The 144,179-nt window shown below is 40.3% G+C and overlaps 1 non-coding gene and 1 pseudogene across 1 annotated transcript; both read left to right on the top strand.

Moving 5' to 3' along the window:
* The first annotated feature begins 38,415 nt into the window (after window positions 1–38,415).
* Window positions 38,416–104,466, top strand: LOC142430429 (mitotic checkpoint protein BUB3-like; annotated as a pseudogene).
* A 5,622-nt stretch (window positions 104,467–110,088) lies between these two features.
* Window positions 110,089–110,251, top strand: LOC142431166 (U1 spliceosomal RNA). The gene has a single exon (XR_012780721.1). It is a non-coding gene; the product is annotated as a U1 spliceosomal RNA (small nuclear RNA).
* The last annotated feature ends 33,928 nt before the right edge of the window (window positions 110,252–144,179 follow it).

Genomic DNA, 144,179 nt, shown 5'->3' with positions numbered 1-144,179 from the left:
AGCAGCACTCAAGAGATCAAGAGGACATGTGTTAGGCAAATATGCTGCACAAGACCTCTTTAGAGTATTGAAAAGCAAGGTTAACTAAGACACGTGGAAGTTGATCATTAAATAAGAAGACCAAAGAAACATCGGTGCCTATGAATCATGGTGCTGGAGAAGCATACTCAAAGTACCATAGACTGCTAAAAGGACACACCCATTTGTCTCAGAAGAAGTATGGCCAATGTGCTGCTTAGCGGCAAGGATGGCAAGACTTGCTCATTCATAGTTTTGAACATGCTGTCAGGAGAGACCTGTTCCCGGAGAAGGATTTATTGGTTGGTAAAGTAGAGAGGCAGCAAAGTTGGGGGAGCCCCTTTATTTTCTATGATGACACCATGGCAGCAACAATGGGCTCAACTGTGAGGCTGGCATAGGAGCCAGCACGGTTTCATTCTGTTGTGTAGAAGGTTGCTATGGGTCAGAACTGATGCAATGGCACCGAACAGCAACAACAACCAAGGAGCCTTGTAACACTTAGGAGAGTAGGCAAAGGCCAAGAGACTGTGTAGCTGAGGCCAAGGACCAGAGATATGCCTGTTGCCATGGCTAATGAGAGGCCCTCTAGGCTAAATAACTCTGTCTTTAAGGTTTTCTGATCCTGACTTGTAACCTGTTAATATCCCAGATAAGCTCCCATTAGCATGTATATTATCTGTAAATTCTGTCTGGCCATTGCATTGGATTGTTAAAGCAGGCCGAGTGTGGAGTGCCATGGAAGGGATGGCTGGTGTCAGAATAGGGTAAAGGAAGTTGGAGAAGGGAGTCGTGCCTCACCTCTGCCTTATGGTAAACACCCTTGCGCTGGTGTGGAGGGGAATTATCCTCCCTCTGGAAGCTGGAGGCGGTTAAATGTAGCCTTCATGTCATTTGCCCAAGAGAATAGCTTATTTATGATTTAAAATATTCCATAGGCAGCATCCTTTCAAAACAAAAGCTGCGACATTACTCTTTTTCCGAAAAGAATTTTTAGGTGGCATCACCCAACGTGCTGAAAGTTATACAGGACTGTGAACTGTGCCTTTAAGTGCTGAACCCTTCTCAGCGCACTCACCACAAGTTTAGGTCAGTTGGCATTCATTTCATATAAAGAATTTTTCCCAGTTGCTCTTCTCTGTACCTCTCGTCTCCATTCCAGCCAAATACTCCCCTCTCTGTCACCTGTTAGCGTCTGGTTAACTAGGTACTGGTCAATGCCCTCCAGTATCCTGGGGCTGGCAGGAATACATGAGCAAGAGTGGAGCTGCCAGTACCTAGCTGGTGAATGTGTCTAGATTTTTGGCCACAGGTTCCTGTTCTTTTTTCTGCTACTACAAACCCTGGTCTGTGCTCCCTCAGACCAGGACACCTACCTGTGCATCCACTTAACCTTGCTCACCTCCTAATTCCTGAGCCCTTTCTCTATTTCCAGGGGGCCTGCTGCACAGAGGAGTTTTACCAGGTCCTGGGCCTAGTCCTTCACACTCACCATTAGCTTGGCAGATCTGAATCATTTGGCTATCCCCCCAAGTTTGTAATGAAAAAATAGTTTTTTATTTCAAGTGTTAAAATATAAAATATATTTTTGAGAGTATAGGTACTCACCCACCTGATATGCCTCTGATATGAACCTCTGAGATTGTTTTTCTAATTATAATCCTCTAGTAAAACCCACTGCCATTGAGTGGATTTCAATTCATAATGACCCTATATAGACTTTCCTGTATTGCAAATATTTATGGCTAGACAACTTCATCTTTCTCCTTCAAAGAGGCTGGCTTGTGGTTAGCCGTCCAACACCTAACCTCTGGAACCATAATGGTTCTTAAACCTGGTAGCAAATTATATTTCCCTGGGGACAGTAAAAGATGGTCTGGGCTCCACTCCAGGGATTCTGATATAACTGGTCTCCAGGTGGAATAATAGGAGATGCTAATGCACAGCCAGGATTGGAAACCATAGAGCTGGCACCACTGCATTTTCAATATCTGATGAGGCATTAAGATTTCCTTTTAAGGAGAATTTTCATATTTAGAAATAAAAGAGATATACCCAAATTTGGATTTTAGATAAACAGTGAAATTTTTAGTATAAGTGTGTGCCATGCAATATCTTGGACAATTAAATAATTAAAAATAAAAAATATTTTCTCTTCATTTGTCATGCTAATTTGCCTGGGCAACCTATAGTATTCCTGGTAATCCTCCTTTTAGAGGAGAATTTCCATAATTGGGAGAATAGTTTTCATTTTCCTTTTTGTAATCCTGTTCCTTGTGCTCATCTTCCATTGTAAAATCTCCTGAAATCAAGTCTGTGTGCATAAACTCTTCCAGAAATCTCTATGAGTGAAAGTCTTAAAAATCTAAAAAGCAATGTGTCAGCTTGTTGTGGATAACTGCTTAACACCCTCTTACTTTTGTGTGCTCTGATTGGCCATGCAGGCAATTCTATGATCATTTTAATTCTATTTATTTCTCTTTGGAAATAAATCAGGCCATAAATTAATCTTCTCGGGTTGGCACCAGAGAAGATACCAGAGAATGGCTTTGGAAGAAGCCTGGCTGAACAAAGCATCCACAGGGAAGAGAATGGGTTTCGCGCTGTGCTGTGGAGAAAACTTTATCAGATGGGAGCAGGGGGATTGCAAAACAAGGTTTCATCAATAATGCATTATTATTTTGAAGACATTAGCGGCAACTACGTGTTTACAAGCTTTATGATAGTTATAACATTTTAATGGGCCCTTAAATGGAGTGAATTATTAAAAAACATACTTTGAATGAGATCATGGGCTCTCTAAGTTTAGAGATCAATAGAAATAGCCTTTGTGTGACCGTGTGACTAGACATATGCCAGTAATTTGTGCTGTCAGGTTACTGTATTATAACAGCACAACAAGAACCCATCTCTCCACACTCCATCCTCCCCCTTGGCCTATGAACAAGTACCAAGATGACCAGATACAGAGTCAAAACCCATTACTGAAAGTCTCACAATTTTCAGTTCTAATATGGAACATATATATGTTGATTTTTAATTAAGGAGTCTGGTTTATTATATTTAAACTAACAAGATAGTCTCTCTTCCTGTCTTTCCTTTAATGGCCTAGTTGTTTGCTTAAGCTGACTGACAACATTTGGATGGTTTCCAATAGCAAGAGTGTTGACTAGTAATTTTTAAATTGAAAGAGGGGTTTCCAGAAAATGGCACTGAGGCTGACCCCTGCCAAGAACTCCCCTTGCATGATGCAGAGAATGACAGGTGAGGAGGCCAATTCTGGGAATTTAGAGATGGAACCTGAATTCGCAGCACTTTAGATTATTTTAGACTTCCCTCTCTGATTTTCACACACACACACACACACACACACACACACACACACACACACACACACACCACACCCCAAGGCTATAGTGGAGCTCACTGCTATACCCTCTCTTCCTAGCTTAATGGAGCTAACAGGGAGGCAAGTGCCAGCATCCACCCTTCTCTAGTTCTGGGACATGCCAGGCAGGAGAATATCTGATGTCCAACGACTCCCCCAAGTGGAGGCCCTGGCCCCATGGCTCACAGACCACTGGGAGTCCTGGATATTGGAGCTCACAGCAGGCAATGAAATAGATTGTTCATAGATTCGCTCCCTTTCCTGGTCCCTTCTCCCCACCTCCTTGCAAGGGTGCAGCTCTATGGCTTCCAGAGAGATACTCCCAGCTAACTCGAAAGGGATACAGCCCCTGTTAAGACAGCAACATAACTTGAGCTCTCTGAGGGCTTTAAGAGTATATTTGATAGTCCCCCCTATTTTCCTTTGAGGAAGAAAGCTACAACATTCTTTTTCTCACCAGAGGAAATGGAACCCAGTATTCCAGTGTTTCTGAGTGGCTCCCCCTCCCCTGTCTAGGCTCTGGCTGGCACTGAGACACAATGTCCTCAGGAGGACCTCCTCCTGATTGGAAGTCCTCCTCAACTGCCTCCCTACCTTGGGCCTCCACTCCAATACCTATTTCCACCCTGGGACCACAGGTGTGAAGGGTGGATAGTACTGAGTGCTGCCCAAACACAATAATTTTCCAAAACATAAATGGGGTAGGGAGGGAGCACAACTAATATGAGATGACAGAGAATAATCTACATTTAGATTTAATTACACTGTATGGAAAATGACAAAAGTAACAGACTGGATTAGGCAACCAGATCCATCAATCTGCTCACTTCAAGAGACACATTTCAAACTCATAGATAAGAGTAGATTGAGTCAAAGACTGGTAAAACAAGCAAACAAACAAAAACAAGCTAGTGGCAACAATCTTAAAAAGCAGGGATTGCAATATTAATCCCACCAAATAAACTTCAAGGCACACATGAGAGACAAAAATGAGCATTGCATTATGACCATGACATAAACAGACCAAGAAAACATAGCCATTATAAATATACATGTACCCAATGAAAGACCCTTGGAATTCATCAACCAAATTCTCAAAGAGAGGAAAAGAGAAATCACCAGATAACAATAATAGTAGGTGACTTCAGTACACCGCTCTCAGAGAAAGATAGATCACCATGTAAGAAACTCGTCTCTTAAACTATCCATTCATATGCATATGACCCGGACTACTGGCTCTGTCTGTCTAACAGGTGACTGTCTATCAGCCATCTCATTGAAACGGCATCACTTTTGCCCCAGGGAGCTAGAGAGGTGGTGTTTCTCTTCTCCGTTGTAGTTTAGCAGTCTATCAGCTATTTCAGGTAAAAATAACTGAATAAAAATTCGTGTTGCTGCTGGGGGCCTATTGAGTCCATTCCGAATCCTAGTGGCGATTTGTAAAACAGGGTGAGACACTGCCTGGTCCTGTGGATCCTGGGCGAGCCTCATTTTTCTTACCTTTAATCCCATTGTTGTAGCCACTGTGTCAATCCATCTTGTCGAGGATCTACGTCTTTTTCACTGCCCTCCACTCTGTCCTTCTCCGGGGACTGGTCTTTCCTTATGGCATGCCCATACTACGTGAACCAAGTCTAATGATTCTTGCCTCTAGAGAACATTGTGGCAGTGCTTAGTTCAAGACAGATTTGTTTATTTTAGTAGTCCATGCTACATTCAATATTCTTCTCCAGCATGGCGGTTCGAACACACCAATTCTTCTTTGGTTTTCCTATTCAGTGTTCAGCTTTCACATACATATGAGACAATTGAGGATGTCATGGTTTGGATCTGGCATAGCTTGGTCCTCCCGGTGGCATGCGTACTTTTCAAAACATTAAAGAGGTATTTACTGACCAGAGATACAACTTCCCTCCAGTTCCTCAATGTTTCCTCTCCCCCAATATCATGAAGCCAATTCTATCTTACAAATTCATCTAGACCAGAGCATGTACACTGGTACAGATAAGAGCTTGAAATTCACGGAATCCAGGATAAATCAACCCCTCAGGAACAATAATGAGAATAGTAATATTAGGAGGGTAAAGTGCAAGGTGGGGGAGAAAGGGGAAACAATCATAATAATCTACCTATAAGCCCCTCCCAGGGGGATGGACAACAGAAAACTGGGTGCAAAGAAAAGACAGCGGTCGGTGTATGACATGAAAAAAATGTATCAAGAATTCATGAGGGAGGGAAGGAGGGAAAGTGAGAGGAAAATTAATCTGATACGAAGGGCTCAAGTAGAAAGAAAATGTTTTGAAAATGATGATGGTAACATATGCACAAATATGCTTCACACAATGGCTGGATGAATGGATCGTGATAAGAGCTATACAAGTCCCCAATAAAAATTTTTTTAAAAAAGAACTAGAAGAGCTGAGGAACACACTGGAACAACTTGCCCTCCTATGCACAGAGCTCTGCAACTAACAGCAAAAACACACACGTTTTGTCTCCAACAATCATGAATCCTATTCTAAAATAGAGCTCATGCTGGGCTATAAACCGAGCCTGAGCAAATTCAAGCACATAGACATCAATCACACCATCTTCTCGGACCGCAGTGTCATAAAACTAGAAATAAACATTAGGAAGAATAAAAAAACCTCAGACAAACACTTGGATCCTCAATAACACACTACTCAAAAAAGACTGGACAATAATCTATATAAGAGATGAAATTAGAAATTCCCTGAAAAAAAAGAGAATTATATCATAACATACCAAAGTCTATGTGACACAGAAAAAGCAGTTATCAGAGGTCACTTTATAGCAATTAATGTACAGGTGAAAAAAGGGAGAGAGCACCTCCAACACCTGCAACAACTAGAACAGAGCAGCATAAACATTCCAACAGCAAAAGAAAAAAATCATAAAAATAAGAGCAGAAATAAATGAACTGGAAAACAGAAAAACAATGGAAAAATCAGCAAAGCAAACATTTGGTTCTTTGAAATAATCAACATAATCAATAAACTGCTAGCAAACTTAACAAAGGAAAAGAAAGAGCAGATGAGAATATCTAGAATTAGGTATGAAACAGGTGGAGTCACAACAAATCAAAATGAAATAAATAATTAATAATACAGTATAATTGAAGACTGCATTCCAACAAATTGGATAAGCTGGATGATGTGAGAAAATACTGAGTAAAATACTGAGTAAAACTAAGGCATATGGTCATAAAGAACTTTAACAGACTCAATGCAAAGGAAGAAATAGACAAGGTCATCAAGAAAATCCCAACTAAACAATGCCCTGGTTCAGATGGCTTCATAGGAGAATTCTACCAAGTATTCAGAGAAGAGTTTATACCATTCCTAAGCAAAATATAGAAAGGGACTCCAAATTCCCAAAGTCATTCTATGAAACCAGCATAACCCTAATACCAAAACCAGGGAAGGCTCCATAAGTATAGAAAACTACAGACCAATATCACTCATGAATATAGGTGTAAAAATTTACAATAAAATCTTGGTGAATAGAATCCATCCACACATCAAAAATTAGTACATTATGACCAACTGATATTCATATCAGGAATGCAAAGATGGTTCAACATTGGAAAACAATTAACGTAATCCACCACCACAACAAGAAAAAGCATAAGATCCATATTATCACATCAATGGATGCAGAAAAAACATTTGACAATATCCAACACCAATTCCTAATAAAAGCTTGCAGGAATATAGGATTAGAAAAGAAAATTCTCAACACAAAAAAGGTAATGTATGAAAAGCCACTAGCCAATATTATATTCAATGGAGAAATACTGAAAACATTTCCACTAAATAAGGGAACCCAGCACAGATGCCCCTTATCCCTATTCTTATTCAATACTATGCTAGAAGTCCTAGCCAATACCATAAAAAAAAAATAAGGCAGAAATCAAGGGAGTATAATTGGGCAAAGAAGTGAAACTTCACTATTTGAAGATGATATGATTTTATATACTGAGAATCCTAAGTTTTCTACAATATGATTGTTGGAAACAAATGAGGAATTTAGTTGAGTAATAGGTTACAAGATTAACAAGCAGAAATCAATCAGATTCTTTTTTTTAACAATTTATTAGGGACTCATACAACTCTTATCACAGTTCATACATATACATACATCAATTGTATAAAGCACATCTGTACATTCTTTGCCCTAATCATTTTTTTCTCCTCTTTTCTTTCTTTACATTTTATTAGGGGCTCATACAACTTTTATCACAATCCATACATATACATACATAAATTGTATGAAGCACATCCATACATTCCCCGCCCCAATCATTCTCAAAGCATTTGCTCTCCACTCAATCAGATTCTTTTTTTTTTTCCAATCAGATTCTTATATACCAGTGATGAGAACACCTTTCTGTCTTGTTTTCGTGCACGTTATTATTTCTGCAGGTCTGTTTAAATAAAATAGGCTGGATGAATAATCTGGATGAGAAAACAACGGGCCTGACAGTTCCGGGGAAACATGGGAGTAGGGGAGGTGGGGGAAAGGAAGTGGTGTTAGCAAACCCAGGGGAAGGGAACAACAAATGGTACAAATTGGTGGTGAGGAGGATATAGGAAGCCTAGTAGGGCGTGATCAAGAGTAATGTAACTGAGTGGAATTGCTGAAACCCAAATGAAGGCTGAGCATGATAGTGGGACAAGAGGAAAGTAAAAGGAAAGAACTAGGATGCAAAGGGCATTTATAGAGGTCTAAATAAAGGCATATACATATGCAAATATATTTATATACGAAGATGGGGACATAGATTTCTGTGCATACATTTATAGGTTTAGTATTAAGGTAGCAGATGGACATTGGGCCTCCACTCAAGTACTCCCTCAATGCAAGAATACTTTGTTCTATTAAACTAGCATTCTATGATGCTCACCTTCCTGACATAATCGCTGAAGACAAGTGGGCACATAAGCAAATGTAATGAAGAAAGCTGATGGTGCCCCACAATCCAAAGATATAGCATCTGGGGCTGTAAAAGCTTCAGGGTAAATAAACACCCATCTAGCTGAGAAACAACAAAGCCCACATGGAAGAAACACACGAGGTGCTGAAGGGATCAGTTATCAGGTATCAAAGAACAAAAAATGATATCATTGTGTGCTCACCTCCCTGATACGATCACTGAAGACCAATGGGTGCATAAACAAATGTGGTGAAGAAAGCTCATGGTGCCCAGCTATCAAAATATATAGTGTCTGGGGTCTTAAAGACTTGAAAGTAAATAAGCATCTCCAGCTCCCTTTGAGTAGTCACTGGATTTGTTGGTGGGAGAGCCAATTTAGGCTGGCTCTCTCTCTCTCTCTCTCTCTCTCTCTCTCTCTCTCTCTCTCTCTCTCTCTCTCTCTCTCTCTCTCTCTCTCTCTCTCTCTCTCTGGCTCTCTCTGTCTGTCTCTCTCTCTCTCAGTTGGAGCAGTGTTCTGCCTGATCTAGCTGCCCTGCCTCATCAAATGTGCTGTGCTACCTGTGGGTCTTTCAGTGCTCCACCTGGCCAAGTCAACTGTGGACCATGGTAGACCATGTCACTCTGCCGTGCTGTTCCATGGCATGGCACAGCACCACTCAGTGGCTGCTAGCCTACTCTGCTCATCTTGTCACCACTCCAGACACCAGCTTCAGCCAGCCACTTCTCACAGCTGCACCTGGAGGTTCACTATGGCCAGCTTTGCTCTGCTGCACAACTGGCCTTTTCTATGCCTCACTACCTCACCTCTCTACTGTCTGCTTCCTTGGCCTTGGGCTATTGACGGAGTGAGTTGAAGGATCTTCAGTATATTAACTGACCCATAAAAGTGAGTTGAACTGAGCTCTCTGTACTGCTGTGTGGACTAATTTGCTGTTATATTCTTTACGCTATATAAACTTACCATATGTATATCTATATATATATATAATCATGCCATCCCCAAGGTAATATTTTGTGGCCCGTGATGCTCTGAAATAAAATGAAAATAGAAAAAATTGCAATGAAGAAAATAGCATTTAAGTGAGAGCAAGGCAATACTGTACACACAATATTCCCTTGTTAACCCTTTAACTACTGAAGATGATTATACACCTGGCCCAGTGCCTTTTCTGGGGTCCTGTGGGCATGTATAAACACGCTTACTGAGTTCCGGCGACATTTGGAAGTGATATGTCTGCCACTCTCAGTGTCACGTAATGTAAACAGATCCCAATAGTGAAAAGGTTAAGAAGAGCATTCTGCATTGTGCTGTTATGAATCATACCTAGCGGCAGCACTAGTTCACATTTTTAGAGGGAAGTCATTACAATTGTGCATCATGTTTGTCAGCTGTCCAATATTTTGTGTTTTTTTTCCATCTTTCTTTTTTTTAAAACAATTTATTAGGGGCTCATACAACTCTTATCACTGTCCATACATATACATACATCAATTGTATAAAGCACATCTGTACATTCTTTGCCCCAATCATTTTTTTCTCCTCTTTTCTTTTTTTACATTTTATTAGGGACTCATACAACTCTTATCACAATCCATACATATACATACATCAATTGTATAAAGCACATCCATACATTCCCTGCCCCAGTCATTCTCAAAGCATTTGCTCTCCACTTTGCATCAGGTTCTCTTTTTTTTCCCCTCCCTCCCCGCTCCCCCCTCCCTCATGTGCCCTTGGTAATTTATACATCGTTATTTTGTCATATCTTGCCCTATCCGGAGTCTCCCTTCCCCCCCTTCTCTGCTGTCCCTCTCCCAGGGAGGAGGTCACATGTGGATCCTTGTAATCAGTTCCCCCTTTCCAACCCACTCACCCTACACTCTCCCAGCCTCGCCCCTCACACCCCTGGTCCTGAAGGTATCATGCACCCTGGATTCCCTGTGCCTCTAGCCCTCATATGTACCAGTGTACATACAGCCTCTGCCCTATCCAGCCCTGCAAGGTGGAATTCGGATCATGGTAGTTGGGGGGAGGAAGCATCCAGGATCTGGGGGAAAGCTGTGTTCTTCATCGGTACTACCTCGCACCCTAATTAACCCATCTCCTCTCCTAAACCCCTCTATTAGGGGATCTCCATTGGTCGACACTTGGGCCTTGGGTCTCCACTCTGCACTTCCCCCTTCATTTAATATGGTATATATATACATATACATATGTATACACACATACACATACACACACACATATATACATATATCTTTTTTTTTTTTTGGATGATGCCTTATACCTGGTCCCTTGGCACCTCGTGATCGCACTGGCCGGTGTACTTCTTTCATGTGGGCTTTTTTGCTTCTGAGCTAGATGGCCGCTTGTTCACCTTCAAGCCTTTAAGACCCCAGACACTATCTCTTTTGATAGCCGGGCACCATCAGCTTTCTTCACCACATTTGCTTATGCACCCATTTGTCTTCAGTGATCCTATCATGGAGGTGTGCAGTCAATGATATGATTTTTTGTTCTTTGATGCCTGGTAACTGATCCCTTCGGGACCACTTGATCACACAGGCTGGTGTGTTCTTCCATGTGGACTTTGTTGCTTCTGAGCTAGATGGCCGCTTGTTTATCTTCAAGCCTTTAAGACCCCAGTCACTATCTCTTTTGATAGCCGGGCACCATCAGCTTTCTTCACCACATTTACTTGTTCACCCCCTTTGGCTCCAGCAGTTGTGTCGGGAGAGTGAGCATCATAGAGTTCCAATTTAATAAAAGAAAGTATTCATGCATTGAGGGAGTGTTTGAGTAGAGGCCCAAGGTCCTTCCGCCACCTTAATACTTAACCTATAAATATAGACACATAGATCTGTTTCCCCATCCTCCTATATATATATATATTTGCATGTACATGTCTTTGTCTAGACCTCCATAAATGCCCTTTGACTCCTAGCTCTTTCCTCCATCTCCCTTGACTTTCCTCCTGCCCTACTACCATGCTTCGTCGCCACCTGGGCTAGAGTATCATTTTGTGTTTTTTATTAATTACTTTGCTATATTCTCTGGTCACAACATAAGAGCTAAGTGAAAACTAGTAGGAGAAAAGCTCTGGCAAGTTTTGGGTAAAAATGAAAATTTTGATTTTATATATACATTAAATAAAATAAATGTTTAAATAAAAGCAATTATATAGTGTTTTAATTTTCCTATCCATAATCCTGAATCCTCACTTCAAAATATAAATTTAACAAAGTTTGTAAATGTGATGTGGCCCGGGTGAATCTTGCCTGTTGCACCCAATGGCCTGTGTTTTAATTGAGTTTGACTCCCCTGCTCTGTCAAATATGATTGTTATGGGAGCATAATGCCTCACATTTCTCCTCAGGAGCAGCCAGTGAGTTGGAACCACTGACTTTGTGGTTCACAGCCCCCAAAAGAATCCACTGTGACCTCCATGGAGCTCCTGGGTGGATGGACAGAAGGATGGATGGATGGATGGATGCATGGATGGATGCATGGATATATGGATGGATGACTAGCTAGACAGGAAGTTTGTTAGGAAAGTAGCTTCTCATTTGATCTGGTTCCAAAAGCTGAGTTCTGCCTTGCTCAGATATGTTCAAGTATATCTTTGTAAAACCTCTGAGGTTTCATGTTTTATAGGGGTCAGTTTGAAAGTCACTGGTTTAGAGCCTCTGTCTGATTTACTTGAACTTCCACTTAGTCTCTGGCCATTAGAATATTTTCAATAATTAAGATAGTTGTTAATATGATCGACCCTTTTTTTCCCTGTGGTCGGATCTGTAGAACATTGCTGCTTTACTATTCAAAATCTTTTAGCAGACTGGTAAATTGTCAAGATGTTGTTGCTGATCAAGAGGTAGCTAAAGTTTCTGTGGATTTGTTTCTTTAAAGTCCCCAGACTCATACAGTCATTAAACACCAATCTTTTGATTATTACTTGAATTCCTTCACTGTTTGTACCATCCAGGGCCATCCTAGAGTTGGCAAAGTCCATAAAGCAACAACATGATTTGGAAAAAAGTTGTCTTGCTGTTTGCTTGGTCTACTGTCTTCAGCATTTATGCTCAGACTTGTCCCCTCATGGCTCTGAGATACCTACTATGTTCCAGACATCACAAACAGGGGGCAGCTTTCGTAGAAGAGAAACTTTCCTCTGGGAGGTTTCCTTTTCCTCAACGAGTAAAAAGTTTCCCAGCAGATTCTCTCTCACATAACATTGGCCAGAATCATTACACAAACCCAAACCTAAACCAAACATAGAACTTATGGAAATGATTCATTCGTTGGGCTTGAAGAGAAGCCTGGTTTCTTAGAACCCTTAACTATTCCATAGTAATGAACTTAAAAATGAAGCCTCAACCAGCAGTGTCTACTGCAGGTGCCATGTGTGTTATTTCTTACAATTGTCTTCCTGTGTGTGTGTGTGTGTGACACTTAAGTGATCTCCAGCTAGCCCTGCAGCTATTGTATAATTTTAAAGGCCAAATTACTGTAAACTATTAATTAGTTTAATTATTGCATTAAGTAAATCTAGTGCACAAGACCTCTTTAGAGTATTGAAAAGCAAGGAGGTAATTTTGAGGACTAAGGTACACCTGACCCAAGCCATAGTACTTTCCATTGCCTCCAATGCCTGGGAAACTTGGATATTGAATAAAGAAGACCAAAGAAGAATGGATGTGTTTGAATTGTGGTGCTGTAGAGGAATTTGGAAAGTACCATGAAATGCTAAGAAGGCAAACAGAGCTGTCTTGGAAGAAGTAGGGCCAGAGAGCTCCTTAGAGGCAAAAATGGCAAGACTTTGTTTTACCTACTTTGGACATGTTGTCAGAAGCAAAGAATTCTTGGAGAACGTCATGTTTGATGAAACATGGCAGGGAAGGTGGGGAAGGCCCTCTAGGGAATGGATTGACACCATAGTTGCAACAATGGGCTCAAACAAGTGTGAGAATGGCACAGGCCCCGGCAGGGTTTCCTTTTGTTGTGCATAATATCTCCATGGATTGAAACCGATTTCATGGCCCCCAACAGCATTTTAAATTAAAAAGATGAATAAACTGGGGAAAAATTAGAAAAGACTTTATGCATTTCACAGCACACATCAAAATCTATTCTAGATGGATTTGAAGTAAAGACAAAAACCAAACCACACCATTGTCATGAATGCTAGATAAACTAGAGGAAATCAGCGGCTCACGAGAGGAGAAATACAAACCATGTTAGACTTACAGTTATAGAAAGCAATGGAAGAAAAAACGCTGGTCATCTATATTTTAAAATAATACAATTTGTATAATCATAAAGAAAACTAAAAAACAGACAAGCTAGAAAATGTCTAATCAAGGATTAGAAAAGCTTAATATTTTGAATCTATATCCTACATTTGTTTATGAGAAAAATTACATGTTAAGACTGAGATAAGCATAAAATATAGGAAGATATAATTCACAAAAGAGTAAACAACATTAAAAACCAAACGAGTTCATTCTCATTAGGAATTTAGAATTTCAAAATGCACCAATTTGTGATACCATTTTTCATCTTTTAGTAAAAAAATTAAAAGATCGTCATATGGTATGGTGTGGGGAAGCTTGTATACTTATTACTTGTTGATAAATTGATGTATTTTTCTAAAAAATGTCAATATGACATATAATGAAGCCATAAATATTCTCATATTATTTTTATTCAGCAATTCACTATAAAACATTCTAACAAATAATTCAAGGAGCAATAAATTACATATTCAAAGACATTTATTATAGCAACAGCTTGAGTGGAAAAAACCTAAAAACCACTGAGATGTAGAATATTATAGAAATTATTAATACATTATGATGCATCCACATGATCAAATATCTAGTCAGTGATAATTTTAATATGAAGCCATCATAACTTCAATGAAATATATAAAATATGAAAAAATACTCTTTAGAATTTTATTTGTTTCATGACAGCTATATAATCATGTTCATGTGGAAATTGATGCCATATTAGTACAATAGTCTATGAGTAGAGATAAAAATAAGATTATTTTTATAAAATATTTCTTTGGGTTACAAGTTGGACTACTAACCCCAAGTTCTGCAGTGGGAAACTACCAGACATACTCTGGGAGAAAGATGAGGCTTTCTAATCCCATAAAGAGTTACAGTCTCAGAAACCCACAGGGACAGCTCTACTCTGTCCTATAGGGTCACTGTGAGTCAGCATCGATTTGATGGTGGTATGAGAAAGAGCTATATAGTAAATTATCCCCAAACTTAGTAGCTTAAAACTTGCATGAACTCAGTTTCTATAAATCAGGAATTTGAAGCAGCTTGACTAGCTCAAGCTATCCCACGAGGTGGCAGTCCATCATATAGACTGCCACTGTAACCACCTGAGGCTGGAACAGTTGATTCCAAGTTCATTTACCTGGCGTTTGGCAGGAAGTCTCAGTTCCTCAGTTCTCCACAGCGCTTGTTAAGTGCTCTCTCACAGAGATGGAGAGGCCGATGGTTGGGATGCCTTTTATGACCTAGTCTCCAAGCTGCACAGCATCATGTCTTCATTTCCCCCTCTCTATTTGTCAGAAGTCAGTCACTAAGTGCAGCCCACATAAAAGGGTGGGAAATTGAGTCCACTTTTCAATGGGAGGAGCATGAAAGCTTTCACATATATTTAAAATCACCATAGTCGTTAAGGTTTCTTGTCCTTAAAAACATTGTGAAACACAGTGGAATACTTTGTATTGTTAAAGAATAAGAAAGACATTGTGACATACTTTCTGACATGGACAGTTTGGGAGGATATCTTCTAGAGTAAGGTTAGTAACCACAAAGTAATACGTTTAATATGATTGTTATAAGAGAAAACACCAAGAAAGTTGTTGTGTGTGTGTGTGTGTGTGTGTGTGCGCGCGCGTGTGCCAAATAAAGATTTTGCTGGTTACCAGGAGTGGGAGAGCAAGGGAGAAAGGAGAAGAATTAGGTTAGAGAGTAGACAGGTGTTGGCATCAGTGAAGGGAAGATAGTATGCTACAAGATGGGGGAGGGAAAAGTGAGGAAAGCAGGTAAGCTATTGGAAAGTTAGCTGTTAAGTTGTTGAATAAAAAAAAATGATGATCTGAGGTGTAAACCCCCACTGCTACACAATAAAAAGTTAAAAACAAACAAAACAATATGGTGAAACAAATAAGTGGGAGTCCACTTAGCATGTAAGGGGTATGGAAGTTGATTGGGATTTCTAGCATAAAGGAAAGGAGGTAGCCTTTCTCAGCTATCTCTGAGAGGATTGTTCTGATTCCTTGTTGACTTGTAAACTCTGGCTGGTAAGTGTACATTTAATTTGAATTAATTAACAAGTACTTTAGATCTATTGGAAAATATTTTAAAATCAATTTTTTAAAAGTCATAGAACATGAGCTATAATCAGTAAATGCAAAACACATGGAAAAATGAATGTTATTGATAGATCTAAAGCTAGGTATACCACAGTATCCTGATTGAATTTTGAAATATTTTACTTAGCTATTTCAGCTGTCAATGGTTTAGAGATTGGCTCCCAATCTGGCTATTTTTCCTACTCTGTGGTCCTATGACCCAACTTTTGGATTTGATTTTCACATACATCTAGGTTCTCTATTTGAAAGCAAGTGAAATATATGATGAAAATGATTATATGAGTATCATAATGTAATCATCATATGTATATCCTACGTGTTCAGTTATAAAAATGTGGTGCTTTTGAGGTGGAGACTGAAGAGTTTTTTATGGATTATAAAAAATGTTTTATTCTCAGGTGTCAGTGTTATGTAGTGACTACCCATGAACTTTAGACTTGGAAAACCCCGAGTTTGGTCTTTCACTTTGTCTCTTCATTCACTCTATAAAGACTCATTGTGCCAGGCACGATGATAGATTTCTGAGATGTACTTTGGAAGACATGAATACTTACTATGCAGAGCTGGTTCCAGTGGAGACTATAGGTGAGAAGAAAGGCAGGTAAGTCCATGGTGCTAAGAGAACTAATGGAGAGCACTTACCCACTCTTAATGACAGGATATATCTAAATCAAGATTGATACCAAAGAAGAGAATGCATTTAGTGTAGGCTGAAGAGAAAGAAACACAAAGGTCTAGAAATGAGAATGAGCATTGCCATTTTTCGGAAAATGAAAGTAGCTCTGGATGGCTGAGGGGCTGACACTGCTGGTTGGCTGACCCAGGGGCTGGTTCCACTCTCCCTTTGCTTTTCCACCTTCCCTTGTAGAAGCTTCTCTTGCAACTGAGGGTGGCCCTGTGACACAGATCTAGATGATGCAATATTAATGAGGTGTGCTGGATGGAATCTAGGAGCGTTGTTTTCATGATTAAGAAGGACAGACTTTGCTGGTGTAGTCCTCAGTCCTTTCCCTTCCTTCTTGCTTTGAATGCTAGGAGGATGTCTACAAAAAACAGTTAGCTTTTTTGTAACTATAAAGTTACAGGACAACATAGCAGAATAGTGAAATGTGGGAAAATAGGATCCTGGATTCTTGCTTATATCATACTTTTCCTTTTGTGATTGATTGATTTCATTTACCATACTGTTTTCAAAATTAATTCACATTCCAGCATGCATCATAGCTTTCTCTTTATAGTGGAATAATATTTCACTTTTTGTGTGTAACTCCTTTTGCTTATCTACTCACCTGCAGTTGGGCATATGAGCTGTTTTCATCTTTTAAGTACTGTGAATAATATTGCACTGGACTGTGATATGTAATCATTGTTTTAAGTGAAACTTTTCATTTTCTTCTTAAATTAAATACCCCCCCTCCCCCCAACCACCAAATCCTTCTTCTTTGCCTGTTCTTGTCTCTGGCTTTTCCGCTGTTATCAGTCTTGTCTGTTGGTATACAAACCACATTTCTTCTTTTTTGTATTTCCTTATAACAATGTTTGTATAAAGTATTTATCTTTGTAAGTTTCAATTTGCTAAGCATAATATTCCCTAGTCTATTCCATGTCTTGTGGTGCTTAAGAGAGTTGCCCTTATTTTTTATTGATGCATTAAATTCCATAGTATGAATATACCAGAACTTGTTTATCCATTCTTCTATAGTTGGTGGTTTTAGTTATTTCCATGCTTTTGATATTGTGGAAATTGCTTCAACAAACAAAGGTGTACATAAATCTGCTTGTGCTGCATTCTTGATTTCTGTAAGGCACATACCCAGTAGAGAGATTTCTGGATCATAAGGCACTTGTATTTGCATTTGTTTAAGGAAGTGCCATGCTGATTTCCATAGCGGTGTACAATATTACTGTTCCACAGCAATGCAAAAGTATTGCTATTTCTCCATATCCTCTCCAGCATTTATTCTTTTCTGTTTCATTGACTTTTCCCAAAAGTGTCTGTGTGAGGTGATAGCTCATGATTGTTTTAATTTGCATTTCTCTTATTGCTAATTGTCTTGAACATTTCTTCCTATAGTTGTTGGCCACCTGAATTTCATCTTTGTTTAATTGTCTATTCATGTCTCCTGCCCATTTTTTAGTGGATTATTTGTATTTTTCTGGTTAAAATGTTATAGTTGTTTTTTTTAAGATTTTGGAGGTTAGACAAATTATCTGATGTTTTATTACTATTTTCCCCATTCTTTGGGCTTTCTGTTGATTCGTTTTAATGAAGTCTTTTGATGTGCATAAATGTCATATTTTTAGTAGGTCCTCGTTCCTTATTTTGTCTTCTATAGTGTGGATACTTCTTATTATGTTTAGTATCATATTATGCCTTGTATTAGGGCCATTACGTTTGTCTCTCTTGTTTCATTGATGGCTGTTTGGGTAAACCAGCCCCTGACAACATCACGGGTCTATAGACACCACTGTACAGCAATAGCATATAAAAATTATAGTAGAGTCATAGCGAATAAGATAGAGTGAAATAAATGAGTTAGACACATTTCATGATACCATGCTCACCTCCTGGATGACCATGATCTCAGCAGCCTGGTCCATGCAGAGAGTTGGAGGAGGAGAGGAGAGGAGAGATTTATTTCTAACCAAGGCTTATATATACTTGGGGGCGTGCAAGCCCCCTGATTACAGGTAATGACATACGTCACAGGAAGGGGTAGTACTATAGGCAATAGGGCAATGGGACAGGGACAATCTAGGAGTGTACATGCAATAGGACAAGAAGGGTTAGGTATACACATGTGACAAGATGGGTGGGTCCTAGATTCAGGATGGAAGCCTAACCTTGATCATCCGTGAGCTGCGGGTCTGACTTATTCTGAGGTCTCTAGGGAAAGCAATCCACTGTCCTTAACAGCAGGGAGTGAGCCGCACCTATGACTGGACACACAATAGGGTCTGATTGCTCTGGATGGCCATTGCTTTCAGGGAGATAAGTTGACAGTAATGTTACCATTAGTTGCAAGCTGTGTCCTAGGTCTGACATATATCTAGGGGAGACAAGCTGGGGAAAAGCCTTTTTATATCCCATAGATGGCCTTAATAATTGTGTGATTTATATTTAGGTCTTTGATCCATCCTATATTTGTTTTTATTGTGATGTGAAGTATGTGTTTTGTTTCATTCTTTTGCAGTTGAAGATCCAGTTTTTCCAGCACCAATTTTTTAGAAAGCTATCTCTTGACCATTAAATGTTTTAGTTCTTTATCAGAAGTTAGGTGTCTATAAGTACTTTGTTTTACTTCTGAATTCTCAATTCTAATCCATTGGTCTTTATATCTGTCATTGTACCAGTACCAGGGTGTTTTGATTTCCATGGCTATATAGTAGGTTTCAAGGTCTGGAAGTGAAAGGTTATCTACTTTGCTTTAAATTTTTAATGGTGTTTTATTTATAAAGTTGGTAACTAGTTTGTCCATTTCTTTTAAAGATTGTGGTGTGATTTAGATAGTAATTGCATTGAATTTGTAAAGCAATTTTGGTAATATAGACATTTTCACAATATTTAATCTGCCTATCCAGGAACATGGTAACTTGTTCTATTTGTATAAATTTCTTGAAGGAATAGTTTGCAGTTTTCTTTGTATAAGTCTTTTGTTTCTCTGGTAAGAAACTTTTCGTTTTAATATGAATTTGTTTGCCCACTGATAGGCCATTTGAAAATGCCTGGCAGTAAATAGGTTGTCTAAGAAGAAAGTTCTAAGTATATGGAGCTGTAACCATTCAGACTGGGAGACATGAATTTATTAGCATTTAGTTTATTAGTTTTAGTTCTCTCTCTATATGGACTGGAAACCACTCATTCAGGGAGATGTGGCTTTATGAACACTCCACAGTGATGCACATCAGAAACCCGCTCATTACATCCTGGTCTTTATACATTGTGCATTTCCACTTACTCATCTTTTCTTCTATTGTTGTTGATAGTAGCCAGCTACAACTTAAGAAAATCTTATGTACATAATAGAAGAAAACACTGTGTGCTCCTACACAAGTATGTTTGTTACAAGTATTGTGTCAACCTGTCTCATTGAGGATTTCCCTCAGCCTCGATTACCCTCACTTTTGCAAACATTATATCCCTTTCTAGTGATTTTTTTTTTTACTGATGATGAGTGAAAAGTAGGCAAGATGATATGTTGCCATCCTCACTTTGAGGTAGCAATCCAATCATATTTCTTCTAAGCTAGGTCTTCAAGATAAATTTAAATATGGTCTGTAGCATTTTGAAGATGCTCAGGATTCTCTGTCCCTTAAATGTCAGATTTTTCATTTATTAAACAAATATTTACTGAGAACGTACTATATGCTAGGACATGTTTTTAAGAACATATGACACTTAACTCTTCTGCTACATTTCTCTGAGGGACCATAGAGTTTGGTTTCTTTTGATAGCTAATATAAGACTTTCTATAATCAACCACCAGATAAAAAGCATGTTTGCCTATAAATGGTTGCTGTATCTTAAATGTTTGTCTCTCTTTCTGGGAATTTTCAATTCCTAAAAGATATTGTCCCCTCCTCTCTCCCCCTCTTCCCGCTCCAAATTCTGAAGCCATCCTCCTCTACAAGGAAAACACTCTTGTATAAACTTTTCCATAGGAAGACCATGATTTTAAGATTTACTTTCTTAGTGGCCCCTCTTTGACCTTTTACTTATACGGACAGTTACTCTTTCCTTTGACACCTAAACCTCCCACTACACCATGGTGTTGACTGGCTAGGGAAACCATTTCTCTGTGTGTGCTCAAAGTAGACTCAAGCAGATGAGCCCAAACTGATTTTTTCCTTGTCCTAATTAAGATCATTTTTCACTGTGAGGATTGAACATTATGCTCCTGCTTTATAGGCTAGTTCTTCATTGGAACAGAATTTAGTGAACCTGATAAAAATATGAGCTTTAAAGCTGTACAGAGAATGGATTAAAAATGGATCCCTAATAAACAGAGAAAATTTATGCATTGGTGTTCCTGAAGAGAAATCTCATCTGTCCTGTGCCTTCCTGTCAAACCAATCGAAGTGAGGTCATATTTTAATTTGGGCATTCTTTATGCTGTGAACAGCAGAAATACTGAGTATAGGTTTATTTTCTTCATCTAATAAGCTGGCAATATTAGCTCAGTGGCTCAATGATGTCTGCACCGACTCTCTTGGCCCTTTTCTCATTTTCATAGTAGCACAATGTTATAGCTTCAGATATCCCATCCGTGTTCAAGGAAACACGAAGAATAAAATAAAAATGTAAACGTGTTTCTTTTCTTAAGAAAGCAAAATTTTTCCTGACTACTCTAGGCAGACTTATACTGACAAGTCAATAGTCAGAAAGGAATCGCATGGGCATTCTTTGATGAAAACATATTCTGGAAATTGGGGAGGACAGTGGGAGGTCATAAGTGAACTAGATTAGACAGAACTGGTTGTTCATGGGAGGTGACATATCATCTCAGACAATTTTGGCTTTAATTAGAAAAATAGAAAGGATAATAGATATTGGTTAGTCAGCTAACAATATATATCCCATAGTTAATTTCCCCTGTCATTTTAACCTTCAGAGACACACACAGACTAGGCTGTCGGAAAGCACTTAAGAGGAACAGATTTTTTACTTCATCTTCATTGTGATTCAAAGCAGCGCAAAGACTGCGAACACCCACCTGGTGCATAGGGAAATCTTCCCAGGTTGTGGTCTTTGCCACGTGACAGGCATAGTTCCCTCGTCTAAGTTCACTGTGATGCGAAGACCAACAGACTCACCACAATTCCCAACCCCGCTGTTAGCTAGCTTTCAAAATATGTTGATAGCTGCAGAACAAACAATCGGCCTTTTGCTTGCCACACTCACACACGTTTATCTTTTGGCTGAAAATAGGGAAAGTAGGGGGTGTCAGTCATAGATGACTATTTCGGCTCTTTGTGCATAAAAGGAAAAGCACAGACACGTGCATGTTCAAGTTAGTGTCACAGTCCTTCCCAGCAGGGAGGAAGTAGTTTTCATGATCTGGCCTAGATAAGTAGAGTATCTATATACACGGACTTTTTAATTTCAGCTTTTCCATTTTAGTCTTATGTTAAAATGTTCTTTGTCTCAGAATGCTCCCTCTCCGGTGGCAGTAGATTCGAATTACGGTTGGTTGGTTTGCAGTCCAGTCTCAGGGAGTGGAGGGTAGAGGCAAGGCGGAGGGTAAGACAGAGAGAGACTACTGAAAACACAGTTTGTCACCTTGTCCTTCTGAGGAAGGCCGCTCCCTCAGGATGGCACTTTGCGTCAGTGAAGGAGGGAGATGCCATCTGGTGTGCGCTGCACATCGCTGGCCATTTGACAGTTTTCCAAGCTTAAATTGACTTACCGTTCGCATTACCTTTCCAGAGTAGAGGGGGACCATGCATTCAGCATGAAGAAAAATGTCCTCAGTCTCGAGGAAGGATGGTTAGTCTTGTCCCAATCCTCATGTAGTTTCCTCATTCTTCTCTGGGGCGGCCATGTCAACCCGAGAGGGTTCTATGTTACAAATCCTTTCTTTGTCTACCTAAAGGATAGAGAATTGATTGGAATGCAGTGACATTCCAAACGGTTAGCATGGGTATTTTACTGGTGTCATGGGGAGGGGAGTGGACACTTTTTGATTCTGTTGTTGTTTTTGAGCCAGTCAGGGAGCTGTTAAGAGTTTGACAGCAACTTGGAGAAAGGACAGGAGCACATTCATCTAAATTGAAATCTAGGGTGAGCTTACAGAGACAGAACCAGACCCTACAATTAAATTAGCAGTGAGTGAAGGCTTTTGGAGACTTCCCTATGCTCTAGGCAAGGTGTCTACCCCTGTGTTTAAAGGCCAGAGGAAGTTTTCCTTCTGCATTTATACTTTAATTGACTCACAAGTGAGTGAGAATGCAAACTCAGGTTTTTAGCATCACAGTTTTGATTATTGTTTCCTCTTCGATACATTTAACGGAACACGTTAAGGAAAATGTGTTTATGTATTACCTTTTGCTGCAGTTAATTTGAAATGAAAGTGAAATTCGTACTGTTTATTCGTGGTGTTTTTATAGGTTCATGTGCTTTTAATTTACTGTGTGGAAATTAATTGAAACAAAATATTTTAGGTGTTTTGCAACAACAATACTATATTGAGTACATGACCTCCAGCTTCAGCAGGGAGGGAAAAAAACCCATCTCCAAACCAGCCCCAAACCAGTTACTATAAGACAGAGGTTAAGCATGCCTCCACCCTTCTTTTACCCTATTCTGACATTAAGCAAACCACCTACCAAGCTCTACTTCTCGCCTGGGTTTGATTATCCGTGGGAATAGTCACACAGAACTCACAGACAATATTAATGACTGTCGGAACTTATAGAAGTTAACAATTTACCCCTATGCAGGATCAGAAAATATTAAGAATACACTCTTTTTACACTCTTTAAAAAAAATTTTATTAGGGGCTCATGCAACTCTTATCACAATCTATACATATACAAACATCAATTGTATAAAGCACATCTGTACATTCTTTGCCCTAATCATTTTCAAAGCATTTGCTCTCCACTTAAGCCCTTTGCATCAGGTCCCCTTTTTTCCCCCTCCCTCCCCGCTCCCCCCTCCCTCATGTGCCCCTGATAATTTATAGATTGTTATTTTGTCCTATCTTGCCCTCTCCAGAGTCTCCCTTCTCCCCCTTCTCTGTCGTCCATCTCCCAGGGAGGAGGTCACATGTGGATCCTTGTAATCAGTTCCCCCTTTCCAACCCACTCACCCTCCACTCTCCCAGCATCGCCCCTCACACCCCTGCTCCTGAAGGTATCATCCACCCTAGGTTCCCTGTGCCTCCAGCCCTCATATGCACCAGTGTACAACCTCTGCCCAACAATGCACTCTTTTTTTTTTTGCTTTCATAAATTTTCATTTAATGCTAGTGAATATTTTTATCATAAACTCAATGAACTACAACCGGAAGTGGAAACCCCTTATCCTACTCTACCTGGGCCATCACCAAAGGGTTTGCCTCTAGGTTTCTCAGAGGAGAAGCAATCAAAACACACAGATGTTGAGCGTTGACAACCACAAAGAGAACTGGGGGAGGTTTGGCCTTGCACCACAGTGCAGGTGGGAAGGTGGCTGACAGTGCAGTGTGAACTGATCAGATCTTGTCCAAAGAGTGGACTCTGGTCTGTCCCTGCCTGAGTGAAACTAAATTGCCTTTACCTTGTGACCTCAGGAACAGTCCTCCAATACCAAACTAGTCCAAGATCAAACTATTCTAAAACAGCCGTGTTCAGGAACATCACTACGTTTCTCAAGGAGTCTGGGAGTTGCTTCTTCTGTGGATCAGAAGCTGCAGCTTGTCTTCAACATCCAGACGAGGCACACGTGCTCCCCATGAAGTGCCAGCCACCTCCCAAGAGAAGCTCAGTCCAGACTGCTGCTGGAGAATTCACAGAGCATCTGCACCCCTCAAACGGCATCACTGGAGGCTTGGCCAGCAGGCCGCTGCACCTGACCGGTTAGAAGGGGTGGGCTCAGCTCCACAGCAGACGTGACTCCGGGGAAGAAGGACACAGCTGGGCCAACTCTGGTCTTTGGGGAAGGATGAACTCCAGAGGTGGCAATGCAGGCTGTGTCACCTGTAGCTCCACGTATCCACCACTGGTACCTGGGCCTTCCTCCAGACACATAGTCTGGGTGCTCCCACGGGGCATGTCAGTGAATCCACAGATGCTGCCGCTGCCATCACCGCTGCTTGTCCAGGACACGAATCACTCCCACAGTGGCTGCCGCCACCCTCTGTGCACGAGCCTCCGGTGTCCCGCTTCTGGACGCTCTATCCGACAGTAAAGTGCCACCCACCGCACTTCCGGTGGATATGATGATGAAACGATCCCTGCCCGGTGCCCCACGCAGCTCGTTCGGACCGGTGTGCCCTCAGTAGCCCCAGCTGCCTCAGCAGCCCAGACCGAAGGAGCATGCGCGCCCGCGCCTCCCGTCCAGCTGTAAGGCTGGCTGGTTCCTCCAACAATACACTCTTAAAGCCACAGCAGAACCTCTTCTCAGCCAGCATCCAAGTCTCTCTCCGGTCCTCAGCATCTCAGTCATGGAGTTCCATGGCTTCTACTTCCAGGAGCCAGGAGGCCTGACTAATGCTCTGCCTCGCTGCCTCGTAGTCTCAGTGTCGCTCCTTTGGTGCCTCTGTCTCTGAGTGGCTCCTTCACTCTGCCTCATGGCCTCTGTGCTACGACATGTTTCCTCTGCCATTTCGGGCAGGGATCTCACAGATGATCGACTGGTGGTTATTCTTGGTTGATGGTCCAGGGAATTGTTTCTTCCTGCTTCTGAGATGGCTCTCTTACATCTTGGGGAATGGCAAAATGAACCAATCCTTAGGTTAGAGCCCTTGCACTTTATTTTTATGGTCCTACTCAATCATTTGGTGGGCATAGAGAAATGAATAGAAGAGCCATAAGTAATTAATTTCACCTCAGCACATACATTTATTCAGTTCAATTTAGATGATGAAGGGAAAAGGGGGATATTACAGCTTTGACTGGCTGTTTTAGGATTCTTAGATAAAATAATTTTATCTCCCTCTATATTTCTCTATATGAAACTAGAAATAGATGAAGGGGCTTACAAAGTCTCTGGGAAAGTGGAATTCAAAGATAATGTAATTTTCCATGAATTTTTAAAATCCCTTTGTATACTGACCACTTGTCTGTCATTTTATTATATTTTCAGTTTCCCATATGCATGCAAAAGGTAGATAATGAATAATGAAGACTTAGAAGAATTGATGTGCTTGAATCAATCAAGGGTGCTGAGGTAGAACACTGACTAGAATATGCCAGAAAAGGAATCACTAAATCTGTCTTGGAAGCAGTTCAGCCAGAACGCTCTGTGGAACTTTGGATGGGGAGACATTGTTTCATGTATTTTGCTTTGAACATGTTATCAAGAGGGACTAAATCTGAAGAAGGACATTCTGCTCAATGAAGAAGAGGTTCAGCAATGAAGAGGAAGGCATTCCACAAGATGGTTGACAAAGAGGTTGCAACAATAGACTCCAATACAGCAAGGATTGTGAGGATAATATGGGACCAAGCAGCATTTTGTTCTTTGTTCATACTGACTCAGTGTTACCCAACAACAACAACAACAACAACAACAACTATATCTGTATACCAAGTGGCAGAATGGGAAATCCTGAGGGCTTGACTACAGTATCTGTTTGTAGTCTGAAGGGAAACCGTACCCTAAGGAAAGTCTTCTTGGAATTAATTGATTGATTACATTAAATTACATTATAGAACATGATTATATTGTGTCACATTATGGAACATCAACTAGTCTAATATTTGGTCAAATCACTAAGCTTAATAGCCTACTCATTGATTCAGAATTGGTAAGCACTGAGTGAGACATATAGCTTAACATTTTAAAAGATAAATTTTATATTGGGATGATTTTAGATTTATAAGAAAAATGAGAATGTACTACAGTGTATTAGTCTGGGTACATTAGAGAAACAAATCCTCAGAAACTCATATGTGTATGAGAGAGTTTTATATAAAGGGTAAGTGCAAATCAAGCGGACATCCCAACCCAATGTTGCCCCAAACCACAAATTCAACATTAGCCCATATGTCCAACACCAATATACGAAGTCCTCCTCCATCTCCCAAAACAGATGCAATGATGCTGACTGCAGGAGGAAAGCCGAGTGAACGTGTAAACATTTCAGCGCTGGCAGGGGTCTCCACATGGCTGCTCCAGCACCCAGGGCTGCATCAGGGTAGGTCCATGAGGCTTCCCCTCAAGGATGTCTTGCAGGAAGTGAGTCTTGCCAGCTGAAGCAGGGAACTGGCTAAGGCAGCTGCACCCTGGTCCGACCACCACAAAGCAAGAGACCTGAGAACTAGGAAGGCAAGGCTCCCCGAGCCATTTATCCCTCCGCCCTTCAATTAACCACACATGTATTTAATGGCCAGGTTCACATAATAAACTTTAACTATTTCATACAGAAAATCTCATAAACTCTTCAATAACTTTTTCTGATTTTAACATCCTCTATAATGTGTGTCTGTCAAAACCTAGAAACTAAAATTTACTTGAGTTTTACTAGATTTCTGCTCATATCCTTTTTTTCCAGCTCCAGCTCCCATCTAGGTATTACGTATATTCTGTCATCTTGTCCCCTCAGGTTCCTCTTGGCTGACATAAGTTTCTCAGGTTTTGTTTTTCATTCATGGTCTCGGAAGTTTCAAGGACTCTTTGTTAGGGATTTTGTTGACCACTGTCAATTTAGATTTATCAGTTGTTTTTCTCATGCTTAGACTGGGTGTACGGGCGTTTGGAAGGAAGACAGAAGTACAGCGTCATTCTCATTCCATCATATCGCATGCACATTATATTAATGTGCCTTGTCACTGATAGCATTGCTAACGAGGTCTTTTCAAGCTAATATAACATATGGATGGGGACCCTAGGTCTTTTCACGTCTGTCCCTCGCTTATTTCTTCAGAGTGTTAATAAAATCAGTGATCATATTTGTTGAACTTTTTGTCTTTCCTACTAGACGGAAAATCCTACAAGGGTAGGACTGAGTTCACCTTGTTACTTACCGTGGTCCCAACAACTGTTACAGGCTTCGAATGTTATTGGCACACTGGTAAACTATTTTTAAAATAAAGAATATATAATTTTTAAGTGGAATTGTGTTACCATTAACAAATTATAATCACAAGGAGCACAACTATCCAATTGTCACCTGTTAGAATTTTGAAAATGGCTCTCAGGTCAGTTATCTTTGCTTCAAAATCATTGATGTCTTCTTGATTCTCATTGGTTTCCATTTCTTCATCTAAATGTTCCCTTGTCTCAGGCGACAGTTGTAAGATGACAGAAAGGAGAGATCTATAATTCCAGAGGAAGTAAGTGCATGCCACAGATGGGACTAAATGGATTTCCTCATTTTTGTGTCCCTGACTCAGTTCCCCTCATATCCCCATGTGGCAAGACCACTGGCTTTTATCCACCATGTGTGCTGAGGTCAGGTGGGCAGCCCTGTTGAGTGTCCACATGGAAGTCTCCTCAGGGATCTGTGGGGAAGGATGTTGTGGGTGGAAGTCATCAGTTTTAACCTTTCTAAACTCGGTTATCTTATTTCTGTTGTATGTTATTTCCCGAAATGAGCTTTTACAATGTGGTTTCCAGAATCATTTTAACTTGCCCCTTTCATGGATAATCACTTTCACAGGAAGCATCTGTGGGGGAAGTGCCTTTAGCTAAGAGCTGGTTTGGTCATAGAGAATTCCACATACTGGATGAGGAAATTGAGGCCCAGGTTTTTTGGGGGATTTATCCACAATGTAAGAGTGAACATACAGCAAATGTGAGGCAAGGGTTACGATAAATGTGCCCCTTGTGCTTTATGTTGTTACTTGTTCCTCTGATATGTTCTCCTTACTATTGCTGTCAAATTGATTCCAGCTCGTGGTGACCTATGGGTGTTAAAATATTTATCACAACACTTTACCTTTGTATATGGTGTTATTAGTGTCCTTATATGGCTGTTTAATTTTACAAATAATTCATAGCCTGTATGATGACCCCAAATGTATCAGAGTATCAGATAGTTAAGGTTTATTGTGCCAACCTGGCCAATAAACACATGTGAGATTAATTGAAGGGTGGAGAGATAATGGCTCCGTGAGCCTTGCCTTTCTGGTTCTTGGGGCTCTTGCTTTCTGATGGCTGGACCAGTGTGTAGCTGCTGGAGCCAGTTCCCTGCTTCAGCTTGCAAGGCTCACTTCCTACGAGACATCCCTCAGTCAAAGCCACATGAACCTACCTCGAGGCAGGCCTGGGTGCGGGTGCAGCCGTGTGGAGGCCCCTGCCAGCGCTGAGATGCTTACCCACTCACCAATTCAGCTTTCCTCCTGCAGTTGGCATCATTGCACCTGTTTTGTGAGATTAAGGAGGACTTTGTAGATCCGTGTCGGACATATGGGCTAATGTTGGACTTATAGGCTTGGACAGCACTAGGTTGGATGCTTTCTTAATGTACACTTATCCTTTATACAAAACTCTCTCATACACATATGAGTTTCTGTGGATTTGTTTCTCTAGTCTACCTAGACTACCACAGAGTAGAATTGATCCATAGAATTTTCAGTCACTTTTATCTTTTGGAAGTAAGTCACTAGATTTTTCTTCTAAGGCAACTCTGATTTATCTCAAACCTCTAAACCTTTGATTAGCAGGCTAAGCATTAATGTTTACACCATGCAGCGACACCTTAACCATGCTGTCAAAGTGAGAAATAGCATTTTCACAGGGACTTTTTGCCTATTTGCTTTAAAGTAATTACCAAAATTAATAATAATAATGCTATAATATCGGAAAAGGATTCCTGGTGGCATAGTGGTTATGCATTGGCTGCTAATCCCAGGCCATCATTTTGAAACCAAAAGCTGCTGCTCTAGAGAAAGATGAAGCTTTCTACTCCCACAAACAGCTACAGTCTCATAATCCAACAGGTGGCATTGAGTTAGAGCATGAGTAAATTGTAGGGGTGTCACTATTATTGACTTTAGTGAAAAACTCTCAGCAGAAACTAATCCTAGAAAATCATCAACGAGAGGCAGTGCCTTTCAAACATCTTCAGATTTTAGAAGAGTTACCCAAGAAACTTGTAAAATTGCAGATGCCTGAACTCAGACCTCCAGTCTTAACCCTGAAGAATTTAATACATTCTGTATGAAAGAGAACTCCCAAACCAGAAATTTTGATAATCCCCATCATAAATTTGATGCTCATAATCCCTAGGTTATTTGGGAATATATTAGAGCTTAACTTCTCAGGTTTGCAGAAGGCTTAATAAACGTGCTTCTATAAATTATGTTTGAACTTGGGATTTCCTTTCTCTTCTAAGACCGAGAGTAGAATGAATGTTGGATCCACTGCCCAATGGTTACATATAGCCGTAGGAAAGTTACTTCTCTGAGTATTCATGTCCATATGTAAGAAAATTTACCTGGAAGGGTTGAGTTAGGATGACAAAAATGAATGTCATATGTCCGATATAGTGCCTGGCATGTAGTATATGTGACCTTATTGTGTGAGCCATTCACCATAATTATAGAAATGCTTAGAAATGAGCCACCAACCTAAAGCTGAAAGGTCACACGAACTTTGTGGGGTGATTAGCAGGTGAACCCGACTCATTGAATGTTTTAGATTGAACTTAATTAACTTTTTATTGCAAAGAATAAAATGGAACTTGAGCTAGTTTAAGCAAAACCGCATTTGTTATAAGGTACTGGGTGTTGCCGTGAATGCAGGAGCAAACACTGAATCTGGGAGCCTGGAAGAACCTGTGCTTTGGACTCCTTTTTGTCTCCATTTATTTCAGAGAAGCTGCTTTCAATCTTTCTCCTCTCTGTAGAACTACTTTCTGCCTTGAAAGTGAACCTCAGCCTGGGTGTGGTGTGTGTGTGGGGGCAACCGTTAAGTGGTTAAGTGTGAAGATAAAATCCCAAAAGCTAAAGAGTGGAGGAGATAAAAGATAGACAGGTCTGACCTTGCCAGCAGCCTTGTTGAATTGTCCCATCAGCCCCAGGCAGTCCATAAAGGACTTCCTGTAATTAGGGGTTACAAAGTCATGTGTCTAACTTTTGGTAGACAAGCAGGTAGCACAACTGAGCAAAGTAATGTGTCCATCACCATCTCTTCTCTTATTTTCCCTATCTATGACAGAGACATGAGCACAGAGCATTTTCTCTACTACAAGAAAAGCAAGGACAAGATCAGTGAGAAATGGTAGCTAGCACTTGTCCTCAGTACTGAGAAAACCATAAGAAATGGTAGAGATGGTGGGAAATTTGTGAGTGCACACATATGGTGAAGCCAATTGCTGTCCAGGTGATGCAAGTCCATGTGGGAATATAGAGGCCCAGTATAGTATATATTTTTATTTTAATATAATTTATATATATATATTTCAAGAAAAGTCAAACATCTAGATTAAAACAATTTTTTTAGGAAAAACCTTTGAATTTTAAAGATTAACTCAACATTAAAATCATAATAACAATAACACTACTGGTGGGTCAATTAAAAATGTTGGAGGCCATTAGATTATATAATTAGTGGCTCAGAACCTGCAACTGAAGGTACTTATACATAAAACCAAAAACCAAACCCACAGGCAAGAAGTCAATTCTGACTCACTTGACACTATCGGGCCAAGTCAGGCTACCCCAAAGGGTTTCCAAGGCTGTCGATCTTTCTAGAAGCCAACTGCCCCTTCTTCTTCCAGTGGAGCAGTTGCTGAATTTGAAATGCCGAGATTTTAGGAGCGGAGCACTCTTTCTTCCTTTCCTACCTCTTTTTAGGTATTCCATAGCCCCCAAACCTCAGACTCTCGGCCATCAAGACTATTGAAACTGATAGCCTGTAGGTCATAGTAGAACTGCCCCTGTGGGTTTTCAAGACTCTGCAGGAATAGAAACTCTCACCTTTTTCCCTCAGAGTGACTGGTGGTTTCAAACTCCTGACATTGTGGCTAGCAGTCCAATTTTTACACAACCCACTACACCAGAAGGGCTCCTTATTTCACAGCCAGTTAATGCTAAAATTCATACTTTTTCCTAGATACCTTTTGCTCTATTATGGCATGGTAGTTATATAATCTGTTGTCAATTTGAGACTTAAGAGTGAAGGCGTGGAGTTTAGCCTGTCAATCAGATCACAGCTTGATGACCTCATTTGGAAATAGCTCACAGGGGTCAGGACTGTGAGAAATGGCAACTGACAAGACACATGGAAATACACTAGAGCCTGAGCTGGAGAGCCACGTGGAGACCTCTGCCACCTGAGATGCTTACAACTCCACTGGATCCACAGGACTTGCCACCCATTGGCCTGTGATTTTCTTATATTCCGCATCATTGCATGCATTTTGTGAGTCTGAAGAGGACTTTATAGACTGGTATCAGACATATGGGCTAATATTGGACTTATGGACTTGATCTGGACTGGGCTGGTATGTTTTCTTAATGTACAAATACTCTTTATATAAAACTCTTGCAAAAGAAACAAAAATCAAACTCTTCCTTATACATGTATGAGTGTCCCTGGATTTGTTTCTTTAGTCTACCCAAATGAACACATGACACTATACTTTTGTACCTGCTGTTCCTTGGAATGTCCTTTTCCAGCTTTCTTATTTTGGAAAGAATTTGTTATTTTAAGAAAATCATGTTAAATATATTTGTATGTATATCAATATATCTATCTCAAAACATTGGTCATTTCAACACTTCTACATATGTAATCCAGTGACATTAATCATGTTGTACAATTATCATCTTTATCATATCTCAATGTTGTCATCACCTTTAACAGAAGCTCAGAGGCCTCTCCTAGTCAATGACTCTCACGTTCCTCCTCTCTCTCGTCACTATTAACCAGTACTGTAGAACCCTGGACCTTGATGCTAATCCAGTCTAGAAGGAGCATCGAGATGCGGTGCAGTCCAGTTTGGAATCGATGTTTCCATTAACAAATAACTAAAAATGGATTAATCCATCTCGACCACCAAGTTTTTACCCTAACCTTGCCTTTTTATACAAAACATTACACAGAAATTTCAAAGCAAATAAGTTCAGAGTTTAATAATATAACTTAAATAAGAAACACAACATTTAAAAAGTTTTTTTTAACAACTACAGTATGGCCCGTACTTTGAGACTGATGAGGACCTGGATCTGTGGACATGGATGTGGAGAAGAGGTGTGCAGAGAGAGTCACTGTTTGGAAGGGGAATCTCCTTCCATAAAATCAACTGGTAGCTGCTTTCAGTTTTTCCCTTTGCCTGTTTTTCACTAGGATGTGGCTGGCTTTCACTAAGGAAAAAAACAAAGCCAGAAGCATCTGTCTAATGCGGTCTGCTCTTGGTGTTTCCTTAACTGTTTTCTAAAAGGGTTTACTGAATTATCATCAACAATATTGATAACACAGTTAGCCAGTACCTTATCATGATGACTCTTTTCAATGAAGTCTTTCTTAGGACCCATGCTTTTTAAATCTAAAAACAGACAAAAAGCCACAAAAACTAATAAAACTTTAGCAAAACGCCTTGAACACAGCCTCAAAAAGTGTAAACAACATATACTAACAACGCTCATTAATTCTGAGTGACCAAACCATGAACTGCTTTTGTTTACAAAAATCATGTGGGTCGGGTCCGATTCTGATGTGCTGTTTGAGCTGCAATGGAACATGTTCTTGATGTTTCACATTGAAATCTGATCATGCCGAGTACTGAGGCGGTCCAGTACTGGGGTTCTACTGGACACATTTGTGTTAGACTTGGTTGACAGGAGAAACAAATTCATTGACACTCATCTTTGTGTAAGAGAGAACTTTGTATCAAGAAATAATCATGTGTTGTAAATTATCGCAGCCAAGTTGAGATCAAGACCATACGTTTGATAGTAGCTCTTATGTCTGATATCAGCCCATAGATTTCTCTTCAGACTCACACAGCACATGTAATGATGCCAAATGCAGGAAAATCTCAGGCCAGTTGGTGAAAAGTCCTGTGGATCCAATGGCAGTGGATGCGTCTCCAGGGCTCTGACTTCCATCAGCATGGCTCCATGTGGGTTGTCAACAGGAAGGTCAAGCAGAGAGAGAAAGTGTTGTCTGTCTCTCAGAAGAAAGAAAGGAAGTTCTCAGAATCTTCATGAGCTGGCTACACCCACAAGGAAGTATCCTCAGGCTGTGACTTGATTGACAGGCTAGACGGCATTACTTCACTCGATTTATCAAATTGACATGAAATTATGTAATTACCACAATTAATGTTCACATAGTTCATCTAAGTGGAAGAATCAACCATGTTATAGTATATATTGGACTTCTTTTCTCTGTATGACTGGGCCATATTACGTTCTATGTTTTATCAATCCATTCTTCTGTTGATGAACACTTCAGTCGCTTCTATCTTTTGGCTATAGCACAGTGCTGCAGTGGAAACCAGACATGACTATTGAGTTGCTTATGGCTTCTCCCTCCAAGAAGCTGCTAATAAAATCCTCCAGCACTGCCTTGATAGCTGACAAGAGTATCTTTCTTCTGGGAAAAGTCAAGAACCTATATTTGGTGAGCCTAACCAAGAGAAAGAGGGGATTCTGGAAAAAGAAGCATCATTCTGCACTATGAGATTGGACTAGAATTTTACCCAGGCAAGAAGATAAATACCATAAAAATTATTTTTAATTCTGTGACTTACTACCTCTGATTCCTCTTATTCCAATGTGGTTTTGTTTTAACTTTCAGTTAGTTAGCAATGATAAAGAGTAATAAAAAATTATACTGATTCCCTATTTAGTTATCTTTTGTCTTTTTTAGGGGGAATAGATGCTTGGGCTAAGAATTCTTTTTTTAGATTGTCACAATCCATAACAATTGCTGGTAATCTAACTCAGTGTTGGATTTGCCACAAGAATCTACATTCTGTTAAGAAACTAACCCTTTGGGTCCACTGATATAAACTATTATTTAATTCTGTCTCCCACTTTAAACTTTGGTGACCTTTTACCCCATGCAATTAAAGTTAAATTAGACTTCCCCATCAGGAACCCAACTGCCTATAGTACTATGTTTTAATCTCATGTGAGTCTGTCTCCAAATGATTATTTATGTGATACCCAGTTACTAAAAAATATTTTTATTTGCCTTGTAGTAAAAGTAAATATTTGATAGCAAGACACCAAGTTTTCCTAGAGATTTAGGTGGGAGATATGGAGTATACTATAATAAATGAGTTGAACTACAGCCCATTATCTGTCACCTCCACATTGTGTTGATAATAATGTATGCTAGAATAAATTCACAAATACAGGGCTGCATCAGGGGAGATCTGTCTCTGTGTAATAATTCCCTAATAGAAAGATAGCTATCACATGCAAGCTTTTATATAAACATTGGTTCCTCTGGAAGAGTTTTATATGCCCTAATGTGTGAGAAACTGAGAACCAGGCAGAGGGTGAACGTGGACAAATTCTCTACACTCATATTTAAGGAGTCTGGGAGGCAAGAGACTTTGGTGGAAGTGTTAGGTAGCTAGATTCAGGGACAAGGGAGGGTTGTCCCTCTCATGCCTGCACAGGTCCCCCAGAGGAGGCTGGAAGGAAATAAGGTGACCATTAGACACTTATGAAAATCCTGGACTCACTCTCTCAGTCTCTCTCTCACTCACTCACTCTCTCACTCACTCACTCACCCACTCACTCTCTCAGTCTCTCTCTCACTCACTCTCACTTAATGACCCACTCACTCTCTCAGTCTCTCACTCACTCACTCTCACTCACCAAAAATAAAAAATAAAAAAGAAAATTCTGACTGAGCATGCTCAAATTCAGGACACTGAGCTAGGTTGGAGGTACATCTGAGCCTCCCAAACTTGGTCTGGGCCCATCACATCACCCAGGTGGGCTTAACATAGCCAATGGGCTCAAAATGATGGGCCAGAACAAAGGCAAGAAGCATGTTCTGGGACTTCCTCTTATTCTTTTCCTCCAGCGCCCTCATGCCCCATGCTCCCTCTTGCCCCAGTACTCTTGCTCTTTCTCCCTTGACCCCTCGGTCCCTGGGATCCCTCCCTCAGATCTGCACATGTAGGTGCACTATTCCACGAGGTTGCTCCTGACCAGTTGTGAGCCCCAGCATGGCTTCTGCAGGGCTCAGCACACCTTGCTGAAATAGCATGTACTTTTTAAGGACTGTAAAACCTGAAACGTCTGCCATCCTTTTTTTTCTTTTTTCTTTTTTTTTACATTTTATTAGGGACTCATACAACTCTTATCACAATCCATACATATACATACATCAATTGTATATAGCACATCCATACATTCCCTGCCCCAATCATTCTCAAAGCATTTGCTCTCCATTTAAGCCCTTTGCATCAGGTCCTCTTTTTTTCCCCCTCCCTCCCCGCTCCCCCCACCGTCTGCCATCCTTTATAAAAACCCACTTGGATTACAAAACAGGCTTCGGTGTGAATGCAAAGTGAAGAACTGAGGTATTACCCAGTTTAGAAACCTTGCAGAAGGAGGTCTTCATGTTCGTGAGTTGGGGACAAAGCCCAGTCATATTATCTTAACTAGAGTCATTCCCCACAATGTCACCCATAATAATGCCAATTTTAAGATGCTTCTTACAAGTACATGGTTGCTTACTATGCACTTGACGGTTATTACCTGAATGTTGTCTGCCTGAATGTTTTCTCTGTTGAGAACCTGTTGAGAGCCAGCAGACCTACTGTCTGCCCCACCCTAGGCACAGGCAATTCTCTTCTGATTATGATCAAATTGTTCCCTTGGAGAAGAGCTCAGGGACACCTAAGGTCAAGCCAGCTCTGGGATGGCCCAAGTTAAGCTGCCATCTTAACTCTAGAACCTGCCCACCTTGCTATGTATGTGCCTTTCCTGTCACATGCATGTCTATAATACCCCCTTCCTATTACTTGTATGCCTCTAGGATCAAGGGTAAGTGTATTTCTGGCTGTAATTCTTCCAACATAGATTTGTTTACTCTTTGGGTAGTCTATAGTATATTCTTCATTAATGCCATGATTTAAGGCATTACAATTTTTTGTTCTTCCTTTTTATTGTTCAGCTTTCACATGCATTGGCGGTTATTCACAATAGTATGACTCAGGCCATACATACCTTTTGTCCTCAAAGTAACATCTTTTTAGAAAAAAATCACTTTAAAAAGAACTTTTGCCCAAAGCGATATGTAGTTTGAGTTCCTGGTTGCTATACCTTTGGAGCTTACTATGGATCCAAGAAAAAATGAATTCCTTGACAATGTCAATCTTTTCTTCATTTATCATGAGGTTGCTTAGGCCTGTTGTGAAAATATGTTTAGTTTGGATTTATACAGAATATATAAAGAACTACAAATGAACAAAAGGAGACAACTCTATTTTTAAAAAAATGATTATCTAGTTGCCTACAGATGGGCTTTGGGTCTCCACTCTGCATACCCCTCATTTACCATATGAAATTTTGTTCTTTGATGCCTGATACCTGATCTCTTTGACAACTCATGGTAACACAGGCTGGTGTGCTTCTTCCATGTGGGCTTTGTTGCGTCTGAGATAGATGGTCGCTTGTTTATCTTCAAACCTTTAAGACCTCAGCTGCTAGATCTTTTGATAGCCGGGCACCACATTTGTTTATGTACACCTTTGTCTATGCGCACATTTGTCTACAGTGATCATGTCAGGAAGGTGTGCACCATGTAATGCCCACTTAATAGAACAAAGTGTTCTTGCATTGAGTAAGTACTTGAGTGAAGGTCCAATGTCCATCTGCTGTCTTAATACTAAACCTATAAATAGATTGCATGTAGATTGATTTCCCCACCATCCTATATAAATATATTGACATATACACATGCCTGTATTTAGACCTCTATAAATGCCCTTTGCTTCCTAGTTCTTTCCTCTATTTCCTTTTACTTTCCTCTTTCCCACTATAATGCTCAGCCTTCATTTGATTTTCAGTAATTTCTCTTGGTTACATTTCCTTTGCTGAATACTTAACCCATTACTGAATGGTTGTGCAGAGAAGATGAGCGAGTCAGGGTGCAGGGTAGAATGATGAAAAATACAACTCTCCTCTAGTTCTTAAATGCTTCCTCCCCCCACTAGCATGATCCCAATTCTACCTTACAAATACACTGGTACAGACAGGTATCTGTACACTGGTACAGATAAGAACCAGAAACACAGGGAATCCAGGACAGATGATCCCTTCAAGACCGGTGGGGAGAGTGGCAATACTGGGAGGGTGGAGGGAAGGTGGGTTAGAAAGGGGGAACCGATTACAAGGATCTTCATATAACCTCCTTCCTGGGGGATGGACGACAGAAAAGTGGGTGAAGGGAAATATCGGACAGTGCAAGATATGACAAAATAATAATAATTTATAAATTATCAAGGGTTCATGAGCGAGGGGGAGCAGGGAGGGAGGGGAAAATTAGGAGTTGATACCAAGGGCTCAAGTAGAAAGCAAATATTCTGAAAATGGTGATGGCAACAAATGTACAAATGTGCTTGACAGAATGGATGTATGTATGGATTGTGATAAGAATTGTATGAGCCCTCAGTAAAGTGATTTAAAAATAAATGCTCAATGGGACCCTTCACTCAATCTATTGTAATAAAAAATGGATCAAGGACTTGAATAAGCATTAACCATAGAAGAAAGATATAAATAACCAATAAGAATATGAAAAGACACTAAATGTAGATATCACCTCACACCAACACTCTTGGTAAAATTCAATAAAACAGAAAAGAAATACTGGAGAGGATATGGACAGATAGGAACGCTTTGGTGGGACTGTAGAATTGTAAGAGCATTATGGAAATCATATGGCATTTCCTTAAACAAATTCAGATCCAAATACCTTATGGTCCTTTAAACCCTCTACTTGGTATACAGCCTAAAGAAATAAAGAATAAAACATGAACAGGCAAATGCACAACTATGTTTATTGCAACACTGTCTATAATAGCAAAATGATGGAAACAATGAAAAGCTCCGACTACCGGAGAATGGATAAACAGACTCTGCTGCATTCATGTAATGGAATAGTATGCATCCTTAAAAACAATGACAAGTCTATCAAACACCTTAAGACACAGCCAAAATTAGAGAATATTATGTTCAGCAAAGTTCGAAAAATTCATAAAGGTAAGTATTTTATGACACCATTAATTTAAAAGAAGAAAAACAAAAAAGGTCTTCATATTAAAGGATAAGATTTTGAAGACTGTGATGAGGCCAAGGTGGAGGAGGGGGAGGGGAGAGGGAAGAGACCGGAGAGTAAAGAGGGGAAGGGTGTAAAAGCTCAAGACCATCCCCGAACCAGATAGATGGTGAGTTTCCTGGCTACTGTAATCCGTTTGATGAGATGGGCCGCGCAACTACATAGATGTTTTTCTTAGTATGCATTGTTATTGCACACACACAAATTTGAAATATGTAAATGAACTAAAACAAAAAACATCAAACAAACAAATAAATATAACGTTGAAAATGAATGAGCAAGAGAGACTCATAGCCTTAAAAATTCTCTAGACTGCTTACTCAGCAGATCTGAACATTGGTCTGAGCGGCTACAAAAGAAAGAAAAGCAATTTTTTTCTAAAAATGAAAGCATATTTAACATTATTTAGTCATTAGGGAAATCAAAACTGCAATCTGAAATCATTCCTCCTTAAAAATCCAAACCAAAGTCATTACCCGTTTCAAGTCTTTTGTAACAGCCCTTCTACTTTACAGACAGGCAGAGATGTAGTGTGCCCTTGACCTGTACTTTGTGAGCAAACATACAATCTCCTTACAGCCCTCATCACTGTCTCCTGTAATCTGTCACTTAGAAACCCATCTCCCCAAATCATCACAGGTTGAGCTTGTGGGCTCTAAGGGTCAGCAGTTCACCAGAGCTATTTGCTAGTCCTTAGTAACTATTGCTTGAATAATTCAGTAAACAGATTCACTAAGTACCATGCATATGTTAGATTTAAGTTTTCTTGCCAAGATATCCTCGAGATATTTCTTGCAACAACATATTTGTGTAAGGGTGGGTATTTCCTACATAAGTCGCATTTTGAGTGGTCTACAACATAACTGCTCAGTTTTAGAAATCTGTATATGTGGCCAATGCTCATGGTGACCTGTCTGTGTTCTGTAGAGGAACTTTGGAGTTAAATCCCTCCTCTTAAGCTGAACCATTGCGAAAAAGAATGCCAGAATTTCCCGTGCCTCTGATCCGGTGGAGTCAGGGAAGGGAGGAGGGGCAATCCAGGGGGTGTGCTTCGCGCCACTCCTTTTGAGTGATCGTCTTATTTGTCACAACGAGGAGGAACACCTACGTTGTATTCCTTGACAAAGTGGTAACAAATTTAAAAACAAATAAATTTGACAGCGGAGTCCTGTGAGCCCTGGTGGTGTAGTGGTTACAATTTTGGCTGCTAACCAACAAGTCTGCAGTTTGAATTCACCAGTTTCTCCCTAGGAGTAAGATGGGCTTTCTACTTCAGTACACAGGTGTGGTCCCGGACACCCACAGAGGCAGTTCCACCATGTCCTAGAGAATGGCTATGGCTTGGCATGGATTCGTGGGCACAATTTCGGTATTCTAAGTACACTCCAATTCCCCCTCTGGTCACCCAGGCCACTTGACATTTTTCTCATTTGACAGTTGGGAGAAAGGAATTTTGTAAACGATTGTCTTGGGGTTAGTTTAAAAAGAAAAGGAACGTGTGCTAAGTGCAAATGGTAAAATTATAAATGTAATCAAGCCTGTAATTTAAATAAGCGCCAAATAATAATGAGCTGAAAGCCTGTCAGGCTGTGCTGGATTTGATTTGTTTTACAAGCACTGTGACCATGGAACCGCAAAGCACAGCCCTGTAAGTGCTTTTATCCATTAGCATCATCAAGTAATTGCAGGTTCAAGGCATCAATTACAAGGTTGACACCTTGGGAAGCAGAAGTGGATCTTTCCCCTTACAAATCTGGCCGGAAACACAAAGTGCTTTGATGGATGCATTACAGGCTTGTGGGTGTTCAAGCCCTGCAGAAAGGAAGGGAAAAGGAGAACGATAGAGGATACGTCTCTTGATTTTATAGCGATTCAGATGTGCAACTGTTCACGGCGGTTGTTATCGGTTGCTGTGAGTCTGTTCTGACTCGTGATCATCTTAAGCGCATCTGTGGAGAACTGCGCTCTGTGGACTTTTCAAGATTGACCTTTTGGAAGTAGATCAACGTTTGTCTTTTGCGGTACTTCTTGGTGGATTTGAACCACCAATTAACCTTTCCTCTAGTGGTCAAGTGCTTACCTGTTTGGGCCCCACAGAAACCCCTTTGGACTTGCGTAAATGGACATTCTGCTTCCTCCCTCTTTCTGTAGTCTGGGCTCAGTTAGCAGACCATGTGATTTCAGTTGGCTGAATGTGGGCCATCTCAGTCATGAATATTCTCATACTGTTTTCTGGAAAATGTAAAATTCAGACGCTAGTGATGAGAATAGGAAAGCAATAGCAAGAAATATTTTCCTAACCTCAGTGTAAACAGAGAAAAATATACTAAGAAATGAAAAAGTACAAGAAACAAAACAGAGCAAAATACCCCAAACAAACAAAGCCACTATCTTAACAAAGACTTCTTTCTCCCAAGCCATTCACTGTGAAAATCTCTGTGTTCTTGGTTGACATTCGTCTTGGAAAGGTCAGATTCCCCTGGCTGGACATATTTATTAATATCTCTGCAATGAACAACCTGGGAATCTTTTGCTTACAGACACGTTTCAGACCACAAACAGCCAAATATTTATCTAGATCAAGTTTATATTAAAACAATTCTTGGCTTTAGAGATTAAATTGCGAGATATTTTTTCTTGGATCAAATGCAGAGTTGGAAGCTTTTTCTGTGTTATTAAAATACAGTTTTACTGTTAGTTCTAAATTTACTGATTGAATCATAGGAATTTCAGTTATGTCTTAAAATCAGTAGAGGATAAGTGTAGAGGTGGGTATTTTAAATAAAGGTGGTCAGAGTCAAAACCGTTTTAAATAGTTTTTATTGTATTTAGCTACACTATTAGTTTTCTAGACTTGCAGTCAAAAGGGCCACAATCGCTGTCACTTTAAACAAGTTATTTTTCCAAAGGATTAGAAGTCTAAGATCACGATGTCAAAGGGCTATGTTCTCTTTGAAGGCACTGGGGAGGATTCTTCCTTGGTTCTTCAGGTCGTTGTGTTTATGAAAATGTAACTAATCCCTGCTTCCATCTGCACATGACATTCTTCTCTGTGGCTTCATCACTTCTATTCTTACAAGAACTCAAGTCAAAAGGCACTATGTCCATTTTCTTACTACTACTTTAAATTCCATACCAGGTGCGAGACTCTGATATGATTATTGTTGTCATTAGGTGCCACTGAGTCCGTTTCAACTCATAGTGACCCGATGTATAACAGAGCGAAATGTTGCCCGATCCTGCGCCATCTCTACAACTGTTCTCATGTTTGAGCCCATCGTGGCAGCCATGTGTCAATCCATGTCATTTAGGACCTTCCTCTTTTTCATTGTCTCTCTGTTTTACCAAGCCTGATGTCCTTCTCTAAAGACCAGCCTCTCCTCACAGCATGTCCAAAGCATGTAATAATATCTTATTTATTGGAATTACCAAATATCCTCTGCTGGTTATATATTTTACTTCCTAGGAAGCTAATAACACTGCCCCTAAAGTTAGCCAGGGTTATATAAGAGGGGATACCAAAAAATTTTTTTTGAAAAAAAAATTAAAGCTATGCATGTAAATTTTTGTTTACAAAACAACTTTGGCACCTTCAAAGCACTCTCCATTAAACTTAATATATTTGTAAAATCTGCAATTCCATTCTTGGAAACATTTTTCAAGCTCATCTGTTTAGCTGGCTGACAGCACCTCCCTCATTTTTTTCTTCACCTCTTCTATGTGTTAAAATCACGGTCTGTTTCTGTCCTTCTTCATTCACGGAAACAACAAAAGCAAAGGCACAGAGTGAGGTCAGATGAGTCAGGTGTGTGGGACAAAAGAGGCATGCTAGTTATTTTGTTTTTGTTTTTGCCAAAAATTGGTGCATTGAGACAGCTGCAGGAGCAGGTGTACTGTCGTGGTGGCAAAACCAGCCTCCTCTCTGCCACAAGTCAGGCCTTTATTGTCGCGCACCGTTATGCTATCTTTTCAGAACCTCTAAATAGAAAGCTTACTAACAGTCTGACCTGGTGGGACAAACTCCAAATGCACTACAAATTGACATTTTTGTCTGTTCAGCGAGTTGATGGATGTCCAGAATGAGGTTTGTCAGCACTTGGGATTTCACCTTTTTGGAAACAAGAAAATGACTTGTAGACTTAAGATTTTCCCATAGCACTGTCCTTGAAAGCTGTGTTCAAGATCACAACAGTTTCTGCAGTTCTCAAGCAGGAAACAACATTTCAAGTCAGCATGCTGTTCACTTAAATTGGCCATCACACATACACAAAAAACAAGGTTTGAGTGAAACTGTTTTTATGAAAAAATTCACTGTGACCAGAGAGAACCTTCCTAGTGCACTAACTCAGAGTGAGTTGCTCCATGCTTGCCTAGCAGGAAAAATGCATACTATGTACTGCAAAAGCTCCACTCCTCCCAGAGGAATTCCATTTTTTGGGGGGTGGGGGATGGTTAGCTATGTGAATGAACTTTGAACTGACACTTATATTTAAACCCTAATCTAAGAACAAATAGTTCCTATGATGTGGTTCTGCTGGATACTTGCCCTCATGAAATGATCACTGAAGATATGGGTGCTATAGCAACGTGTAGTGAAGGAGTCAGGTGGTGCCTGGATATGAGAAAAAATAAGACATGGTTTCTTAATGGCTTGTATTAAAATAAGTAGCCATTTAAGTGAGGTTTCACTTAAGTCTTATGGAAGGAGCAATTAATCTGAATGCTATAAGGATTATAAATAATAAAATCCCAAATCAGATTAGGGGATTATATCAGAGTTTAAATTCTGAGCACCTGGTTTTCAGAATGTTCTGGATGAGTATGGAAACCCTAAATCCATATGGTTTAAGCCTCCATTGAACACCCTTGAACTACTGACCAGGGATGTGAATAGTCTTGTCTTGAGATAGAGTGCATTGGAAAGTGGATCACTACACATACAATTAGGTTAAAATTTAACATCTTACCATTTGTTTCCCTTCTGAGCCATTTAAAATGTGTTCTAGTTTTTATTATTTTCTGCTTCCTTTTGGATCGAGGCTTTTCTGTATTTCATGTTGTTGTTGTTGTTTGGTCTAATTTTCTTGATATGAGATCCAGTATAAGTAAACCTATAGAGAGAGTAGGATTATGCCAGCCGAAATTGGGGAGAAATAGGGAGTCAATAACAATAGATAAAAGAATGAAAACATCTAATATTGATTGTAATGATGATTGCCCAGCTCTTTTTAATTTATATAAGCCATTGAATTTCATAGCATGCAAATTATCTGTCAGTGAAATGTAAAAAAAATATAATGTGCACACTTAAATTTCAATTCTCATAGAAGTACCCATAATTTAGTATGAGTAGTCCTGATACAATATTTGGAACATATGTATAGTAAATGATTATTCATTGTTGATTTGAGGTTCAAGTTTAGCTGGCTATCCTGTATTCTATCTATATTCTAACATTCTCTGGTATAAGCAACATCTCTAAGAGCCTTTCAGAATGATGTGCCTAATTTTTCATGTGTATAGTAATGAAGATATATTTCCTCTTTCATGCTTATTTTTATTTACATTTGACCTAAAATTTACTTCAACTCAATGTGAGCAATCATGGAGACATTTGATATGAGTGTTTTCAAAATGAAATACAAATGAAAAAAAATGAATTTGAAGACAAAAATAAAATGCTCAAAACAAAAGGTGCTAGGGTACACTCTACTGCAGTGTGATTTCATGTTAGCTTTCTTACATTTACAAGGACTCTAGATCCAAACAAGGTCACTGTCACAGGTACCAAGGTTTAGAATTTCAACCTATCTTTTTTGGAAATGACACAATGCAACACAGAATGATTATATATACCATCCATCAGGATTGTGAAAACTTACCAACATTGGCTACATATGAAAATTACCAACCAGGAAACTTGGGACAATATATACTGCCTTGGAGTACTAGAATTCTTCTTCTTTTTTATCTAAAGTACAAACTTTTCTTTTATTAGAAAATATTTGTTAATAGCAAGAGGCTGATCCATTCAGGAAGAAATTCTAATAGCTTTCTAGCCCAACTGGGTTATTGCTAAGAGGCAAGAAGTTTGCTCTCAAGGACACTCAAATTTAAAGTGCTACATTGGGTAAAATTGAGATTTTATGTTGCTTATGCAGACATGACTTTGGGAACCACAAAAGGTCAAGATGCGTCCTATTTTAACGTCTCCTATTACATTTTTGAAAACAAGATAGACACTTATTTTGAGAGTGTTATTCTGAAGAATAATCAGGGGACATTTCAGTGACTCTTCGTTGAGATTCTTATTTTTGCTCGAAAGTGTTAAATTGGGAGCAAGTGTTATTGAAGGTCGACATGTGTCTTTGTTCTCCATATGACTTTTCTGCACCCCTTCCAAATAAGACAAGAATAATAGCATTGCCTCAATCTCTGAGGAATATTCTGAAGATTGTCTAATAGTTACAGAGCACTCTTCAGGTTACAAACAAACAGCACTATTAGTGTACAATAATACTAGACCAAACTGCCCCATTACAGAGAGACCCTTTTGCTGGTCTGGAAGCTGCACTGACATTCATAATTGTGTTAATTGTTCCCCTGTTAGCATTGTGGCCAAAAGAACCAAGACAGGCGTGCAGAAGAGAGTCCTACTTTGGGGTCACATGTTACAAAGGGGAATACACATAGGAACCTCCAAGCTTATTGGTGGCATTCATTACTCTAGATGCCTGCATTAGAGCTCTACTTGGCCTCTATTTTCAGAAAGAGCAGTTCGTTGTTAAAGAGGATGCTTTCTTCAATGGTTTTTCTTTACTAGGTGAGACATGAAGGTGGAGACATAAATCGCTGCTTTTGCAATTTCTGTGTCAAAGCTGTCAAAGTTACCACATTTTAGATTCCATTTGAACTTTGCTTTGTGCAGTGGGAAAAAGGCCCACACACCTATATTTAAAAACCACTGCCAGAAAGTAATAGATAAATCTGCGGCGGATGATCCTCCCCTCGCACAGAACTTAATAAATAAGCCATGCAACTCTGTCTACTCATACTGATTTTTCCTAAGAAATCCGTCCTGTTCAGTCTTTAATTTCCCCAGTGTGCACAGCCATGCTGGCATTTTCAAGAGATAAGCCTACATCCTTTGTTCTTTAGAAAAAAAGACCAGGTTTGACTAAAGCAAAATGCATTCTGTGGTGAAGTCATTATTTTCAAGCAGGGCCCTTTGTTTCCTTGTTTTTCATGTTATCAAAGGGATGAATCTTAATCCGCATGAAGAGCATCGCTCCGATCACATCAAACTGGCGCCATTTGGACAAGAGCAAGTGCTTTGCCCCTCCTCCAGCGGTCCCAGCCGTGGAGCACCCCCCAAGAGCATTTGGGGAGGCCCAACCCTCAAAGCAGAAGCAAAGGAAAGGCATTTCCCAGCATTACCTTGGTAGCAAGCAGTTACTTAGTGTTCTTTTGCACAATGGCTTCCTTTATAGAGGCGATTTCACTGCTAGAAACCAAGTGGCATTGTGAAAAATTATGTTTCCAGTTGCCTACTTATAGTGCCATCATGCGTCATTGGAATTGACAAGATAGCAACTAAAAACTATAAGCTCTGAAAATGATGAAAGAACTGATGTAGTTCCAACAGTGAGCTTAACATGTAATTGGCAGAGCCTATAATCTTGGCTTAGAGAGCTCACTGTTTTGGGTTGTTTTTGTTTTTAATCATTTCATTGGGGCTCATAGAACTCTTATCACATCTTATCACAACCCATAAACCCATCCATTGTCTCAAGCACATTTATATATATGTTGCCATCACCGTTTTCCAAACATTTTCCTTCTACTTGAGCCCTTGGTATCAGCTCCTCGTTTTCCCCCTCCCTCCCTCCATCCCTCATGAACCCTTGGTAATTTATAAATTATTATTATTTTCTCATGTCTTGCACTATCTGATGTCTCCTTTTACCCCCTTGTCTCCCCCTGGGAGGGAATTATAGGTAGGTCATTGTGATCGGTTTCCCCTTTCTCCTCTCACCTTCCCCTTACCACCCTGGAATGGCCACTCAACAATATTGGTCCCAAGGAGTTTATCTGTCCTATATTCCCTATGTTTCCAGCTTTTATCTGTACCCATGTACATGCTCTGCTCTAGCCAGATTTGTAAGGTAGAATTAGGGTCATGATAGTGGGGGAGGAGGCAGCATTAAAGAACCAGAGGAAAGCTGTATGTTTCATTGGTGCTACACTGCACCCTGACCCCCTCGTCTTTTGAGAATTCTTCTTCTTACCTTTAGTAAGGAAGTTACTCAGTAAGCAAGAGTCTTTACTACTGCTCCTACCAAAGACAAGCAAATTTGCTTGTCAGAGGAGAAAGATGTAACAGAAATAAATGTGTTATCTTCTTTTGAAGTGGTCTAAGTCATATGAGCACTAGTGGAAGAAATTAGAGGAGGTGGAAGTATTCCTTCCAAACAAGCAAACAAAAAGGTTTTACATTTAATCATTAAGTTAAATTATGAATATGCCTACATATAATCCAGCAATCTACTGCTACATATTGACCCAAGAGAAATGAGGCATATATTCACTAAAAGACATATAAAAATGTTCATATCAGCTTTATTCATAATAACCTTCAACTGGAAAGCATCTAAGTATCCATTACCATAGAGTGGATAAACAAATTTATAGCATAGCCACATGTAAATAAGATATGATACATACAACATGGATGTGCATGGAAAACATCAATATTGAACTGAAGAAGTATGAGTCCATTTATATGAATCTCCACAACAAGCAACATGGATCTATTAGAGCAGAGTAGTGGTTCCATCTGGATCCGGTGGGGGTTGACTGGAGGGTCAGGTGGGTACTTTCTGAAATGATGGACATGCTTTACATAGATATGTACATTTGTAAAAGGTCATCAAAATGCATTTAACATCTATGCATTCATGTATTGTATATAAAATATTCTTAGAGAGGAACAACAACAACAAAAATAGTTAAGATTTTCAATTGTTTAACTCCCTGCCCTCAAGTGATTAATGTCTGACAGCAACCAGCTCATTAGCAGATCATTGCAGTGTGGAAAAATTTTGTTCTCAACCTAATGGTTTGTTTAGCTGTGCTCACCAGGAACTCTCAATCCATCAAAGGGATATTCAGACACCAATAATTTATTTTATCTCTATGAGAAGACACACAGACTTAATACATCTTTTTGGCAGGATTGGCAGATGCAGTTCTGATAAGCACAGGAGCCACCCGTTCATTTAGGCTGCAGAACAAAATAGGGCTTCCGTGAGCGGAATCTTCTCGTTTGTTGAGAATTGATAGGGGACAGCTGCACAAACCGGCGTTGCTTCACTCTGCATCTACACCAGTCCTGTATTTGAAGTTATGGAAAAGTCAGATGTCTCTTCACTACGTGAATTTTGCTTCTGGAAGAAATCATTTGAAAACTTGGTTATCGGTGCACTGGCTGGTAGTAATTACACAGAACATTTGGCCCTACCTTGAGGAAATTTGCCAGGCAGTGGTTCTCTTAGACTCGTAAGAATTAAGGAAATCTAGGAATATAATCCCAGAGGTGAGCGTAAGTTCCAGCTGAGTTCAAGTTTGGGACTGAGCGTGGGTGGCCCAGAAGCTTTATAGGAGAATTGAAGGTGTGTGCGGAGGCAAGGCACTGTAGTAAATGGAAGTGCTTTCTCTTTAACACTTAAATAGGCTCTGACTCATTAAATATTTCATTGTATTTCTCAATGAAACAAAATGTCAGATTTGGAGACTTTATTGGGTTCTGGAAGATTTGCTCAGTTATTTCCCCCTGCTTATTTCATAAAACCAAATCCTTAGTCTACTCAGAATTTTCATTTGGAGTTGCAGGTGTGAGGGGAAGCCAGACATCAACGGAAGTACAGCATATGAAGAAGTGTCCCCTGGCAAATAGAAAAGCCCTCTTTTCAGCCAACGTCCTCCTCAGGTAAGAAGTTGTGGGAGTAAATTATTTATGGAAAGCTATGTAATAGCCATATTGCTGTTATTGTTTTTATTTAAAGCATCAAAACTGTTACCAAACATTAATATGTTCCTTATAAAACATAGAGGGGGGCTTTAGAGTTCAGATGAACTCTACTTGCTGGGGCAGATAAGCAGGGGTGGGTGGGCTAGCGTGGGGAGCTTTGGGTGCACAGGATACCACACTAATGGACTTATAAGGGAGAGGCCAGGTCCAAGCCCTAATATTCATAAAACAGAACCGCTGTTTTATTGCTTGCAGAAACAATTTCAGGTCATTCAAAAATTTGAACCAAGAAATGTGAACATTTTCATCATTGATTAAAAGAAACCAACAGAATCAGAATTAGAGAAGCCACACTTTTAGAACATTTGAACAGGAGTAGTTTCTAACATTTCAACGTCGTTGCAAACATGACAATAGAGTTAAGAGGGAGTTTACGCTTTTCCTTCATGGACCTGGTCCTTGAATACACACAGGAAGCGGTTTTCCTCGCAAGGCCTGGCAAGAGATAGTGACATATCCTTTAGGAGTTGTACTTTTATAAAAACAGTGCCCCAAATACAACTTAGTACATTCAGCGGATTTCAAATTGCATAGCTTACTTAACCTGGACTGACTCAGTGTTCAATGTTAGAACCAGAAGGAGGGTGGGGGATGAGCATGTACATTTGTCTACCTTAAATTTTTTTTCTTAAAGAAAAACGAATAGTTAGTGGAAAGTATTTGCCAAATGTTTTTGAAATAGTGCCTGAATAATTATTTTTAGTCTCTTTTAAAAAATGAAAATTTAAGATCTAATTTATAGATAAGAATACATATTACTCTGAGTATATAATTTGACAACTTTCTAGAACATATACATTTACATATTTACTTCCTGGAAAGTTCCTTCATGCCCTTTTCTAATCAAAACCCCTGTGCAGAAGAAACCACGCTTCTGATTTTTCTATTTCTATTAATTAAGTTTGTCTTTAGTTGAACTTCAGACGAATTAAATCATTCAGCTGGTACTCTTATGTGTCTCAATCATTTTTCTTAATATAATGCTTTTCAGATTCATGCATATAATTGGAACTCTCAGTAATTTACTCTTTTTCATGGCCATGTATTATTTCACTGTGCTGCACTCTGTTTTCTCATGTTCTTGTTGAAAAGGTGGCTTATTTTCAGTTTGGCACTACTAGAAATCAGCTGTCACAGCAGAGTGGTCTTCTGCAGCCTAGGCTCCAGTCTAGACACAGTGATCAGATGGACTTGAATTTTTAAAAATTATTTTTATTATTACTGGTCAGGTTTGCCATCTTCCACCCAAGATGACAGGTGTCAAATACACAGTACAATTAAGGTAAGAAAAATGTTGAACATGAAAAGTCCACATAGGCTTTGATTCAGCAAGATGAGAAGATTATTTAACTGAGTTATTTTAATGAGCACCACTGTATAGCTGGCATTTCTAGGTGGTACAAACACATAACAGGTTTGCTGCTAATGGAAAGCTTGCTCCCTGCATGTGCAGCAGAGTCACCTCAGATGAAAGGTGTGATGATTGATTACTAAAAACTCATCCACTGATAGTTCTATAATTCTATTGGGCATACATCCCATCCACATGGCTCATAATTGACTCGATAGCGACTAGTTTTGCGTATAACTGTTTGTCCAGTTGTCCTTAGGTGGGGTCAACTTGTCCTCTTCCCTATATTCTTACCCCAAAGCCACTTATAGCCACCCTAGATAGGGCAGCTTTGTCTTTCTACTCAGGATCAACTGGTGGATTTGAACTGCTGACCTTGTGGTTAGCTATCCAACATTTACTGGACTGGGTGCCTAATTATTCCTGTATTGGAGAGCCTCTTATGGAGGCTCTTAAATTTCATCCTGCTATAATTAGGAGGAGTCTCACTTTCCCTCCTGCTGGAAACGAGAATGTCTCAGATAAACACCTGTTTCCCTCCTTCCCACGTATGAACTCAGCTTTCACGACCCATTATAATACATCTCCTCTTACTTCAGTAGCTAAACACATGGGACCCCCTTCCTCCTCTCGAGGTGCTACTAGCTTGTGTTCGAATCGTTTTCTCAAGAAGTGGCCTCCGAAGAGTTCCACTGGCGCAGGCATTTAGAAAGACAAGATCATCCTTTCTCCTGTCGTGCAGCACTCAGGCCTTCTCCTGGGAGACCCTCCAGTGGGTGACTTTTCTTCTCTTTTTCAGTCATTTGATGGGGAGCTTGTACTTATCACGGTCCAGACATCCTTCCATTGTGTCAAGCACATGTGTACATTTGTTGCCATCATCATTTTCAAAACATTTCCTTTCTACTTGAGCCCTTGGTATCAGCTTCCCATTTCCCCCCTCCCTCCCCGATCCTCCCTCCTTTATAAACCCATGATAATTTATAAATCATTATTTTTTCATATCTTACACTGTCCGACATCTCCCTTCACCCACTTTTCAGTTGTCTATTCCCCAGGGAAGGGGTTAATGTAGATCACTGTGATCAATTCCCCCTTTCTTCCCCCACCTTTCCCTTCCCCTCCTGGTATTGCTACTCTCATTATTTGTCCTGAGGGGCTTATCTGTCCTGGATTCCATGTGTTTCTGGCTCTTATCTGCACCCATGCACATGCTCTGGTCCAGTGTGTCTCTGATGCTGTGACTCTATTCTCAAGGCTCCTGACAGGGCAGGGCTAGCCAGTGTGTAGCAGTCTGCAGCTGAAGAGGTTGCTGCTGCTCCCATCCAAATCAAACCTAGCTCTGTGAAGAACGCAGAAATACTACACATGTAACTTGCATTTTTCCTTGTGTTTGATAAACTCCAGACCTTTAAATAGTTTCTCTGTTGTTTTCCTGCTCAGAGAACTACTTTGTGCTTCAGAATACATGCCATTGTCAGATGTCCCTTATGGGTTGTAGAAAACATGTTATCTGCTTCCATTAAGGAAACAAACGGACTTTCTACATTCCTCTAATTTTCTTTTGTCTAGTCAGTATTGTGAAGAGTTTTAATTCTTTTCCATTTTGACTAGATTATTAAATTTTCTCTGAACATGTTTTTCCAAGTACGATTTCCCCCCCCAAATAAATGGATGTATTCATTTTTCATCCTGTCCAGATGTTCACGCTTAGTACCTCAGTGTCATTCCTCTTCGAGATAAAATGGAGGCGCTCTCGTCAGGGAAGTGGCTCTGTAATATGGAGTGGTCCTCTTCAATCAGTTCGATCCATAGCCACAGCTCAAGGACTGACCTAAGTAAATTTAAATTGACTGCTGTCCACTGATTTTTGATTCAGTGTGTGTTTTCCCTCTTTACAAGGTAGCGCTTGTGCACAAACAGGTCTGACACTGATTAACATTAAGCTGCAAACCCCTGAGTACGTGAGATATTAAAGCGTGTTGCATCTCGATAGTCATCATACCCTGATGCTAAGTACTGGTAACCCCCGGGTCATGATGGGGTCATGCCTGAGCTTCCTAACAGTGTTCTTGTCAGAGTTTTCTAACAGGCGCTACCAGGTTCGGTCATGGTGTATGGAGCAGCACTAGAACAAACCTGAAATGTTTAAGTTAATGGTGAACAGAAGCTCGATCAGATCTAATTCTTACAAGAAATGTAAGCTACCACTTCCGGAAAAAGTACAGTGCATTGCTCAGCAACCAAATTTATCAACATGGGATTTTCAAACACTCACTCCAAACCACACTCACTGCCAGGGAGGGAATTCCAACTCGTAGGGACTTGGTCTGAGTACAGTCTGACTCAAGGATGGTTCACATTTACTCAAATGTGGAAATGTCCTGTTTAAACATGATGGCTGACTGTGCTACTTTGTACATGTCTTGCTCTCCTACCAAAACCCTATTTCCCTCATGTTGATTCCAACTCATACTGAATCTACAGGACAGGACAGAACCGCCTTTTTGTGTTTCTGAGATTTTCAATCTTCATGGGAGCAGAAAGCCTCATCTTTCTTCTTTGGAGTAGCTGGCGGGCTTGAACTCCTGACATTGAAGTCAGCAGCCTAATACATTTACAACCCACTACATCATCAGGGCTCTGTCCACTCTCCTACAATCCTGTCAATAATCCAATCTCATGTGTCAGGTTCCTGAAAGGATGCACTGTCTTTTATTCCAAATCTTCATTCCAGGAGTTTTACTTGCAATATTCCCTGTGTTGAACTCCATGCTGAATCTGCCAAATTGCACAATGTTGGGTCTGTCTTTGCTGTGTTGATTGAGCATTACAGAAATGGGTTCTAGGGCAAGTAGGAATTGTCTGTAAATTGGACATTTGTAACTCAGGGACGGCATATAGCTGGGGGTTCATTATCAGCCAACTTAAGGATCTGCAGCTCTACCTCTGAATATCCCTAGCAACTGTGAGAATTATTGATGTTGGCTCATTTCATTGACTCCATGAGGATAGTCTTTTGGATTTTACAGCATTTGAGGCAAATATTCCAAAAAAAATTCCTTTGGTAGAAAGATTTATTTTGGAATAATTGACTTTTGGTTTTTTGAAGTTCAATGGTCATATTTTTCAAATGACCGGTAGATGTAATATTTTCCCAGGCATGAATGAAAACCCAGTTCTGATGCGCTAATGGACCCACAGACAGATAAACATAAAATAGAAACGAGACTCTTGTCTGTCCTGGGGTTCAGTGTTCATTCTTCCATTAGAGCGGTGGCAACCAGAATGGATGGCAAGAGGATAAAGTAAGATTTAAAGAACAAATTCTTGTTTCATTTTATGCTTCCTTGCTCACTTTTACTCTATACTACTAGACATTAATTTCTCTTCCATGGGGATTAAATTCTGCTTTTTGGTTCTACAGAATCTGTCTCTTGAAAGAAGTGCAGTGGTTTACATGACTAAATCTACACTTTAAGTCAATGTTAACTATTCATCCTAGAAATAAATAAGGGTATAAAATTTCTTCTTAAATGAAAGTTTAGCACCAGCATCCAAAATGAACAAATAAGGGGGGGGGGAAAGCATTTTCTATATCTTTCAGATGTGATATTAACATTTCTTCTTTCAATTCATATTATCCAAACAGTAAAAACCAGGAAAAATATATACATTCTAAATAAAAACATTCTAAAGTGTAAATCTTAGTTCTTCTTCCACTTTATTACTTGGGTGTTGCTAAGGTCGTGGATTTGTGTTTTGCTCTCGGTTATATTCCCTGACGGTCATTATTTCATTAGGCAGAGGGCCTGGGGCGCCAGGTGCGGTTACTCAGCACTGCTCTGCTCCGTGGCGGGAGCAGGGTTCTCAGCTGGGAATTCACCTGCCGGAGCCTCGTTGCCATCTTGTGAAGGAGCTTTGGGAGGACGGGCCCGGTTACCACAGCGAGCGGATGGCTGCTTGTTGATTCTCTTTCTCTTCGGCCTCTCCAACAGCTGGAGGAGTCCCAGGGTGAGGAGGGGCCCTACGGTATCTTGGGTGGTAAATGGGATTTAGATGAACGGGGCCCCGAAGTTGTGCTCCCTCAGAGACCCCGTCCTTCACCTCTCCAACCTCACCAGCATTACAGGGAGGCCAGGTGCCCCGCCCTTCTATGGGAACTCCATCCGGGCGGTCATATTGGCTGCTTCTGCACTGCACCCTTCTCTCCTTCAACCACATCGAACTCTGCCATGTCTCCGTTTCCCACGCTGCGCAGGTATTTCCTGGTTGCTGCAGGTGTGTGCCATTCAGAAGCATATCAACAGACCTGCTTTCCAAGACATGCCTGGGTGGGTCAAACCACCAGTCTTTTGACTATTAGTTGAGTTCTTAACCATTTATGCTATCCTGAAACATTTAATGAAAGCCTAAAGAAGATAAATAAGTTGCCAAGATGCTCGTGGTATGATTTAAAGCCAAAGTTTTAAAATGCCATGCTGTAATGCTTCTAATTATTTAAACCAGGTGTCTTCAAACTATGGCCCGCAGGCCACATGCGGCCCACTGAGGAATTTATCCGGCCAGCTGGGTGTTTTTGCTCCATTTTGTTTTTTACTTCAAAATAAGGTATGTGCTGTGTGCATAGGAATTTGTTCATAGTTTTTTTTAAAACTATAGTCCAGCCCTCCAACGGGTCTGAGTGACAGTGAACTGGCCCCCTGTTTAAAAAGTTTGAGGACCCCTCATTTAAACCTTGTAACAAGATCTCTGTGGTTTTGGTCTGTGTTTACCACTCAGGGACTAAGCTGGCTAGTGTTTTTGAATAATACATCCTTGTGGTACTTATTTTTCTCATTCTAAATCAATAAATTTTCTTTTAGTTTAATAAAAAATGATAGCTAGCTTTTATTGAGTGCTTACTATATGCAGACTTTGCCCTAAGCACTTAATGTGTATTATCTTGCTTATTTGTCAAAACAATCTTTTAGAATGCTCCATTTGTGTCTCCACTTCACAAATGAGAGAAGCTCAGCACTTGGCCCAACTTCACAGAGCTAGACAAGGAAGTGGTCTGAATCCGGGTCACTGGGACTGCCATTCGACTTTCTAACCCTTCTTGTGTAGGGGCCCCTAGTGAGTGGGTCTTTCACACCTGCATCATATGAGGACTTCCTGAGAAAACAATCTATTCCTGGTGCGACAACCCATTTGGTTTCCAATCCTGAAAACCCAGAAGACAAAATCTTAACCATGACGTGCTCATTAAGCTAATGAATGTCACCTTCGGAGGCTTCTTAGGAGACAGCTTGCTGGTTTCCTTGGAGATAACCCCAGAGTCTCCCAGTGGCTATATTTTAAAACATTCAATACATGTGGTATGAGTATAACGAAGTGCAAATTATATGCAGCAGACTTGTGCTACAAGGTCCCAGAAGGAGGTCTGTGTCGGAGAGGGTGGTGATGGTTTCATGTACCTGGGGTGCTTGAATGGAATGGAATGGGATGCTGTGTGGGTAGAAGATGAGGCTAAGGAGTAGGACCGTATTGACATGGATAATTGGTTTATCTAAAAGAAGGCAAACAGGTGAATAACATTAGGAAAAAATGGAGGAACTGAGAGTTCATAGTTCTTATTGGTAATAATGAGAAACTAATGCTAATACATTGGGGGAACAGCCAATTGATCGGAGAGATGCATTTTTCTGTCCATTTTAATGAACGAATGCAATAAAACTGAGGGCTCTAAAGCAACATCACACACGTAAACGTTTGCTGAAGATAATTAAAAACCAGTTGCAGCAGTACATTTTCAGGGAACTGCCAGAAATCCCAGCCGAATTCAGAAGAAAACAGAAATAAGAGATATCATTGTTTACATTGGCTGAAAGCAGGGAGTACCAGAAAGATGTTTGTTGTTGATGTACTTGTGTTTAAGTGCTGTAAAATTTGTTCCACTCATATGCACAACAGAAGGAAGCACTGCTTGGTCCAGCACCATCTCACATTGTTATGTTTGAGCCCATTGTTACAACCACTGTGTCAGCCCATCTCACTGAGGACTTTTCTTTTGCCTTTTTGCCGACACTCTGCTTGAGCTGCATTATTGCCCTGGCAGGGAGTAACCTCCCCTGATAACGCGCTCAACCAACCACTTCCAATTCCCTGTCATCAAAACCAATGGATGCATTGAATCCGGTAAATATGTTAGACGAGACTTCTTTAAAATGCTGAAAACAAGAATGTTATTATGAGGACCAAGGTGCTGCTGAGCCAAGCCTTCTATGTATGTGAAAATGACACATTGAATAAGGAAGGGTGAAGAAGAATTTATGCATTTGCACTAAGGGGCTGGGAAAGAATATCGAAAGAACCAGGAACTGCCAAATGAACAATCAAATCTGTCTTGGAAGAAGTACAGCCGGAGAACTCCTTAGAGGCAAAGATGGCAGCACTTTGTCTCACATCCTTTGGGGATGTTGTCAGTAGAGACTGGTCTCCGCTTGGTAACGTGGAGAGGCTGTGGAAAAGAGGAAGGCTCTTAACAAGCTGGATTGACACTGGTTGTATCACGGGGCTCAAGCAGAAGAGGATTGTGCAGGATCGGGCAGGTTTTTTTGGTCACATGTAAGCAGAGTCGCTATGAGTTGGCCCAACAACCTGAATTAGAACTGACTTTAGAGAACCCCAGGACCATAACAATGACTATTGGAGCAGTGTCTGTGGTCATCTGAGAAGGAGAATAATTTGCTGAACAGAGGTTCTGAAGAGTAAATTCAGAGAGTTGAGAAAGAAATGGAGAGACTGATCTGCCAACACTATCTTCCTTTTTTTCTCTCTGGGGTACACAATGATGACATTTTCAAGGTTCGAAAGGGACTCCACTCCAAATAAAAACCCAGCTTTCCTAAATGCTAAGAGAGGGGAATCTGCTTTCACCACCTCCGTTTAAGAGGATCCCATTGTGTCTGTTTGTCCAATTGGAATAACCAACATTTATATAACAAATAACCATTTGCACTTGTGATCAGATTTTTAGTTATTACGGACCATTGGCCACTCACCTGTCTCTGCAGCCACTCCACAGGTGCAACAGACAGCTGCATATATTTGAATAAAATATCTCTGCTTCAGGGATGGGAAAGGGAGATCCACTGGAAATATTAGTTCACTGACAGTTGCCTCATGGGCAGGAGAGAACTGTCATTGCTATCAAACTGGTCCATGGAACAAGGGCCGAGTTTTTGCCTCTCCTCCCTTGGCACGTGTCACTGATGGCTAATCTGTGGATCTAGGTCCTGCTTGTCTCACTGTTTTATGCTCCTTTGGGCTCATCGTCATAGAATCAGAATCTTTCTGCATGGAAATGTGTGTACTTAGTAGCTTGACTATTCCTAATTTTATGTTGTCCTTTCACCTCTCTTATGGCTGGTTACTTTTTAATATTTTTTCTAATACCTCTAGCTGTATCTCTTTGCTAGAATTTATTGCTCTAAGGCTTTCTAACCTTTAGCTCTGTGGCAGTTACTTTATCCTCTGTCAACTTGCAAAGGGGTGCAGTCTAGCTTGTCAATCAGGTCGCAGCTTGATGACCTCATTTGGAGGTGCGAAGGAGATGAATAACTCACTTCTTGCTTGTCTCCCTATGAGACATTCCCGGCGACAAGCTACATGGAGCTTTCCTGATGGCAACCAGAGCCTTGGAGCTGGAGGAGCCAAGTAGAGGCCCATGCCAGCACTGAGATGCTTCCATTGTCACTGATCTACAAGACTTTCCATCCATTGGCCTGTGATCTTCCAGAACTCACCATCACTGCATGTGTTTCATGAGTCTAAAGAGGAATTTACAGACTGGTATCAGATGTATGGGCTAATATCGGACTTAGGACTTGATCTGGACTGGGCTGTTTTCTTAAAATGCAATTACTCTTTGATATAAACATCTCTCTTACATATATATGAGGGTCCTGGATTTGTTTCTCTAGTCAACTCAGTCTAACACAGCCCTCTTCTCTTCCTGTACTTACAGTGTGGGTGTTAGCTTCTTTAGAAGCAGGCCTACTCACCCTCCATGTGATTATGATTTCCATGGCTTTGTCTCAAGTTCAAGTTACTCTCCCAAAGCATTGAAAAACAGGACTGGGACCCAGGAAAGCTGGACCCCAAACATCATGGCACCAATCACCTTTGTTTCAGGTACAAAGACTACAGCCCCATATAATGACGAAGAAGCATGAAATAAGTGGCCATGATGATGGCTGGATGGGTGGTGGAATGGCAGGTCAGAAAGTGTAGATAAGTAAGTGTGAATTCATCTTCAACGTTGGAAAAACACCAGATATGTTCTTTGCTTTTACAAAAGAGATGCATTGAGTGTGCTCATGCTGAATGTACCTGAGAGATACCATTGATAAAAATACCTGACAAAAAATAGGTCAATGGGGCCATCTTGTTGAGTACATATCTTCTGAACAATGACCAGAGTGATACAGACCAACTAAATGACAAACTGTTCACCAATAATCATTTCATTTGCTTTCTCATAATACTTTTTTCAATGTAAACATTTGAAGTATGATATACAAAAGATACAAATTTTATGTTATCAAATATGTCATATCTTATACATGTCCTATTGCAGAGAAAAGTCCCAAGCCTTGATCAGGTAAAATTACCGGATTTATTAAATTATTTAAAAGATACATCAGTCCCAAAAGTGAAACCAATTAGTCTGAGAAGAAAGTTGGAGATCAAACATACATGGGGTAGAATCACATCACAACATTCTGTTCCATTCTTTGTAAAGTAGGGTGGTAGGAATTAGGACCTTCCTAAAGCATGGGCTTGTACATATTTATCTATATAAGGTTGACAAATCATACCAATTACAAATTTCATTGCTGAAGTTGTGTACTGGTTAAAAATTTTATATGCAATAGTCACCGATGACCATACTACATATTTTCCAGAAGTGGTTATAAAAGCCATTTGCTTAAAGGTAACTAATTTCCCAGGAACAACTTACATAAAAGACTGTGGTGTCCATTGGCATCAAGATCCCTTCTCCTGCCCATATCTATATATAAAAGAAAAACAGACCATAAAATAGTTCCAAGTCTGTTATCCTAACCCACAGTAGATAGATATCTTCCTGTTAAATATTGAGCAGGATCTGTTATAATTCTTCAGTCCAATCCTCTTTTTTTTCATATCCTGGGACTGATTACACAACTTAGACCCTTTTAGTCCTAAGCATTTATGACCAAGAGGTGCGCCCCCTCTGCTCTTCCTGCAGTCAGGGATGGAGCAGTCTGGTGCCCCCACCCCCAACTTTGTTATACCTTTAGACTGTTCACAGTAGCCACCTTGTGAGTACTGCTAACCAGTTCGGATGAGGTGCAAAGTGCTGCCTTGCGGAGTCAGAAGTCTACAATAGGGATTCGTCAGGGACTTTGTGGTTTTGCTCTGTTTGCTGGTCTGTTGCACTCATCTCTTGGTTTGCCCCCACATGGGCGGGTCAAACTGGCCACTGTCTTTGAACTGTAGCTTCAGTACTGTCCTCTGTAGCATTGTCATGTAGAAGGGGGACATCATGGACTGAGAGGAGGCCAGCCCTGCCGTCCTCTCTGTGAAGGAGCTGCTCAGAGCAGAAACATCATCCTCAAGGATTGGTGCACTGGAATGAGGGCCTGTCTCTTTCCAGACATAAACAATACCCTTTCTCTGGGTGGATTAGTGCCCTCATCCCTCATTTCTGTATTTTTCCTCTCCCCACCTCTCTGTGGGCCTCAAAAAGCATATGAGAGGCATGGAAAATATGTCTCTCAGTAATGGTGTTACCTGCATCTTTTGGGGCCTCTACTTAAATCTTCTCTCAGTATAAGAATGGTTTGTTCTAATATTGTGGCACTGCATGATGCTCACCTTCCTGACATGATCTCTGAAGACAAAATGGGTACATAAGCAAATGTGGTGAAGAAAGTTGATTATGTCGGGTTATTAAAATATAAAACGTCTGGGGTCTTAAAGGCTTGAAGTTAAACAAGCAGCCCATATAGCAGGGAAGCAAAAAGCCCACATGGAAGAAATATACCAACCTATGTGAACATGAGATGCTGATGGGAATAGGTATCAGAAGTTCAAAAGCAAGCAAGCAAATTGATGTGAAGGAGCATAGACAAAGTAGAGACCCCAAACCCACCTGTAATATAATTGGACAATCCCTCACAGAAGGACCACATGGAAGGGATGATAATCTAGGGAGTCGTATAGCATGGAAGAAACACCTAAGTATCCTCTAGTTTTCAATTGTGACTCATAGCAACCCTATAGACCACAGTAGAACTACCATTGTGGGTTGCTGCAACTGTAAATGTTTCCAGGAGTAGAAAGTTTCACCTTTCTCTTTTATATGTCACATATCTATATATCTGTGTATATATATATATACCTATATATATATATATATATGCTTCAAAATATTTATGGACAAATTTCATTAACTTTTAATTCCAAATTTCCATAAACATTTGGAAGCCTTTTCATGTATTAGCACAGACACATTATGTTTGATATATCTTTTAAAGTAAACATATCACATAATCATCACTCCATTAAAAGAAGAACAATATCACCATTTCATAAGTTTTCTTCATAATTTATCCTTGTTGATCTTAGTGTAGAATTTATTCATAAATAAAGAAAACATAACACAAAATAAACACACTGCCACTGAGTTGATTCTAATTCAGAAATGATATTGAGTAAAATTTCTCTGGGGGGGGTTCTGAGATTGTGTATCTTAAGGGTTTTAACCATTAACCTTCAGTCAGCAACCCAACATTTAACCTGTGACATAACCCAGGGGTCCTTGCACTGATTCATAGTGACCACGTAAAAGGTGCTTTTATCTTTGATTTTGTTCTCTCAACATTGAAATGATTTGTATGTTCTTGTTGTTGTAGTTGGTTGCTATTGAGTAGGTTCTGACCCACGGTGACCTAGTGCTTTAGCCCACTGTTGCAGCCAGGGCGGTTCTTTCCATGTTGCTGTCCTTCTACTTTTCCTTAACATGATGTCCTTCTCTAGGGATTGGTCTCTCCAAACAACATGTTGAAAGTAAGTAAGAGGAAGTCTTGCCATCTTTGACTCTAAGGAGCACTCTGACCCTACTTTTTCCAAGACAGATCAGTTTGCTCTTTTAGTAGTACATGGCACTTTGAATATTCTCCTCAGTACTACAATTCAAATGCATCAATTCTTCTTCTGGTTTCCCTTTTCAATATCCAGCTTCCACATGCATAAGAAACAATGGAAGCTACTCTGTCCTCAAAATAACATCCTTGCTTGCAGTACTCCAAAGGTCTTGTGCAGCAGATTTACCCAATGCAAGGGACCTTTGGTCTCTTGAGTATTACTTCCATGAGCATTGATTGTGGATGCAAGCAAGACCAAATCCTTGACAACTTTAACCTGTTCTCCACTTATCAGTTATTCCCCTTTATCTCTGTATCTCCATGTCACCCACTGTCCCAGTTGTGAGCATTTTAGTTTTCTTAACATTGAGTTGCAATTTATGAAGAAGACTGCAAATCTTGATTTTCATCAGTAAGTGTTCAGGTCCTCCTCGCTTTCAGTAAGTAAGGTTGTGTCATCTACATATCACAGGATGCTAATAAGCTTTCTCCAATTCTGATGCCCTAGTCTTCTTCATATAAACCAGTCTCGAATGATTTGCTAAGCATGGAGATTGAATACGTGTGGTGAGAGGATACAACTCTGATGCACAACTTTTGTGATATTAAATGATGCCACAGTGCCTTGTTCTGTTCAACTAACTGACTCCTGATTCCGTGTACAATACACATGAACTCAATAGAGTATCCTGGAATTTCCATTCTTCTTAAGATTATCCACAGTTTGTTATGATCCACATACTCAAATTCATTTGCATAATAAATAAAGCACAGTAAACATCTTTCTGGTATTGTCTGCTTTTAGTTAAGATCTATCTGACATCAGCAGTATCGTCCCTTGTTCCATGTCATCTGACTGTGACTTGAACCTCTGGTAGCTTCCTGTCAATGTATTGCTGCCACTGTTACTGGATGATCATCAGGAAAACATCACTTGCATGTGCTATCAATGATTCTGTTCTACAGTTTGAGGATTCTGTTTGGTCACCTTCCTCTGGAATGGGTACAAACATATATCTCTTCCATGTAGCTAGCTGTCTTCCAGATTTCCCGGCATAGATGAGTAAATACTTCTGGTGCTTCATCACACCATTAAAACATTTCAACCGTTATTCCTTGAATGCCTGCAGCCTTGTTTCTGGCTCATGCCTTCAGTGCATTTGCAGTGAATTACTTTAGCAAGCGGGAATTCATTTTTGCGCAGGTCAGAGGGCTGTTGGTAGGTATTGTCAAGTCCATTCCAATACACAGTGATCCTGTGTATACCAGATGGCCCTGTACCATGCTCACAATGGTTCTGTTGGGGTCCATTGCTGTAGCCACTGCACCCGTTAATCTTGTGGAAGGTCTTCCTCTTTTTTGCTGACCTTCTACTGTATTATTTGTGATGTTCTTTTCTAGGGACCGATTTCTTCACATACTGTGACACCATCTTGCCTCCTCATTCTGAAAGAGTGTGCAAGTTGTACTTCTTCTAAGATAGATTTGTTTGTTCTTCTGACAGTCCATAGTACTTTCAATATTTTTCAATAACACTATAATTAAAATTCATCAATTATTTTTCATTCTTCTTTATTTCTTGTTCAACTTGAAAATACTATTGTTGGGTCATGTGCACCTATCTTTAAAGTGTCATGCTTGCTCTTCAATACTTTAAAGAGTTCTTGTGTAGTTGATTTGTCCAAGGCAATGGGTCCTTTACGTTATTGACTACTAATTCCATGAGTATTAGTTGTGATCTAAGCAAAATGAAGTTCTTGACAACTTCAATCTTGTCTCCATTTATCATGATGCTGTCTATTGATCCAGTTGTGAAGATTTGGGTGTTCTGTATATTGAGTTTTAACCCATACTGAAGGTTTCAGTGTTTAATTTTTATCAGCAAATGCTTCAAGTTCTCGTTGATATCAGCAAGCAATATTGAGTCATGTGCATATCAAAAGTTGCTAATAAAATTTCCTCCAAACCTGATGCCCTGTTGTCTTTTATATAATCCAGCTTCTCAGATTATTTTCTCAGCACACATATTTAAGAGCTATGCTGAAAGCACATAATCCTGATGCACACATTTCCCAATTTTAAACTATGCATTATTCCTTTGTTCTGTCAGAGAAACTACTTCCTATTCCACATACAGTTTCTTCATGAGCACAGTAGATGTCCCGGAATTCCAATCTTCTCATTGTTATCCATAGTTTGTCATAATCCACAGTTTGTTAGAATGCCTTTGCATAGGAGGATAGACGTCTACATTAAGGATGCCAGCCCTCAGGGAAGGCCGGTTCCTTTTCCTCAAGAATGCTGTAGTTTTACTCTTTCTCTCAGTTCTGAGGGAAGAACTTTGGTTCTTTAGTTTCTGTTTTTTAGTCTCTTTAGTTTCTGTTTCCTTGTTCCATGAATGTCTCCTTGTGGTTGGCGTCCATCTTCTCCCATCTCTGCTGACTTATCCTCAAAACATAACATACATTAATCTGCTCTAATTAACATAAAAACCACACTCATTAATAGCATTATAATCATAGGCATACCAAAACTCATAGGAACCTTATGGGACAAAGTAGAACTGCCCCTGTGGGGTTCTTGGACTGTGAATCTTTATTAGTGTAGGAAGCGGCATCTTTCTCCCGCCGAACACTGAGAGTTTTGAAATGCTGGCCCTGTGGTTAGCAGGCCAAGCTGTAACAGCCACCCCTCCCACCCTGCCGCCCCAGCATATTTACTACGGATATTTGGGTCAGAATTCAACTTAAACTGGAGTTTTATTTCTTGAAAATTAAAAAAAAAGATTGTTTTTGAACTACGGTTACTTGACTAACTGAAACATCAGTGTTATTTCCCAATCACACTGCCTCAATACCAGAATGCCATATTATTTCTAGACCTTTTGTATTTTTATTTACATTTATATATAATATATATAATGACATATTATATTTTTTCATAAGATAGCCAAGCAAGGATTTTGATTGGAATTGCATGATTGAAATAGAGGAACACTGACATCTTTGTAACATTCTTTTCCATTACTTAACTATGGAATTTCTTTTGTTGTTTTCTCTTAGTAATGCCTTGCTGTCTTTGGGTGAACAGTTGATTTCTAATTGAAAATGTTTTGAAACTCCCATTTATCACAACGTTATCCATAGTCTGTTATGATCCACATATCTGATTGATGGAACCATGCAGATTGGGTATATTTTCTCTTTTCTAGCTAGGAGGGACGTGATGGTGTAAAACTCCAAATCAAACTCAGTGCCTTCAAGTTGCTTTCAGTTCACAGAGGACAGAGTCGAACTGCCACTGTGTACTTCTGAGACTACAAATCTTTACAGGAGTAGAAAGCCTCATCTTTCGCTCATGGAACAATTTATGGTTTCGAACTGCTGACTTTTCTGTTAGCAGCTTGATGCATAACCTGCTAGCACCAGTGTTCCTTGAATAGAATTAAATAATTCAGTTGTGAGTTATTGTTCTACAAGATTAATTGTGATTGTAAAAACATGGAGGACTGATAGGGCTAACTTAAAAAATACAAAAACAGAAAAACAACTGTGGCTAGATTGCCTTCTTCTGATTTCACAAGTGGGAAGGAGAATGACCATCCTCACCATTAGCTGCTTAAGGCCCATTCCCTGGAAGCTGAGACAGCCAGGCCTCTGCCCGCTAATGCTCCTCACCAATTCTGACACCAGCGATCTCCTTCAACTCTATTGTCTACTTCTCTGCTGGGTTTGATGATTTATGGAAATGGCTACACAGAACTCCCTGACCCCTTCACAATTACGGAGTTTATTAGGAAGCTAACAAGGTACAGTTCAGGATCAGAATTGCCCACAGAACAGTTCTTCAACTCAAGACAGCTCTGCTCAGCTGCGCCTGAAGGCAATTCTCTTTCTGTCCTGGACTTAGCCCAATGGCCGAGTGGTTTCTTATCCTTGACCTGCTTGGGTAATGCTATGAAACATCCTCATTATTTGCCAATAAATGCCAAATTGGCACTCCAATCTTCCTTAAGCCTCAACCAAGAGGTGTGCAGCTCTAGCTTTGTGGACCAGCAAACGTAGATTCCTAATTAAGTGCCTGAAGGCACTCCACATTCCAAGCGTGCCTCCTACTGAATGTACACAGTTTTACTTCCTATAGAGCAGTGGTTCTCAACCTTCCTAATGCCGCCACCCTTTAACACATTTCCTCATGTTGTGGTGACCCTAGCCATAAAATTATTTTTGTTGCTACTTCATAACTGTAATTTTGCTACTTTTATGGATTGTAAAGTAAATATCTGATATGCAGGATGTATTTTCATTGATGCAAATTGAACATCATTAAAATATAGTGATTAGTCACAAAACAATATGTCATTATATATTGTGAAATATTTATTTCTAATGACAAATAAATGAAATTTTGTCTTGAAGCATGGTGTAGCATGGGTAACAGTCTTCATGCCGGGTACTCGTAGGTGGGCGCATCTGCATGTGGGCAGACCTGCCTGGAGACTGATAGAGGATCAGTGTCTCTGTTCCTAAGACCATCAGAAAAAATGTGTTTTCTGATAGTTTTGAAGTTTTTAGGGTTTTATAGTTTTAGGCGACCCCTGTGAAAGGGTTGTCTAACACCTAAAGTTGAGAACTGCTGCTAGGAAGCTCACCGCTCTGTCTTTGGTTTTGCTGTTGCCACTTCTGTGCCACTCTTCTGGTGTCATTGATATTTGTCCTGGATCAGGGCATTCAATGCACAGGAATCTCAGAGTCTTGTCAGGACAACAGTTTGATTTGTATCTACATGTATGCTTCCCCTCCCCCCTTCTTTTTTTTAGTGTCTATTTATGCAAGATAGGCAAGATAAGCAAGCCCAATGAGACTGATGGTTTAGAGTCAGGACAGTGGGGGACGTGTTGAGGAGTGAGGAGTCAATAATGACAGGGACAGGAGAATAGCAATGGGTCTAAAATAGATGGCAAGGAGTGTGTGGTATTCTTGGTAGTGGAGAATCAAATGAAATATACTTAAGAGAAATTACTGAGAGGTGAACCTTTGGTAAACATGATAGTGGGCAGTAGAAAGAAAAAGGAAAGTACAAGTTAGTAAAACTTATATGTACGGGTAAAAATATAAATTTGTATATATTTAAGTATATAAAGACAGGTGTATTTGTCTATGTAAATATATATTTGTAAATACAACAAGGAAGCAGATGGACTTCGGGCCTCTATTTAAATCTTATGTCAGTACAAGAACGGCTTGTTTAACTTCAAGCCTTTAAGACCCCAGATGCTATATCTTTTAAAAGCTGGCACCATCCACCCTCTTCACCACATTTGCTATGCACCTGTTTTGTCTTCAGTGATTGTGTTAGGAGAGTGAACATCTCAGACTGCTGATTGGTTAGAACAAAGTGTTCTTGTATTGAAGGAGGTATGAGCAGAGGCCCAAAGTCCATCCCTCCCTCAATCTATTGCCGTATGAATATATGTACATGGACCAGTACCTCTATCTCTATGGATTAATGTATTTACATATGTACACTGCTATATTTTCACCTCTATCCATTGCTTTGCTTCCTTTTACCTTCCTCTGTTTCCTTTTACCTTCCTCCTGCCCCACTGCCACTTTCCCCTTATTTCTTGGTACCTCCTCTTAGCTACTTTGCTGTTGCTCTGACACCACCATACCCCCCTACCCTCCTTGGTCCCTATCTCCTCCTGGTTATTGACCCCCAACACCCCAGTTGTTCCCCTGTCCATGACACAGCCGGCTCACCGCCCCTTCCCCCACCTCCCTCACCGCTGCTCTCGCCTCAGGCATGCCTCCTGTGCCTATCCTATATAGGGAGGTACAACCACTATGACATAGCCCAAACTGATTTTTAAAAATGAAAATAGTCAATGAAAAAGAAAAAACGAAAAGAGAGAAGAAATATATAAAAACGTGGGTCTGTTCACTGGCCTTCAAGACTGTGCAGGAGCGACCCCTCCTGGCCTAGAGCGCCCTTTGGGGGCTCCTCAGGCCCTTTGTAGCTCTGCCTTGCTCCAGCTGCTGGTCTGGTGTGCTCCCTTCTTGGTTCGTTCTGTTTGGGGGGCTTCAGACTGTGCTGCCTCCCACCATTCAGCTGGGAAGCAACACGTCCACATGGAAGATGCACACCGCTGGTGCGATCATGAGGAGTCATAGGGACCGAGTAATAGGCATCAGCAGACACAGAGCAAACAAAAACATATTGTTGAGAATGAGCGGGGCTGGAGCAGAGATCCAAAGCCCATCTGTAGACAGTGGAACAATCTCCACACAGAGGGCCCAGATGGAGGGGATGAATCACCAGGGTGCAGTCAAGCATCGATAACACACACTATATTCCTCTGGTTCCTTGATGCTTCCTCACCCACTACCATGACCTCGGTGCTGCTTCTCAATTCAGACTAGACCAGAACATGTACACAGGTATATATAAGAGATGGGAGCTCACAACACACAGAGTCCAGGAACAGGAGTGGGAATAGTGATACCAGAAGGGTAGGGAGAAGAGGGGGACAGGAAGGGAGAAAGTGGGAACCGATCACAACGATTGACACATAACCATACACCCCTCCACAGGGGGATGAACAACAGAAAACAGGAGGGAAGGGAGACAGTGGTCAGTATGAGACATGAAAATAATAACAATGTACAGTCTATGTATCAAGGGGTTATGAAGGTGGGGGGGATGGAGGCGGAAAAAAGAGAAGCTGATACCAAGGGCTCAATAGAAAGTAAATGTCTAGAAAAGAATGAAGACAACATGTATACAAACATGCCTGATTCAATTGATGTATGGATGTCATGAGAGTTGTACGAGCCCCTAATAAAATGATAAAAAACAAAATGAAAACGGCTTGTTCTAATAAGGTGGCAATGTATGATACTTACCTTCCTGACATGATCACCGAAGATGAAATGAATGCAGAAGCACATGTGGTGAAGAAAGCTGAACCCTGCTATTGATCAGTATAGCATCTGGGGTCTTAAAGGCTTGAAGTTAAACAAGCAGCCATATAGCAGGGAAGCCACAAAGCTCACATGAAAGAAGTATACCAACCTGTGTGATCATGAGGTGTCGATGCTAATAGGTATCAGGAATTCAAAAGTAAGCAATCAAATTGACATGAAGGAGCATAGCAAAGTGGAGACCCCCAAATGCACCTGCAAGACAGTTGGACAGTCCCTCACAGAAGGGCCACATGGAAGGGATTATATATCCAAGTTCAGTATAGAACTGATGAAACACATAGATATCCTATCCTCTAGTTCTTTAATACTTCCTCTCATTATTATTATGGTCTTAGTTTTATCTCATTAATATTGTTATACCTTGAGGTAGTTAGTTCATTGTGCCAGCCTGGCCGATAAATACATGTGGGGTTAATTGAAGGGTAGAGGGATAAATGGCTCAGTGAACCTCACCTTTCTAGTTCTCGGGTCTCTTGCTTTCTGATGGTTGGACTAGAGTACAGCTTTCTTAGCCGGTTCCCTGCTTTAGCTGTCAAGGCTCACTTCCTGCAAGGCATCCCTGAAGAGAAGCCACATGGACCTACCCCAATGGAACCCTGGGTGCTGGAGCAGCCACGCAGAGACCCTTGCCAGCATTGAGATGCTTGCACATTCACCGACTCGGCTTTCCTCCCTCAGTTGGCATCATTGTGTCTGTTTTGTGAGATGGAGGAGGGCTTTGTGGATTGGTGTTGGACATATGGGCTAATGTTGGACCTGTGGCTGGGCAGCACTGGGTTGGAATGTTTGCTTGATTTGCACTTACTCTTTATATAAAACTCTCTTATCCACGAGTTTCTGTGGATTTGTTTCTCTAGTATCCAGACTAACACAGACCTGCGTGCATTAATTTGTGTAATTAAGTCCACTCAATGCATGATCTCCAAAATAGATAAACCCTTCAGAAAAAGTAATGGGAGTAAGGATTCTGTGAGGGTTTGAGAAGGGGGTGGGAAGGTACAGATAGCCATAATGACTGTCTAACCCCACTGGAGGGGAACAAATAACAGAACTGTAGGTGAATGGATACATTAGATTGGATAAGACAGGGAAAAATATATCATAACAATAATAATAAGATATAATAATAAGTGTTCCTGGAGGCAGGAAGAGGAAAGAAAGGCTAAAGGGGAGCTAATATCAAGGAGTTCCAGAAGAAAGAAAATGTTTTGATAAAGATGGTGGCAGCATTTATACAATTATTCTTGATCTAATTGAAATGTGGATTGTTATAATATTTATAATCAACCCCAATAAAATGATTTTTTTCAAATTCATATAATGTAAGATTTACTGATTAACCACTTCAAAAAATGCTCCCCTCCTAGATATTCTTTCTTGATGGTAGTGAGATCACTCCTCCTTCTGAGTTAGCTCATTTCAAACCAAGTAGAATGGCAAACTAAAAAACCCACTAGCTAGAGTTCAGTTTTTACAATCACAATTAACCTTGCACTCACAACTGAGTCATATAATCTATCGCCATCTTCTTTCCATTGTTTTACCCAGATTCATCAGAGAGAATAACCTCATTTGGTAGCATTTTCAAAATCCATAGTTAGAAGAGCCATATTAAATAATTAGACTAAATTGCAATGAGAACTGGACAGTTTGTGGTCCTGCTGGGTATAAATGAACCATCTCAGAAGCAGGTGGGGGAATTTCATGACCATCAAGAAATAGGCGCTTGCAGTGGAGCATGTACTTTAGACCTAAAGTCCCTGTGTATTGATTCAAAGACCGTGTTATCAGAAAAGCAGCAGAAGACTGGTAGAGGAGAAGCAGTGATAGCACAGCCAGAGCATGTGAGTGGTGGGCTTACTGGCCTTCGGTCTGAGACTTATGGCAGAGAGGAATGCCTTCTGAGGAATTATTGGGAACATGAAAGAACATCACATTGCCAGATCAGGGCAGAGATCAAGGGACTTGGGTCGAGAGGCTGAGGACTAGAGAAAGGATTGCTTTGGGACCAGGGCCTGAGCATTTCTCATCTTGGATTGTACCTTGTTAACTTTCTTAATAAGCTCCAGCATTGTGAGCCTGGTCTGTGGGTTCCGTGTGGTGATCACTATGACTTATCAAACGTAGCTGAGAAGTAGAGTGCTTTGGGAGCGTGGTTGGTGTCAGAATTGGGAAAGGAGGAAAATGGAGGCATGTTTGACATTTACTTTATAGGCACTCTAGACATACTATTGGGTAAGTGGTGCAAACTCACCAGCTGCTGCCTAGGAAAAAGATGATGTTTTTGGTTCCCCCAAAGATTTACAAAGCCTTGGCATAGGATCACTATAAGTTGGAATCAACTTGATGGCAGGTTTTACTTTTTTCCATAGAAATCAGCCTTGGGGTGATGGCGATTCTCTTTTCCCCCTGTAAAGTCGGATCAGGTCAAATGCTGCTCCCATGCCGTGATAGTGAGGATTATTGTGCCAAGTAGGCCAATGGGAGCATGTGGGGAACGATTGTTCAGGTCAAAGCTGGATTGGAGGGTGACCAAGATAAATGAAGATAGTGGAGATCCCATCTCTCTCTTGTTCCCTGGTGATCAGAGCAGTGTGCTACTGCTTTAGCTAGTTCTCTGCCTCAACCTGTGAGCTACACTACCTGTGTGCTCCACTGGTGTGTACATCGCTTGAGCTTGAGGTTGGTCTATTCTGTTGCCATCCATTGCTGAGTTCGAAGTCCCATCAGGGCCTGCTTTGCTAACCTCCCATGCTACTGACTGTTGCTGACCCATCCTGCTGCCTGCTGCCAGGGGGAAGACTTTGCCTGTCTTGCCTGAGGGAATATTCTGCTGTGTGCTTTATTGACCTTGGACCAGGCAGCCCATGTGAGTTGTAGAACTCCCAGTATATTAACTGTTCCACAAAAGTGAGTTGAACGGAGACTCTGAAGTGCTATGTGGACTAATTAACTGTGATATTCCTTCTCGCTGTATAAACCTAACATTTTATTTAGAGAGAGTCAGAAGTGTCTCATTTTTGTTTCTCTAGAGAACCCTGCCTAACACACAAGACTTTTTTTTACAAATGATTCAGCAGCTCAGCTGTGGAGCACAGTGAATGTTGCTATGGTACTGGAAGCCTTTCCATCAGCACTTCAAATTCCAGAAGGATCGCCAGTAGAAAGGTTTCAATGACATTTTCGGCTAAGATTGGAAGAATGTCTGAGAGATCTAATTTTTAAAAGAAGCTAATAAAACTCTTATGGATCACAACAGATCATTGGCCAACTCACTTTCTTTGAAGAGGCCAGCAGGAGGCATCGATTGCTGTAGGAAGAGGTCATGTGTGATTGAGTAGAGGACAAGCAACTTTGGGAGACCATAGGTGAGATGGATTGACAATGTAGCTGAAATTATGGAACCTCCGATCTATATCTGTACCCTTCTGACATGAGTTATATATGAAGTTGTCTGGTAACAGGTGTGCTGGTGGCTATTGAGCATTTGAAATATGCGTAGTTTCAACTGAAGTAGTAGAATTCAAAGATTTAATCTAAAAAGATAAATATCTCAATGATCTTTATGTGATTAATTGTTGAAATGATAATATTTTGGATAATTCTTTTATATTATAAAAATAATTTTTGTTGTAAAAATAATTTTATTGGCATATACTTTACATATCATCACAATTTAATCATCCCATCATATAAAGAAGAATTGTGTAGTCATTACCACCATCCATTTCAGGACATTTTCTTCTTGTATTCAGTATCGTTAACTCCCCATTTCCCCCAACACCCCCTCTCATGCCCTTTAGTAACTATTAACTCAGTTTCTGTCTCTATAGTTTTACCTCTTCTGGACTTCATCGACAGAAAATGATACAAAACACTGAGCAAACAAAACACCCCAAGAGCAATGAATAGACAAAACAGAGAAAAATCTTAATAGAAAAGCAAGGAGAATATATTAAAAATAGAAACTTGAAAATGGGTCAAAAAGGGACCAACTGGTATATTATATTTTAGTCTGACTACATCTGCTACAGTTGACTTTAGAAAGCCCTCTGTCTGAAAGCAACGCTATTTATATCACTGAACTATGGTCAGTGGGAGTCACCAAAGGCTTCATCCCTGTGGGACCTTACCAATGGATTTTGAGCTTCCACTGTCAGTGGTGGCCTTCTGAAACCCAGGTGCACATAATTTAAACTCTGATTCTGTCAATTAAGCTTGAGTTTGCATTTTATTATTTACAATCTTTGGATCACACCTACTAGTGTTCTTTTTCCACGCTGACCGAGTTGACAAGTGTTTAAGATTCCAGACATGATTCTTTCTGTACCCAGGCACCAGCTGTTTTGTTTTTTTCCTCACACTTTGCTATAGAACCCATGCCTTCAGTGATCTCTTCATGAGGGTGGTATTGAGGAAGCCATGTCATAAGAACAAATCATTCTTAAATTGGGGCTAGATTTACCAGCAAGAACTAAATCTACTCATATCCTTAAGGCTTTTGTATTTCTCTGGTTCCTTTTAGAGACATTATTATTATTTTATGAAAGGAAACATTATAAATCATTCCCCTAGGGTTTAAGGTAATTCCATTGATAGTGTCATTAAGTTAGCCAATGGTATCTAATTTAAAAAACTGTTGAGGAACAGAGATCATTTTAATGTGACTCATTATATTTCCATGGAATGGACTGGGTTAGAGTAGCTATCACTTTTTGGGTGGTCTCACGAATACGTGTAATTCTATTCTTTGACGTGGGGAACAGTTGTTCACAATAATGGTGCTGAGAACATTACCCATTTATTTATTCATTCTGTAAACTTGCCAAACTTCTCTTTCCAAAAATGTTTGGAAATATTTCTTGGAAACACTGAAATCTCTTAATACCATCATAACATGAAAACACAGAATTGGTCACCTGTCTCAGAAAGTACAGAAAAAAGAGGAGGGCACAATTACAAAAGTGGGTGGATATTCTCTGTGTGGCCATTTCATCTCTGTGAGATAAGTTTTTTTTAATAATCCACGTATTGTCTTCTCCTCCTCAATAGTAGTGGCATGTTATTTATAGAAGGAAGGCAAGAGAGAAAAGAAATTGACAGGTTTGGGTTTGCAGAATCGCTGAAGTAATTCGTATTCAAAGAGATAAGAAAGTTTACCAAGTGTGCCCCTTCTGAGGTACTAAAGAGAAGCAGAAAGTGTTTGTCCTTCATCTTTATTCATGAAGTCCTTGAGGATGACAGGAAAGGAGATTGGCGATTAGGAGACCAGGCACTGGCACAGCCAGCCAGCCAGTGCAGACACATTCAGTTGAAAAGTCTTGGCTGCCTCTGTTGATGTGCATTCAGGGCTGTGCCCAGCCACGTACCTTGTTGTGCTCTGCATTATTAATGCCTTCACAGGGTCACTCATTTGTATGCTGCATGGCTGACAACAGGCTGGCGTGATTTTGTCTCACCCAACCCTGCCTATTCACCGTGGGTGACACCAGGGCTCCCAGAATGATGCGGACTTGAGCAAGCACAGCTGGAAGACAGCAGATTGGCTGGAGCCCAGAAGAAAGATTCATTCAGTCAATTTTAAATGAAGAAGTCTAGTTTACACTTTCTCCGCTCCTCTTAGTCAGATTCCAGATTCCCTCCAAAGGGTGTGAAGCTGGGGACAGATCAGTGGGATCCAACTTTTCATGTTAAATTGTCAAAAGAAAGCTCAATACATGGTTTCCTCAAAGAAAATGATTTACAGACCATGGGAGGCGGTACTTGGTTGGGTCTCTGTCCTGAATTGACTTCACCATCTTCTCCTAAGAAGCCAGGTGGGTGCCTATAAAAGGGAAATTAATTGGAAGCCAGAAAGACAGGTCTGTGTTTCTAGCCTGTAAGTTTCCCATGCGGGAAAAGATTTAGTAAATGTGGATGTCAGGGCTAAAATACCTTGTTAGCAATCACTGTATCAGTGAATCCAACTTCTCTTTCACACCAATATCAGGGTGTCATATGGCCTTAACTTTTGTATATCTTCTACAATTGTATTCTAGGAAACAAGGTAGTGAATATTATTTCAATGACGTTTGCAACATGATGGAAACCTGGTTTGATAGGTTCTCATTTGAACTTGCATTTGAACAAACTCACATAATGTTGTTCTGGTTAGGTGCTGATAAGTCGGTTCTGACTCATAGCAACTCTATGTACAACAAAACAAAACTGTGCCCAAGCCTGCACCATGCTCAACATTGTTACGATCTTTGAACCCATTGTGGCCACCACTGTTTCAAGCCCTCTCATTGATGGCTTTCTACTGATCCTCTGCTTAACCAAGCATGACACATGCATGTCCAATGCATGTGAGACAAGTTTCTCTGTCCTTGATTTTAAGGAGCCTTCTGGCTATACTAATTCCAAGCTAGATTTGTTAATTTGCTTTGAAAATAGTCTGATTTGAATCAGGTGTACCTTAGTCCTCAAGATGACACTTAAAACAATGACAATGATGACAACAAAACACTTTAAAGAGATCCTTTGAGCAGATTTGCCTAGCATGTAATGGGTGTTGATTTGGGAACCCAGTAAAGTGAAATTCTTCTTTTCTGTTTTTTTAAAACATGTTATTGTGGACTCTTACAGCTTTTATAACTTTCCATACATAATTGTATCAAACATATTTGTACATGTGTTACCATCATCATTTCCAAAACATTTTCTACTTGAGCCCTTGGTATAAGATCCTCTTTTCTTCCTCTCCCTCACCCCCTTTCCACCCTCATGAATCTTTGATCAATTATACACTATTATTATTTGTATCTTAAACTTTCCATTAAAGTGAAATTCTTGACAAATCATGATGTTGCCTATTGGTCCAGCTGTGAGGATTTTTGTTTGTTTGTTTATTGAGCTGTAATCTACATTAAAGACTGCATTCTTGGATTGTCACCAATAAGTACTTCAAGTGGACTTTGCTTTCAGCAAGCAAGATTATGTCATCTCTTGTAGGTTGTTAATGAATATTTCTCTAATCCTGATTGTAGGGATAGTGAATTATTTACCGTGGACCTTCTAACCAGTCTCACCAACATCCCACCAAATGACCTTGTCTTGTATATATCTAGTAAGAAGGTGCTGGAAGACACTGATAGGATTCATCTGTAAGAAATTGTGAATAGTACTCCCTGGAATGCCATCCTGCTGCTTATAAAATGAGCCCTCTGAGAAATAGGAGGAGGGAATTTCTTTACCAGCAAGAGCCAGGAGTGGAGGGAATCCTCTGGACCTAAAATCCCTGTGTAGTGAATCCCTTGGATCCAGAAGACAGCAGAAGTAGAACCAGGAGACAGAGCATGAAAAAGAGTGGTGGATTTCCTAAACCTTGGAGCAAATAAAACAGTGCTTTTGTGCAGGAAGCTGGCTTTCAGAGGGGTGCCTCTGGATTTTTAATTGGGAAAACTGGACTTGCTGACCATGGAAGTGGAGCTGAGTGCCTTCTGTCTGAGGTTTACCGAGTGGGGTGCCCTTGGGAACCGAATTCAGAGATCTGGGTTTGCTGACCCACTCAGCTTGAGCTGAGACCCTTTGGGTTGAGAAGTCCAGCTCACTGGTAGGCCCCTGAGTGGTACGCCCCTGAGTGGAATGTCCCTGAGTGGAATGCCCCTTTGGACGTTTATTAGACCTGAAGAACTTTGTAACATGTCCCAATAAACATTTCTCACTGTCAGTACACCTTGTAATTTCCTTAATAAACCTTCTTATCACGAATGTTATCTGTGCGCTCTGTGTAGCCAGTGGAAATTAGAACCCAGAGAAGTAAAATTGAGAACACTAATTAAGGCAATACACTAATGTTTGCATTATTTTTCATATAGTCCAGCTTCTCATAGTAACTTAAGTTTGATGAATGGATACAAGTCTGACACACACCTTTCCTGCTTTTAAACATGCAGCATCCCTTTTTGATGACTACCTTTTGATCTACATAGAGAATCGACATGAGTACATATTCAGGAATTCCCAGTCATTAAAATGCTACCTATTATGGTCTACATGATAAAACACATGAAAATATCTTTCTGTTATTCTCTGCTTTTAGACTAAATAAATTTGGATTTAGCAATGATATCACTCATTCCACATCCTGTTCTGAATTTCTGACAATTCCTAGCATTGGTGGTTACACATGTCATGTCTACTTGATAAATAAGAATGAAGGGGTGGAGTCTGGCTTGTCAATCAAGTCACAGCTTGGTTTCTCCTTATGAGCCTGGCCTTCTGATGCTTCTCTTCCTCTCTGGAGGCAGGACAGATTCTCTCTCTCTCTGCTACACATTCCTATTGACAAACAACATGGAGCCACACTGATGGCAGCCAGAGCTCTGCAGATGCATACACTGCCATCAGATCCACAGGACTCTCCAACCACTGGCCTATCATCTTCCTGTATTTGGCATCTTTGCATGTGTTGCGTGAGTATGAAGAGGAATTCATGAGCTAATATTGGATTTATGACCTAATATCAAACTTATTGACTTCCTCTGAACCGGATTGGGATGTTTTATTAATACATAATTATTTCTTGATGTAAGATTCTCTCTTACACATATATGAGTGTCAATGAATTTGTTTCCCTATCAACCTGGACTAACACATTTGTCAATGTACTGCTGTAACAATTTTTTAATTATCATCAGCACAATTTCACTTGCATATAATTTGGGACCCAAGTAAAATGAAATTCTTGATAGCAATTAATGCTATTGTTAGATAATTCAAAATTAATGATACTGTTAGATAACTTCCACATTCTACTGTATCGCTTTTCTTTGGAATGGACTTGTATATAGATCTCTTCTAGTTGGTTGGCCAGGTAACTGTCTTTCAAATATATTGCATAGATCAGTGAGCATTGCATCTATTCTTAAAAAATATATCAATTGATATTTCATCAATTCTTGGAGCACTTCCCCCCAATAACATCAGTGCAGCTTGAACTTACAGTCAATGTTTTCCCCATAGAATCTTTCTAAAAGATATGGTTGAGCTAGTCTGGGTAGACTAGAGAAACGAATTCATAGAAACACTCATATATGTATATAAGATGGAGCTTTATTTATAAGAGCAGTTGAATATTGAGAAAACATTCCAGCCCAGTCCAGATCAAGTCCATAAGTCCAATATTAGCCCACCTGTCTGACACCAATCTATAAAATTCTCTTCAGGCTCACGAAACACATGCAATGATGTCAAATGCAGGAAGATCACAGGCCAGTGGATGGGAAGTCTTGTGGATCCAGTGATATTGTAAGCATCTCAGAGCTGGCAGGGGTGTCCACATGACTTCTCCAGCTCCAGAGGTCTGGCTCCCTCAGCCTCTCTCCATGTGTCTTCTCTACAGGGTTGCCTCACAGGGAGTCAGCCAAGAGAGAAAGTGTGTCTTCTGCTTCCACTGAGGAAATCCAGGAGTTCCCAGAATTCTCAGAAGGCCATGCCAACACAGAGGCTTCATTGGGTATGACATGTTTGACAGACTAGACTCCACCCCTTCACTCTTAATCCTCTCAAGTCACAAATTGACACCAGATTATGTAACCACTGCACTGGTGGACTAGATAGGCAAGCTACCCAGAATCAATAAAACAAATGAAACATAGGAGAATGATAATTCTGGAAACCCAAGATTCAGAGTAATGGATAAAAAAGTGAAATGAATGCCAACTAGGAAAAGAAGTTAAACAAAAACTGCAAGTAGGTAAATAAACACAACTTATTTCAGCTAAATTGATATCCCAAACCAAAATCAAAATCACTGACATCATGTCAATTCTGACTTGAGTTTATGAGACTGTAAGTCTTTATGGGAGTAGACCAGCCTCAATTTTTCATCTAGAGCAGCTGTATTTTTGAACTACTGACTTTGAAGCTAAAAATCCAATGTGTAAACAATTATGCCACCAGGGCTCCTTTTTTGAATTGACCTAGTATATCCATTTTCAGCTTTTGAAAGAATCTTTCTATAGGGACAAACCTGTTGTTAATTAGTGGATTCCAGCTCATAGTGACTTTATGGAACAGATTCACATAGTTCACTAGGTTTTATGAAGCTGGAAATATTTATGGGAGCAGATGACCTCATCTTGCTTCAGCATAGTCACTGATGGGCTAGAATCACCAACTTATTGGCTAATAGTCCATTGTTTAAACAGAAGAACCACCAGGCTTCCTGTCAATGGGGCAGTAACCTGATAACTGACTCCATCCATCCAGAATTGTACAATGACTCACACTCATGGCTGACGACAAGAAAGTGCAACCTTCCTTGTTGTGTTGGGCAGGATTCTCTAGTGAAACAAAACTAGGATACGAATGATTATTATGTAAAATTATAGGTTGGTATCACAAGAAGGAATACAGCAGCTAATTAATGCACACAGAAGTACATAGTGCTCAGTCCAATTCACTTTCATGGGACAGTTCATATACTGAAGGTCCTTCCTATGGTGGTCTGATAATTGGCGATAAAGAGGAAGAGGCCAGCCTTGAGTGCTATTTATCTTGGTTGCCTACGAATCAGACTGCAACCTGATGGAGAGGCTAAACTGCACCCACATGTTCCTCCGGGAGTTATGTTGGCACAAAAAACCTAACTTTCATACCCATGTTTCCACTTTATCTTGGTGACTGATGTAATTTGCCTGCACCTCACTCAACTGCTGGCCAGTGACACTCCCACCCTGTGAAGCCTCACCATTGCCTCTTGAATTAGGCACATGCCACCCCTACCTTTAAGGGCACCTAGGCCAACAGAAGTCATAGTGCTGGACAGGTGTAATGCCTTCAGCCAGTCCCTGGGTGAAGAAGTCCCAGAGAAATTTCTTTTGTGATCATGTACCCTGACCTCAGCTACCCACCTAAAACTAGGAGAACTTCTTCAGGGATTAGGTACCCTAACTCGAATGTCCTTCTGAGCTCACAAGAACTCCTATGACTAGGGGTTGGGGGTGGGGAGAAGGGGGCTGTTAGCAGAGACATTATGGGCCTTCAGAAATTCTTTTTGGAAATATGTGCTCTGACCCCTTATCCTCTGAGTTTGCTGGAAATCCTTCTAGGACCAGGCTCCCTGACTGCAGCCACCTTCTGGGCCAGAATGAATTTTGTCCAGGCCCAGGCATCCTGACCCCACATGAGCTAGCAGGAATGAGCTAGCCCCACACTACCCCTGAGGCCCCTCTGTACCCCACACAAAGAAACTTTTCTTCCTTCTTTCTTTGTTCTTTTTCTACCAATTCTTACCTTTCCCCACTACTTTTTCTAGATTCCTTTATTATTTCCTTTATTTTCTTCAATTTCCCTCTTTTTCTTCCTTCTTCCTTTTTCTTATTTGGTACTATCATCTTTTACTTCCCTCCATCCCAAGATTTACTTTTTTGGTAGTTTTTTCCCTTTCATTTATCTCCTATTTTAAAAAAAAGTTCGTTCCTCCCTCTTTATTCTTGTATTCTTCTGGTTGTGATTTTATATATATATATCTCTTTATTCCCACATAGTGGGCGGCAGAGTCTCTACAGACACTAATTAGTCACACCTGCACTTCTGCCAGCTTCACTCACTGGGAAATGAGCAGACGCACTCTTGTACCACCTGATCAACAATGGACAGTAGCTAACATCAGCCCAACACTCACTCAATTAGCCTACACAAATAGAAAACAGAGAACACAGCCTCATCTTCTATCACACTCATTAGGAAATTGATGGTGACTGTCTAAGAATACACCAATATACAATCACCAATTAAATACAAATTTGTACCTCAATGTCTTGATGCAAAGAGATGCTCTCACTTCAAACAAAGAAGCAAGACTGAATACAAACATGTAATTAAAATAGAGAGACAGAAAAACTTCCTGAGGAATAAATGGCATTGGATCAATCTAATAAGGAAGTCAAGGATTAAGGTAACTTTATATATATACAGAAATCACAGAAAAATCTCTAGAATAGCTTAGAAAAACACTACAAGAACAACTTGATTAAGGAAATGAAAAACTAGAAACTATACAAAAATAGGAAATCAAAATGCAGAGGAATAATATTAAGATTTCAGTAATAGATCATGCATTGATAAGATAAAAGAGTAGGATTTCATCAATCAGAACCAGAATTAATGAGATTGAAAACAAAACTCTCAATACTAATCTGCTACATGAACTTAAAACAAAAGAAAGAAAGAAAAGGATGAGAAGAGAGGATGTAAAGAAAGCCAAAGTATTATGTGAGGCAATACCAGGAGAATAATGTGTGATTGGAATTTCAGAATAGGAACATGCAACAACAAAAAAAGAAAGAACATGAAGACACAGAAAAAAATTGCCAAAATGTTGTTGGAAAAAAACAACAACCCTAACATCAAAAGTGAGAAAGTATGCATTTAAGATCAATGAACCACAAAAGTAAGAAGCAGAATTATAGCATCTGAAAGAAACAGAAATTATAAAATTTATAAAAGTCAGACAACCCTTATAAAAATAATATAAGGATTCCACTAGACATAGAATTTGAGATCCACATACATGATCACATCACTCAAAGGGCAGCCCAGATATAAAAGTATCCATAAGAAAAGAAACAGTATAGAGCAGAAATAAATGAAACAATAGGAAGACTATAGAAATATTGAACAAAACTAGAAGTTTGTTCCTTGAAAGGATCAATAAAGTCAATAAATTACTGGAAAATCTAACAAAACAAATGAAGGAGAAGATGCAAATAACATGAATAAGCAATGGAATAGACTCTGTCACAACAGAATCAACTGAAATAAAAAGTTTAAGAATAAAGTACAGTAAAGAACTATAGTCCAATAAATTTGAAAAGAAAAAAAATAAAGCAGGCGATATCACCAAATTTCTAGGAACACACATCCTACCTACACTAACACAGACGGACATAGAAACTGTGACCAGATCCATCACACACACACACACACACACACAACAACAACAACAACAACAACTAAAGAAAACCTAAGTCCCAACTATAAAAGCTCTAGCCCAGATGGCTTTGCAGTTGAATTTTACATCCAGTGAAGAGCTAGTAGACACTAGTTCTGATCAATCTAGCCCCAAATATAGAAATGTATGGAATGTGGCTAACTCATTCTGAACAAAGCATCATCCATATTCTCAACCAGGCAAAGTCATTACTAAAAAAGAAAATTATATATACAAATATCCTTCATGATCTTATATAAAAATTCTCAACAAAATTCTATCCAATACATTCCAAAAACATATGCAAAATGTATCATGATCAAGCCAAAGATTATTCAGCATTAGAAAAACAACCTAGTCCAACACATAAGTTAGACAAAAAAAGAACCACATGAACATATCATTGGACACAGAAAAGGGATCTGACAAACTTCCAACATACATTCCTGATGCTAACAACAAACAAACAGATATTTCAGCACAGAATGAAGTGCATGTACACAAAATCCATGGCCAGGATACTGTCAATGGAAAGAGACTGAAAGTATTCCCACTGTGAATGGGAACCAGGCAAAGATGCCGTTTGTCACCATTCCTGTTCATTATTGTGCTGTAAGTCTTCGTCAGAACAATAATCCAAGAATGTGAATTAGCCACTCAGCTGGCAAAAATGTATAACTCTTTCTATTTTCAGATGATCTGATGGAATACTTAGGAAGTCCTGAAAACTCAGCAAGAACATTACTAGAATTAATTGAAAGATCCAGTGAAGTGGTAGTGTATAAGATAAACATACGAAAATCAGCCAGGTTCCTTATTCAAACAAGAAATCTCTGAATGGAAATTAGGAAAATGGCCACACGAAAGATGAAATATTTAGAAATAAGTCTAATCAGAGAAACAAAAACATGTACAAAGAAAACTACAGAATACTATATACCATGTTCATGGATAGGAAGCTGTACCCTTATGAAAATGTCTCTACTACTCAAAATATACAAACATAATGCAGTTCTAAGATTCCGTAATGATTCTTTAAAGAAAAAGTAAAACCTAGCACCAACTTTCCATGGGAAAAAAAAGAGACCCTGCATAAGCAAAACAATACTAATGATGAACAACAACAAAAAAATGCTACTTACTTTCCAACCTGAATACCTAATACACAGCCATTGTAGTCAAAACATCCTGGTACAGCTACAACAAACACATATAACAATGGAACATACAGAACACATAGAAGTAAACCCATTGACCTATGGACAGCTGATCTTGGGCAATGGAAAAAAAACACACTCATTAATTTAGAAGAGATCTTACTACCATTGAGTTTATTATGACTCATAATGACCCTTGTGAATTTCTGAGACTGTGAGTTTACCAGATTGTAATTCTTTATGGAGTAAAAATCCTCACATTTTTCTCATAGAGCATCTGGTGATTTAAAAGACCTGCCCTTGTGGTTAGCAGCCCAATGTTTAACCACTGTGCAACAGGGCTCCTTGGGAAAAGATGCTCTCTTTTATAAATGGTGCTGGAAAAATTGGATATGTATTTACAGGATCTACATCTCACACCATATGCAAAAACAAACTTAAGATAGGTGAAATGCCTACATGCAAAATATAAACTATGAAGATCATCAGTTAGAAAATAGGGACAAACTTAGAGTCCATAATGCATGGCATAAATACACTATTTAATATAATAAAAACAAAGTTCAAACCCATAAATAGCAGAAGAAAACTAGATGACTTGAACCTTATACAACTCAGAAACCTATGTGGATTAAATGATTTCAACATAAGAATAAAAAAAGAACTCACAGAATGTGGAATATATTGGACAAGGGGTTAATCTCTAACATTTATAGAAAACTTTATCATATAAACAAGGAGAAAAATAACCCAGTTACGAAATGGACAGAAAATATCAACAGATACATAAAAAAAATCAGGTGGCCAACAAACACATTAAAAAATGATTGCGATCAAGCCAGGCACCATGCCTCCCACTATCATGATGCCAATTCTACCTTACATAACCGGCTGGACCGGGAGATGTACACTGGCACGGATAGGAAGTGGAAATATGGGGAATCCAGGACGGATGAGCCCCACAGGAACAGTAGTGATAGTGGCGAAATCGTGAAGGTGGAGGGAGGGTGAGGGAGAAACAGGAAACAGATGGCAAGGTCTACATGTAACCTCCTCCCTGGAGGATGGACAGCGGAGAACTGGGTGAAGACGTTGGAAGGTGTAAGATATGATAAAATAATAATTATTTATAAATTATCAAGGGTTCGGGGGAGGAGGGATTGGGGAGGGAGGAGAAAATGAGGAGCTGATGCTAGGGGCTCAGGTGGAGAGTGGGTGTTTTGAGAATAATGATAGCAACAAATGTACAAATGTGCTGAACACAAATGATGTAAGTACTGATTGTAAAAAGAGTTGTATGAGCCCCTAATAAAATGATAAAAAAAAACAAGTCCTTTGAAGCTACGTCTGTATTTATACAGAAATTCACGTGGGATTTAACAAAGATGTGCTGGTCTTTACCCTCTTTGCGGTAGTGAATGTGACTACTACTGAAATTGGAGTAAACCTTTTTTCCTATAAAACAAAATGTTTGCGATCATTAGACATTCAGGAGAAGCAAACCCAAACCACAATGAGATGCTATCTCACTCCATCCAAATAGCAAAGTTAAAAAGAGCAGAAAACAATAAATATTAGTGAGAATGTGCAGAGACTGGAACCATCGTATACTGCATATGTGATTGTAAAATGTACAGATATTGTGGAAAACAGTATGACACTTCTTTAACAATTCATAAATATAAGTATTACACGATCCAGCAGTCACATATTAAATCTACATCCCAGAGGAAAAAAAAATGTTATTCATAGATATACATGCACCCATGCTCATCATAACACTGTGCACAGTAGTAAAAGATTCAACCAACCCAAATACCTATCATTCAAAGATTGATGTCTAAATTCAAGTGGATCGTGAACTATACATACACACACAGGTCTACTACAGAAAGTTAAATAATGCCAGTGAATCTGTGAAACGCTTGATAACATGAATGAACCTGAGAATATCATGATGAGTGAAATAAGTTAATCATAAAATTATAAATATTATATCAGACCACTATTATAAAAGTCAAGAAAACATTTTCACATGAAAGAAACACACATTGATGGTTACCTTGGCTGGGAGGGAAAATTGGGTAAATCGCTAAATTGAGGGTAGACATTAACACTGGGTAAGGTGAAAGGGGAAACTAAGGTAAAATAAAACATACATAATGCCCTTGATATCATTCCACAACTTGTGTGGTCTTCAGGCATTAGATTTCAGTGTGTCAAATCACTTTGAGATGGTCTCTAAATTAAGGTGGCATATACTCAGTGTTGTACTTTGACTCTTTTAAACTTGTTTTTATTTTATTCAGTTTCATCTTTAGTTTGAATATGAGCAATTAATGATTTGTTCCATGGTTCATACTTGGCCCTATTCTAGCTGACGTATTTAGGTTCTTCATTGTCTTTCCCCCCAAGATGTAAGCTACTCGATTCCTCTGTGTTGCATTTGGCCTGGTTCATGTGTATAGTTGACATTTATATTGTTGGGGGAAAAAAGTGTATTTCCAACGAATAAATCATTGGTCTTGCAAAAGTCTAACATGTGATCTCTTGCATTGCTTCTGTCACCAAGGCCATATTTTCTGATTCTTCTTTATTCCCAGCTTTTGCATTTCATTCACCAGAAATGGTTAATGAATCTTGATGGCTTGTTTGATCAATTTCAGACCTCAGGAATTGGTAAAAGTCTTCAATTTATTCATCTTTGACATTAGTGGTCAGTGTGTAAGTTTGAATCAATGACGAGCATTTCTTGTGGGTATATTGATGTTATTTTATTACTGAAAGCATTATACTGCAGGATAGCTATTGAGATGTCAATTTGATAATGAACATGATGCTGTTTCTCTTCAATTTGTTATAGATGGGATAGTAGATCATATAATCTTCCTATTCAAAATGGCTGAGGTAGTCAGTTTATTGTGCCAACTTGGCCAATAAACACATGTGGGATTAATTGAACGACAGAGAGATTAATGGCACAGCAAGCCTTGCCTTTCTTGTCTCTTTCTCTTTGATCACAGCCTTGCTTGTTCTTTGCCTCAATTTGCAAGCTACACTCCCTGTGGCACACCCAACCTGTGGACTGTGTTGCTGTAATTTGAGGTTCCTTCAAGACCTGCTTCACCACACCATTCGAATTTACATCTCTTGAGCTGGGGACTGTCGGACCCTGCCATCTGGCTGACTGTTGGTGACTTGCCTTGCTGTTTGTTACCTATGCCCGGATAGCCTGAATTGACCCAGCGGTCCTCAAAGACTTGAAGGACTGCCACTATCTCACAACTGTCTCTTGGGAGTGAGTTGCACTGAGCCATTTGTACTGTTTTATAATTTAATTAACTGTTTATTTCTTATTTTATACATCTATATATATGTATAAATATATGTAAAATTATTAGCATTCTGATTTTGTTTCTTTGGAGAACCCTGTCTAACACAATGGCCAATTCTAAGTACTTTCAACTCAATAAAATCTTAGTTATCAATCCACTTAATTTTTAAGATTTTAAATTTTCCTAGATTCCTAGTTTGCTCATTTCACATTCTGATTATTAATGGCTCTTTGAAGCTGTTTCTTCTCATTTTGATTTATGCGACACCAACAAATGAAGGTCCTGCGAGCTTTCTCTGATCACATCAAGGTTGATTCTGTTTTCAGGAGGCAGTTGCCTTTGAGTGTCTTCCAATGTGAGTGGTTCAGCTTCTGTCACTATATTAGACAACATTCCATTTTCATCAATCAGGTTTTCATTAGTCAATTTTCAAAAAGGTAGATTTCTGTGTTCTTCCTCCCACTGTGTTTTAGTCTGGAATCTTTGCGGAAACCTGTCTACAATGGGTGAACCTTTGTTTTTGAAATTTCTGTGACATGGTATTTCAGCCCTATAGCAAACAATAATGTAATATTATGATTAACCTAAATGTTTTGGACAAAGTTTTAATTATGATTTCACAGAAAGAATTGTTTTTTTTCAAACTCTTGGAAAAACAATTAGACATGACCACATTGAAATATTTTCTTTGCTATGAAGATTGTTGTTATCAAAAATGAGGCATTTCATTCTGAAACTAATAGTGGTTAATATAGAAGTAATGATTTTTTAATGGATAATTTGAGCCTCACTTTCTAGTCTTTCCCCTTAATAGCACATCACAAGCTTTTTAATTATCCAGATAATTACTTCAATGCTCCACTTAATATTGCATTTGTAGAAATGCCATATAATACCAGGTTTTTAGTAACTGTCAGAATACCCTGTCTCCTCACTTGCTTTAAATTATTACTAATATAAAACGACTATAGAAGTCAATTTCTAATTAAAAATAGAAAAATAACCCAATAAGTAGGTGCTTAGTTGATTGGTGTTCAGGTCAGACTTCTCTCAAACTTTCCTGGTTCTCACTGGATCTGCAATGTTCTTTAGCTGCTCAGCTAGTCTTTAGTCCCCATCATTTAACTTAATAAGTTGGCAGACAATTCTTACATGAGGTAAGCTATCGACCAGATCGTTCAAGGTTTTTCTAACCCTGTTTGTGCCGACAAACCTGCAATAAGCAGACAAACGTGATAACTCATATTAAAGAAATATATTAATATATAATACCCAAAAGAAAATACTGTTTTAGAGTATATGCCCAGGGTATATTCTCATTGGTCATTGTCACAGATTTCTGGGACAAATGCGTGCACTTTTTAGTACTTTGGAGCACGATAAAGTGAAAAATAAGACAAATGGCTGAGGAGGGAGATTGAAATTGTCATGGAAAGGATCACCTGCACACATTAATGGAGTAATTTATCATGGTTGATTGTGATAATGTTTTTTGCTAGATGTATGTACTGTTTTCAGCCTACCTGATGTATTTCAAAAGTAAAGAAAGTAAACTCTTTTATTAGTTGAAGAAAGAGAAAGACAAACAGGTTCAGAAATAAATAATTAGCATGTACATAACTTTTGGTAGAACTCAAAATATTATGTAGGGTAAATAGAGAAATTAGGTCTTTCTTGTGATAAACCCAAACCCCTGCTGTAGACACAATTTCGATTCATAGCTACTCTACATAGGATTTCAAAGACTGTTAATCTTGAAGGGAGCCGATAGCCTTGACTTACTCCTGTCAAGCAGCTGATGAGTTTGAACCACAAACTTTGGGGTTCAAATGCTTACTCAACAGTATCTTCGGGGTTCCTTTCCTAGTAAAAGGAATTATAAAACTGGAGTCCATAATCATTAATCATAGTTTGGTGTCCAAATATATTATATTATATACTTCAAAGTGAGTTATATTGTCTCCTGAGGATGCTGGGATGATCCAGACAGTCTGCAAAAGCAGATACCTACCCATTATCTTGGATGATGGACTATATTACCACCATTTTTAATTGCCAGGGAGGTTCTGAGTAATTCTTTTACTGAAAAGAGGGAGTTAGGCCAAATAAGTTGGTGTAGAACTTTTCTGTAAAAATTGTGTAACAGTATGTGACAAAAAAGTTCTGATTTGTGGCAGATGGGGGACTGGTTTTACCATTATGACAATGCACTTGCTAATACAGCCAATTCAGTGTGCCACTTTTGAGCAACCCCCCCCCCCAAAAAAAAACAGCCCTCTGCTCTTGCCCCAGGCACCTTACTCACCTGACCTCACTCTGTGAGACTTCTTTTTGGTTCCACAAAAGCAGAGGAACATGAAAGGTCAACAATTTGACCATGTACAAGAGGTGAAGAAAAAAATGAGGAAGTGCTGTCAACTGTCCAAACAGATGAGTTTGAAAAATGCTCCCAAGAATGGAATCGCAGATTAGACAAATGTATTAAGTGTAATGGAGAGTGCTTCAAAGTTTATAAGGTTGCTTACAAAAAATTTAACTACATAGTTTTGAAAAAAAAAGTCTGTTTTATTTTTGGGTACATTTGTATGTCTAACATCACAGCCCAGGGGGAACTCACCTATACAGACACAGACCCACAATTGCCTATGTGATGTTAAATATACTCCAGTATTTTCTATTAGATTCCTTTCCATTCACAGATTTTTGTGGTCAGGATTAGTTACATGATTGACCTGATAAAGGGCAGTTACACACAGTTTGTAAACTCTGCTGCCAGAGGGTTAGGTACACCTCAAAAAGGGAACAGGGCAATCTGTAGCTATGGAGATTTTTGGCAGCTTTCAGTTATGAACCAGGATTGACCAAAGACCACAATTAGAGCTCATAGAATAACTACAGAGGTGAAGCTGTTGGAACATGTGTCTTCCGTAGGAAGCTCTGAGAGCCTTCTTATATAGAAATGGAACTGAAGGAAATTCTCCCTCACTCCCTCATTTCTTCTTTTTTTTTTCTCTCTCTCTCTTTGCTTTAGTGCTTTACTTTAGTGAGTTATCATGTAGGATAACCATGTTTTCTTTATATTTAATTTGGAAGAGTAGCCCAACTGGAGAATCCAGCTGAAATCACTGTCTCCAGAATTTATAAATTCTGTGCAAGTAAGAGAAGGCTTTGGTGCTGATGCAATGAGTACTTCCTTGTTTAACACAATTAAAGTTATCTGAACAATAATTTGGCTTACTTTAATGTCACCTATGTGACACGCTAAAGAGTTTCATATAAGAAATTTAAAGACAAAATATTTTGATTTTTTTGAAGAATTAATTGAGAAATATCTACCATGTTTTCCATTTCCTTTTGGTAGGTAGGAAACTGTGAACAATTTGCAGTTCAGTGTTGCTTCCTGTGTAGTAGAATTGTGCCTGTGTATATCTCTGTCAAATGATTCCAGTTTTCAAATCCATTATATTATGTGTTTTCTCTGTTTTAAATTATAATTTAGTATTATTTATATTCATTTCAAAAACATTACTTCAAATATTTGTGAAAAAGGCAGCATATGATAAATAAATGTGTATGCAAACACAGTTGACTTTTCATTTTGGTAAGAGCCAGGCAGTAGACAAGTAATGTAGAATAGAAAGATGATTTGAAAATGTAGAATACAAAGATGATTTCATTTTTACAGTGGACATTAATTGGTTTGCTCACTCTCAATGGCCTAGATTACTTCTGTAACTAGAGGGTAATTCCCTTGTGGGAAGGGGTATATCTTCACTTATTTTGTTTTATTTCTATAGTGACTCGCTGGTAAAATGCTATGCACATGAGCATTCAGTACACATTTCCTGATGGCTTTTTTGTAGCGCACTATTTGGATATCATCATAACTTTGCTTTATCTTTAAAAAATAATTGCGTCCACCTATGTGTTAGGCTGGATAGTCTGGAGAAACAAATCAAGGAAGGCTCATATGTGTGCGAGAAAGAGCTTTATATAAAGAGTAACTGTATATTGAGAAAACACCCCAGCCCAGTCCACATCAAGTCTATAAGTCCAATATTAGCTCATATGTTTGATACCAGTCTGTAAATTCCTCTGCAGACTCACACCACACATGCAATGACACTGAATACAGGAAGATCACAGACCAGTGCATGGAAAGTCTCGTGGATCAGTGGCAGTGGGAGCATCTCAGCACTGGTGTGGGTCTCCACGTGGCTCCTTCGGCTCCAGGGCTCTGACTCCATTAGCGTAGCTGAGTAGGAAGACAAAGCAAAGAGAGTGGGTCTGGCCTCTAGTGAGCTATTTATCTGTAGCCCCTCCAAATGAGGTTTCAAGCTGTGACCTGATTGACAGACTAAACTTCACCCCTTCACTCTTAATAGTCTCAAGTTGACACCAGATTATGTAACTACCATATTCTAGGAATGTTTACATTAATATAACAAGACCTCCTTAGATATGCTTTTATATTTGGACACTTTTGAATCATCACTAAATTAACTTTGTAAGTACTGTAGTCCTTCATTTACCTAAGTTGCCTCAGTTGTAGGGGTCAACATAAAGTCCTCTTTGTGTCTGTACTGTGTATATTAGCCTAGAACTTGCATATAACTGCAGTGTGAAATATGGCCTCCACTGACCATAACAGAAATTCTAAATCATTAGGTAATAAAAAATGCAAACAGGTACATTTCTTTACATAGGCTCAATACTGAATTTCAGTATTGATAATTAAACCCAATGTCTTAATCTGGAAAAAGAAGCAATATTTACAATCCCAGGAGCCCTTGTGGTCCAACAGTCAAATGCTCAGCTATTAACTACAAGGTTGATGGTTCAAAGTTATGTAGTTGCTCTATGGGAGAATGGCCTGGTAATCTATTCCTGTAAACAATACAAAATCCCAAAATCACTCCCGAGAGCCAATGTCAACTCACAGTGACCCCTATAGGAGAGGGTGGAACTGCTCTTGTGAGTATCTGAGATTGTAAATATTTTTTAATTAAAAAATTGTACAAACTTTGAAGCATAAAGACTGTCAACAAAAGTTGGTCTTTTTTCGAATTAAGGAATGGTATTCAGTTAACAGAACAATAATTTTGTATAAGCTGAATTAGAGACAACTGAAGAGAAAAACAAACAAACAGAAAAATTACCATCCACATGTAGTGGCCAAGTGTGTTAGTCTGGGTAAACTAGAGAAACAAATCCACAGAAATTCATATATGTATAAGAGACAGTTTTATATATAGGGTAAGTATACATTCAGACAGCATCCCAACCCAGTTCAGCCCAAGCCCATATGTCTGACCTAGCCCATATGTCCGACACCAATCTATAATGGCCTCAAACTCACAACACACACACACACACACACACACACACACACAATGGTGCCGAATGCAGGAGGATCGCAGGCCAGTGGGTAGAAACTCTTTGAATCCAGTGGTGGTGTAAGCATCTCTGCGCTGGCATGGGTCTCCATGCAGCTTCTCCAGCACCCAGGTCTGCATCAGGGTAAGTCCATATGGCTTCTCCTCAGGATGCCTCACAGGAAGTTGGCCTAGCCAGCTAAGGCAGCTGCATACTGGTCCAACCATCAGAGAACAAGAGACCCGAGAACTACAAAGGTGAGGCTCATTGAGCCATTTATCTCTCCACCCTTCAATTAGCCCCACAAATGTTTATCAGCCAGGTTGGTGCAGTAAACCGTCACTTTCTCACTAAGCTTAGCATAAGGAACTCCATTTTGTAACTATATAACTCAGTCTGGCCTCTCCACCTGAAAAATCCCTCCCTGACTAGCATCCCGTTTTGCAGGAACATTTTTACCCTCAGAGTCACAGGTGCATTGTTTGGAGGATTTTCCCTGCACTGTCTTCACCCACAAACTTTCCGTTGCTTTATTTTATAACCACAATGTCCCAAGCTGTCCCAACTTCCCAAGGCACTCTAGAAAAGCCCCTTACATTTCCCCCTCGGGATCGAGAGCATTTCGGGCAATAGTCACATGCTGGCCACCAGTTACAAAGCACTTCAAACCTGTAATGGTGGTGTGCTTTGAGCCCACTCTGGGTATGTCACACATATATAACTAATTTGTGCTGTGCACCCACAAGGACCTGCCAATTTACAATCCCCAGACCACCCCAGAGAAAATTAGTGGCTATTGAAAAGACCATCAGGACAGGTCTATCTAAAGATACATTTGGTACTATGTTAACTACACAAATAAAGACATTGTACAGTTTAAAAACAAATCTTCCCCAGTCTTACATTTTCTTTCTTTTTTTCTTTAACCCTAACCAAACCTTACATTTTCCCACTCAGCCCCCTTTTCTTTAAAAAGAGTGAGTTCTGTACGGGATATTAAATGTGTTATAGACAGGGTGAGGGGTAGGGTGGGGGAACTGTGCTAGAACCAATGTATTCATCAGTCACCTTTACTCCTTTTTATTTTGTCTTCCTCATCTTCTTGTCCTTCTCTTCCTAATTCTTCCTCTTGCTTTTCTCAGCCTTGATTGCTCCCCTTTGGGCTGCATCAGGCTGCAGAATGATCCTTTTTGTATTTCTCCTTAGGACGGCAGCCTTCTTCTCTTAGGGCTGCTTGCTGTTGTCCACAGTGTTATTCCACAGTCTCCCAGCTTCCTTGTAACCTTCCTGATGGACAGGCTAGGGGGCTCATCTGTGATGTGGGGGAGATACTCAGAACAAAACAAGAAAAAGACTAAGGAAGCCTCTTGCGTACATTGGGGCCCTTGAACTTCCTTGTTTTCTTCCACTGAGCCTTGCCCACTTAGCCATGTCTTCAAATTTCCCCTTCTCTGTGTAGACTCGGTCCACCTCTCTGAGCACTTCTGAGAGGATTGGGAGAAATTGGCTGAAGCATTTGACTGGGTGCTTCTTCTTGAGTGCCTCCCAGCAAGTTTGCACCCCAAAATGCATATGGTGACACTTTTCCTCTGCGTTTCTTAGGATAGCCTTTGCCTGTGTTGAGTTATATTTTATATCATCCACGAGGCACGGAATCACCCAGGGGCGGCCAGCTCTGCCTGGTAGGGTGCTGTTCCTATGGAGAGCAATGCACTGCATTGGCTTGACACTGTAACTCTTTGGGGGAGTAAAAAGCCCACCTTTTTCCTGTGGAGTGGTGGGTGGTTTTGAGCTTGGGACCTTGAGGTTAGCAGCCCAAGGTGTAACTAGTACAACAACAGGGCACCTTCAGTAAAGATTACAGCCAAGAAAACCTGATGGGGAAGTTCTACATGGATTCCTGCGAGTTGAAAATCAAGTTGATGGCACCTGGCAGCAACAGGTTATAATCCTCCCACCTGTCTCTCAGTTCGTTCTATGGTAGTGGCTTATGTGTTGCTATCATTCTGGAATCACTCTACCCATATTTCAAATACCAGCAGGTTATCCATGGTGGAAAAGTTTCAGCAATAACACCCGGAAAGAGTTACTGCTGAAAATGATCTAATAAAGAGTCTATGGACCACAATAGAAACTGCCCAGCATAGGTCTGGGAGGTGGAAGGCAACCGTGGACTCAAGCATGCTTGTAAACATGAAGGTATCTGATGGTGCATTGTCATTTCATTCTGTCACAGAGAATGCTGTCAGGAGGCAGAGTGCAGCTAATGACAACTAGCGCAACGTGACACACAGTACATTAAAGGTATCCTCAGGGCTGCAGTATAGCTACACTGCCTTGTAGCGAAGCGTCCGCCCTCAACTATCTTTTGTCACACAAGCTTCTTCAACAAAATGAGCTCAATTTTGATGATATTTATGCCATATCTATTATAAACTACTTTATCTTGTTTCCATTGCTCAGGAATAGTCTTTGCTTCTCTGAACTATGTAAGTATGGCTTAAGTTGGGAAAAAAAAAGTTGAGATTCCATAAGCACTTACTGCATCTTCCTTTTTATCCCGTATTTTCCTTACATGCCCTCGCTCTTTTGTCTTATTCTTTTTTCGTGTCTTTTTGGCATGCTTCAGATCCTCACTGTGTTAAATTCCTTCTTCCTCAGTTAGCCCTTAGATGCCTCTTCCGTAGAAAGGAGAAGGGAATAGCATGCCTGTTTCACCTTCACAGTGACACATTTCCCTTGGCATTGTATTTAATTAGATGATAGGGGTGTCGTGCTGTGCTGTGTTACATTAAGGGCAATGCGGTGCCATGGTCAAACATGCTGTAACTCCCGCCGTGCGGTGCAATTGGACTTTTGTGACAACCCGCGTGCCAAATCGTAGATGGTAAGCACTAACCAAAACATCTGCACAAGGGACAGAAGGGCCAGAGGAGCACCTATCATCCAATTAAAATCATTGTTAGCTTGAAACACAAAAGCTTGATTTATGACAGAAAACTTTTAATTTTATAATAGTGTCAGAACAGAACATATCATTGGGCTCTCCTGTAGGACATCTGCTTGTTCAACAAATAATTATTGATTGCCTACCTTTTCATAGCATTGATAGAGAACACAAATTGTGGTTTCCTTCCTTAAGGACCTGGCTCTGTGGAGGAGCCCTTGTGCCCCAGTGGTTAAAGCACCCGACTGCTAATGCAAGGGTTGCTGGTTCAAACCCTCCAGCTGCTCTGAGGGAGAAAGATGTGGCAGTGTGCTTCCACAAAGATCTATATCCTTGGGAGTCCCGGAGAGCAGTTTTACTCTGAACTGGATGCTCAATTGAGCAAATCAGAGAAGCAGGATTATATGCGGAGGAATGTGGCATCAGGATTGGAGGAAGGCATATTAACAACCTGTTCTATGCAGATGACACAACCGTGCTTGCTGAAAGTGAAGAGGACTTGGAGCATTTGTTGGTGAAGATCACAGATTTCAGCCTTCATTATGGACTACAGCTCAGTGTAAAGAAGACTAACCCCCCCCCATGGGACCAATAGGTAACATCCTGATAAATGGAGAAAAGATTGTAGTTGTCAAAGATTTTTTTTCTTTGCATCCCCAATCAATGCCCACGGAAGCAGCTCTCAAGAGATCGTGAGATGAGTTGCATTAGGTAAATCCGCCGCAGAAACCTCTTTAGCTCTTGAAGATCAAGGATGCTCCATTGAGGACTGTGGTGCACCTGACCTAAACAAGGGTATTCTCTATGGTGTCATATGCATGTACAAGTGGGACATGGAATAAGGAAGACAGGCGAAGAATCGATGCATCTACATGTGTTGCTGGTGAAGAATATTGGAAGTATCATGGACTGCTAAAAGGACAAACCGATTTGTCTTGGAAGACACACGGGCAGAGTGCTTCTTAGAGGCAAAAATGGCAAGTCTTGGTCTTACATACTTTGGACATATTGTCAGAGCAGTCCCTGGAGAAAGATATCCTGCTTGGTAAAGTGGAGAGGCTATGTAAAAGAGGAAAGCCGTCGATGAGATGGATTGCCACAGTGGCTGTACTGATGGGCCAGGAACAGGACCAATTGTCAGGGTGGTTCAGGGCCATGCAGTGTTTCATTCTGTTGTTCATAGGAGCTGATTGTATGGTGCCTAACAACAACAATTTTGGTAAATCAAAGAAGCTCCTTCTTTTTGTTTGGCAATGATTCATGGTAAAGGATATACAGTCATTTTAAATTTGAGTTACCTTCCTTATTCCTTGACCTTGTTTTATCTCCCTCTTATGGAAGCCCGCCCAGGCTAGGTTAAATGCAGATAACAAAAAGTTGACTCACTTCCACTAAGTTGTTTTGAAGAAAAGTAACGGGATTTGCTCAACCTGGGTTTATTCAGTCTGTAAGCAACTGCAACTGGACCTGACTATATACTAAACATGACGTTACAAGCGGACTGCCTGTGCAAACCCCACGCATCGTGGACGTCTTTGCTGAACATGGAAGACACGGCTGCGTGAAGCACACCTGGTCTGCCCAAGATGCATAAACATGAAGTTACTGAAGGAATTTTATGAATATGGACAACTTCCCTCTTACCCATCCTATAAAAAGGTGAACCCTCAGGTATCAGAGAGCAAGCTCTGAGGAACTGTCCTCCAGCCTCCTTGCAGGGTGCTGTTCAAGAAAGCTACTTCCTCTTTCTCCAAGACCATCATCCAGAGAGTAGATTTCTGTGCTCACCAAGCAGGGATCCTCTTGGGTTGGTTTACATTCCATGGTAAAATTGGATATTTTGGTGGAAATGCGCCAGGACACACCGCGTGGCATGGGAAGAAGCCGTCTATTAGCAATGCATCATGCCTTTAGTTAAACACACCATACCATTGCGATGTTCAAAGAGCATGCGCTGATTATGAATAACCATGTTCAGCCTTGCGTGGAGGCAACCACTCACCTGCTTGATTTGTTTTGAGTCTGATGCTATTTATGAAGTCAGGATGATTGGTGGCATGTATGAGGTTTCACCTCAGAAGTCAGATCCAGACAGACTTTGCTGGAGATTAAAATCCAGCATTGGAAAAACACATGAACACCCCTATCCCAGGATTTTCCTCTCTATTTGAAGGCTCAAAACACCACGAAATGGGGCTATGTTGTTAGCTGGCACCTACCCTGACATGCGCTCTGAATATTACAGTTTCCATGAACTAAGGCTATACCCCAAGAGTCAATTCCATGTCCTTAAAAAACTTAGTCTGTGCCACTAGAAAGTTTCTTTAGAGGCTGTTGGTAGTTCTCTTGGGTGGGAATTACTGAAACTAGATTGATATTACAAGACTATTTAGTGATGAGAAACCATTGCTTGGCTATTGGGAAAACAGAATTTGATCTATCCCATCAAGATTAACATTAAAAACTAAAGTGTGGCAGTCCTGGAATTAATGAGAAGTTTGGTCCAGAAGATGATCTATTGCCCTAAAGCAGATACCAGTAGAAAGAGAAGTTAGTGACAGAAAATGATAAATAACACAGTTAGATCATATTCGAGGAGAGTCTTAAATCTTTCTAAAGCTAATGAATGGATGTCAGTGACAGCTCAGTTAATGCTGATAAATAAGGACAGGTTGCTGGATGGTAGAATATGGGGTTAATGTGCGCACCCTTCAGCATACAAGATTTTAAAAAAGTCATCGAGTCAAGTGTGTGTAGCATTAACTATGAATTATCAGAATGAAGATGGGATAAAGTGCAAGTCAAATCTGTATTTGCCATTAAATCTGAGCTGGCTTTGTCCAAAGGCATCTTTTCAATCTTTTGGTGGATCGAAGGGGACCCACTTCTTAAAGCAAATGTGCGTGTATTTTTAAAATGCGAAGAAGAGTCCATGTAAATAAAAAACAAGCCTCAGAAATGAACGGCATATTCACAAAGCATTGCTATTGTGAATTTTGATTCTGAACATTTGGAACTGTGTGGACAGTATTGATATTTGGCTCTGAGAATGAAAGGCAAAGAGCAGCCCTGGCCAGCGATGGACGAGACTGGAATGTCAGATAATGAGAGGAGAGAAGCCAGAAACACAGGGCTCAGGTCTCTGGGAGGATAACAGATGAGAACAGCGCCATCAGAGCGAAAAATGTGGAATCATGACGTCTTTGATGACTGTCCTTACAGCCGTCTACGGATACCATAAAGCAACTGTACAGAAGTAAAAAGCATTGTTCAAAGGCCTGTCTCTGAGTTCCATTAGTAATGATGTGACAAAAAGCAAAACACCTACATCACTAGGCAGACTCTTTGAAGACATGGATGAGTGAGATGTCACCAAATCTTCTATGTGTTTATTAAATGATGTGGAATAAAGCATTTGTATTAGAGACAAAGATTTAATATGTGGTAGGTTAAAATGTAAAGAAATACACTAACAATAGCATCAACAGCAACAATGTAGTTGCTATAGCGTTGATTCTGACCCATGTTAACCCCACGTGTATAGAGTAGGACTTCTGGAGTTATCAAGGATTGACCTTTCAGAAGCAAACCTGCAGGTCTCCTAAACGTGCTTCTGGGTGGGCTTGGACTCAGGCCTTTCTGTTAGTAGTAAACCATTTAATCATTTTCACCAACCAGCGAGTCCTAATAAGTATCAATCAGGAGAGCATCAAAGGAACCCTGGTGGCACAATGGGCGAAATCATTCGATAACAGCTAAATAATATGGTGGGGATAGATTCTCCTATTAGTCAAATAAACAGCCTTGCCCAGGGCTAGATACCCTACACTCACTCTCTTTAGACATGTATCTCCAAAATGAAGGAAGGAAGGAAGGAAGAAAAGAATGAGTGAAAAAAACAAACAAAACTCGATTTTTAAATCATAGTGAGCCTCTAGGACAGGACAGGACTGCCTCTGTGGGTTTCTGAGACTGTAGCTCTTTATGGAAGTAGAGAGCCTTGTCTTTCTCCCAAGGAGTGACTAGTAGTTTTGAACTGGTGAGCATGCGATTAGCAGCCAATGCATAACCACTGCAACACCAGGGATCCTTGTAAATATTGCTATCTAAAGACAAATTTTAATAAAGGTAGCCTCACAGAGAAGGCCCTTCAGAGACTAATGCCTAAATAGGAGAGATATGACCCCTGTGATTATGATGTCATTACTTAAAACACAAAATTTTAGCTAATTGGTTGTTTTCATTCCTTGGTTTTATAATTCATTAAATAATCATTTTGGAGGAGTTTTTCCATAAAGGGAAATTTAGTTGCCTTGAGAAAAAAAACTTAAACGCACACTTCAGAAACCTATATTGCCTGTTCATACACGTGTTTATGTGTTCAGCTATTTGTTCTTCAAGCTGCTAATGATACAGTGTTGAGCAAAAACAGATGTGATCCCTGCCCTCACATAGATTATTCTAGTTGGGAAGGTGTGCAAGTACACTAAGTAATTGGTCACACAAATAAGAACCCTTGTGACACTGTTGGGTAAGTGTTGGACTGCTGGCCACAAGATCAGTGGTTTAAAACTACCAGATGCTCAGTGGGACAATGCTGAGGCTTCTCCTGTAAAGATTTACAACCTCGAAAACTCTGTAGTGGGGTACTATGAGTCAGAATCCTCCAGATGGTATGGAATTAGTTTGAGATGATCATAACCATGAACGTGTTTTGAAGGAGGGAAACAGGTTTGTGAGCATTGAGGACAAAAGACTTAAGTCCAGAAAAGCCTGGACTTGGGGGCTAAGGATGAGTGAAAGTTACTTAGGTCAGTGTGGTTCAGAAGAGAATTCCAGACAAAAAGAAGACCATCATTAGCACCCTTTACGGAAGGATGAAGTGGCAATTTTCAGATAGAACACTTGAGAGCAAGTTCTGGGTCTGACTCGCTGCTACTGCTCCACAAAATCTTAATTCCACCACTTATTAGCTGCATATACATAATTAATGTCTCTGAGCCTCAATTCCATAGGAGAGGATTTAAATAGTAAAGGTTAAATGATAATACAAATTTCTTAGAATTGTTTTGCATTTAGTGAATGATTCTATGCAAAATATTTAGAATAGTGCCCAGCTAGTCCTAAATAAATGTTAGCGATTTGTATTAAGTGAAAGAAGTCATGAGTTTTCAGTCAGGCAATTCTTATTTTCATAGAGTTTTAATTTTTATCAAATTTTAAATTCAAAGTTTTCATTTTTGTCAAAGTAAAAAGAACTGCACACACATGGTTCACAAGTATAAACGGGTTCTACAAGGTTTATCATGAGAAACAGCTTACCCCACCATCTCTGCACCTCAACATTTTGAACCCCAGTAAGCAATTGCTTTTATCTCTATTTTTAAAAACAATATGCTTGTATTGCTTCACTTTTTTCCGTTTATTAGTTTTTTCTTCTTTGTAACTAACTTTCATGCCTTGCCTCTACCCTTACCATATGCGTGTTAGAAGTAGTGACCCTTTCTACCTTCCTGATAAGTAGAACCTGCCCACCCCACCCCCACAGCATTTACATTTGTATGATGGTGTTAATTTGAATACAGCTTGGTCAAGCAGTGCTATGATTATTTATACTTCCTTTCTTAGCATTTGTTTCTGCCTAAAGGTAGCAATTGTCCTTTCATTTTCTATACTTGCTTCTTTTTCTATGCATTGATCACTCACTCCGCCCTAACTCTCCCCATGGTGCTTAGCCATTTCAAGACTTCAAGATGCAGTAGGCTGTTTCCAGATTTTCTTCTTTTACAAAGTACCTCGTGGAGCTGTAAGATGCAGGGCTTGCTCTTGTGACCTGGTCTACTCTCTTGTCCTGCATTTTCCTTTCTCATCACCCTGGAGCTTCCCTTCACTTCCCTGTTCTCTGAGTTTCCTTTTTTCTTGATTATATTTATCACTCATCCCTGTTCTTACCTCTAACTTTGGTGAAGTACATACTCTAATACAGTGGTTCTCAACCTTCCTAATGTCACGACCCTTTAATACAGTTCCTCATGTGGTGGTGAACCCCCTCCGCCGTCAATCATAAAATTATTTTTGTTGTTACTTCATCACTGTAATTTTGCTGCTGTTATGAATCGGGCAACCCCTGTGAAAGGGTCATTCGATCCCTGAAGGGGTCATGACCCACAGGTTGAGAACCACTGTTCTAATACCTTTCAGAGAAAAGATGCATAAGAATGGCCGTAAATATTGGATGCAGGTCACTGGTTGGATGAAATTCATAGTCAATAGATTGACCATTTGTACTAGTTCTCACTGTAGAGATGATCCCATTATGCCAGATCTCATCACAGAGCTGTTCAGAGCTGTTTACATTATATATCGCAGATGGAAGGTGACTATATCATTACATAACTGTCAAGTTACATCATTACATAACTACCATGTTAATACCATCGCTGCCCAACTTGGCCCAGCCAAGTTGACACATAACCACTACAGTCGTCTATCAGGACTAAAGAAGGGGAGTCACACATTTTGCATAGGAAGTAGTAGAGAAACGTTTTGTGGTATCATATTTACTCTTAGACATGTTTTTCAATCAATCTTGCAGCTTCTATTCTTACCTTCACCTTTCCCTAATATCCAACGGTACATGTGTGGTGAAAACTGGGTTTGTTGTTTTCCTGTTGGCTTAGAACACAGCTTACACAGAACCTGTTAAGCTAGAATTTTTACCTGCTCTTCTGACTTAAATTTTATCAAATAATATTCTTTCCTTCCCCTCTGTTATTTTGAGGTTATATCCTTCAGGTTTTTTCCCCCCTGTATTGTAGTTTTAGAGAAAGCAAAGATCAGAGTTAAATGCATGTGTTTACCTTGCTGAAAGTAAAGAAATTCTTTGAACTTGAGTTTTTTCTTTCATAGAGAGTTCTTAATACATTTTGAAATTAGTTTTTATTTTTCCTGCCCCCTCTTCACCTATACAAAGGTAAATAAAAATAAAAGTGTTGCTACAAAATCACAGAAGCCATTATGAAACAAACATATTAATATGTGAAACTATTGTTTCTTGTCATATCCTCCAACTAGGCCTATACACTTCTGAAGGTGGTGTTTTCATCTTTATAACCTTTCCCTAGAGCCCTGGTGGCGTAATGGAAGGTCAAGGTCAAGGTAATGCAAGTTTGAAACCACCAGCCACTCTTCAGGAGAAAGTCTGAGCTTTTTTTTAGAGTTCTAGTCTCATACACACAAGGGGACAATTATTCCTTGTCATAGAGGCTTACTATGAGTCAGCATCAACTTGATGGCCACGAGTTTTTAACCTTTCCCTGAAGAATTTTCCAGTTTTCCATTTACACCACATCAAAGTTGTGTTTCTTTTCACTGTTCTTTGAATTTGTAGACCAGAAAGAAGTCTGAATGACTGAGATGAAGTCTGTAGGTTTGATGGGATAACATTTCCAAGTGAAATTTTCACTACCCTCAGAGAATGAGCAGGCACATTGTTGTGATAGGAATAAAAATCTTGGTGCTAGTTTCCTGACTTTTTCTCACCATGTCAGTTTTCAATGTTCTTAAAAAGTTCTTCATAATAAGCCACGTGCTTGTCCTGTGTCCTTCGAGAAAATCTATGAAAATTGACTCTGGAATCCCAAATAACAGTAACCATTACTTTTGGATCTGACTTTTCTGCCTTGATCTCTTTGAGGTCTTCCTGACCTTCCTTAAAATTCTGATCCATTTAAAAACTGCAGTTTTTTGTGTGGTATAGTCATCATGTAAACATGTTGCAAAGCTTCAGTGATTTGGGATAATAACTGCTTGAGTGTTCTTTAAAACTTGATATTAGCTCTAATACCTGATAAATTTTTCCCCCTAAAAAATCCCTATTAAAAAAGTGTCCACTATGAGACTAAGCAAGTACATTACTGAGAAACCTTGTATGTATCCATCGACTGATCACAGATATGTTTAAACATATTTTGTTTTGAATAAACCCACTGGCAATACTTTTTGACTTAACCTCATAGATACTTTCATATGAAAACAATAAAAGTTTTAGTCATGTTTCCCTATAACTGATTTTTTATTTGCCTTCAACACTGATAATGTATTTTTGACTGTTAGAATTTAATGGTGAGATTTTACTGAAAGGCCAGTTCAAATTAAAATCTATATGTTATTCTTTAATAATGATTATTACTTTAAGAAAAACTATAATTTTAGTTAAAAGAATGATAATGAATTCATAATTACTCAAGGAGTTATTGGCAAGTTTAGGAATTATTTTGATTTTTAAAATGTACTATATTTGGTCTTCTGGGGAGCTCATGGGCTGGCGCTGGTGGAGCTGTCTGTAGGGGAGCCCCCTGACCAGCTGGAATAACAATAAATAATAAATCCAAGCTGAACCAGCCACCCAAAGATGGCATCTCTGTGAAGTTCATCCCAAACACCTCCGATTTCCTGCTGGTGTTCTATTGGGACACATCCCTGTGCTTCTGTGATGTGCCAGCCAAATCCATGCCACTCAAGTACAGCTCTTTCTATGCTTTCTATTAGCAAGGGGTTAGATTATCAACTGATTTTAATACTGAGAAAGAAAACCTTGTTGAGACCCTGTATGTCCCCATTAGATGTATTGAATACTGTCCAGAAGTGACACTGTGTTACTGGACGTTGGGATCAGACAGTTAACTTGTGGGATCCTTGATCACCTTGTAATGCTGGAACCTTCTTGCAGCCTGCAAAGGTGTACTAGGGGGGTACCCCACAAAACCAGAATTTCTGGGTATAGTGGGACCTCAGAGCGCCTCATTTTTCCTGCTGGGCAAGGCAACATGCTCTGAGTTAGTGGATCCAGTGGCATAGCCTGGGAAGGTTCTCTGTAGTCACAGTGATTTTTTTCATAAAAGCACTTCCCTAGAACCTGTTTTTTTTTTTTTTTGTGATGGTCAATTTAAAAGAAAAGCGTGCGGCTTTGAAGTTGTGTTTCCTGCTGTGGAAAAATGCCACAGAAACTGTCGTGATGTTGAACACAGCTTACAAGGACAGTGCTATGGGAAAAACTCAAGTGTGCAAGTGATTTTCTTGTTTCAAAAAAGGTAAGATATTGATTGATGACAAACCTCATTCTGAATGTCCCTCAACTTACCAAACACAAGAAAATGTTGACTTACAGTGCATTTGGAGCTCAATCTTCCAAGTCAGATTGTTAATCAAGCTTTTTATTTAGAGGTTCTGAAAAGATTGGGTAACAGTGTGTAACAAAAAAAGGTCTTTATGGCAGATTGGGGATTGGATTTGCCACCACGACAATGCACCTGTTCACACAGTCATCTCAGTGTGCTAGTTTGGGGAAAAAACAGCATGCTCTTTTGCTCCATGACCTTACTCACCTGACGTTGCTCTGTTAGACTTCTTTTGTTTCTGCAAATGCAGAGGGACATGGAAGGACGGCAATTTGATGAGGTGAAGAAAGGTGAAGGAAATAAAAGAGGGAGTCATCCAAACAGATGAGTTTGAAAAATGTTTCCAAGAGTGGAATCACAGATTTGACACATGGATTAATGTATTAAGTATAATGGAGAGTACTTTGAAGGTGATAAGGATTTTTGGTTAAAAAAATAAATTTAATAGCTTTGACAAAGAAATTCCATTTTGGGGCGTACCTTCTCATACACTCTCTCCATGTCTGGCAACCAGCTTATTGTGGGGACAGTGGGCAGAGGAGGGCTGCTATGGGACTTGTGGAACAAGGGCTCTTTGCAACATCGCTGGGAGGCCAGCTTCAAGTACCAGACACGAAGCATCTGTGCCTTTCTCAGCAAGCGGGGTTATGTGGTAAGCTACATTGAAGGCTGGGTGGCTGTCGAATATTGGACTCAAGCCCTGAGGTACAGTAGAAGTACACCTTCAAATGGTACCGACTAAAACAAAATAATATCGAGCAGGTCTACCCAGTCAATGCCTTTTCCTTCCACAGAATCCACAACACATTTGCCACAGTTAGGTCTGATGGATTTGTGAATATTTGGGATCCATTTAACAAGAAATGACTTTGCCAGTTCCACTGGTACCCTACCAGCATCACATCCCTTGCTTTAGAAATGATGGGACCACACTCACAATAGCATCATCAAATATGTATGAGATGGATGACACAAAGCATCCTGAAGATGGTCTCTTTAGTCCCCTAGAGACAAGATGCAGAAACAAAGCCAAGTCTACCTCACCATCCTGGGAAAGTGGTTTCCCTGTGGAAAGCTTGGTTTGCTTGCTCCAAAGAAATGAATATCCCCCCAAAGGATTTATAGTAGTCCTTGGAGACACACTGTATAGTGTGTGGGTTTCTCTGCTTTCTATCATAAAAGGAAACTTGCTTGTGTACCATGTACTGCCGAATGCTGTTTAGGATCAGGGGTCTTTGCATTCTCATGCAGAGGTCTGAAGAATTGTCTTGTGCTTCCCCTCCTGTCCCCCTACCTGCCCCTCCCACCCCCACATGCCCCAGGCTGTTTCTGAGCAGCCTGAGTTCTTTTTATCACATCATCTGACCTGTTATTTCTTTGTTATCTAATAAATCCAAGATTCGGAACTCTTCAAAAAATAATGTAATCTTTCTTTAGTGTTACTTTGCTCCTGAAACTTTCACTTCTTATTAAAAAACCTACCTCCATTAAGTTAAAAAAAAAAAAGGAAGTAGAGTAGATGCTATCCAATTACTATCTTTGATTCAATCCAGGAAACCTTGCTCAAATGTTTACAGGCGTGTTCTCGATATTAGAAAAATAAAACTAGGTCAAGTTCCTAACGTGCTTATTTCCTTGTTAACAGACATTGAGGAAGTTGAAATGAAAATAGACAGAGATTAGTTTTTGGACTATTTGTGTATTGCATTCGATCCTCCTTTCCCAATTATTTAATTTTTAAACTATTTTTTTCCTTAAACTCTTTCCAAGTAAGCTTCCAGCTTTAATGGTGATAAACATTGTCAAGATATCTGAAGAAAAACATGTACAGCTGGCCCCGGATACCCTTCCCGTGGGGTCGACTCATGACTCAAACCCACCGTTAACACTCGGGTCTTTCATTAGAGTGTCTGGGTCTTATTGAGTTGAAGATACTTGCTGTTCTTATTTGTATCTCGGAATCCTCAGAATATTTCATGTCCGTAGGATTGGGGAGTCTAGAACCGGAGAGGAATGCATGTTCTTGGCCCTCTGTAGGACATAATCAGTAACACACTAGCAAAGACAAAGGGAGGAGAGAACATCTGAAGAGGAAGACCGGTGGTACTAAGGAGAGCTGGCCATTTTTTTTCAATGGTTGGATGCACTTTAGGATTTTCTTAAAGCAAATTTTTATTTAAAAAAATTTAATTTAGGAAATGAACAATTTTTGAATATCTGTATAGCACTTCCCAACTACCCAGCACACTGGATTGGCCAATACATAGTGGCTGCCGACGCCTGTGGACTGGTAAGGTTTTTGGAAGATCCTCATTAGCTCCTGGAGGGAGGAGACCGTGTTTGCATTTGATTTCTCCTATATCCCTTCTCAAAATCTACTGTTTGTCCTTTTGTTAGGAGAAGTGAGGGTCTCCGCTGAATTTGTTGGTCAACTGATTGAACGTATCTTACTTAAATAGATCTTGTTTCATTCCATCCTGCATATTCCCTCTGACCTGAATTTTTCTTTTTTGAGGGCTTTTTCCCCCCCTCTGTTGAACCCTGAACGATGCCCTAACTCCAGTTAAATGTTTAGGTTCTTATTAGCTCTTGCAGTTGGAATTTATCTGTAGATGCTGGAAGTTACTCCATGTAACGGTTCATGGACCCCTAAGTATTTAGGCCCTGCAACAAGCATTGACTCACCTGGTTAAGAGATTGAATTTTAAAGGGCCTGGGGAGACGTGTTCACATTGTGTTTGGAAACACAATGAGGTAAAATGTCTCTCATCTTTCAGCAAAGAAGAAAGCTTGGGAGAATTGTCAGGAATTAATCCTTTAGAGTAGATTTGTTGAGAGGTGATAGAGATGTTCAGATCTGATGCCCTTTCACATAACCTGCTTCTACCCTATTGTCTCTTATCTATTAAAAAAAGAAAAATCTACCAGAGAGTTTAATGCTTAGACTCCAGAGCTATTCAACTTGAGTTCAAATTCAAGCTTTAGTGCCCACTAACTTTGAGTTTGGGACATAATACTTCACCTTTCTGTGTTTCAGTTTCCTCGTCTATAAAATAGCGATAATAACATCTCTACCTCATTAGATAATTACAAAACAATAATCAAGATCATGGCCATTGAGTCACTTCTGATTCGTAATGACTCTATTTTTTTGAGATTGTAAATATTTATTATACAGCCTCATCTTTCTTCAGCAGAGTGCATGGTGAGTTTAAGCCACTGACTCTGTGGTCAGTTTCCCAGTGGGTATCCCAATGTACCACCAGACTCTCCATAAGGTCATTGGGAGAAGAGTCAATGAGCTAATAACAAGTAAAATTATTAGAATCTAAATGTCCAATAGATGCTTTCCATTATTATTACTGTAATCCAGATAATGGGAACAAAGAAGAATCTAGGAGATTTGGAGAATCCCTGACTTCCAAGTCTATCTAAGCTGCTTCCCACTGGGAAGAAAATAATGATCTTCTCTTCGTAAACCCTCATTGTCTCTGGCTCGTTAAATAAGTTTCTACCTCATTATAACTTAAAGGGTAACAGACAAAATTGGTGTATGGAGAAAAGAAGTTGTACCTAAAAATATCAACAATTAAACAAAATTGCTAAAATGTATCATTGCTATGGAGACTAACATATACTGAAGCAGCAGTGGACCTAACGTTGTCAACCTCTGCCCATGGACGAGCCATTCAGCCTTTCTGACTCTCTGATTCCTCACCTATAATGGAATATAAGAGCATTTGCTTCATAGACTATTTTGAACATTAAACACACACGGGTGATTATTTTCGGGATCACAGTGCCAGGCATGTAATAAACATTCAATGAATGTTAGCTATTTTCTTATTACACTGTATGGCTTTCTCCCTGAGTCAGCCTGACTTAATAATCCTTAATCAGAAGGCTCAACATGTCCCAATGTTTTTGTGCTATAGAAACCAAGGGAATCCAAGGAAAATTTAAGATGAAGCCCTGAAAATTCACCAGGATTGTGTGGCTGTGGTTTCTGAGGTCAAGTAGTCCTTATGACTTCATCTGGAATATTAACCTGTAGAGCTGCCACATTGACAAGGTGAAATTTATTTATTGGGATTAGGAAACTTTTAGGCAATTGGGACACTGATTATGGAAGAAATAGTCCCTGCAATTTTGCTTTCCAGAGGTTTGGGGTTTTTTTGTTTGTTTGTTTCATATAATTCAATTCACTCTAATGAACTTCTTTTGTTTTTGTTTTGGCCTTATATTATCTATTCATCAAACCTTCTTTTTCCTTGAAAATTCTCTCATTTTTCTTGACACCACTCTATTTTGTTCTTTCCCCTCTCTGATGCTTACTTAATATCAGTTCTGCTTTGGAGAAGAGAAATTGATTTTCTAACAGTTCTGGAATTTAGAAAACACAAATCAGGCTTCTTCCTTGCTGGATGCCCTGGGCATTTCTTGGTTCCTTGGTTTGTAACCCCTACCATCCTGATACGTCTTCTCCAGCTTGTGCTCATCTCTGCCTTTAATCCACTTTAAAAAAATAATTTACAAGTGATAAGATTTACACTGAAAGGAACTCATTAATATAACAAAGAAAACCTTTTTTTTCAAATAAGATTATATCCACAGTTAAGATTACAACATGTACTTTTTGAGGGGAGAGGAATACAGTTCAATCCAGATAGATGGCTTCTCCTCCGTCTCCTCTGTGAGTTACTTGTCCTTTTTGAAACTCTGAAACGTAGACAATACTTGAGGATCTATCGTGATTGTTCTTCTCTTTTCAATGTGTACATCCGTGGTACAAAGAACTAGTTGTTTATATCCTCATCTAATCTTGCCTTCATTTTTAGTATGAAAACCTTTATATTACTTGGTTATATGTCCATCTAGGATAAGGACAGATTTTCCAGTTTCCCTGGTAATATGTCAAGGGTTCATTTTTCTCTTCTGTGTGTCTCCTTCTTGTCTGCCATGAGGATGTAATGGTAGCGCTCCAACAGCCTCCTTGGGTCAGAGGTAAGTTTGAGCATGTTCTGCCTGGTGTTCTAGGATGGTGAGAAAGAAAGAAAATAGGTTGCTTTGGAACCCCCTACTGTCTCTAGATTGCCTACATTCAGATTTATTTTTCAGAGAAATAAGTTACCATCTTGTTTCCGCTGTTGTCATTTTAGATGATCCTGCTTTGTGCTTTGTCCAGGGGAGGGAGGTGCTAACCTTCAAAGAACACACAGGTGGTAGCGATGAGTGACATGGGGAGAGAATGATGGACTCCAGTACAAGACAGACAGCATTTGGTGGGAACCAATTGAGCTCTAAAGTTCTTGTCCAGCCTGAAAGAGGTTAGGAAACGCCCTCCTGTGCATCAACAACGTGGAAGAAGGACACCAGCCTTTGTGACCCAAGTACTGTAAATAACAAAATCCAGACCTCAAGGAGGGAAACCTATCAGGGCTGACACTCTGAATACTGAGTTTGCAGCAGGTTAGGGATGGCATTGGAAGCCCAAAATCCATTTGCAGAGTCCCCACATGGATCACACTGCCAATGAATCTCCTCTGAATATAGTCAAGGGATGTGCCTTGCTATCAGACAGAGAACATTGCAAAGTGGATCATGGCAGATGTCGTTAGGTTAAAACATAATACTTTATCATTTGTGTTCCTTTAACACAGTTTAAAGTTTTTAAAATGTTCTGCTTTCTTTTTTGATTGAGGTTTTCCTCTGTCATTGTTTTGGGGTTTGCTTTTGATTTTCTGTATATGAATCCAAGAGAGGTCCATCTATAGAGACAATAACTTGATTGATGATTGCCCAGGGACCTGGCAGTGGAGGTCGAAGGGAAATGGGGGATAACGATAATGAGTGTGGAGTGAACATGATTGTGGCAATGATTGCACAACCTTCTTGAGGGGAATGGGTCATTAAATTGTAAGATATATTAATTATATGCCAATAAAACTATTAAAAATCCATTGTAGATTGACACGGAACCTTCTGCCAGATTGAGGGTTTAAAATCACCATCAAGGGACGATATGTTTCTTGCACACACAATGTAGTGGAGTAGGATTCATCTTGCTACCCAAATAGAAGGTCTCTCTTGACTTGAATCAATTCAGGAAACCGTTTCACACAAGCTACTGTAAATTTATATGATCACTCTTAATAAGTAGTCTGACTTACCGATATCCACACTATATCTGCAGGCTCTCTTTCTTCTTTACCTGCTTTTCCCAGCCAGTATTTCAGTTCCTGTCTGACTCTGATGCTTACCATCACTCATGTGTATGTTTTGTTGCTAAGTGGGGTCAAATCGGTTACAGCTCATAACGGCCCTCTGTACAACAGAATGAGACAACACTTGGTCCTACGCCATTCTCACAATCATTAGATTTCAGCCCATTTTTGCAGCCACTGTGTCAATTGAGGGCCTTCCTCTTTTTCACTTTACCAAACATGACGTCCTTTTCCAGGGACTGGTCTCTGATACTTGTGAGTATATCAAGTGACTCACTCCTGAATGTGTTTCCTTTCTAGTGGTTTGTAGTTTACTTTGGTGACTTGCTTACAATTCTTGGTTAATTTATAGTTGATATACCTTTGAGTCTCATATAAAAGTCCTGCTAGCATAGTGGGTTACAATGTGTGCTGCTAACTGCAGGGCTGGGTGTTTGAACCTGCCCAGCTGCTCTGAGGGAGAGACAAACAGAAATCTCTCCTCCCTCATAATAATGTATCCACTTGCCTGCGTGCTTCCTGTGTGATGTCACCATTTTCTATCAATTTTTTATGCTCTTAGCCCTTAGCCCACCCTACCATCCCCCACTAGCTCTTCAGATCCTTAAGAAAAGGATACACATACTAACCTGGCAGGGAGAGACCATGATCACGAAGGTGGCTTTCCCAGGGCGAGGCTCATCCATTGCACTCCGGATGTGCTGACCCCTGCGATTTCCCCAAATGTGGGAAACTCGACTGCATAATTTGTGGTAGTGGGGGACTGCGTTCGTGCTCTCCCCTGATTAAAAAAAAAAGAAAAGGATACATGTCTCACACATCTGCCAGCCACAGTGAGTCGGTAATTTTTTACAGCCAAATAGATGTTTCTGGAATGAATGATGTCTCTGTTGATTTTCCTTATAATAATTTAATCTTAATGGTACCTGTCTTAGTTTTCTAGTTTTGTTGTAATGAAATACTACAAGTGAGTGACCTTACAAATAGCTGTTTATTTTGTAGCAATTCTGGAGACTAAAAGCCCAAATTAGGGTCTTGATTATGGTGACTTCTTCCTTGCCAGTAGCTCTGGGGTATGTACCTTGGCAATCTTCACTTGGGAATGTTTTTGCCCCATGTGTGCAAGTCTCTTTCTAAGCGCTTTAGAGCTGATCAAATTAACTTAACAAAGAAGAACCCGTTTTCAAACAGGATTACAGCCACAAGTGTAGTCAGGATTCCAAGGCACATTGGTTGAACGGGTGCACAATTTGGTCCATGACGGTTCCTTAGAACCTCCATCTGGTTTTAGGACTGTCTATAGGTAGACCTAAAGGCCGTACAATTAAATTCTGCGTGTCTGAAAGCACACCTACCATGCTGTAGAAGCAGACAGCAGGAAGGCAGGGTTTTATAAATGGCACTGTTGAGTTGCCCTGTGTGTTTCCGACCTTCCCGAGTCATGATCGAGGGAAGAGGGGTGACTTTCCCACAGTCTCAGCAGCTGGAGACTGTCCAGGTTTGCTCTGGCCCGAACCCATCCACCTGTTGGTGCCATGAGCTCTAAAATAGTCCATCCAAATTGTAACATTTTAAAATGTTTGGATCAGTCACACTGAGTGATCCCAGCCAGATCTTTTCAATTGGCTGCCACACTAGGAAGTCTGGGGCACAGGGGGTGGGTTGAGTTTTACTCATTGCTATGTGGGGCTTCAAACAGAACTAGGAGAAATGGATTGCTTCTTTGCTAGACAGGCATGTCTAGAAAGCTTAACGAGGCCAGCACTGGGCTGTGCAGGCTGCTGATGGGAGGCCTGGCCTGACAGGCAGCTAATATTTAAGGACAATGAACTGTCTTGCTGTGTGATCACACACAGCAAGACAGTCTTTTATGGTCTCACTGATGAGTCATCCTCTCTGGGCAATCAATTTTAGCTTTCAGTACTTGCTCTGCTTTCCTATGATTACATTTATTTATAATCGTTCAATCCTATATTCCTGCTCGCACTATTGTTTGAACTTTGGCTGGAAGACTTCAGCCTGTTCAAATTTGGGGTGTGTATTTCAAAGTCAAATTGTCTAGACATCTGTTATGGAAGTTGGCGGAGCTCTGCTCAGCATTTCATTTGGGAGATGGATTACTTGATGACTGACCTGGCAGCCTTAATTTTAGTATAAACTTTTTGCATTGTAGTTTTATACATGCACAGTCTGGAAGTGCTCTGCATTACTAATCCCACAGGCCTAGGGAAAGGAAAACCTCTGACAGTGTCCATGACAGGACAAGTCGCACCAGCTCCAACACCTGATAACTCACTGAGGTTTCTAACGACTCTGCCAGTGCTGGCGCCATCTGGTCCACCTGTGTGCATGTTTGTACTTAATGAGGCAAGGTGCATATTCCAATGATGCCAATGAGCATGACAGGAGCAGCGGCGGCAATGATCACAGTGAGGACCACCACTGATCAAAGCTGGCCTATGGGGCAAATTGTTCTGTGTTTCTGGTTGTCCTGGTTGACCAGAGAAACAAATTCAGACACACACACACACGCACACACACACACACACACACACACACACACATATGAAAAAGCGTTATCAAAGAGAAAACATCCCAGTCCAGATCAAGTCCATAAGTTCAACATTAGCCCATAAGCCTGATACTAGTCCATAAATCACTCTTCAAACTCACACAGTCATATGAAATGATGTGAAATGTAGGAAGATCACAGGCTGGTGGCTGCAAGTCTTGTGGCTCCAATGGCCGTGGATGCATCTCCAGAACTCTGGCTGCCAACACTGTGGCTTCATGTGGCTTGTCAACAGGAATGTGAAGCAGAGAGAGAGTGTGTATCCTGCCTCCTGGGATGAAGAGAGGAAGTTTCCAGAATCCTCATGCGAAGGAGGTATCTTCAGACTGTGACCTGATTGACAGGCTAAACTCCATCCCTACACTCTATTTATCAAGTTGACATGACATTATGTAACTACCACAGTGTTCATCAGTGGTTCCAAACCCTGAGTATTTGTTAGAATATCCTGGGGAGTACCTAACTAAATCAAACCAAACCAAACCAAATCAAACCAAGACAAACCAAATCAAACCAAACCAAACCAAGACAAATCATACCAAGCCAAGGTAAGCCAAGCCAAGGCAAGCCAAGCCAAGCTAAACTAAGCCATGCCAAGGCATGCCACATGAAATCTAACCAAAGTAAACCAAATCTATGCAACTGTCCTGAAACAGATCAGAATCTTTTTGACTATTCTTACTTCCCATCGTTTTTTTTTTTTAAAAGAAACTCTTTATACTTAACACTAGTTTCCCTAGCAATCCTGGCAGCATACTGAATCACGAGTTGGGATGCTTATGTCAAGACCAGCAGTTCCAACCCACCAGAACTCTGCTGGAGAAAGATGAGGCTTTCTGGCCCTGTAGACATTTACAGCCTCAAAAACTCAAGGGGGCAGTTCTGCTCTTACAGAGTCATTGTGAGTTGGAATTGCTTTGATGGAAGTGGACTTTATTTTTTTAGTTTCTATTATTTTTAAAGTAATATATAATGTGTATAGGGTATTTGGACAATAAAGAAAAGTGTTAAAATAATATATGATTACTACCACCCAGAAATTTAATGTTAACAATTTTAGCAGCTTTATTGAGTTTTAATTAACTCAATATGGAATAAACAGAACACATTTGAAGTATCTATATTGCGAAGTTTTGACACTCTCTTCCTTAAGTGAACTCTGAACACTAAAAATAGATATTATACATTTTTTCTTCTTGGAAGTGATTATACAATGGGAGCATATGATCCATACACATTTTTGAATAAAGTATTTGAGTCAATTTATTAGTCAATCAACCAATTCAACCTTTTAAAATTTGATTTCCATATCCTCACAGCTTTCCTCTGGACTAAACATTTGGCACGGTCCCTACTCAGCTACTTGCTTTCTGTCCTCTCAATGTGTAATGGCTTCAGGGAATTGTGGTCTCCGAGGTGACCTGAAGTTGGAGTGTTCTGCAGAGTCCACGATGCCTCCCAGTGAGCACCTCCTTTAGTTGCCCTGGAAAGGACTGTCAGCACCTGACACATCAGGGTCTCACCAGAAGTCAAGGGAGCTGGAGACGGGAAGAAAATCAGGCAAAATAGATGTGTTGGTTTGTGTTGATCAGCAGAGATTTAAGAAGATAATTCAAGGGAAGAGTTGAAATGTGGGTAGGGGTCAGATTAAAGTGTGCTCTGCTGGCATAGTGGTTACACTTTGGGATGTGATCTGTAGGGTTGGCTGTTCTAAATCACTAGCAGCTCCTCTGGAGAAAGACAGGGCTCTCTCTTCTGGTAAACAGTTACAACCATAGACATAGGAGGTTGCTATTTGTTTTTTCTGGTCTGAGGAGTGCAAGAGAATTACTGTTGGATACATGTGAATGTTTCTGTTCTCATGTGGCTAGTCTTTCTTGGTTAAAAGTTTCCCACAGTTCCACATTGTTGCATGTTTCTGGAACTTCTAAATGTATAAGAAGTATCAATGAACAGCCTGCAGCTCCAAAATTTCCCACCAGATATAAGAGTTGTGTACTGACCAGGCTTGGAGGCTGACCCCAAGGTGATGAATGCTATTTCAGATTCTTCATCTCTGTGGAAGAGTAGTTGATTTGACTACTAATTAGTGCTTTTCTATCTTTCTTTTCCCTTCTTCTTTTTAAGCAGGTTTCTGGGTCCTTAGTAAGCCTTAGAAGCTGGGATTCTGAAATTTGTGGCTGTGTAGAAAATAGAAGCTGCCGGAAGTCAATGTCTCTTCTTTTAGAACACCTTAATTCATAAGATTATGCATGTTGTTCATGATTGGGAAATGAGATGGGAGGAAAATAGTCATGGAATCTTTAATGCTTTACCTTCATCATGAACCAGCACCCAGTTTTACACAATGTCCTATTAGAGTGTAGAAGCTCAGAGGGGATGGCAGTATAGTAAGACCGAGAAGGTGGGACTCCAGGCACCAGGAGTACCAGTCTCAGTAAAGATCCCTGAGACCACTGGGAGCTTGATCAATGAAGATGGCACTGTGAAAATGGCACAGTGAGAGTGTTTGATCTCATCTAACTTCACAAAAGGTGGAGATCAGACATATATCTCCTTTCCAACCTATTTTTACCAATTCTGATAACAGTGCTCCCTCCCATGACATGCTTTACTTCTCCAATCCAGGTTCATAATTTGCATGGGTACACACACAAAACACAATAAAATGTTCATAAATATTGGGTTTATGAGGATAGTAGCAGGTTACAATTTAGGTTCAGGAATAACTTAAGACACAGTTTTCCTGCCAGGATAACTTCTTACCTGTGTCCACAAAGAGGCCTCACCTTGGACCCCAGCTCCTTAGTCCTTGGCCCCTTAGCACATCATTCTTTGAGGGTGTATCCATCCAGCCTGGCCTCTGCCCTGCTCAAGCAAGTGTTAGCAAGCTCTTTTGCTCCCCTGATGAGTGTCCAGAGACAACTCACTCTGCCAGTAGCCTTAGAGTGGAAGGTGCTCAGATCCCTCACTGTGTGTTGGCAGTGTAACAATACCACAGAGGAGTGCCCAGAGACACTCTACTCAATTAGCAAGTGTCCTGCTGGGAGCCACTTACCTTTCTTGCTTTGTGTGCTGAAGCCTGACTACAGTCTTCTGCCAGTCTCTGGCAGCTGCTTCTTGTCATTTCCCACCAGCGTCATAATTGGTGTTCCAGCGCTCCTTCCTGGGTCTAGGGGGTTCTCAGTGCAGGGACCCTGGATTCAGAGGATGTTCTTCACCTCTTGCTCTTCATTTTTGGTGGTAGTGAGGCTCCCTCTCTCTGTCTCTGGGATGACTTCATTTACGCTAGCAGGATGACAAAATTGATGAATCTTCTTATTAGGATTCCATGCACCTTTACCCCGCTCCACCCCCCACACGAGTGTCATACACCTTGATTTGCATTCTTAACGAGTTCAGTCAGTCCCTGTGGTGACCCACAGCCCCTTATTTGCAAGGACCCTGAAGTGATAGCATGTGAGTTAAAAACACTTGAAGATCCATATTAAGTGCATTGCAGGCACCCACAGGCAGGATGGACTAAGTGTTAGTTCCCCCAATCTGATGCCACATGTCGATTTTCAACTCTGGTGCAGACTTGGGTGTAGAGGCAATACCAGTGTTGTTTGAGACTGAAGTTTCTTCTTTTCTGGTAAAATGGGTACTTGGAGTTAATTTGATAACTGTCAATTTAAGAAATATGTTTCTTGCAAATATAAGTTTTCAGTTGCACTGCAAATCCAAAGCTAATAAAACACGTTCCCTCCTTGCCTGGAAGAATGGTGGTTGGAATGACAGTGAAAATGGGGACATTAGAAGGGTTGTAAATTCTGCCAAAGCTGGGATATCTCCGATACCTACTGCAGTTTCTGGAACATTGCAAGTCTTCATTAAGTGGTTGGAGAAATGAATGGGTGAGTGAATAAGCAAAGCCTAGGGGGCTACTTTTGCCTCATGGCCTCAGGAAGGAAAACCAGGAGATACACTGGTATTCCTCACATGGAATGATGTCACTCTCCTCTCAACTCACTGTCTGACAAAGGACCAGCCCAGTGAACAATACCAGGGTCCTCCACATTTCCCTCAGGACACTCTCAGACTACAAGACTGCCCTGATAGCCAGAGAGCTGTAGTCTGGAAAAGCAGACACATTCAAGGACATCTTTTAGGCTCACTGACTTGCCATTAGCTTGATTGCCTAATTCCCTTTAGGCTGCTTCACTTTCTTTCTAGACACACAGCTTAGGAAATAGATCTACCTGATAAATATCACCAGCTGGCAGAAAAGGTCACATCCTTGTCCCAAGATGACTGGCAGAGACATGGCTTGTCTTTGACTTGGACACCAGTGCTGGCTCGAAGACAGGTTTCTGTCTTGTTGATCTAGAGGAATATCTGTGCCATGCCAGATTTGGTACATGTTCCGGGCCCCATTCGAAGGAGTGAGGGACCACTGGGCAGTTTTTACTAACCATCACAGTTTCCATTGTCAGATATGAGAGATTAGACAGTAAGTTAAAACTAAAGCCCTTGTATTTGAGTGCCTCCACAGGTTACGGTGTGGCTGCAATTATGACTTTAAACATCACTGCAAGTGTGGGGGATGGCACAAGACTGGACCGTGTCTTGTACATAGGGTTGCTATGAACCAGATATGACCAGAAGACATCTAACAACAACAATCACAGTAACAACAACATCAGGGGTCAAAGCAGGGAGTCGTGTTGGTGCAGCGGTTAAACTGCAGGCTGCTAACTGAAAGGTTGGCGGTTCACCAGATGCTCAAAGGGAGACTGTGTGGCAGTCAGCGTCCTGAAAGATTTACAGCCATGGCCTAGTGGGGCAGTTCTACTCTGCCCTACAGGGTTACTATGAGTTGAACTCTACTTGGAAAATAGTGGGTGGATGAGTCAAGGCAGACAGTGTGACCTTTGCTTCTTCCACAGGCACTTCTCTGTGTAGAACCAAATTTCCAAGTTATTGAGTCATTGGAATTGAAGCAATAGAACTTAGTTCTTGACATCCAGACCAGGTCTGTGTGTCCACAGTCATTTCAGTGTGGTTATCTCCAATGAGCCAAAAAGATTCAGAAAAGCTGCCCCAAATTGTCCTAGCAGACTATATTTTGCTTCCCAATTCCCATCCTTTTAAAGGCTCCTATCATTTTCCCTTCTGGACCGTCGTACAACTTGCCTGGCTCTCTTTCACCACTCTGTGCTTGACTCCATCCAATAAATCCAATTCAAAAGTGTTGTGCTTTTTACACAGCCAGGCTGACAAGTGGGAGGGTATTCGACCCAGCGTGTTGTGAGCAGGCACCAGTGGTTGCAGGTTTTGTTCTGTCTTGTCCATGATGGGTGGCTACCCCAGAAACAGGTTTGAGCCTTAAGACTTCTACATGAAGGGCTTGATCACTGGCTCTGCTCTAAAGGTCTGAGACTGCTCTGCTTGTGGGAAGAGAGAATTAATGGGGTCAGGGGATTACTTTAAGCACCTCATTGACCAATTTTTTTTTTATCAGTGAAAGCAAGGAGGATGTGGTAGGCCAGGTGGACTAGAGAAGCAAATTCATAGACATGCATATGTGTATAAGAAAGAGCTTTATATGAAAGAGTAATTGTATATTAAGAAAACATCCCAGCTCAGTTCAGATCAAGTCCGTAAGTCTGATATTAGCTCATATGTCCAATACCAGTCTGCAAATGCCTCTTCAGACTCATGCAACACATGCAATGGCACTGAACGCAGGAAGATCACAGGCCAGTGGGTGGAAAGTCTTGTGGATCCAGTGGCAGTAGAAGCATCTCAGTGCTGGCGTAGGTCTCCATGTAGCTCCTCCAGCTCCAACGCTCTGGCTGCCATCAGCATAGCTCCATGAGGCTTGCCAGCAGGATGTCTCGCAGGGAGTGAGTGTATCTGGCCTCCAGTAAGCTATTTATCTCTGTTGCGCCTCTAAATGAGGTCATCAAGCTGTGATGTGATTGACAGGCTAGACTCCAACCCCTTCACAAGTTGACAGGAGATTATGTAACTGCAACAGATGGTAGAGAATTTTCATGTAATGCCATATTATGTTAAGTAAAAGATTAAGGAACTTGACTTGGGTGTCAGATGTTTGGGTATGGGTGCAATCTGAGTACCCTCCATAGGTCTTATTTTCTGTAGATATGCCTCTGTATTGACTGCTCCCAATTCACAAACTGCTGAGCATAAAGCCCTGATTCAAACCATGGTCCCTATTAGCAGGACCTGTGCACAGATGCCTCATCACATTCTAAATGCCAAATTGTAATGCACTAACGGGCTTTAGCCGAGAGCAGATAGCAAGGCTGATCAGGTGTTAGAGGATTATTAATGAAAATGAGAAAAACGGCATATTTAACAGTGTCAAATGAAGAGAACAGTGGGCTGGAATAATGGCTTCCTGCTGCCCGCGGGAAGCAGCTGCACTGAGTCGGCATCTGCCTTCATGGCAGACAGGGGCCTGCTCTGTCCTGGGGAGGAAGGGAGATTGCACCTTTCATCACAGGAGGGCAGCACATTTCCTGAACATTAGCTCTTCGCTTCTCACTGAGTCCCTGAGCAGATGTCACAGAGGGTGGGGAGAGAATTTGGCAGGAGGCTAAGTAGGATTGGAAGGCGAAGGGGAAAGTGAGGACGATGCAAATTGCTTGGGGGCCAGAAATGATCCAAGGATGGACTTGGAGATTCTAGAACAGAGTGGAGCAGCAAACAACCCACGTAAGAGCTAGATCTGCTACACCTGTCAGAGTTGTCTAGAGAAAATTCCAGAGCCTTTCTGGCCCTACAGTTAACAGGACCTGTTCTACTGTTCTCAGCAGGTTGTTGTAATGAGCTAATCATTGTGACAGCACTTGCAATTGAAAGATGTAACTTATGAAACAAGCATTTATTTAACTGTTTCGCATCTGATATTTGAGGAAGAGCTCTGGTGTTGGCTACGTATTGGGGTGTGATGTGTAAGGTCTTCAGTTCGAAACCACCAGCTGCTTCTTGGGAGAAACAGTGGGTTTTCTACTTCTGTGAACAGTTAGTCTTGGAAACTCACAGAGGCAAGTTCTGCCCTGTCTTATTGGGTCACTATGAGTCAATATCCACTCAATGTCAATGAGGTCTTTTTTATTTTTAAATTTTTTGAGGCACTGTGGGTAAAGAAATGATATCCTGCTAGATGAGGCTTTTAAATCTAAATGGTTATGATGGATATAAGGCAGTAAACAAATCGGTTCTATTGAGTGAATTCTGACTCACAACCGTTCTGCGGAAGTCAGAGGAGAACTGTGCTCCCAGGGCTTTCAGTGGCTGATCTTTCAAACGTAGATGACCTGGCCTCTCTTTTGAGACTCCTTTGGGTGGACTTGAATGACTAACTTTTTGGTTAGCAGGTGAGCACAGTAACTGCATCATATGGGATCCCTGTGAGGTAAAGCAGGTACTGATGAATCCCCCAAATGCAATTTAAATGAAGGGGTATAATATGGTAGAATTAAAGGAGTTAATTTCTGGTTTGAAGAATGATGGAAACTTGCCTGAGGAAAGCAGAAAAGCTAAGCCTGAAGCCTAATCTGATTGGATAAAGACAATATTCCATGTTTATGGAACAGTATGAGTCAAGTTGTGTCTTCTGTATACTGTATGCTGGTAATGAGCCTTCCTCCAATCTTGAGAACTCATTTTTCTTCATATAGTACAGCTTTTCTGATCACTTGCTCAGTACACAGATTGAATAATAAAGGTGGAACTATACACACTGTTCCTGATTTTAAACCTTGTAGTATCCGCTTGTTCAAGGCAAATGACTGCATCCTGGTTTATGTAGAGGTTCTGAATCAGTATAATTAAGTGTTCTAGAATTCCTAATATTGTACAATATTGTCCATAGTTTGTTATGATCTATACAATCAAATGCCTTGATATCGTCAATATAACACAATTAAATATCTTTCTGGTAGTCTCTGCTTTCAGTCACAATTCAGATGATATGAGCAATCATATCCCTTGTTACAAGTCCTTTTTAAAATATCGTTAGAATTTCTGGCACATCTCTGTAAATATACTGCTGTATTTAAAATGTATTTTAAAATTATCTCCAGCAGCGTTTTACTTGCATGTGATGAAACTGATATCATTCAATAATTTCTATATTCTGTTGGATTACCTTTCTTTGGAATGGGCACATATATGGATCCCTTTTTGTGGGTTGGCCAGGTAGCTGTCTTTTCAATCCTTGGCATAGACCAATGAGTTCCAGCACCATATGAGTTTGTTGAGACATTCAATTGGCATTTCATCAATTGCTGGAGCTTTATTTCTTTATTTTTTGCCAATACCTGCAGAGCAGCTTGGACTTCTTCCTTCAATATCATTGGTTCCTTATATCCAATCAATACTTTTTGTACAATGATTGTTGTGTATTCGTTTTATTTTCCTTTCCTGCATCATTCAATGTTTTCCTATAGTTAGTTAGGTGCTCTCAAATTTGTTTCAACTCATAGCAACCTCATGTACAACAGGATGGAACGCTGTTCAATCCTTCAAATTGTTATGTTCGCAGCCACTGTGTCAATGCATCAGGTTTCCAATATATCTGACAATGTCCCACTGTGATGCATTAGAAGGTGGTGTAGTGAGCTATGTACTGAGCCACTAACTGCAAAGTCAGTGGTTTGAGCCCACCAGTTTCTCGGAGGGAGAAAGATGAGACTGTCTTCTTCCCTAAAGATTAAACATCTCTGAAACCCAAAGTGGAAATTGTATTCTGTCTTACAGAGTTGCGAAGAGTAGGGATCGACTGTATGGTAGTGAGTGAAGTTAGTTCCTCAGGGTGGACAGCTTATTTCTTCTTTGTAGTCTGTGTGTAGTTTGGAAACTCTGCTGAAACATGTTCACCCTGAGTGACCCTGCTGGTTTTTGAAATACTGCTGACATGGCTCCCAGCATCACTGTGACAAGCACGCCACAACAGTATGATACATTGACAGACAACTGGTGCATTTTCTCCATCGAAGCTTTCAAAAGTGCGACTCAGGCTCATCTCTAATTTTTAGGTTTTTTTTGCCTTAAGATATGCCAAGGTGTTTTTCCCTTTTGCTTTTCTAACTCCAGGTCTTTGCACATTTTATTACCACAATTTACTTTGTCTTCCCTAGAATTCCCTTTAGAATTTTACATTAATCATTTACTTCATCATTTGGTAGAACTTGTAAATCTGTGAAGCCCACAGCCAGACAGAAATCTCCAATCTGCCTTTGAGGAGGACCCCAGGCTAGGTCGGAATTCAGAGAAATTGGTGGCAAAAAATATCATCCACCCACTTTATCCTATGTTGTTCAATAAAAAAGATCGAGAGCAATGGCGCAGGAACGATTTTTGAGTTGGTACTTAGAGGAGGATAGAGGGAGAGGTTGAAGTGACTCTGGTTTTAGCTGTGGAAAATAGATAGATGATTGGTGTCTATGGCAAGAAGATAACGGGAAATGGTTTTGCGAAGCACAAGACTTAATTATGTTTTGGACACGCTGAGTTGAGGTGCTTTTTAGAACATTAAGGTGAAGCTGTTTAGGATGTCACAGCAAATAAAGACCAGGAGCTCACTTGGGTCAATGGAGATGAAAACAGAACTGTGTCCGTTGCATAGAGCTATTAATAGTCACAGACCTTAAGAATCAGAACAGAACCAAGGATGGGGTCCTAAGTACCCCAATCTTAACGAAGCATTTTATAATCGACACAGAGTTTTAACGACCACTGTATCATTTGATCACACGACATGCTCTCTACCACCTCTCTGTGAATGTGCCCTACTGTAGTAGCTTGTGTGCTACTACGGTGCTGAGAGGTATGCTGCCAATATATCAGAAACAAGCAGAGTCGCTCATGTTGACATGGAATAGGAAGAAAGGCCTGCTGATTTTTTTCTCCCGAAATATAGCCAATGAAGACCCAATGGATCTGGAAGATGAGTCTGCATGATGGAAAGACACTTAAAATATAAAATAACTGCAACAATGAGTTCAAGCATACCGGTAGCCTTGAAGATAGCGCATGACTGGGCAATATTTGCCCTGCTGTACACGAGGTCCCCGTGAGTCAGACCTGACACGACAGCACCAAACAGCAAGAACACAGCATCAGTCTGCTTTAAGGCAAATTCCCTGCCTGCTGGGTCATCTCTTCCTTTCGGGATGATTGATAAATGGGAAAATCTAATTTAAAAATCATCTCCCTAGTATGTCCAATCAAAAGAGTTTCACGTCAGCGATTTAGCTCTAATGAATTAAGCAGAATACAATGGTTAGGAGTTGAGGTGGGGCTATGGCTTCTTGCGTGCGGGGGAGACTCTTCAGAGCCCCAAGCCTACAGAGGAGTGAGTCTCTGAGCAGTGGCTGAAATGAGGAAGAGACTTTATTTTTTCCTGTTGTGCTTTCATAAGCTTCTAATTAGAAATAACCGGGAGGGTATTTCCTGGAATTTAAAAAAAAAGCTACACATTTTAATTAGCTCGTAGGGCCCACTATTCAATGGCAATAATGAAATCACCCCAAAATTCCAAGTTAAGAAAGTGAGATTCCAACTATTAACCTTCTAGTTATTTGAATCTAATGCTTCTTAACAGCATGATTTAAAAGTTATTAACTATTATTTTGTTTCTCTTCATGTAGAATGATTCTTTTTCTTTGTTCTGTGGGAGAACCCATGGACTTGTTTGCAAATGCAGTGAATGATATTTGCTCTAAATGTTCCAAGACACAAATGAAATAAAGAGTAATATTCTTCCTTATAGGTCAGGACTGAATAAAGGAGGCAAGATAATTTATCCATGGGGCATTGAAGTTTTCATTTTTTTAAAAATAATAGTAACAAAATTTGGTTAAAAGGTGGCTTTTTAAATCAAAAACATTTTCTGTGGTCAGCCCTGTTTTATAATTAGGGATGCTGTGCTTCAGCAACATTATATTTTCAGTAAATGGGACTGAATTTCAGAGCATTCGTCCAAGCTATCAGAAGGGGCTGGAAGTTGTGATCCTATAAAAGGTCTGCATGTAGTCACAGTGCAAATACTGTGAGGACCAAGTCCGGATGACTCGAGACTATCACAACATCCCCGATCACCAACGCTGATGTTGATGTCTCGCCACGTGCGTAAGTCACTTTAAACACTTTAACATAGATCAGAGAAGAGTATGGATGTATTTTATTTATCTAAGCACACGTGTTGGAGCCAGCCCTAATTAGCCGTTCATACTTCAGGAGGGTCCAGCTAGCAATTAGCCACAAAGGCCATACTCCAACAGCGATTATTTCAGACTTCTTTTGTATTTATACTTGATCAACCCCGAGAGGCTTTTCTGATTAGCATAATAGGTGTTAGAAATCTATTTTAGCATATGTAATCAGTGGCTTGTTAGTTTGCATAATGGATGTTTGGAAGAGCTCTCATTAGTGAAATTAGTGTTTTTCTCATGTATAGATTGGCTGAGATAGTCTAGAGGCAATCTCCACCCTTGAACAAATAAGGTCTAAAATCTAGCAAGCCCCATACTCTGTGTCCTTGAGGCTATTGGTTGCCTGAGACCTCTAGAATGTGGGTTGGCTGACTTTTCCTATTAGAGTAAATATTTTAGGCTTTGGTAGTCAAGTGGTGCTTGCTGCAACTACATAACTCTGTTGCTAGAATCCAAGCCATCTTAGATAATATGGGAAACAAAGCAAAATAATTGTATTTCAATTGAAAAAAAATTTAATAAAGTCAGTCAGGGAAGATTCAGAAGAGGCGGAGGTTTGTTGATTCATCATCTAGGATATCCTCTCACCTGCCTCAGGTGACTCTTTCTATTCAGAGCACCTAGAATGATGGAGTGAGGGCGAACTTTCTTGCCAGCATTTCTTTCCCTTTCTTCCCTATACAGCCTCTCCATTCCAATTTTAGTGGGAAGTTTCTTATCTTGTTTAATATAAATATTACTTTCAAATTAAGTAAATGATTTCTTCGCAATTCTTCTGTGCATACTACTGCACAGAAACAAAGAAGTATAATCCTTGATCTCAAAATAAAATGGAGGGAATGAGGGATGCCTTTTGGGGTGTATTATTTATTTATTTGGTTAAGGATATCATGGGAAACTTCATTTGATTAGGACCTTGAGGGATAGGTACATTTTTGTTTTGTTTTTAAATTAATAAATAAGTTTACTGGGGGTTCTTACAGCTGTCATAACTATCCATATATCATCAAATGTATCAGATACATTTATATATATGTGGCCATCATAAATTTCAAGACATTTTCTTTCTGCTTGAGCCCTTGTATTAGCTTCTTTTCCCCTCCCTCCCCACCACCCCACCCTCATGGACCCCTGATAAATTATGAATTGTTATTTTCATATCTTATACTGTCCAGTGTCTCCTTTCACCCATGTTCCTGTTGTTCATCCCCGTGTGTGTGTCTGTGTGTGTATGCGTGTGTGTGTTATACATCGATCATTGTAGTTGGCTCATGTTTTTCCCTCTTCTTCCCCCACCTTCCCCTTACCCTCATGGTATTGCTACTCCCATTACTGTCCCTGAGGGGTTTTTCTGTCCTGGATCCCGTGTGTTGAGAGCTTTTATCTGTACCAGTGTATATGTTCTGGTCTAGCTGGATTTGTAAGGTAGAACTTGGGGTCATGAGAAAGGGAGGGAGGAAGCATTAAAGAACTAGAGGAATGTTGTATGTTCTGTCAGGGCTATGTGGCACCCTGGCTGACTCATCCCTTCCTTGTGACCCCTCTGTGAGTGAATATCCAATTGTCTATAGATGGGGTTTGGGTCTTCTCTCTGCCCTTCCCCCAACCCCTATTTGCATCAATATATTGGTTTATTTGGAGTCTTTTGATGTCTGATACATGATCCTGTTGACACCTCATGATTACACAGGCTGGTGTGCTTCCTTCATATGGACTTGTTGCTTCTCTGCTAGGTGGCTGCTTGTTTTACTTCAAACCTTTGAGACCCCAGATGGTATATCAATTAATAGCTGGGCACCATCATATTTCTTCACCACATTTGCTCATGCACCCTCTTTGGCTTCATCAATCATGTCAGGGCGGTGAGCATGACAGAATGCCAGATGATTAGAACAAAGTGTTTTTGTGTGCAGGAGATGCAATGCCTGTCTGCTACCTTCATATTTAACATTTAAACATATGGCCAAAGATCTATGTCCCTATTAATATATTTACATATGTACATGCCTATATTTGTACCTCTTGAAATGTATTTTGTCTCCTAGTTCTTTCCTCTATTTCTTTTTACTTTCCTCCTGTCCAACTGTCATGTTCATCTTTCACTCAACTCTCAGTGCTTTCTCTCAGTTACATTGAACTTGATTAACCCCCACCAGGCATTCTACACCCTCCTTGCCATTGATTTTAAATCTCTGATTGTTCCCTTGTCTGGGGCTTGTTGGTTGCCCCCTCCCTTTCTCCTACCTCCTCCTCTCCCATGTTCCCCGGGAGGCGTGGGCCCGCTATTTTCTCCTTGGAATTGGTTATCCTGCTTATCTTATATGGATATACATGTGAAGAAAGACGAAAAAGAAAAAAAAAGCCTATACATATTTTTACGTCCGTCTGCTTGTTTTCCAGTTGGATCTGGTGAAGTGCCACCGAATCTGAAGTCTATTTTCAGGATCCTTCATTGCTCTGCTCCCCTTGCTGCTCTGTTGCACACCCTTGTGTTTCACTCTGGTGTGTGAGGTGGGAGTGGGGGGCCAGATCGGCACAATAGCTGCACTGTGTCTCCATGCTGTCTTCCTTAGCACTGTGGGTCAGTGAGGGGCATCATGTCTCCTGGTGGGGCCAGCCCCACCGTCCTCTCTGTGCATTGGCTGCTCTGAGCAGGGATGTCATCCTTGAGGCTTGTTGGACCAGAGAGCAATCCCCTCTCTCTCTTTTTCCCCCTTCATTTGCTCCCCTGAAGTCTGGACAGATGGGCCACTCTCCCCAGTCTGTATCATCAGTGTTGTCCTCTGTAGCTCATTCTTCTGGGAAGGAGTTGGCTTAGTGGGACTAGGGTTGCCCCCAACCACACCCCGCCCCCCGCCCCTCGACCTTTCCATTAGTTCTATGCTTCATGCCCGTATGTTGCCCTTAAGGCTTGGTGTCCCAGTTTGTGGTATGGTCCCTTTCTCGTGTTCCTGTGGAGACAGGAATAAGACCCTCCCCATTTGTGGGTTAGCACCCTGTTCCACCAGGATCCACATTACTCTTTTTTTCTCTCCCCTTTCCTCCTCTATTTCAGTCAGCTGCCTTATGCATCCCTGGGTTGGGGCCTATCCCTGCCAGAGTGCCTGGACTTCACCCTGGGAATTTATGCATTTGGTGGCTTTTTTTTTTCCTATGGCCCTTGTGTTTTTTAAGCTTACCTCAGTGGATTCATGCTGTACTTGTCCTATTGTGCTTGGCTTACTTCACTTAGCATAATTGCCTCCAATTCTTCCCATGCATTTGGTATTCTTCATAAGTTCAACACTGCTTTTTAGGGATACATAGTACTCCATTGATGTATATACCAGACTTTTAAAATTCACTCATTAGTTGATGGAAAATTAGGTTGTTTCCTTCTTGCAACTGTGAACTGTGCTGTGATGAATATTGGAGCACAGATTTGTGGTCGTGGTCTGTTTCTTACTTCTTCTGGGTAGATGTCCAGTAGGGGGATTGCTGGGCCATATGGTAACTCTATTTCCATTTGTTTTAGGTATCAAAAATATTAAATGGGAAGTGGGTGCTCTCTTCAACAAGTGGTGCTGGAACAAAATGGATACACACGGCGAAAAATGAAGCAATGCCCTTACCTCACTCCATGGCAAGAATAAGCTCAAGATGGATTACAGACTTCGAGGTAAAACCTCAAACTAACTTTTAGGGCCATCAGTGAGGGAATTTGGACAAACCTAAGAACTTGGCACAGGAAATGCATAGGATATCAGAAATCAGAAAGGACAGAAATACAGAGGAAGCACAAATTAACAAGTGGGATATACCTTGTACCTAGCAGGATGATTGATAATGTCCTCTGTCATATAAGGCTACCGAGACCTCTAAAGTGAACCAGGGACTTATATAAACATATATATATGTGTGAATGGGTTTGTGACTCTCTGAATTCTAGCGCCATTTTATGAAAAATAGTTCCTATGACAGGGCCCTGCTTAATGCTCACCCTCATGAAGACATCAATGAAGATATGAGTGCTATAGCAAAATGTGGTGAATAAACCATTTAATTCCTGGTTATCAAGAAGAATAGAGTCTGGAGTCTTAAAGTCTTGTGTTTCAGCAAACATCCATCCAAGAGAGACATCAACTAAGTCCACATGTAAGAAGCCATCACGTCTATGGGATTGAAGGATGAAAAATGATAAAATCCATATACACAAGAAGGAATGCTATCAGAGCTTAAATTGTGACCACCTGGTTTACAGAAGTCAATCAATGACAGTGAGAATCTCAAATACATTTGCAGGATCTACGCAGGGAATAAGTCTCAGGTGGTTTCCCTCGGACCATAAGTGAGAGATGGGTATAGCCCGGTTGTCAGACAGAGAGTATTAGAAAGATGATTATAGGGTAAAATGATAAATCTGTCTTGAATGGGTAAAACCTGGTCATTTAATCTCACTTTGGATACACTTGGAGCTTGATCTGGGTTTTAATATTTTCTTCTTTTTTTTCCTGATTGGAGCTTATCTTTGCAGTACTTTGTCATTATTGGTAGTGTTCTTGACTGTTAGATATCTTTCTATCTTTTTGGGTACATGAAGCCCAGGTTGGGTGAATCTATAGAGACAATAACTAGAATGAGGGTTCCTGGAAGGGGGTTTGTTTGGCAGTAGAGATGGGTAATGAGGAGTCGATATCAAGACACACAGAAGGACGAACATGTTTTGAAAAGGATTATGATAGTGATTGTAGAGCACTGCTCGATAGTAACTGAACTATTGAATGGTATGATGTCTGGATTATGTCCTAAAAAAACAGAGTTTTGGGGAAAGAAGGAATAAAGGCTTGTCTTTAAGCAAGCAGCAATTTAAGAGAGGCATCAACTAAGTGCACATGGGAGAAGCACACCAGCCTGTGTGATCCAAGGGTGATAAATGATCAAATTGTAAACACCTGATTTGTAGAAGGCAGTGGATGAGAGTGGGAACTCTGAGTTAACTTACAGGATCCCTGCAGAATTAAGCCTGATGACTTCCCTCTGGACACTGCCAACGGATGTGAATTACTTTACTTTCAGAGAGAAAGTATAAACTCAATTATGGCACATGTAATTAGGTTAAAATGTAATACCTGATCATTTGATCTCCCTTTAAACCATTTAAAATTTATTCTAGTTTTCAATTCTTCCTGCTTTTTTCTTGAATGGGCTTTTTTTCTTCTGGTTGATTTTACTACTCTTATTGGTCTTTTTTACAGGTTTTTTTTGGGGGGGGTGGGGTATGTTTTCCAGCATATGAAGTCCGGGATGGGTGACGTTTAGAGAAAGTAACTGAATTAGGGGCTTCTGGGGTAGGAGGGAGGTTGGAGTTAATAGTGAATACATGAGGGAAGAGGAGATTCTGGAATTGATTGTGGTGGTGATTGTAAAATTCCATCTAATATGACTAAATTATGGAAGTGTATTATATGAGAACCATATATCAAACTACTAAGAATCTTGCTTAATAAGTGCTGCCACTTGAGTATTTGGCTTCTGCACCCACATCTCAGCAAAGCTCATGACTCAGGTGAACCAGGCAATCTAATTCTGAAACGAATCGGTCAGTGAAATCCTTCTGGATAACAGTGAAACATCGTTTGATATAGTGCCAGAGGGTGAGCCCATCAGGTTGGAATGCACTCAAAATATAAATGGAGACAACCTGAGTCCTAAACATAAAATATGGATGGAGCAAAACTTTCAGGATCTTCACTTGCTGATGGGTTGAGACTCAAAATATGAAGGATGAACTGCAAACATATTGATAATTGTATTGTGGGATGTATGAAGTATAAATCAAGAGAAATTAAAAGTTAAGGAAAAGTCAAATGGAGCATTTGAAGATTGATATCATAGGCATTGATGAAATTAAATGGATTGGTATTACCATTTTATTTTTTAATTAATTAATTATTGTTTTTATTTTTTGGTATTTCCATTTTGGATAGGAAAATTATATACTTTACAAGAATGACAAATGAAAGAGGAATGGTGTCACATTCATTGTCACAAACAGCATTTTGAGATCCGTCATGGACTGCAATGATGTTAGTGACAGATAGTATTTGTGGTAGTTACATAATTTGGTGTCAATTTGGGATTTGAGAGGATTAAGAGTAAAGGGGTGGAGTCTGGCCTGTCAATCAAGATATAACCAATGAGGCCTCTGTGTGGACAAGACATTTCCCAGAGAATTTTGGGAACTCCTGGATTTTCCTTCTTGGGTGTGGGAGACACCTCTTTCTCTCTGCTCATTCCCTTGGAGACTCTATTGGCAAGACTCACTTCCTTACTGACAACACATGGCAATACACTGATAGACCCCATGCCCTGGTTACTGGAGAAGCCACGTGGAGGCTCATGCCCGCACTGAGATGCTTACAATGACACGGGATCCAAAGACTTTCTACTCGTTGGCTGGTGATCATCCTGCATTTGACATCATTACATGTGTTTCATGATTCTGAAGAGGCCTTTATAGATTGGTATCAGACATATGGGCTAATATCAGACTTATAGGTTTGGACTGGATTGGGATGCTTTCTCAAGGTACAGTTAGTTACCCTTTATATAAAACTGTCTCTTATACACATGAATTTCTGTGGATTTGTTTCTCTAGTCTACCTGGACTAATACAGTATTCTTACACCTACAAGAAGACCAATTACTATAACTATAATTCAAATTTATATACCATCCACTAATGCCAAAATGAAGAAATTGAGGATTTTCACTAACTTCTGGCATCTGAAATTGATCAAACATTCAATCAAGATGCACTGATGATTACTACTGATTAGGATACAAAAGCTAGAGACAAAGAAGACTCAGTAGTTGACAAATACGGCCATGGTAAAGGAGCCAACATAATAGAATTTTGCAAGACCAAATCCTTATTTGTTACAAAGAGTGTTTTCTCCCAACAAGTTAAGTGATTTAGATCTTGCCAGGTGGAATAGAAAGGAATAAAAATCTTGGGAAAGAGAAGCACACTATCATTTTCTGAACAAGGTCAAGGTCTAACTTTGGAACAAGGTCAAGGTCTAACTCATATGCAAATGGAAGTTTAAGGTGAAGAAAGTCAAAATAAATGCTGAGAGCAAAGTACAACCTCAAGTATATCCCATCTGAATTTACAGCCCATCTCAAGCATAGTTGTGAACATCGATGCACTGAACACTAGTGATCAGAAGACCTGATGAGTTGTGGCTTCATATCGTACACGAAGGAAGAAAAAGATCATTAAACTTGCAGAAAAGAAAGAAGAGCCTTTTAAAATAGCTAAAACAAATGGAAGAAACAATGATGTCAGTAAAAGAGCTGAACAGAAGATTTCAAAGGGTGCCTGCAGAAGGCAAAGTATTGTGATGAAATCTGTAGAAGCCTAGAGTTATAAAACCAAAAAAAAAAAAATGAACACCCCGGTAAAGCTCAAGCTCAAAGAAGTAAGGAGAAAATTCAAGTCTTGAGTTGCAATAGTGAATGATTCCATGGAGAACATATTGAATCATTCAGGAAGCATCAACAGAAGATAGAAGGAATGTGTAGAAACATTGTATCACAAGGAATTGTTTGACAGTAATAACTTCAGAATGCCACATGATCATGAACAGAAGGGATTGAAGGAAGAAGTCTAAGCTGCAGGAAAGGCATTATAAAAAATAATACTCCTAGAATTGACAAAATATTAACTGAAATGTTTCAGTGAATTGTTGCAGCACTGGAAATGATAGTTCAGGCCAGAAATATGGAGAATAATGAGAACTCAAGGCCAGTTCATTGCGCTCCTGGGGCACCTGTACATAGACCAAGAGGCAGCCAATCAAACAGAACAAGGTGACTGTGTGGCTTAAAATGAGAACAGGTGTATATCAGGGTTGAATCTTTTCATCATATTTACTTAATCTGCATTCTCAGTAAATAGTTTGATAAATTAGGCTATATAAAGAAGGACAAACAGCTCATTAGCAACCTAAAATATGCACATGACCGAAAGACTTGCTGAAGTCGAAGATTTGAAATGTCTTACTGATGAAAATCAAACGACTTTTCTTCTGTGGAGCTGCTGGTGGTTTCGAACTATCCACCTTACTTCAGCCAAGCACTTACCTGTTGTACCACTGTGGTTCCTTTGTATATAGCCGTATGTACGTACAATTTCATCCCTGCAATGATATTGGGGCAGGGATACACTGCATGAATTCCCAGGGGAGCAAAAAAATACCTAATGATCTGAGTCAATGGTAAAGCCAGACTAGACATAGGTCATTCCCACACCCCACGACTGCCTTAACAGCTCCTATATCTGCTCTTCTCAAAGTCACTTCTATATATTTCCAATCTTGACATCTTGTGGCATTCTTTAGCAGGAACACATTATTAACCCCTATTTGGTGTTGCCACGTGCTGTTGAGTTGGTTCTGACTCATGGAGATCCTGTGTCCAACAGAATAAAACACAACCCACACCTGTGACATCCTCATAATTGTTATTATGTCTGAGCCTATTGTTGTAACCAGTGGGTCAATCCATCTTGTCAAGGGCCTTCCTATCTTTAACTGCCCTTCCATTTTACAAAGCATGAATGTCCTTCTCCGGGGTCTGGTCTCTCCTGACAACATGCCCAAATAACAGGAGACTGTCTTGTCATCCCTTCTTCTAAGGAGCATTCTGGCTGTCCTCCTTCCAATATTTTTCTGTTATGGCAGTCCAGGTACCTTAAATATTCAATAGCAACACTAGAGTTAAAATGCATCAATTTTTCTTTGGTTTTCCGTATTCAGTATCCAACTTCCACATGCAAATGAAGCAATTGGAAATATCGTGTCTTGGGTCAGGCATACTGTGATAGTTTGTGTGTGTGTGTGTGTGTGTGTGTGTGTGTTAACATGACACCCTTAAGAATATATGGGTGGAGTTTAGCCTGTCAATGAAGTTGCAGCTGAATGACCTCATTTGGAGGTGCCACCAAAATAAATGGCTCTCTGGAGGCATGCCTCTCTCTCTCTCCCTTCACTTTCCTTCCAGCTGGCAAGCCATGCTAAGACCTGTGCAAGCCCTATCATGCTTCCACTGCCATTGGAACGACAAGACTTTTCACCCACTGGCATGTGATCTCCTTGCACTCTGCATCAATGCACATGGCTGTGTGAGTCTGAAGAGGGATTTTTGGACTAGTCTCACACTTATGGACTAGTATCAGACTTATGGACTTGATTTGGACTGGGCTGAGATGTTTGCTTGCTATATGATTGCCTCTTGATAGAAAGCTCTCTCTTATGCATGTATAGGTGTCATTGGATTTGCTTCTCTAGTCACCCCTACCTAACATACATACCTTAGTCCTCAAAGTAACATGCTTGCTTTTCAACACCCAAAAAAGTTCTTGTGCAGCAGATTTACTTATGCAATGCATTGTTTGATCTCTTGACTTCTGCTTGCATGGGCATTGGCTGTGGATCTAAGGGTAATGAACAGTCTTGACAACAGTCTTTTCCACCAATTATCATGTTACCTACTGGCCCAGTTATGAGGATTTTGGTTTTCTTTTACATGGAGTTGTAATCCACACTGAAGACTCTAATCGTTGATCTCCATCAGCAAGTGTTTCAAGTTTTCTTCATTTTCAGCAAGCAAGGTTGTATCACGGCATATCATATGTTGTTGATAAGTCTTCTCTGAATCCTGATACCTCATTCTCCTTCATATAACCCAGCTTCTTTAATTATCTGTTAAACATACCGATTGAAGAAGGAATGTGAGAGGATACAACCCTGAAATGTCACTTTTCCTGATTTTAAACCATATTCGCCCCTAGGAATTAGTTAAAGCAAAGACATCTTCTCAGTACATGTGGATGGAAACTTATACAAAATTGCTCAAGACAGAGAATGATATGCATGCAAATTGTTCCCAGGCACCTGCTTAAGTCACCATGGGTTCTGGAAGATTTTGTTCATGTCTCAAATATCCTTTACCTGAAGTGCTATTTTGGATGGCCTGGTATAAGCAGAAAATTTTGAAAGAGAGGGGGCATTTTTAGATTTGCTGCTTAATGATGTTCCTAAAAAGCTATTGTAGGTGATTGGAGTGTGTACCCATGGGCAGGGTGTATTTTAATTTCCATTTAAAATGGGATTTTCCTGTGGGGATCCAGCCTGACCTAGCTAAACCCGCGAAGCTAAATATGTACATATCTAAAAATGAAGGTATCTTACATTTGTAAAGGGTTTTGTGCTTTTAAATGTACTTTGACACAGTTCCTTATCTTTTGATCCACCCAATCGTCTCAAGAGCAGGTCAGAATGTTTATCTCCACTGTGGCTACGCAGACACAAAACCTCCTGAAAAGGCAGTGGTGTGCCAAGTGCACCCTCGCTGCTGCAATCCAGTCTGCACAGTTATACTTCTAGAAGTCATTCCTGGGTGGTTTATTTTTACAGTGAAATGGCCCATATAAATGACACAATCCCCCTTTTCACTGAAATCGCTAAATCACACCAGGGCTCACTTCCTCTTCTACTGTATTCATTTTCCAATCAAGCCGAATGTTTCATGTGTCTGGGATAAAAATTATTTTTTGAAGGATGGGGATCTTGAAAGTATCCTGACTTGTCTATGTCTTAAAATTGTACAGTTATCTTAGCACACTGTCAGTGTGGAGTACGTGGCACTGGAAGTGACTACATCTGACCTCCTCTGGCTTCCCTATTGCCAGGAAGCCTAGGTCATACATGTCGAAAAATTCCATGCTTGACCTATTCAGATGCCAGCCATCCTTCTCAGGGCACTCTGCTTTCCTGCTGAGTTCCAGAATTCATTGCAGTGGCCACGCAGAACTCGTAGACAGCGCTCACCTGTATGGAGGAGCTTTCTTGGGGAGGTTAATAGGTTGCCACAAGTCAGGATCAGTAAACAGTAAGGATATGTCATTGGTCCAGAGCAACATCTCCACGCAGTCCCACCAACCAAGTGTCTTTCTGGGCCTCAGTTTCTCAGCCACCTGGTCTCTTGGTCTCGGGCTCTGTGGGCCAAGAAACCTGCCTGTTATTCTTTCTTAATGTTCCATTTTCTCTGTGCTACAGTCTCTGGTGCCTCTGGTCTTGGCTTCTTCCACTTCAAACAGAGATGTGGAATGGGTTCTTTAGATGATACCGAACATTCTCTCTCTCCATTCTTCCTTCAAAGAGGACTCATCTTTATAGTCAGTGGGGTGGTAATGAAAACAGTCCTTCCCTCCATTAGTGTTATCTCACTGCCAGCAAGGCAATGCTGAGTTTGATGTTTCTGAGACTATAACTGTTTTACAGGAGTAGAAAGCCCAGTCTTTCTCCTGTGGAGCTGCTGATGGTTTCTAACTGCCGACCCTGTGGATCACAGTCCAACTTGCAACCACTGTTGGTACCGTCTCACCCAGTAATTTGGAGGGAGAGTTTGAGACGTGTGTAGAAGGGCCACATTAATAAATTTCATTTCACTACACAGTGAAACATTGTGTTACTTGACTCCTTACTAAATATCTAGATAAAGTCAAGTGCATTTTAATATGTTTTTCCAGCATGGCTTGGAAATTTTGAATTTTGTAAGTATGTTTGAAAACAAGATTTAAACCTTCACATTGATTTCACTTACCCCCCAAAATCATGGCACAAAGAGACACTTCTGGCAAGATGCACCGGGAAGATATGCTACACAGACCCTCCACATAATGACATGAGATACCAAATGACAAAAACCTGAATGATAATTCTGAAACCCTGAGATCTAGAAGAAAGGGTAGAGAAGTGAACTGAATACAGAGTAAGAGAAAAAGTTAAACAAAATCAGCCCAAAAGCGACTGAAAGGTGAATGGTTGACCTGATGTGACCATCTGGAATTTTTGCACACACATTTAGTCAGCCAAGATCATGGCCTAACAGAATGTGCACTTACTGGTGATGGCAATGAGATTGGTAGTATTCTCCCTTGTTTCCCAGAGTCCCCTGTTCACCAGAGGACTAATCAGCCCCCACTCTCATCCAACTAAAGGCTAGTTACACACACACACACACACACACACACACACATACACACGTCACCAACACGACACCCTTGTGGGTCAGGCTCCTGGCACACTACCCCCAAGACTGGAGGTAAGTGAGCTCCATCTCATCAGATCAGCAGAAAGTGGTATGTCACCAGCCACTCTAGGTGGACAAAAACACCTTCCATAACCTTCTCTCCTACCCCTAGGTACCTTTTGGGCCTGAAAGAGTTCCTTTTGTGAACACAATCTGATGTCAGGAATCCTCTGAAGGTACGCAAACTACTTTCAAATCAAGTCCCTGACTCCAGACCATATGTCCCAACATTAATAGCAACAAATGCTGGAAAGGGTGTGAACACTAGAACCCTTGCATGTGACCAGTAAAAGTGTAAACTGCAAACATTGTGGAAAGAAGTGTGGTACTTCATTTAAAAACTGGAAATAGAATATTATATTTCAAAGCAATCTCTACTTACTTGGCATATATCCTAGAGAAATAAGAGCTGCAACAAAAATAAATATAGACACAGTCATGTTTATTGAAACACTGTCCACAATAGCAACAAGATAAAAATCTAAATGCTCCTCAACAGAAAAATGGATAAATAAAATTTGCGACTTTTTGGAAGATTTCCAGGAATGAGAAGGGAAGGGATGGTAAATTACTGACTGGAGTCTAGACACAGGTTAAAGGGAAAGCAATATACAGTAAGAGGGTGGTTGGCAAAAGTGTTGGAGGCAAGGGAAGACATTGAGGGAACTGAAATAGTTAAAGACAATGTCAGTAAATATTGTTATATGTACAATTCTCCAATAACTGGTCTATAAGTAGATTGATGGCTAGACATTCAAACTGAACCAGTGGGGGAAGGAGTATGAGGATAACTACCAATAGGTGTAGGTTTCAGAGAATATTTGTATATATGCATAAAATATGTATACTCTGTATATCTTGGCTACAAATATATCCAGGAATATAGTGGAGAAAACAGGATACAATGTTCTGAGACATAACCACCCACATTGAAGGAGTGAAGGGGTAACCTTAAGGCTCAGGGCCATAGTTTGGGGACACCAAAGTCAATTGTGTCACATAGTTCACAAAGACAATGCTTACGCCCTACTTTGATGCCTAGCTACCACTTCCACATGCCCTGCCATGGGTCACATTAGGATGGGGAACAGAACTCAATCTCAGAATTGGGTGGATAAATGTTGGTGAAATCCCCAAGACTATGGCCTTTCATCACCTTTAAATCTTGACCTGAACTTAGCCCTTTGGCTCAGTTTTTCTGTTGAAAAATCTGCAGTTCTACAGGAGAAACAGTTACAGTAGTGAGGTATGCACACATTAGACTAACCAACTATTTAAAATAAAAAGGGAAGCTATGTTAGGCTGGTTTACTAAAGAAACAAATCCAGGGACACTCACATAGGTATAATAGAAAACTTTATATGAAGAGCTACTTCCATATCAAGTAAACACCCCAGCCTAGTCCTGATCAAATACATAAAACTGATGGTAGTCCATAAAGTTTTCTTCAGACTCATGCAGCCATACGCAATGAGGGTCACAGGCTGATGGGTGCAAAGTGCTGTGGATCTAATGGCAGTGGCCGCAGCATCGCAGGCCTCAAGGCGCTCCAAAGGCTGAGCCTTGTGTGACTGAGAAGGTCAGTAGCTTCCTGTGAGTTACATGACAAGTGAAGGCAGCACTGGGACGAAGGAAAGTGGAAAGTCAATATTTGAATGTCTATTAAGCCCTGGCACTGTAGGTTGGGCTGCTCACTGTGAGGTTAGCAGTTCAAACTCTCCAGGTGCTCCTCCAGAGAAAGAGGAGGCTTCAATCTTAGAAAGATCAGAGTCTCAAGAGACCCTAGGGACAGCTCTAGCCTGTCCTATGGGGTTGCTGTGAGTCAGCAGTGGAAGTGAGTGAGATTATGCCTGGAGGCTCTGCAATGGGTAACATATTGGGCTGCTAACCCCAATGTCCATTGGTTCAAATCCATCAGGAGAGAGATGAGGCTCTCTCTTCCCATAAAGATTTACAATGGCAAGACCCCTACGGAACATTTATACTCTGATTAGGGTTAATAAGAGTCAGAAACAATTCAAAACAGTGGGTTTGTTTTTGATTATTATGCTAGGGTGGAGCCCTGGGGGTGCACTGATTAAAGTGCTCAGCTAAAAACTGCTGAAAGATTCGTGGTTCAGTCCCTAGGGCAGAAAAACCTGATTGTCAACTGACAGAAAGATTATAGTTTAGGAGACTTTGTGAGGGCAGTTCTACTCCGTCCTACCAGTGCCTCTGAGTTATGAGTGCTTATGGACTTGATGACTCATAACAACGTTTCTTCAAACATGGTATCTCTCACCAGCCCTCTGAGGGAGGGTGTCCATCTTGGCCGACTAGAGAAACAAATCCATTTATATCCATATATGTATAATAAAGCGATGTATATATAAGAGGAACATAACATTGAGTAAACATCCCAACCCAGTCCAGTCCAAGGCCATAAATCTGATATTAGCCCATATGTCCAATACCAATCTATAAAGTCCTCTTTAGACTCACGAAACACATGCAATGAAGCCAAATGCAGGACGATCACAAGCCAGTGGGTAGAAAGTCTTTGGGTCCAGTGGTGTTGTACAGATCTCAGCACTGGCAGGGGTCTGTCTGTGGCTTCTCCAGCTTCAGAAGTCTGGTTGCACCCATGTGACTTGTCTCAGCTGCAATGTCTCCCAGAGACTGGCAGAGTGAGAAGAGTCTTCCACCTCCAAGGAGGAAGTACCAGATTTCCCAGAATTCTCAGGGGCAGACCATGCCCACACAGAAACCTCATTGGCTATCTCCAGATTGACAGTCTAGACTCCACCCCTACACTCTTAATCCTCAAATTGACACCAGCTTAGGTGACTACCACAGGCAGATACTGTTTTTCTGTTTTCCAAGTGAGATTGAGTTTGGGTTAACAACTAGGTGTGTCTGGTTCCAAAGTCCCTGGTCCTCTGCAGTAGTAGGGAGCTTTACTGAAGAGTCAGAACATATGGCCTTGCCCCACGCCTTTACAAAAAAAAAGTTTAATATAACAAAACCTTCATGATTACAGACATTTTCTGGGTTCAATTTCATGACATCAATCACATCCAGAGTATTGTGGAGCAATCACTGTTGCCAGGTTTCCCCCCCCCCCATAATTCCCAATAAGCTTAGGTGTTTGCAGGTAGTGCAAATGGTACATATGGTTGGCAGTTAACAAAGGGGGGCAGTTCAAGTCTACCCAGAGGCACTTCAGAAGAAAGGCCTGGTGTTCTACTTCCCAAAAGTCAGCCACTGAAAACCGTCTGGAGCATGGTTCTGCTCTGACACACATGACATTGCCATGATTCAGAATCGACTCAACAGAAAGGCAAAGCCCCTTAAGCAAGAACTACCCCATCTGTCCAGCCTTCACCCATGATAAACACTAGCAAACTTTAGTCTCAACGCATTTGCCACGTCATCTCATAGAATTTGGTGAGAATGCCTCAAAATCTGCAGTGACAATCCCGCTTTCTTGACCGATGAAACATGTAGGTTTTTTCATTTTCCCAACTGAGAGGATTTTGCTTCCAGTGTATTCAACTCTGAGACTAGACAGGCCTTAGCTATGGGTAGATAAGCCCTTGTAGCTTTAGCAGGTTGAGAATTTAAGCACCTCAGTGTATCAAGTGGTTTGCTTCACTTTGAACCAAAATACCTACAGCTGTAGCGCAGAGGCGTTTCATTGGCTAAGTGTCACCTCACAGTTGTAAAGAAGTAAAGAGACCGTGTTTCTTTTCAGCACCAGGATGCCCGCTGTGACCGTGGGATGAAACTTGAGGTGCAGCGGCCCGCTGGAAATATTAAGCAGTGTTAAAAGCAGCTTAGCTTGAAAAGATGCATCTGTTCCTAGGTGGTTCTACTTGTTTATGATCTATAAACTCTGAGAGCTTATTTTCCACATCACAGTAACTGCTTCATAGAAAAATTACATTCTGTAGAATATATATATGTGTGTGTGTGTGTGTGTGTGTACGTGAATACTATGTCTTCATATTAACTTCAATGCTCTTTCTCTTACACATGATAAATGGTTCTACTCCTTTTGTGTCTCTGGCTCTGCTGTCTCGGACATGACTTGTGCTGTTCACAGTTTAAGGCTCTAGATTAAAATAAAATTAAGACAAATTACTTCCATTTTATTTACAGGCCAAGACCAATCACATCCTTCGGTCCTTCACCATTCTTTCTGCAAGCCATCTGGGCTAGACATATGGGTGTCAGGGTGATAGAAAGGAAAAGGTCATATGAGATTATGATAAATTTGGTAGGCATATGTGCAAAGTTGAGAGGTGGGGAGTGTGAGACTGACGTGTAAGGGAGTGTGTTTGCAGGAAGACTACCTGGATTTGAATTCCAGTTCCTCACCTAGGTCTCAATGTCCTCATCCATCAAAAAACCATGATGATTGAACAAGTTACACTTGCAAGCCCAAGAGGCCAGCTCCTGGCACACAGCGGTGCTCAATACCGGCTGATCTTACTATTTTATTGTGGTCTTCTACCCCTTATCCTGTGAGCTCTGTGAGGAGACGTGAACCTGCTCTGTTCATCTGTTTCCTAGAATAAATATTACTGAGTGAATAAATAATTAGAATGGTGCCCCCCCCCGTCTCCCTCAGCTCCTTCTGTCACCATCACCACAGAGGATAATGTAAAAATCACTTGGTGAGGATGTTTTACTCTGATGATGGTGAGGGCGGGAGGTGGCTAACAGATTTCTCTTTGAAAATGCTTGTTGTATGCGTAGACAAAACATACAAATAATAATGGAAGATGGAGAGCAACTCAGAGTTGGCAGTAGCAGCTTTAAAAGGTGAGGTTCAAAGGAGCCCTTGAGTGCTTGTTATTATTTAGAACGTGTAGCCAGTGTCGGCCTAGAACAGAGTGGCTGAATATGAAATTTTCCTTGCAGAAGCAACATCAAGAATAAGGTCATTCCTTTACAGATATTGAATGGCTCATTTGTCATCCTGTCTTATGCTGCCTGCTCACAACTTTCTTTTGGCCTTGCATGGCCTTGGCTTTGCCTCCCTCTCATCTTTCTCCTCCTCCTTAATGACTGTGGAGCTTGTTTGTGGAGATGCCAGATGCCTTCCTAAGAGAGTGAGTCACTTAAGGGAGTGACTAGTCATCATTGCACTTCCAAAGTTTTTACCTCTTTCTTATGCCACACCGATAAAGACCCAGTCCTCACTCAATAAGTGTGTCTCCCTTCCCTCTATCCTCTATTTCCCCAAATACAAAGACAAAAATTGATTACACAGCTTCGATGTGCACACAATTCACATGTTTTCTAAGGTTACAATTTGACACTTAGTTTTAATGTTAGTAGTAATTCTATGTAAGCAAATAATAATTCAGTGGTTTCTATACCTACTCTGGATATATATATATGAAGAGAGAGAGAGGAAGCTTTGGATTCTGAAGCTCTAGTGATTTGTAACAGAAAACAAGGGGGTATTATTATAAATTCAGTGGGCTACAAAGATCATGAAAATAAATTCTGTGGCATGATCTGCCAACATACTCGCTAGCACAATCATGATGCATCAGCAGTGGTAGCTAAGTCTGAATTGAATGATGAGATTTGACACTATTAGATCAACTTTTGGGATTAGGTTTTTGGATTGTTGGTTTATAATTTATTTTATTTTTGTTGCAATTATACTTAACAAAGCTCGCACCAATTCGACAAGTAATACATGTATAATTCAGTGACGTGGATGACCGCCTTTGACTTGTGCAGCCAATCATGCTCTTTTGCTGAGTCTTCGCTCCTGCATTCCTGTGAACTCACTGACCCCCAAGGTTCCCATGTAATCATGAGAGTCACTGTTGTCAATTGGATCCTGAATGAACAGATCTTACAAAGTAACAGTGCTCAAGGAGACATCTTTTACCTCTTAAACGAAATGATTTATTTGTTTGTAAGAAGATTTCAAAGACGTTGTTGTTGTTGGTTTTGTTTTAACTTTGAAGATTGTCTCTGGGTGTATTGCTTCATTCAGGCTCCATTGCTCCATCCAGCCTTTGTGAACATTTAGAATTCAATTCTGCTTTCCACTCACTTTGATCAGAATTCTTCTACATAATCTTTGCTCACAATATCCACTGATGATAGCTGGGCACCATCAGTTTTCTGGCAAATTGGGAGGCTTTCTTGAGTCACTTTGGTAGCTCATGCTCTAAGAATTTGGGTATCTGTATCTTTCCTCCTTTGCTGTAATCATAGATTTATAATAATTTATTTAGAAGGTTAAGGTTTGGTTGTCCATTAGAAATTATATTTGTTAAAATCATTTGGTTGCAAGATATTTGACGTTTTCTAGGAATTTTCTTAAAATTTAACCATTGACTGGATGGTGGCCAGGCGTTGGATGGTGGTCACCAAAAAGAGCTCAGGTGAAATTTAGAATCAACTGGGCCATTTCTTTATCAAGTTGAAAGAAGATGAATTTGACCTGGTGACCAGGAAGGGGTGACATGGTAAGCCTGTATTCTTCAATTCTGGTTCTTCATAAGGTAGGATATAGGCTGCTCTCTGATACATAGTGCCTAGTGACTTGCCAGGTTGGCATCTATAAAAAAAGAACATACAGAGATAGAGCTATATCGGATTAGAAACATCAGTTGTATATAACATAGGAGACCATGAACTATGAATAGTTTCAGGTATATGAGTGGAACAACATTGGTAAGCAGTCTAACTATAGCAAGGAAGTAAACAGAGTATTTCTCTTTGTAACTTGAGAAAACAATTATTATAAGATATAGAAAGTACTCATAAAGTACCATTTCCTAATATGTGTTCCACTGGAGCCTAATCTATATGCTCAACAAAGCAGTCCCTGGGGCTTGTGTCCTAGTGCTTGGAAGATGCTGTAAACAGTATCCGCTTCTTGGAAGTTCAATGTGAATTAATTTGTAATACTCTCTGAAATAGCCCTATAGAAAAAAACACCAATCAAATATTTTATATTTCAGTGTTTTCCCGAACATATTTTAGTTTGAAATTATTTTGCATAATTCCAATTAACATCCTGGGTATAATAATTAAGATTGTGTGTCAACTTGACAGGGCCATGAGCCTCTGCTTTGTAGTAATGATGAGATGTGATAAAATATAATTGTTCCCATGATGAGATCTGCTATGAGCAGCCAATCAGTTAAGAAGAGTTTATCTCAGGGGTTTGGATTGCTATATATGGAGGATTTGGCAAAAGTTTTTGCTGGATATAGATCCTGAATCTAGTTCATCATCATCTGACTTTTGATTCTTTGTACTTGAATCAGTGGCCTGCAATATTGTCTATTGAGCCATGACTCACTAGTCTCTGTATTCTCAGTAGCCTCTCCCACCAATCTTGTATTTCCCACCAATCTTGTATTCATACACCCACACATGCAGTGGTCTCTGTCTTACCAGCTGATCGTGGGGTCATCAGCCCGTATAGCTGCACTAGGCAGGAGAAACCTCCTGCTTGACATCTAACCCATTGACTTGGAACTAGCCTCTTCACTTACATGAGCCCTATCTTTGGTATAAATCTCTTTATGTTGTCAAAAGCTTCACTCATTTTATTTCTCTAGAGAATCTAGACTATGACACTGGAGAAAAGTGTTGCTTATAATATCATTTTGAATATTCTAAAAGGAGGATCTGTGGTACAGAGCATTGATTCTAACAGGTGTTCTCTTTCCACCAAAACCTAGAGAAAGCTATAAAATAGTCTCTCATCAGTAATGCACAGAAGAGGCACTTTGTAATAGGCCTTTGGCAAAATGAACATTAGGGAAGAAATCCATCTGAATTTTTTTCAAAGCAAATAGAGAAACTGGTGTGAGTTTGGAACTATAGTAAAGACTGAACCTTCAGTGACTGTATAAGTAGATCTGAGACATCTCTGATCACGAAGCAAATATGTATAAATTACTCACTAGTTGCTAGCACTTTGATAAACCCTGGGCATGGACGTCTGAAAAAGATACAGCCTTAGTGTCCAAGAGCTAGTTAAGAAGACCCATGGGTGAATAGGCAATGCTATGTCACTGTGATCCATGCTGGGGTCAAGGAAGTTGGGGGACCACAAACAAGAAAAATCCAAGCCTGCTTTGGTGCTTCTCTGAATCTCCTTGCTGGGCAGGAGAGTTTACCTAAGAAGGGCACATCTAAGCAGAGGTGTGAGGGTTGGAGCGAGGGTTTGGGAAGAATTTCTAGGGCAGAAGTAATGGCCAGTGCCAAGATAGAGAAGAAAGCAAGTCTGGAAAGTTTTGCACCAATTGGAGTGGCTGGGTGGGACTAAAGTAGTGTATCTGAGCTGAAGGAATGATTGAGTCAGGACTAGCTTGGTTGGGACCATATTGGTATAGGGACAGCTGAGGGTCAGGGTCTGGACCAGTGGATGACTTAGAACCAGACAATAAAACCAGAGAAAGATTTGGAGAAAAGTATCATCATAAATCCACTCATCTACAGATGTCACCAGCACACTAGGGGGAAATTGGCAAATAAAAGCGTCAGACTTCTTTATGATTGGTGGTTGCTGACAGGATGCATGCACACCTGTTTATGTGTCCCTGTTATTTGTTAGTAGACTGTGTGTTATTTATTCCAGAGTATGTATTAATGTATTCTGAGCTAATCCTGTTTGTTTATTCACTCACTTATTTTGCAAGTATTTATAGAGCGTCTGGCAGTGCCAGGTGCTGAGACTATAATACATGACAAAACAATTACAGTATGCTGTACAGTCTAGAGTGGGAGACTGACATTACTCAACT

The sequence above is a fragment of the Tenrec ecaudatus genome, chromosome 17 (assembly GCF_050624435.1).
Source record: "Tenrec ecaudatus isolate mTenEca1 chromosome 17, mTenEca1.hap1, whole genome shotgun sequence".
In the NCBI taxonomy this organism is placed as follows: domain Eukaryota; kingdom Metazoa; phylum Chordata; class Mammalia; order Afrosoricida; family Tenrecidae; genus Tenrec; species Tenrec ecaudatus.
Note: the sequence above shows the minus strand (reverse complement) of the source record. Positions and strands in the feature narration are given on the sequence as shown.